Raw genomic sequence first — 144,179 nt, 5'->3', positions numbered from 1 at the left:
ATAGGAGTTTGCCTTACTATAGAAGAGGCAGATAGAAGAGAGGTAAGACAGTGGGTGGAGAAAAATAAGATCATTCTAGACTGAAGGACCATCATCACACAGGCCTGGAGGTGAGAGATCAGGGCACTAAGCTACTACACATGACCAGAGCTTAGTGTGTGAGGTTGGAGAGTCAGATCAGGGCCATGTGGGAAGTGGCAAAGGATTCAGACTTCATTCTGAGGGCAATCACAGAGCCACAGATGGATTTAAATACAATAGTGATCTGAGCAGGGTTGACAGTGTAGGGAATGGGTTGGAAAAGGACAACACTAGCAAGTAAGGACCAAGTAAGAGAGAACTGCTCTCCCTCTAGCAGGTGGCCTGATCCCAGGTGTGGACAAGGGGATGGGGTGGAGAAGAGGGAGGAAATAAGGTGAGTCTTAGGAAGAAACTGTGTCCATTGAGAATGCACCTAAAAAATATCTTTCTTATTATAAATGCGCTCTAGGAAGACCTTAACATGCCATAGATGACCAATAAATGTTAACAAAAATGTAAATGAACATTTGCTCCTTGCAGTGGGCTCAGTTCAGTTCAGTCACCCAGTTGTGTCTGACTCTGTGACCCCATGGACTGCAGCACACCAAGCTCCCAGTCCATCACCAACTCCCGGAGCTTGCTCAAACTCAAGTTCATCGAGTTGCTGATGCCATCCAACCATCTCATCTTCTGTCATTCCCTTCTCCTCCCACTTTCAATCTTTCCCAGCATCAGGGTCTTTTCAAATGAGTCAGTTCTTTGCATCAGGTGGCCAAAGTATTGGAGCTTAAGCTTCAGCATCAGTTTTTCCAATGAATATTCATGACTGATTTCTTTTAGGATTGATTGGTTTGATCTCTTTGCAGTGCAAGGGACCCTCAAGAGTCTTCTCTAACATCACAGTTCAAAAGCATCAATTCTTCAGTGCGCAGCTTTCTTTATAATCCAACTCTCACATCCATACATGACTACTGGAAAAACCATAGCTTTGACTAGATGGACCTTTGTTGGCAAAGTAATGTCTCTGCTTTTTAATATGTTGTCTAGGTTTGTCATAGCTTTTCTTTCAAGGAGAAAGTGTCTTTTGCAGTGGGTTGAGTGGGACCAACTCCAGGAGACAATACACATGTGAGGTTTGTATTCTACTGGTAGAACAGTTCCAGAGTATAAGGGAAATCTATGCAGAATTCAAAGGGAACATGGAGTCACAGGCCACATGTAAAGATCTGGCCATGCCACACTGACTCAAAGTCACTTTGAGCAATTGTGCTGTCTACCACCAGCTGGTGAAGACAAAGTTGCATGTGTTGGAGATGAGCAAACCATTTCCCACAAAATCAGTGTCTCAATATTTTGCTTGGCACCAACATCACACTGGACTAGAGAAGAATATGGTTTGGAAATAGGCTAAGATTTAATAAATGCAACAGTCTGTGAGAAACACCAGTGTTTCCGAATACAAAGCTTAGTCTCTGATAGAAATATTATTTCTTAGTGTCTTTATTAATAAATTGAAAAGAGGGATTCTCTTACTGATGCAAATCACAGATGCTTCTGGATTAGGCAGCTTTGTCAACACCCAGCAGATCACAATGTCCCCAAAGAGGTTAGAAATGAGGGACAGGAAATAATAAAACAAGGTTAAATTTGGCTACATGGAAGCTACATCTGGGGAAAGATAATTCAAAAAGCAGATATTCATTGGGCCAAGGAAATCTGGACCACACTGGTGCCAAAGGAGACCCAGGTGCTATACCGGATGGCAGATGAGGTGGGGGTTTAAAATATGCAATGACAGCCCAAAACCCATTTGGTCCTGGCCTGTCTCATCTGATCAAGAAAACTGATTAAAAAAAAAAAACACAAAAAAACTCCCCTGCCTTAGCCTTCCATGTTTGTAGGCCATTCACAGAGAAAATTCTGTCCATTCACTGCTTTGGTTTTAGTTACTGAGATACAGCAAAAATCATCTACTAGAACTATAAAGCCTCTACCATTATCTCAAGTTCATGGCCAGTGCTTTTCAGTAAAAGACATAAAGCCATGGTAATTTGCATACACTCACTTCATTCATAGTAACTCAAGATCCGTTGCTGGTATTTTCATTATTCTCCATTATTGTCTCTTTGTAACAGGTAAGTGGCTAGTCACTCATATGCTCCATCTCTGCTTTCCATATTCAGTAGCTGAGGCATGGTTGCCACAGGCATTCAAGAATTGGCCTCTCAGTCTGGTGTTTTGTCCATTACAAAGACATTATCTTTCTAAACAATTTAGGGTTTGAGAGTCTTGAAATGGAAAAGGAAAGTTGTCATCAATACCACCACCAACTCAAAGGGGCATTATTGGATGATTCAAGGAGAAAGTAAATTACGTGGCTTAAGGCACTACATTTTTAAAGTTAATTGATGCATAACTTTCAAATCGTCTTCATGCTAAAATTCAGAACTTTGGATACTCCTTAGTTTAAGCTTTATTATTAATCTACTTTGAATTATGAAAAGAAATATAGATAGGGAATTATCATAATAATTTCAGTGCTAAAGATTTCTTAAGGTCAATATCCAGTTTGGCTAGATACCTTGACAGAAAGAAAGGCAGGAAATGAAAGTAAACACTACAATTGCAAAGAAAATTATTTCATTATTTCCTTAATTTAGTTTCATGAGTTATTGATCACACTGAGAGGATGTAAATGTTCCGAGAGCAAAGCATATGATTTCATCCAATTGTCAGGGCTCAAATTTAAACAAACCCATTGGCCATGGACATGTGTGCGCAGAGTCCCATGGCTGTTTCTGATGTGCAGGCTCAAAGGATCCCCCCAGAATTAAAATTGCATTTTGACCTTGACTGGAATCTGGGCACTGTGGTTTTAGAGCTTTGTTTGTAGTCAGATTCATTTCAGTTGTGTTGTCTAAGTGGTGACTCATTATTGCAATTCAAGTAAGGGATCGTTTGTGGCTTGGGTTTTAGTGACAGATAGTAAATTTTATAGCATATATAATTTGGAACACGTCTGTGTTCAGCCCATATGTGGAGATCTGCCCGGGTGCTTATTATTATGCTTATCTGCAAATGACCAGATGGCCTTGGCCAAATGTAGAGAACCATTTAGTGCCATTTTAAACCATTAAGGCTATTAACTCTGACTTGAGATAATCCTTTGCCCAAAGGGAACTAGTTTTGCTGTCCTTCAAAGTCATCAAATGTAATTAAATGCCATATTGAGGCATAGACTTTAATGGATTAAGGAAAAAGCACTGTCGACCAGTCCTAGGTCAACCAAAGCAGAGAGAATGTAGCAATAGATCAAAAAGATGGTGTATTAGGTAGGGTACTAGCTTAGCTGCTGTAACAAAGAATCCGTAAAAATACAATGATTCAAAAAAGATAATCTGTTTATTTTGAAGCAAAAGTTAAAGGAAGGTGGGTGGTCCAAGACATGCAGCTTATCTCTTAAGATCATTGAGAGACCCATATTTCTTCTATCTCATTTTTCTGACATCTATTATGGCATTTTCCTTACCTACATGGTTGAAGCCGTCTCACCAATGTAACTACATTTCAGTGCAGTTATGCGGGGAGAAGAGAAAAAGAGGGAGCAAGCAATTTTGTCTGAAGAAATTAATGGTGAAAATGCATACAATATTTCTGTTTATAATTCCACTGGTATGAAGTTAGTTATTTCATCACCACCCGTTGTAAGGAAGACTGGAAAATGTAGTCTTCAACTGGATGGCCCTGGGTTCTACAAAAACTCAGTGGGGTGGAAAGTTTTACTTCAAAATTGAAAAATAGAAGAATGGATACTGAAGCTGTAGACTCATCTACAGATGGCTTTGTTCTAGAAGATACAAAATCCAGTGATAAGTGTTGGACAACTACCATTATAAGGAGGGAAGAACTATGAGGAAGCCCACAGCAAAAAAAGGGTGGTGTCTGGCCAGTGACTGTGAGGAGGACCAGAGGTTATACTATGTTCTAGCAATTGCAAGTTTCTTTATGTACATCAGATCATTTAAGTGTTACAGCAACTCTAGGAAATAGTGTGTTGGCCTAGAGCCTCTAAGAAGAAGATACCAAGACAGAATTAAACATGGAAGACATTTACTAGGGGAAATGTGCTTGAGAGAAAATGAGAAAAGAGGGGAGGATAAGAGAGCATATCTGCCACTGAGTGAAGGAGAAAAGGAAGCAAAGATGGTTGGGTTGACACCTTTAAACTGTGGTACGGTTGTAAGGAAAGTTTGGAATGTTGGTCGAGTTCTTGCGTCAAATTTGCTTATCAAAGGAGATTCATGTCTTCCATGTCTTGTTTTAGACCTACATCAACCACGTCTTGGGCTTCCCTGATGGCTCAGAGGGTAAAGCATCCATCTTCAGTGCGGAAGACCCTGACTTGATCCCTGGGTCGGGAAGAACCCCTGGAGGAGGGCGTGGCAACCACCTCCAGTATCCTTGCCTGGAGAACCCCACGGACAGGGACGTCTGGCAGGCTACAGTCCGAGGGGTCGCAGAGAGTCGGACAGGCCTGAGCGGCTGAGCACTGCATACAACCGTCCTGCTCTGCTCGGTCACCGGCTGGGACCAGCCCGGGTGGCTTTGACTGAAGGCGGTGACTTCAGAGAGGAGGAGCTGGGGCCATCGGTCAATTTGAGTCCCTGAGATCTGAAAGGCACATTTTTTGTGTCTGCCACGAGACATACTGTTTCTTTCCTCCCCTTGCCCACTCCCATCTCTTTTTTTAAGCACAGCAAGGTTAAGATACACAACCAAATGTGATAGCTGATATGTGGCTTAGATGAAATTGGGTCAGAGCCTGTCTTTAAACTAGTCAATGCACATACTTCTGAGCATGCATATGCTTCTGAGCATATTGGGAAGACATAGTGATTAGTTTGCAGATGTCATATCAAAATGACCACAGGACTCGGGCTGTCTATTGACGGGGAAACCAAGGCCCCTGAAATGGCATGTGTGGGTGGGAACGCTTCACGGAGGAGCTTGTCCTTTACACAACCAGATTTTGGAGACAAACCCATAGTCACAAGGCTAAGCCCTAAGCCTTTGGCTCAATCTCGTGTCCTCTCTAGGCTCCCATTGCACCCTGAATCTTTTCTAAAATGAATTCCTTGGTCTTTAAACACTGGATAGTGAAAAGCTTCAGAAGAAATGTAGATTAGTTCTTTAACTCAAATGAAGCAGGTGGGCATAATCCTGCCTGTGCCATGTGAAGTGGATAAAGGCACCCCCCACCCTGGGGTGGGGGAGGAATGTGCAGATACGGAAGCTGCAAGGTGAATGGCTTGTGTACGCAGAGGGCAGGCTGAGTTTCACCTTCTATGTATCCCCTGCATCAAGATATGCAGGGCATAACTATACATAGTAATCCTGCATAGCACCCGGTGATCTGTCAGGCTTGGAAGAAAATAGAAACCCCCAAACTCTTAACATGGAAATGAATCCTGGGAACTTTCAGGGTCAGAGTTCCCATGGTAAGCTGTTCCATGTGCCTGAGCATCCCACCCTCTGGTTCTCCCAGCAGGTGAAGCCTGTTTCCTTTGTGCTTTGCAGCCATCTGGGCTCGCCTCTCCCAGCTCCCAGCTCTTCAATCCTGTCTCTGCTTCCTGGCTGGCTAATGACTGACCTCTTTTGCTCATCCGTGAGCACATTTGCAATATCTTCATTTAACAGGTTTTAATTGAGCAATAACCAGGTGCTGGAAATATAGAAGTGAAGAAAATTCCGACCTTGCTCTCAAGAGCTCAGTCTAGCGAGAGATCTGCTGTATCAGAGGCCTGCTTGCACAGGTGGTGTAGAGAAGGGATGATGTCATTATGCCCAAGGGAGTCATGGGAGGTCCCAGTGAAAGATGAATATGGAAACCTAGGTGAAGAAATGAGAAAGATCATTCTTGGGAGAATAGCATATGCAAAGGCTCAGAGATACACAAAACTGTGTGGGTAGAAACTCAGGAAGCAAGGGAAATGGAAGATAAAGCTAGAGATGTAGAGAGGAAGGAGCAAGATCCTGAAGGGATTTGATAAGGAATTTGGACCTTATTCTAGGGGTGCTGGGCGGTCACTGAAGGGCTCTAAGAAGGGAAAGAGTATGCCAAAATTGTGCAGGAAAGACAGCTCTGCTTCGTCTTCTTTGGCTGAATCCTTAGCTACTTGGACCATCTGGTCTCCCTAGCACGTCTAGGGAGAAAAGTTTATCAGGCTGGAACAAGGGTAGAAGCCTAACAGTCTCAAACCTGAAGAAAGATTGCCTGTCCCTGAATATCTCAGCTTTTTATAGAGCAGATCTGTAGGTTGTTTATAACCTCAGGTGCAAGTAATGTCGGAGCCATTGCTAAAAGTCACCTTTTACTCTCATTGGCTTTAAATGACTCCCATTGAATCTCTCAGTTTCAAAAAAGCCTTGTCCATCTATATGATGTCAGACCACAATGGCTTTAATTTGCATAGATTTTTATTCTATCTGAGTAGAATATAATCCCTATAATTATACTGTGATCATATTAGCTACTACCGTATTAGTAACTACTATGCCACTGTGCTGCCTCTCTCAGTTCAGCCGCTCAGTCGTGTCCAACTCTCTGGGACGCCATGGACTGCAGCACGCCAGGCTTCCCTGTCCATCACCAGCCCCCAGAGCTTGCTCAAACTCGTGTCCATCGAGTCAGTGATGCCATCCAACCATCTCATCCTCAGTTGTCCCCTTCTCCTCCTGCCTTCAATCTTTCCCAGTATCAGGGTCTTTTCAAATGAGTCAGTTCTTCACATCAGGTGGCCAAAGTATTGGAGTTTCAGCTTCAGCATCAGTCCTTCCAATAAATATTCAGGGTTGATTTCCTTTAGGATGGACTAGTTGGATCTCGTGCAGTCTAAGGGACTCTCAAGAATCTTCTCCAGCACCACAGTTCAAAAGCATCAATTCTTCAGTGTTCAGCTATCTTTATGATCCAACTCTCACATCCATACATGACTACTGGAAAAACCATAGCTTTGACTAGACGGACCTTTGTTGGCAAAGTAATGTCCCAAGGTTAGAAAGTAAAGTCCCAAGGTTAGAAATTAGTAAGAGAACTAGTTTCAAGCAGAAACTTGAAAACAGGTCTTTTAATTCTAAACGTTTTGCCGTATGTGTTAGCCAGGGTTTTTCAGGGAAACAGAAACCATAGGACATATAAAGACATATTTAAGAGGACAGTTATTATAGAAATTGGTTCATATGGTTATGGAAGCCATGATCTGCCATCTGCAAGCTGAAGAACCAGGAAAGCTGGGGATATATTTTAGTCTGAGTGTGAATGCCCCAAAACCAGGAGTTCTGATGTCCAAGGGCAGGAGAAGATGCAGGTGTCAACTCAAGGAGAGAAAATTAGCCCTTCCCTAGCTTATTTGTTCTGTTCTAGTCCTCCAGTCCACAAAATGGCCAAGGCTCACCCTCACTGGTGAGAGCAGATCTTCTTCACTCAGTCTACTAAATCAAATGCTTCTCTCTTTTGGAAACACCCTTGCAGATGCACCCAGAAATAATGTTTAACCAGTTATCTGGGAATCCCATAGACCAGACAAGTTGATGGATTAAATTAACCATCACAACATTAGAGAATGCTGTCTATAAAACTGTTTGTTTATATTCTAATTCATTCTGCTTTAGACTTAAGGCTTTCTTTAAAATTGCTTTCAATAGAACAAAAAAACCACAAAAGACAAGGGAATAAATAGAAAATAGATATCAGAAAAGTTAAAACACTAAATAGCTGTAGATTTCTACATAGTAACTGAAACTAGTCTACAAATTGAGCTCTGAGCTTCCAGGCAACCTAAGCAAAAAGGAAAATAAGATTTATGTTGCCCGTAAGGAAAAGACATACTATATCTTGAAGAAAGAAAAACTTTTTTGGCACTCAGGTATGAGAGAACTTTCTCCTGTAGATCCTTCATGTTGAAGATATTAGTGATATGGTTTATAAATTTCTCAAAAACATTCCCCCAAGAGGGCAGAAATGGGGCTTTATGCTTATTTCTTATAGATGCTGTCAATGACCATGAAAAACAAAAACTAACCCTGTTTTTAATAATCTTGCTCATTTGTGACATTTTTTACAGCAATAGGTGTGCTGATGTTATTTTTCAAAGATGAATATGTAAGAAAATGATCTCATAAGATTGTTTTGGAAAAAGGGAAATTTCTGCCTACTGCAGTAGGTATATAGGAGGTCAGTGAAGTTTCTCCCCTTGGAAAAAATCTGTGGAAGCGTCGCTTCAATCTTTCAAAGCTGGCCTTCACAAACTCCCTCTTGGGGTGTGTATATAAGGCAAAACTCAATACCAAAGAAATCTATGCTCTGCCATTAACCACTTTACCTGGAAAGATGAAGACAAACATTTTATTAAGACAAGTTTCCATTGGAAGTTCTGTCAGAAAGAGTGCAGACAACTTTCCTTCACAAAACTATCTCTTGGCTACAGCTGCAACATTTAACACACCATTTTTTTTATTAAGCTTTATGTGGAATAATTCAGTTTGATGGGTCTTGGTTTGTCTAGAAAGGCAGCCTACACTTGTTCAAAAAGCTACCAGTGAAGGTGACAGGGAAAAGAAGAAGGCCCACCATGTTATTACTATTGCTTTTCCCTCTCAGAACTAAGACCCCTTCTACCAGCTTATTTAACTTATATGCAGAGTACATCTTGTGAAATGCCAGGCTAGATGAGTTATAAGCTGGAATCAAGATTGCTGGGAGAAATATCAACAACCTCAGATATGTAGATGATACCACTCTAATGGCAGAAAGCAAAGAGGAACTAAAGAGCCTCTTGATGAGCGTGAAAGAAGAGGGTGGGGAAAACTGGCTTAAAATTCAATATTTAAAAAACTAGGATCATGGCATCTGGCCCCATCACTTCATAGCAAACAGACAAGGAAAAATTGGAAACAGTGACAGATTTTATTTTCCTGGGCTCCAAAATCACTATGGATTGTGACTGCAGCCATTAAATTAAAAGACGCTTGCTCCTTGGATAAAAAGCTATGACAAACCTAGATAGCATATTAAAAAGCAGAGGCATCACTTTGCTGACAAAGGTCCATATAAACAAAGCTGTGGTTTTTCCAGTAGTCATGTATGGATATGAGAGTTGGGCCATAAAGAAGCTGAGTGCTGAAGAATCGATGCTTTCAAATTGTGGTTGCTCAATTTGTGGTGCCAGAGAAGACTCTTGAGAGTCCCTTGGACATCAAGGAGATCAAACCAGTCAGTTCTGAGGAAATCAACCCTGAATACTCATTGGAAGGACTGATGCTGATGCTGAAGCTCCAATACTTTGGCCACCTGATGCAAAGAGACAACTCATTGGAAAAAACCCTGATGCTGGGAAAGATTGAGGGCAGGAGGAGAAGGGGGTGACAGAGGATGAGATGGTTGGATGGCACCACTGACTTAATGGGCATGAATTTATGGGCAAACTCAGAGAGATAGTGAAGGACAGGGAACACTGGTGGGCTGCAGCTCATGGGTTGCAAAGAGTCAGATATGACTTAGTGACTGAACGACAACAACTTTATTTCCACAAAGCCATAGGCTCAACTCTGCCCTAATTCCGCTTGGTTCAGAAGACTCTGGTCTCCATTCAGACTCCTTTGACTCCCAGCTTCCATCTTTACAGACAATGTCCTCAGTGGGAGCAGAGTCTCCAAGCCCTCCTCCTGGATGGCTATGACAATAGAGCTTGATGATTTAATCATGTGTTTTTCCGGCTGCCTGGGAGACAGCTGGCTAGGGCTAGGATGCAATCTGTGACTATGGAACCAAGCCAAGTAAACCAGGGTTGAAACCATGACCTCGGCCTCCTGGGAATAAACTCTAAATCAATTGTACTAACTGGCCAAAAATATGGCAAGACTGTTAGTAATAATAATAATACTACATACTTGCATCTGTAGAGTACTTACTACATGTAGACTCTTACTAAATGTCTTTACGGGGCTCATCTCCTAGGTGTCTCTCAGTTCCTTATGCAGTAAGGATGCTTGTCATCATTTCCATTTTACTTGTGAGGGGATAGAAGCTTAAAGAGTATGTATAAATTTCCTAAGGGCATAAAGCTGAGAAGGGGCTCATCTCCTAGGTGTCTCTCAGTTCCTTATGCAGTAAGGATGCTTGTCATCATTTCCATTTTACTTGTGAGGGGATAGAAGCTTAAAGAGTATGTATAAATTTCCTAAGGGCATAAAGCTGAAAATAAAAGTCAAGCCCAGGCAATATGATTCTAGAGTTAAAACCATTCCTGTAAGATCCTCCATAATTTGGGCAAGGCAACAGAGACAGAGAAGATGTGCCATAGTAATAAAGCAGCCAGATAGTGGACGCCTCCAGATTTTCAATATAAGACTCTACTCATCCAGCTTAGAATTTTTGAACTTGCAAGTTGTGGTATTGTTTGTGATGTTTCAGAATCCCACCCTCGGTGCTGGTTAACGGCAGGCCCAGGAGGGAAAGGGGGATACCAACCAGGCCCACTCTGACCAATATTCTCAAGAAGTATTTTCTGAAAACCTTGGCTTCCGAAGAGCAGATATTCAATCATCGCTGCATTATGCACACACAGCTAGTAGGATTATAAATTGTCTGGAAGATGGCTTGGTAATAATGTCTCAAAAGTCTTAACAGGGGATACACGCTTGACCCTGGAATTCACTTTGACAAACTTACCCCAAGGAAAAAAGGTTGGGGAAAACACACAATGATGGGATCAGGCAAGAATTTAGTCACACTATTGTGTGTAAAAGTGAAAAGCTGAAAATACCCTAAAGTCTATCAATATGAGATTGATTAAATGTATTTTGCTAAACCCTTACGATAGAATTCTACCTAGCCATTTCAAATAGAGAGGTAGATCTACATTTACGTTTATGATATGCTGGTAAATTAAAGATATTTGTAATTTATTGATAAGTGAAAAAGAGCAATCATCAAATAATCTGCACAGTATGGTGTACTGATTTCTGAGCACTGCTATAATGAAGTACCTCATACTGGGTGGCCTAAAATAACATGATTTTCTCACAGTTTTGGAGGCCAGAAGTATGAAATCAGGGTTGGTTGCTCAGGAGGATCTGTTCCATGCCTGTCTCCTAGCTTCTGGTGGATGCCAGCAATCCTTGGCATTCCTTGGTTTGTAGATGCATCACTCCAATGTCTACTTCCATACTCCCATGGCCTTCCCCCCCCTCCCCCGGTGTCTCTGTGTCTTCTCCCTTTCGTCATTGGGTTTAGGGCCCAGCCTGTTTCTGCATGATCTCACCTTGATACCTTTAATTATACCTCCAAAGATTCTTATTCCGGACAAGGTCATATTCTGAAGTTCCAGGTAGACAGAGCTTGGGAATCACAGTCAAAGACATATATGGCTCTATTTTTGTTTTATTAAAAATATGTATATATATGTGTGTGTGTGTGTGTGTGTGTGTGTGTATGTGTATATATATATGATAGAGCTTCTCTGGCTCAGATGATAAAGAATCTGCTTGCAATGCAGGAGACCTGGGTCTATCCCTGGGTCAGGAAGATCCCCTGGAGAAGGGAATGACTACCCACTCCAGTATTCTTGCCTGGAGAATTCCATGGACAGAGAAGCTTAGCAGGCTACAGCCCATGTGGTCACAAAGAGTTGGACACGACTTAGAGACTAAACAACAATACATAGTGTATAGGGCTTCTCAGGTACGCTAGTGATAAAGAACCTTCCTGCCAATGCAGGAGACATAAAAGCATGCATTCAATCCCTGGGCCAAGAAGATCCCCTGGAGGAGGGCATGGCAACCCACTCCAGTATTCCTGCCTGAAGAATCCCATGGACAGAGGAGCCTGGTGAGCTACAGTCCGTAGGGTCACAAAGAGTTGGATACAACTGAAGCAACTTAGCAGGCATGCACACGTATCAGATTTTGGAGTCAGACAAATGGGCTTTTGATCCTGGTTTCTTCTCTGTCTGTCTATATGGCCACAAGCACATTACTGTAACCCTTGGGGCTTCGGTTTTTATAAGATACAATTCTCACTTATACTGTAGGTGAGTGATAATGCTTCACAGAGTTATTATAAGAAATTTTAAGATAGAGCATACACGAAGCACTTAAGCTGACTCATAGAAAGTTCTTCATAAGCAGTAATTATGATGTAAATAAACAGGAGTTCAGGAAGGATACATCCCAGAATATTACCAGTAGTAATTTCTTATGGGGATCAATTATCAAAGGTAGGTTTTACTTCCTTTTAAATTTATTTGTATATTTTATAAAAATTCTAACCATATATATATTACTTTTAAATCAGGAAAAGAAACAAAGTCATTTCTATTTGGGGAAAGAACAAGGCTTATTAGATTCTGCATCCCCTTGATACTTAAACTCGCATATGAATAAGCCAGACACTATAGATTAAATTATCCACACAACTCATTAAAAAAAAAATTTCTCTCCTAGTGCTCTCCTTCCTCCCTCCACGTTTTTCCATGTGCAGAATTTGTGTTGGCTTCCCTGACATTTTTCAGTGCCAGAGCCACAATATGCTGACAAACACTGAAGAAAAGCAGCATTTCTTAAATGTCCACAGTGCAAAGGGTGATGCATGGCATCCTTCGAAAGATGAGCTGCTTGTGTGCAAAGATTTGCTGTCTCAACACAGTGATGCAGGAGTTCTGTCAGAAGTAGGATTTAGGGGAGGGAGGGAGGCAGCAAAGTCAAAACCCAAAGGTTTGGGTCAGATCTGAAATTTTCTGATGTATGTGTCATATTTGAATGTCCATTTTTAAGGTAGGTGCTCTTTGAGAAAGGAAATGACTTACCAGGAAATATGCATTAAAATTTTCTTTTCATGTTGAAAGCAGTAGATAGCAAATTTTTAAAAATATATAGAACACACACAGACACACAAACATACATACCTACATGTCCCCGTCAGCTTATGTAGTGCTTGTGTGTGAAATAGAAACAGACATTCCTCTTTGGGAATCGAATTTTAACCTGGCCCCAGCTGGGCAGGTGCAGCCCCTTTAGATGCCTCTTTTGGCAAGTAGAGAGTACTCTTACTTGCAAATTAAGTACTAAGTACATCCTAAGTACTCTTAGGATGCAAATTAGAAAAGGACGTCTTTTCTTTTGGCCTAAAACAGTCTCTTACCGGGGTGTACCACCTTATCAGGGGACAACTGGTACACCCCGGTAAGAGACTGTTTTAGGGCAAAAGAAAAGACGTGCATGCAGTGGCTCTGGAAATGAAGGTATGTGGCATATACAGCTTTTAATGTTTTATTATGTGATATTTGATACCTACAAATCAATACATGCATGTTATAAAAATGCAGGTTATAGTAATGCTTGAAAAAATGGACCTATTAACCAACTGAAGAATAGAATCATTAACCAATTCCATCGACTTTTCCACTATGGTCTTCACTTTCTCAATTCTGGCCTTTTTTCCCCCAGAGGAGGAAACTGCTATGTTGAGTTTTGTGTTTATTATTGCCTTGATATAGTATCTCTCTGTCTATCTCCCTATCTACCTATGTCACATCAGGCTGAAAGTAGCCAATCATCGATGTCTTGCTGTTTTAACTCACACTGTTTTTTGTTGTTTTTTTTTTTTTTAACTCACACTGTTTTATTGCCTGGTTTATCACTTAATTTAACAAACAACTTTTAAGCCATAAAATTCTATTCTATACTACTGTGTACACTACAAAGTAGACCATTATATGTTTGGGCCAATATTTGAATAATTGTTACTATGCTAAATTAGTTACATTATGTTAATTTAGCATAATTAGTATTTAACAAAAGGCAGATTTTTATGTTATTTCCAGTGTTGCTATAAAACTCTTTGTGATGGTCTAACTTTCATCTAAAGGAAATCTTGGACAATGTCCTTAATTATTTTCTTACAATAAATCCTTAGACATATAATTGGCATGTCGATAGTATGCTGACTATAAGACTTTTGCTGTATATTAATACTGGTGATACTAAGATGAGGAAGAAGCTGTGTAATGGACAAGTGATACCTAAACCAAGGAAGTTCAGCATAAACAAAAACATGTACATACTTTCCAGACCTACTGACCTCAGAAACTCCAGTGGGCAGCAAACCCCGCAGGCTAAATAATAGTGTCAGTGTTGGGGTGCTCATTTGGGGGCGAGTTCTTCAATAGGAACTGATGAGCATAAAGAATCACAAAACCAATCCAGGGAAACTTCACATTGCATCCAAGTGAACAATAGCAGAAGGTAAAAGCATCACTCCAGGTTGTAGTCAAGATAAAGGCAATCCAGGAAGAGGGATTTGTAGAGAGATTAGAACCTGCATAGAAAACTAGACAGGAGGAGTCTGAATAGCCTGCCATCACCAGTGGTAAAGAACCTGCCTGCCAATGCGATGCATGGGCACTGTAATGGCATCCCACAGAGAGGATTTCCCTCAGCAGAGACTCAAGAAGGGAGGGAGCACCAACTTCTGCTTCAGGCCTAGGAAAGGAAGACAAATTAGTCTTTCCAAGAGCAGAAGAACCTGATTAGAAAGGTTGGTAAGGTACCCAATCCTCAGGAGAAAATGGTTAAATCAGTCATTGGCTACCTTGGCCTTGACAGGTATTTTACAGAGGAAATAGTGTTTAAATATTAAGTATATTTGTTGCTTTGAAAAACAATTTTAAAAACTTTTTTTCCCAGAAAGCATTTCTATTTTTCTAACTGATTAAATTATTCGAATACTATGCCTATAATCTTTACGATGGAAATGAACACGGCTTCCTTTCTTATGTCTGGAGATCAGAAATTAAATTTGTGTGTTAAGTAGATTGTCAATAATGCGTTTCAAAAGGTCATAATGTCTGGACTTAAGCAAAATTGTGTTTTTATATAAGGAAATGTTTTTTGGTCAAAAGACATGCCAGTAGTTTCTTTCTGCTTCAGTCTGAGGCATTAGCTCATTTTGCCGTGTGATGAAATAGTGTTTGCTGTGAACACGCAGACAATAGTAGCCGTTACCACTGTCTAAGCATTTATTATAGCTCAGGCACGAGTTAAAGCCTTTGTATGTATAAAGCAGTTTCATCCTTTCATCAACCCTTCAAGAAAGCTGTTGATGTTTAACCAAGGAGCAAGCTGAGGTTTAGTGAGGTCACCTAATGGGTCTACAGAATCATACTACAGAGGCGGTGCCTCAGCGCCCACACCATCCATCTGTAACCCTCACCCACTGAGGACAGGTCCGGAGAGCGTTAGCTGGATTCAAACGTGGGGTGGGGACAGGAATAAGGAGACGGTGGGGCCTGAATTGTGACTTGAATAGGGAGGAATCATTAAAAAGGTCCTACCCTTGGATTCCTTCTCTATCCATCTGTGGGGGTTGATCCCCACTGTTTTCCCTAAGTTTTTTTTCTTCTTCAGTCATAGCCTTAACATTGTCATGTTGACATACCAGGTTTCCAATTTGTATTTAAAATTAACAATTACCTTTAGAGAACATATGTAAAAGAAATGCTTGCTCCCCTCACCACTGCTTCAGCTTTCAGTTAGAATTATGACCCAGGTTAGAAATAAAATCAAACACTTTCTGAGCTCGAGATTGGAACCTTGAAGAATATGTCTATGAAAAGTTTTTACCTATAGGACTCACTATAAATTGAATTTATGGACTCGCTAAGCTCTGTCAAGGTAGCTCTACCTTCATGAGTATTTCATTTTGAATCTACAAAGAATGCTTGAACATCCACTATATGGCAGGAACTACTGCAGTTTCTGGGAAGACTGGATAAGACAGATAAGGCATTGTCCTTGCCTGTAAGAAGTGAGGAGAAATACAAAGATTATGAGAAAGTAGGGGCTCTGACTGCCTATTAGAATCAAATGGAGAAATTTCTAAAAATACCATGACTAGTTTTTTGATCTTGGGGGGGACCCAGTCATTTTTACAAGCTTTCCAAATGATTCAGGACAGCCAGGATTCACAATCCCTGGAATTGAGGCATGTAAAAGGATGTCCTGGGAAGGTGATCTCGAAGCTTCTCAGGAGTTAACATCCAAGTTAGATTTGGAAGTATGGATGAAAGGCATTCCAGGACAGAGGTGTGGAAGTGTGTGGTGGGAAAATGGAAGAGCACAGATCAGACTTCAACACACAACCGGAAAGGTGACTTGGGGAGTGGCTGGAACACCAAGTGGGTCAGAGCTCTCGGTGAAAGATGAGGTTAAAATGCTGAAGTGGGCAGGTGGAGGGGAGGGTGCAGGGAGGGATCAGGAGAAAAGGATTGCATGCCAAGGTGAGGAGATAAGACTCTACTCTAGAGGTGATAAGTGTCCATCAACAGTTTCACACAAATTCCAGTTGCAGTGTGGGGAGTGTGGGGGTGGGAGGGTTAGCAAAGAACATCCCTGAAGTGAGTGACCCTGGTGATACACACAGAAAGAAACCTGAGAGTAGATTTTTACCATCTTTCTGGTGAGATCTTATATAAGAAGAAGGTTAAAACAAATATTTGAGTTGGCCAAAAAGTTTGGGTTTTTCCATAACGTTCAGAAAAATCCAAACCAACTTTTTGGCCAACCCAATAATACATAATCTTTTGTTTGTTTGTTTCCTTGGGATTACTGGCCAGAAATTGCAATTTATTAAAAATTAGCTTTTTTTTTTTTTTTTTGAGAACATACAGACATTGAGTGAGGCCCTGGAGAAACAGAGGTGAATAAGACATACAGACCCTGCTGTCTTGTTTTTTTCCTGGCTAGAGTTAAGATTATAGGTGGTGGATTTTCTAAAGACATCTTTGAAGGAAAAATTTTAGCAAGTGAAGCAGGTTGAAAATATACACAAACTCAAGAGGATTTGGCTAAGTGTAATGTGAGGCTATTCTCGGGTTTTTAAAGAGAAGTTAGAGACATTTGGTACACTTAAAAACAAACAAAAAATTTTTTTGTAATTGGTATTGTGCAGGTCAACCATGATCTCCCAGAAGACATTGCCTATTGACCATATCAGAGACAGGATTCTTTAAATAGACTGTTAGATACATCCTAGCATGAAATTTTATATGATTCAACCATTTACTTTGATAAATGTGGCATATGCCATATAAGAAACAAGTTAACTGGAATTGTCCCAACTGCCATAATTAGAAGGAATTTGTTAATTTAGCCTAATGACCATTGCGAGTGTGCACATGAAAGCATTTGAATACTGTACACAGCTATTTCCAGCATCCTACAGCCTAACAGAAATATTATCCCTTAAGTGAACTAAAATATGCATGAGACCTCTTACCCTCAAGTATTGTGAAATTGATCTTGAGTAATAAGAATGGGGGTGATAGGTTTATTATGATTTACTAACAAATATAACTTAAAAATCCACTCACAAATATTCATTTCTATGCAAAATTATTGTTCATTATAGTAAATAATTTTTTGACGTTAAATTAAATTAGTAGAAGATTGGGAGGAATATGGATTCAATCAGCAATTCCTTGTCTTTTTTTTTTTTTACACGCAAGCTCTAAAAGTTGATGAGGTGTTTTAATTATTCTGTTTCACATGTGGAAAGAATAAATCTAAAGGAAATAGCTCAGGATTCTTTCCAAGTCTGAATTACAAATTACCCTAGGACCCTGGAGAGAAGCAACAGCAAACAAGATTTTAGGCGGTTCTTTGTGGGGTCAACCTTTCGATCAATACTGAAAGCTATTTGGAGGACCTAATTTTTTCCTTGTGGTGTTTCCCAGAGTTAAGAGAAGTTTAATCTTTCTCCTCATAGGTCTCTGATTTGTGTTGTTATTATGTGGCTGGTGTCCCGGGCCTATATCCTGTGAAATCTGCTTCATTTGGCTGCTTCCACCTCGGCTAAGTCCTATGGAATGAAAGTCCCATTGGCCCTTAAGCTTGAAGCCTGACCTAGAGACAGGTGATGCTGACCATTCTTCTGTCCTGTCCATTGACCACCTGGGTCTCCACCCACAGGAAGGAGTAAGCAGGCTTGTCCGCAATGCTCAGAGCAAAGCTGGCTTACAGGCCACCCATAGTGGGACTCTCATATCAGAGACAAGATTCCCTGATAACCCCTTTTCCCCACATTCCCTCTGGACCAGCTGTGTCTTAAAGAAGAGAAGATGTACGTGATGACAATAGAGCACCTGGAACAGAAGTGCTCTAGGAAAGAGAGTCTCGACCTGATTTTATTTTCCCTCTCTTTAATTCTCTCTCATAAGCACCCACCCCCATCTTACAATGGCTGATTTGACCGTCCTGAGTAATCCTTCTCTTTGATTCATATCCTTAAATGCAGGCTTGAAGGGCAACCTTGACCATTTCACAGGAGTGAAAAATGCGCCACTAGCCATAATTGAAACCTGGTTCTAAAAATCACAGCTTCTATTCTAGATGAGGAAAAAAAAATAGCACAAAAGGTAAAATAGTAGTTAAACATTGTTTAAGTAGCATTTGGCCCCAGTAAAAGACATTGGGAGACACAGAATGATTTCATAGACAGACTTGGTGAACCCTTAGGAATCTTGTGCTTGAGAAAAACAAAAGAAAACTCGACAAGGATTTAGAGTTCGACTGAAGCTTGATCTAATTTCTATCCTCTTCACCAGTCAGCAGGAGAGGTGTGCTTTTTCGGGGCTGGTTTTCTAAAAATCTTTCACTGAGAGGATTTTTTTCTCCCCCATTTGCACTGATTTCTCTTGACTCTAGACTTGCAGCTCGGGACCCGAGCAATCTCCTCAGGCATTTAAACTGCAAAGGGGAAAGTCCCAGGCATCGAGCACGTTGTGTAGTCACCCTGATCTGCCTGGAGCGGCCCTGCCTCCCAGAACACCTGTAAGCTCTTCTCTCTCTCTCTCTGCCTGAGGGACACTTCCCTTTGGCATCAACATAGACAATTTTTTTTTCCTCTGGTGCAATGCAGCTTCCACATGAATTGATGCCGGGAGCATTCTGCTGAGAAACAGGAGTAAGAGGAAAAGCAGCAGCCGAGTGACTGCATCATTTTTTAACACACTAATTGACCTTGTCAGGACAATCACTGCAGAGTGGGAGACACCGATTCTGTGGCAGGTTAGATGGAAAACTTACTGATTCTGGGGAGAATAGACTAATAAAAAAGTTTGCAGCGTTGAACGAGGAGCCTCAGGCTCTTTTAAAGGCAAATACTGCTTATTCAGAGATCACGAAGCTGAGGGACACACAGTTGCTTTAAATGTGGAAGAAAAATTATGCTCGTGAGATTGTGTTTTGTCTCACAACCTCATAGTACTCTATGGCCCTAAATTTCTTCTTGGAAGACAGTAGTTTTATTCTCTACTTATCCCAGCTCAGTGATTCAGTTTAAAGTACTGTATTAGATTCTACATGCAATGCAAAGATGAACTACATACAGTGCCTGCCTTCATGTAGCTTATACCACCATAAGGGAGGTATTATAAATATAATACAAAACAGAAAATTCTATGATGTCCGAAAGTAAATTAAAAATGTTAAGTTAAAATTTGGAAAGGGTCATACCTGAAAATAACTTTGGAATCATTGAACCAACCATTTTATTGGAAATCTTGGATACAATCACCAATATTTTTCAAGGAACAAGGAACTCTAATCTATTTTTTAAAAAAAATCTAATGCAAACTATGATGATTAGGTTAAGGTACAATTGCCCAGAAACTGCATTGTCAAAATAAAATAGTTTCACTGCTCTTAAACTGTCAGATTACTTGGTCATCAAGTCAACACTGATTTATATGCTTAGTGTTCACCCTGGCACTGGTCAAGCTCCAGACTGGAGAGAGGTCATTAGGTTAATTTCATTGATGCTTTGGATTCCTTATAGAAAAACCTCTCTTGAAATCTTTGATTTTTCTTTAACTTTTTACTTTATATCAGAGTATAGCCAATTAACAATGTTGTGATAGTTTCAGGTGGACAACAAATGATTCATCTGTACATATACAAGTATCCATTCTCCCCTAAACTATTCAACAGTTATCATAAATTAGCCAAGGATGTAGGTGACATACTGGTCATGGCAGACCAGCAGATAAATCTAGGAAAGATATTTATTGTGCTCAATGACAGAAAAAAGGCTCCCAAACAAGCTCAACCATCTATAATAATGGGTTTGTTATAAACGAATGAAATGTAATAGCAAAAAGAGCCTATATTTGAGGCCAAAGATTAAGTGAATGTGTACAAATGGCAGAAATGTGGCTGGAAGGACAGCAGGTATGGACATGACCAACTTGGGAACCATCATTTCTTATAAGCTTAGTATAAACCAACCATGTGAGAAGGCAATCCACAAACTCTAGTATACACTTAGTCTGCATTAATAAAGGAGGAATATTTCAACAAAGGGGACTGAGCCTCTGACCAGTCTAGGTTGGTCAGAAATTATACTTGGTATATTTTTTTGCCACATTTTCAGAAGATTGTTGGTAAACTATAGATCACCAAGGTTGGTGAAGGGAGTTGCAAACCGTGATACGCAAGGAATTTGTGAATGGATATGACATGTTTAGTCTAAGAAGAGGGTCAATAGTGGGAAGTATATACATAGCGATTATCTTGCAGTAGAGAAGCAACTGCGAAGTGGGAAAAAACATTCAAGGTAACTCTGGTGGGCAAAATGGGACCAGTGAGGGGAGTCACAGAAAGAGAACTTCTAGCTCAATATAAAAAAGAATTCCATAACAAGCAGAGCCAGAGTAAAGAAGAGTTTGGTGGTCTTCAGACATAGTGGTCTCTTTTCACTGAAAGCATTCACAGAGCATGCTTAATGGGGATGATAAGTATGAGATTGTGTATCAGGAAAATAGGACGATGACTGTTGATATCCTTGATAAATCGGGGATTTTTTGAGTTTACATACATGGGTCTGGAGAATTATCCTCCCTCTGTATTTATCTAAACATCTACTTTCAATCACAGTGTTGCTCTTACCAACAAAATCACTGAATAATAGACTTATTTGTTTGTCAAGAAGTCCAGAATCTAAGACCTACCTTGTCCCCATGACTCGTACATAGATGATCAACTAGTATTTGTTGAATGAATGAACTTAGCTTGTAACACCAAACAGTTGAGAAGGAAACACTGAGTTTCTGAGTAATGCAATGTTGGAGTATATGAATTAGACGCTCCTCGTCACAGTTGGTATGGTCTGCTTCTTAGAAAAGGAGCAAAAATGATAAAAATCTTAGTTTCTTCCATATATCTTCCTTGACCTTTTTTCCCCTCAGTTGACATCATCTCCCATTCCTTTCTCTAGGGATTCTACTCAAAACCCTTATGTTCCAAACAAGCTTCCCCCAACTGAAAAGAATTTTCTCTCCATCACTTAACCTTGCTGACGGAGAGACTAATCAGGGTGAACGACATTCAGTCACTGTGTCACTTAGCCAGGCCTGTCTTCCTCTACAATTGTGGCACAAAACTCCAGAAAGTAAACTCAGATCTCAGCAAGCAGGAGGGGGAGGGAGGCAAAAGCTTAGGGAGTGTGTTGGGGTAAATCAGACCCTCCCCCATGAATTTTCCACTGTGGTAGAAAACGTCTAAACAATGGGATCCATCACTACTGATGTACCACAAAAAGTAAATCAATTCAACTACAGAAATAATAAGCCAAAAGTACAATTGTTTTAGTATAGTCAAAAATATTTCAACATAAAAAATTAAATCACATGTTTCTTTTTTTCAAGATGGAAAAACTTAGACTACCCAGGGGAGCCTCTCTTCTTAACAGAGACCTACTACTATCATACATCCCAGTAAACTATCTTGCCCCTCCCCCAAATTACTTTTTTGAAGGGGGAATTGGGTATTGTCTGTGTGCGTGCGCATGAGTGTCTGTCATTTAAACCTTGGAAAATAGGGATGGGAGCAGCAGAGGAAGAGAGACAGAGAGCCCTTGTCAGTCAGCAAAGCTGACCCTGAGGGTCAAGCTAATTCTGTCCTTTGCACAGAGCTCAGAATGCATTTCACCTGCTCTTCCCGCCTCCCTGGGCAGGATGGGTCAGTGTTTGGGTGAGTCGTAGCTGCTGGAAGCCTCTTTCCAGCTGTCGGGCTTGCACACATGTCTGTTTGATGCCCGCTGGCACAGTCTAGCTCTGGCCTTTCTGCTCTCAAGTGTTTCCTCCCCTTTGGTGAGGTTTCTGCTTTCCAAACCCTCCAGCCATTTCCCCTCTCCTTTTCTTACCACGCTGAGCACTCCCCTCTCCCTGAATCAATCCTCTTCCCGTCCCTACCTGTGACCCAAGAGATTCAGATGTATGTTTTACATTTCCAGCTCATTTGTTGCTAGCTTAGCTAATTTATTGTTAAAGCTCCCTCTTTCTGACATCCTAAATGCCTCCATGTGTCTCTCTGTGACTTTTGCTCACATGGTTTCTGTATCAGAGAGGATATTGTAAGGCATGCTCTGAAATTAATTGAGGTTTCTCTCTATTAATACCAGTCCCATCCTTAGACAGTCCAGAATTTCATAGGTCCAGGAGAGAGAAATAACACCATGGTGCTTTTTACAAACAACATTTTGTAAATTCAAAACATTAACACCAGGGCATATCTGATCTTAGCAATGCCCCCCCGAGCCTTTGCCACTGGGGAACAACTGCTTTAAAGCAGGAGCCATATTTTGCAGGCACATAGAGACCCAGAGGTAGCCAAGTCTGTGCCAGGTCTGGTGAGTGTGAAGATTTAGCCTTTGGTTTCAGGATAAACCCTTCTTCATGTCTAGGGCTGCCTTACTGTAACGATGCTTATTGCACCTGTCATTGGAGGGAGGAAGATGAGTGGAAATGAAAACATCAAGTGTAGAAGAGTGTCCACAACAGCCCTCCCAGCTGTCAGATGGGCGGGCCATATACTCTCTTGACCTGGATACTTAAATCTAGGAACACCGACTGATACCTGGAGCTGGCATCAGGGAAAAGAACAAAAAATCATGTGAAACTCTAGACTAGAAAAACAGAAGGGGGAGGATGCTGACGGAGGAGTCTTCTAGGCAGGTGGTCTCTCCTCTGTGCTATGGGTTCTCTTTGATCACGATATTTTGATGACCGACTTTTAGGAGCCAAGGCCACCTGTGAAGTTGCTGACAGGACAAGTAGCTGAAGAAGCAGAGGGGAAGATTTGTTTCAGTGGAAATGGAGTCATATCCAATAATTCCTTCAGGCTCCACTTTCCCAGGGGCTTGGTTCCTGCCTGGGGTTCCATATGACCTTGGCCGAGGCACCGTTAATCCCACAGCAAAAAGCATGTTTCTACTAAGGGCCGAGATAGCCACCATTTGTGGACTATATTGGGCCTCAGAACTATGCTCTCCAAAGATGGGGTGACTTCCTTAGAGCTTTGAGAACTCCTTTTCATCAACTCAAACCATCAACCTCTTTTGATATCCACCCAGAGTTTTCTCTAAACTTAAACTGCCATGAGGTCTCACGCCATAATATATTTTGAGAAGGCTTTTGGGTTTGAGTCTCTGTCTGAGTCTTTTGTTCTCACATGAAGCCTGCAAAGGAAGCTCTGATTTCAAGTTCTTACCTCAAGGAGACTTGGGAGGCCAGGTAAAGCATTCTAGCTACAGACTCTCTGGGGGAGAAGGAATAGACTGGGCAGGATGGGAGGATGGATGAGCCAGATCCATGATCCGCATTCCTCACTGCTTTCCCAGTTGGTGAGAATCCTCTTTATTTTTGCTGCAGCTGTGGAGAACTGGTCACCAACATTTATTCTCTCAGCCTACTTCCTTTCGTTTTTCCTTCCAGCTAAAATTCCTTCAGAATCATGCCTGAGTTCATGAGCCATTATTATCAAAGATGTCAAGAGAAAAGCTGCCGGGCTTGTGTAGTGTACCTCTAAGGCAGAGTCTAGCATTCGTAAAGACATGGGAAGCCACCCTCTTCTACCTCCAGTTGTGAAGAAATGAGTCTTGTAGTGACTTTCTCCCACATGTTATGCATGTGAAGAAACAGGGGTTCCACATTTGATAGTGAAAGAGTGGTACTCATGAAACAATTGTGTAGTAACAGTTGTGTTTTGAAGCATTGATAATTATAATGCTTTGTGGTATTCTTCTGTGCCTTATTTCTTACAACTCTCCTGTCATTGTTCTGTCAGTCATTCATGTCTGACTCTTTGTGACCCCATGGACTGCAACACACCAGGCTTCCCTGTTCTTCACCATCTCCCGGAGCTTGCTCAAACTCACGTCCATTGAGTCGGTGATGCCTTCCAACCATCTCATCCTCTGTCGCCCCCTTCTCCTGCCCTCAATCTTTCCCAGCTTTAGGGCCTTTTCCAATGAGTTGGCTCTTCGTATCTCCTGCCTCTATATTAAAAAAGCCTCCTTTTTTAAGTGAGGCCTCCTTCCCAGAGAGTTTGGCGGGTTAAATCCCAAACCTGAATCACTCACTGGGATTTTCTGTCCATCCTCCTGGAAACTGGCCAGAGTGCCTCCTTCTAAGGCAAATGCAGGCCCTCTGGAAACGGTCCACAAATGACTGTCACATTAGCTGCACTTTCCCGGTAGCCATAAAGAGGATCAGTGTCCTAGTATCAGAAACAATGGAGTTAGAGCCAAACCATGCATTTTTCTGTTCTTCCCTCCTGGGTACCCTCTCTCCACCTGAGCCTTTGAATTATAAAGCTTGGGATCCATCATCTATAATGAGACTGTTTAGCTATTTGGGAGAAATATGTGTGGCCAATTAACCCGATAATAAGGATACTATTACAAATGATAATAATAATAACAACAACAATGTTAATTGAGCTCTTACTCTGTACCAGGCAGCATTCAAACCACTTCCATGCATTAACTCATGCAATCCTCTTAATGGTTTATAGGTTCAAAGACATCCCTCTCTGGCTGAGATTTTTGGTATGTGCCTTTGTAGGTTTGGGCAGAAATAGTTGGTTACATGGTAACCAATGCTGAATTTTTCTGAGAGGAAGGTTTCTTATGGAACACATTATATTTGATCAACTTTATTTCTCCGTCTTTAAAAAAAAAAAAACTTGAAGAACAACCATATTATGGTGAAAAAAGGGTTGATTACTCAGTCCTTTACTACCTACAGACACAGCACTAAATACTTCCATACACATCTCATTAAATTCTCTCAAAAATTCTACAAAATAGATAGCCTCCCATTCATTTTACAGGTAAGCTAGTGGAGGTTAAGGGAGATTAATTATCTTGGCAAAGATGGCTCAATGGTAAGATCCTGAGTCAGAAGTCAAGTCCAGCTCTGTTTAAATCTAAGCTTCATGCTTTTCTCCATGATACCATTCTTACTTTCTTCTCTTGAGCAGAGCCAAACCCTGCCAGGCCATTTCTCCTTTGCCCTGACATACTTTTCCTCTTTCATCGCCTCTCCTCTTCCTTGGGGCTTCCCTCACAGCTCAGTCAGTGAAGAATCTGCCTGCAATGCAGGACACCTGGCTTCGATTCCTGGGTTGGGAAGATCCCCTGGAGAAGGAAATGGCAATCCACTCCAGTATTCTTGCCTGGAAAATCCCATGGACAGAGGAGCCTGGTGGGCGACAGTCCATGGGGTCACAAGAGTCGGACACAACTTAACAACTAAACCACTAAACCACCATCATCTCTTCCTTGATCCCACACCCAGAGTGATTAACAGAAATGATAATGATAAACAGAGGATTAAGTCAACAGTAACATGCTACAGTCCATGAGGTTGCAAAGAGTTGGACACGACTGGGTGACTGAATAACAACATGATACCATTTCAGTGCCTTTCCATTTCTGGCCCTTTAGAGAGTACGGTGGCCAAGCCATGCTTTCAGCAGGTAATAGAGATACTGGAGGCAAGGACAAGAAACAAAAGCCAAGGGGCTTATGTTTCTGGAAACCAATCACGGTCCAGGATTGTAGCTTAATTTCTGACTTTTGGGATTCATGTATATTCTTTTCACTCCCGATTCTTTTTATTCATCTATCTCTCATGGTAGTTGTTTCTTTCCAGGGTGCGTACTCTGTGAGAGGCTGGGACTAGTACAAAAAGGATGGGAACACAGCACAGGCTCTCAGAGCTTGATACAGTTAGGGAGATGAGATGCACACAAGAACTCTCATGGACCACATACATCTTGAGAACAGGAGCATGCCATCCTCATCTTCACATCCTGTTGGTGATGGACAGGGAGGCCTGGAGTGCTGCAGCTCATGGGGTCGCAAAGAGTCGGACACGACTGAGCAACTGAACTGAACTGATGCTTGGACAGACCATGCATGCCCCCTACCCAAAATTCAGAAAGACTTCTATGTTGACAATTATTCTCCCCTGGGCTCTTTTAACCATTTAGCTCACTTTGATCTCCTTTGGACTCCTTGGTCCACTCTCAGAGTAGTCTAGTTTGGTCTAAGACTCAATCTAATCTGAGAATTATCTGAATCAGCTCTAGCTGGTCCTTTCCCCCACATTTTCCAGTTTTCTTTGGGCGAATGATGACTGAAAGAGAAAGCAGATGTGACTTTGATCAACTTGATTCAAGCACTTACCACTGTGTTTTGCAATTACTGTTTTCACGCCCATCTCTGAGATTTCATGTACACACAGAGGTTATACTCACAGATGGGACTATTCATTCCTGTGAGTAGGGATCTTGACCTTCATGCATGTGTCTTCAGCACCAAGCGCAGTATAAAAACGTATAGATGCTAGACAAAATGCATTTTGATAACTGATGTCTATACTGCAGAATGCTCATTTTTAATCTCTTTTTTCTTCTGTGCTCTGTCTTCTTAATTAAAAGTGCATTCTCTACATGCTTGTTGTTATTGGTCTGGGTTGGGATGTGTATTCTGTTTTAGAAAGGCTGGGATTAAGGCCATTTGGAAAAGTCACAATAAGCATTTGCCTCACTGTGGGGATTCCCCATCTTTTCCAATCACATTTGTACATAGTTGGCCCACCCTTGTGTAGGAAATGCCCATTTGTGTTTTGCACTCCTGTATGTTTACTATATCACCATCAAAATGGCTCCTTTTATTTCCAGCCACTTCCCTTATTTGCCAAGTTGATGTATGAATTTGATCCTCAATATCATCGTTTCTTCTAGTTTGTAAGTCCTTGCAAGTTTATGGAGCATTTATGGAGAGGGTGTGAGCTCTGGCCTGGCCCTTTGTTCGCTGTCCTTCCAGCTTGGTAACATAAGAGGTGGCTGATCACATGTACCCTTCATCTGGTCAATGCTATGTATCAGCAGTGACTGGTACGTTAGACATCTACTTGGCAAATAAGGGAAGTGGCTGGAAATAAAAAGGAACCACTTTGATGGTGATATCATAAACATACAGGAGTACATGGCGATACAGTAAATATCCAGGAGTACACGGTGGGATGCATGAGGTGGGACGACTAGTCGTTACATTACCTGCTGTGGAAATAGAACAGCCAGGCAACATGGCTTATGAAACTATACGAGAACGCCATTCAGGCTCTCCAAGTGATACTGCTTGTAGCAGAAGAGGCTTGGTGAGCCCTCCCTCTGAACTGCTTATGTCCCGACAATTCCTCCTTCTGACCCGGCAGAATTCCCTAACTCCAACACCTCTCCTGTGAGAGACTGAGAAGAATCAAGAAGCTGTGTTCCCTGATCAGATCCTGTCTTAGTATCTTTCAACCTGTATCTGTTTGGCTATTAAATGCATGCTTTGTTAGCTGGAGATGCATCCTTTGAAATTGTGATCAAGAACTGTACTGTTTATGGGAGGAAGTGTGTGCTCAAATGCTTTTTTCCCTCCAAATCTCCAAATCTATCTTTTGTAGACAGTTTCTGACTATGGACCCAGCAAGGCTAATGTAATCATCATTGCCACCCCAACATGTAAATGCTACCTATGATTTTCAGAATAATTCTATGCACTCTGGTAGACTGTTCAAAATTCTTCCTTCCCTTCCATCCAGGCGATGGCTTTTCTATGACCTGAGACTACTTTATTATTCCATCAACACTGGGCCCGACTATGTGACTTGCTTTGATCAGTGGAATGTGAGCTAAAGTGAGTGTCATTGCCAGGTTTAGCTTTAGCAGCCAGAGTTAGGTTCCACTGGCTCTCTTGCATCACAGCCAATGGCCATGAGAAGAGTATAACCTAAACGACTATGACACCGGCGGCCTGGGTCATAGAAAGAAAGGCACCGAAGGAGACTGAAACGAAACCTAGCCAAGATCAGCTGAGCCACAGCTGGTCTAAAAGTCCCTGAGGGAGACATAGTATTGCTATAAACCACTAAAACTGTGGGTTTGTTATGTAGCATTATTATTGCAAAACCTGAACATCCATTTCTATATGTCTGTATTATCTCATTTTTCTCAAACTAGCTCTAAAAGTGAGTAGGAAAGAGATCATTATTCCTACTTTACATAGGATGCAACCGAAGCTTCAAAAGATTTTGAAACTCATCAAATATTATGAAACTAATCATTTTGAGAGGCTATGATTAAACCCAGATGACCTGATGCCACGAGAAGTTTCTTTTTCCATCTCATACGCCGCCTCAATAATGCCCCTCTCTATGGAAAACCTCTAACCCATCAATAATCGTTTTCCCTTTCAGTCTTCCAGCCAACTAAGCACATACCTAATAGCCATTCAGTTATGAGGTAGGAAGATTCTCTGATAGAAAAATGAAATTTCAATTTGGTTAAATTTTATAGGAAACACATTGTAGAAGTGTTATAAATTATTGAATATTTCCCATCTCAATTGATTCTCACAGTGCACTGCATTTTTCTTCATTTTCTTTTGTAGTTGTTGTTAGAAATGGAAGGATTAGCTTTTCAAATGCTGCCTGGGAAACTCTATTCCTAGTCGTTTCCTTCAATCCATTTGCTGGACAATTGCATCTCCCTGCTGGGCGCTGGGCAGCATTACAAGAGCTTCCTGAGCTATAGCAGCTGCAGTCATCTCTTAGCAAAGATCAGACTGGGTACCAACTGGCCTGAGTCCAGATGTCCCACTGACCATGTTAAATAGCTACCTAGGCGGGGAGGGTATAAACACAATGCCGTTTCCTCAAGATGTGTCTCATTATTACAGTTATTGACATGTATTAAGCACTTAGCATGCCCAAGTGCTTAATGCATGTTAATAACAGACTACCCCCCACACATGTGATTCAATTTGGCTTCTACGCCCTTTCTCCTCCTCTGCTGTTTTATCCACATGAGTTCTCTGGGTCTGCTGAACCTGACTTCAGCTTTTATCTGGGAGATGGAGAATGATGACCCAAAGGACTCTACTTTGGAATGGAGCTGAAGGATGAGACACCCAAGTCTTTGCACCTGTCTGTGACAGTGAACTGGAGAAAATGGGGTCACCAGCACTTTGGGAAACTGAAAATCAGAAATCTGAATGAGTTGAAGGCCTTGCAACCAAATGAAATGAAAGACAGGAAGGGCAGTGTCTCAAAATCTGGGCAGCGGGTGAGAAAGGCAGACAAAAGGTATCAATACATGCTGGGCCAACATGGATGAAGAAGGCTCACAGGACTTTGAAGGGAACCAGGCAGTCACACTGACTGCAGAGAAAGGGGAGACTCTGAGATTTCCATTCCCTACTGAGGACATCTGGTCAGTGTACTGTGGCCATGCCAAAAGAATTATTTAAAAATCGCAATTACCTATTGAGTTCTTTGTACTAAGCTCAGTACAGAGCAATATTTGTATAAAATGGTGACCAAACAGCTAAAACATTTGCATATTTGCTTGACTGGATGTTACACTGTGGAAAAGGTTCTCACTAAAGCACTAAAATAACCAACTATTAAATATACCTTTAAAGAAATGTTAACATCAACTATCTGGTCCACCAAGAGACATAAAACCTGAATCTATGAAGTGCTGAGTTCAGAATAAGAAAAAAAAATAAGCAAGAACAGGAGAGATTTAAGTTCTTTATAACTGTGGCTGATTAACATTGGAAAGAGTTGCAGAAGAGAAGTCAGTGTCAATGTTGATTCAGTTTTGAATTCGATAGGCCTGGGGCTGGGCCTGAGAATTCACATTTCTAACAAGTTCCCGGGTGACGCTGATGGACTTGAGGTCACATTTGAAGAGCCACTGGTTTGAATTTGTTTGCTTGATTTCCCTACTGAGGGCTTCCCAAGTGATGCAAGGGTAAAGAATCCACCTGCCAATGCAGGAGGCTCAAGAGACACAGGTTCGATCTCTGGGTCAGAAAGATCCCCTTGGTATAGGAAATGGCAACCGGCTCCAGTATTCTTGCCTATAAAATTCCATGGAAAGAGGAGCCTGGTGGGCTACAATCTATGGGGTTGCAAGGAGTTGGATACAAAAGAATGACTGAGCACACACACAAACGCACACACACCCAAGAATCACTTACAAATGTGGAGCTGGGGCTCTCTTTCTTTATCCCTGTAGGCAAAGTGGAGTCCCTCTTGGATTACAGCTTTCATCTCCTCCTTTGGAGTTGAAGCCAGGTCCAACAGCCCCAGAGAAGCAGTGTGTTTAGAATGACAGAGAGGAAGAAGCTGATTAAACATCCAATTTCCTAGGCCCTTCCTCTGGATATTTGTATAACTAGAGTGGAGTCCAGAAACCAGCATCAGTCTCAAGTACTTCAAGAGATGCTTATGATCAGGTACATCTGAGACACAGTAGTAGATAAACTCTAGTTTCCCTCCCATGCTTTTACGAAGCGTGGCTGCCAGTTACGCAGCATGATGGAGAGAAGTACTGGTTTCCTCATATTTTGCAACTTATGGTAGTAAGAAGATAAATGGGCTTGGAGTCAGAAAACTAGATGATATTTGACATTCTTAGCTCTGTGACTGTGGGCAAATCACTCCAAACATCAGGGATAGCTATTAAACACAGTGCTATCTGTAAAAGAAGGCTAATAATACCCATTTCTAGCTGTAGCTCCTCCCATGGCCAGGCGGTTACCAAAGTGTGCTCAGATGGACATGGTCCCTACCCTCACAGAGCGACAATCTAGGCAAGCGGAATGTGAAAGGAGTGATCTCAGTGCAATGTGGTGAGGTGCCCTGCCCTGTTCATGGGAATCTGTGAGGTTTGAGGAGACAGCAAATGTAAAGCACAGCCAGCAAAGAGGAGTTTACTTGTTCACCGTCATCCTTGTTATTAGCAGGGAAGACAATTCCATTAATGATCAAGGAGGAAAACAAGAAAGAGGGACCAAGAAATGGACAACCTAATTTGAAAGTGTTGACCAAAAAATGAATATATAAGAGGTGAGGAGACAGAGAGTCTAGCATGATAAAAGCTGGGAGAGGAAAGAGTTTCTAAAAATTTCAGGAGAGGTTGGTCGTATGTTCTAGATGCTGCAGAGAGACCAAGGAGAGTGAGGATTGAGACAAGGCATTTAGGAGGCTGAGTTGGGCCATTGGTCTCTTGGCGGCTGCAGGCAGGTGGTAAAACAGATTATTTTCTATCAGTTTTATTGAGCAGGACATTGAGCAATAGAGAGATCCCTCCAGGTAAGTCATTGGCAGAAACGAGATCAAAACACTCCACCTTCCCAAAGGTCAAGTTCTTTCATCATGAATTAGAGCTCCAGTTACTTATCTGCCCTTTCCAAGTACCATTGCCAGCCTGAGCTGTCCTGGGAGACCATGCAAGCAAAACTACTCTTTTTTGGAGGTGGCTTCTTACAGGTTCAGGGGGCTTTGTTGGGTGCAGAGTCCAGGTGGCCTGATTCTTCATTATGCATCTGTAAGGTACTTTGAGGTTTAGGAGGCTGGCACACTATAATTTGTTTTATCGTTAATAACAAACCATGCTCTACAAGAAACCTGTATTGCAGACATGAGAGGTCCAGTGAAAAAGCTATCAACCACAGGGTGAATTTCTTAGAAGGTAGTGAAGAGATGAATTCAGGGAGGCAGTTATCTGAAATTCTATCTCCTATGCTATAGTCCTCGTTTTGTCCCATATAAAACTCATGTTGTGCATTTTATTTTCAAGTCAACAACTTAAATGTCTCTCCCAAAAAAACTCACCTAGCTTCCCATTCCCAAGGACATCCATATTCTTGAGGGTTTTCCTAGGAGGTATGCAGCAGAGAACCTGGGCACGGTAGGCACTCAGGTGTTTGTTGCTGGAGTGCTAATAATAAGACCACAACGCATGTTTTAGTTTGGAGACTGTTTTCCTTAAAAGCACTTGAAAATTTTTTTTTAATATTTAAATTTTTAAAAAATTAGAAATAGTGTTTCAAATGGAGTCCAATGCCTGGAATTTGGCATCTCTGCCCTAATACTGAATTTTCTGGCTTTTCATTATTTCAGAAACAATTTCACAGAAAATTTCAAATGTATTAAAAATAAATAGAATCCAACATTAAACCTCTCTATACCCAATACCCTGCTTAAGCAATCAGCATTCTGCTATTTTTGTACGATCTATGTCTCTACCTACTCCCTATCTCTCACTTGATTATTATTATTGTCATTTTGCTGAAATTTGTGTATGTTGAAATGAACAAATCTTAGCTGTACATTTTTTAGTCACTGGATATATTCATGCATCCCTTACCCCTATTATAAGTCTAATATTTTGATCTCTCCTGGAAGTTCCCTTGAAGATGTCTTAGAAGTGTCACAATGATTTTTCTGTCTTAAAACATCATATAAATGGAATAATACAATATGCATTTTGTGTATTTTTTTCACTTTGCATAATGTTTATGGGATATATCTGTATTCTTGTGTGCATATGTAGTTCACTACTTTTTTCCACTGAGTATTATTTCATTGTATGAATATATCACAGTTGGTTTATCGATTTTTCTCTTGATGGACTCTTGGACTATTTCCAGCTATCAGCTATTGTGGAAAAAAAAGCTGCAATAATCATTCTTATACATGTCTTTGGGGGGACATTTGATTTAATTTTAGTTGTGCAAATAAGGGAGAATGAAATTGGAGAATTAAAAAATAGGTACACATTTAGCTTCATAAAAAACTACCAGACAGTTTTGCAAAGTGGTTATACCATTCTACATTGACACCAGAAGGAGTTAAACATCTAACATGCGTTATTGTTTCAAAAAATACATATATTTAAGGTATGGGAAGGAAAATCTGTCTCTAGGCTAGCTCTTCTAATGCTGCTGGGCTGTTCACAACCTGAGGCATATTTACTGAAAAAGTCTGCCGCCAACAAAATGTAGATGAGCTGCGGGAACAGACATGAGGCCACAGTGGCAGATCAAAGTGAGGCTGGGAGGGAACAGGCTCCACGGAATAAGACTAGGCATTACCATAATGAATTTTGTGAGTAAGCAACTCCCTTTAAAAATCGCTCCTTTTGATCTGTTAAGAAGATGTTTACTGTAATCAGGCAAAGGTTTACTTGGCCAAGTGAAGAACAGAGAAAGGGGAAGCCAGATAGACAGTTTTCGATCTGGTTTTAAAACAATTTTCTTTGCTCTCTGCTGTCTAAACCCTCCTGCCAGATTCTTCCCTCCTGATTCCCTCAACCTTCTTAGGGAAGGTGAGTTAATTTTAACTAAAGTATTTGGGGCTGTCATGGGGAAAGGGGAAGAGCAGAGATAGAAAAAGGACAAAATCAAAGACATCTTACTTTAAAAAGCTAATGATAGTTTCAAAATGAAACTACACAAGACATTATTGCTGATACAACGTGAAAAAGATGAAACATGTTGGTTCAGTTCAGTTCAGTTGCTTGGTCATGTCTGACCCTTTGCGACCCCATGGACTGCAGCCTGTCAGGCTTCCCTGTCCATGACTAGCTCCCGGAGCTTGCTCAAACTCATGTCCATCTAGTCGGTGATGCATGTTAAGAGAAAGGCAAATCTCTGGCCTCGTAACTGATGAGGCTTCCTTGTTCTCTTTCTCTTAGGGGAGGAGGCTGGGATTCCTGGACATTGCTAGGAATGTGTCAGTGGAAGAAATCCTTTTCACCTACCCTCTCCTCCATCTCAGACTGCTCTCACTATATTGTTTCAGGGAGAGGCAGAGGCCCCTGGAAAGCTAATTATTCTTCCTACTGGGGTGGGAGGGCGAGTTTCCCTGCTCTCTCACATCTGAGTGTGTGGACAAGTCCTTTGTACTGTGAAGGAATGTGATTAATGTTCATCTCTCAGACTGCTGGATCAAGTCTCTCAAGAGAGAGAGACCCTCTCTCTCTCCCTCACTATCTCCAGGGACCTTAGAGGAAGGAGCTTTGGCAATAACTGATTAGGTCCTCAAACTATGCATCATAAGATGTGACATTAGTCATCTATGTCCCCTTATCTACTTCCATTCACATGATCACTCTGCACAAAGCTGGAAGGGTGGGTCTTCCAATTGCATCCCATTGCTGGGAGGACCAGGTCTGGAGATGAGAGAGAGGAAAGACCCATGAGCTCAGAATCATCTGCTAACCATACGCTAATGTCCTGTCAACAGAAGAGGCCCCATCCCTTATTTTCCCAGAAAACTCTCTTAGGGAAAGCCCTAAGAATATTAAAAAGTTGCTTTGACAAGACAAAAGTCCTTTTCTAGCCCTACAGGATTTTGGTAAAGAGCACAGGAGTCTGTACGGGTCCAACAAGAAGAAGAATAGCAACAAACAACCAGATAGCCTGCCTAGGTTGTGGTGACAGCCACAGCCCCAAGGAAGGTTGGGACCAGTCGGGTCTTGGGTAACCCCCTATGTGACCTACTCCCAACACTGTGTCAACTACAAATTGGCACTTGCCAACTGCTCCTTGTGACTAGCAGAAACCTTCTGCAAAACCTATGTGTTTGATGGCATCTATTTCCCCTTCACCAAAATCACATATATACTAACCTTCTCCCCACCTCTTTGGAGCAGTTTCTCAGAGCTATCTGAAATGCTATCTCCTATGCTATAGTTTTCATTTTATCTCAAGTAAAACTCTCACACTGTGCATTTTTTTATAAGTCAACAACTTTAATGTCTCTCCAAGAAAACTCACCCAACTCCCCATTCCCAGGTATACCCATATTTTTGAGGGTTTTCCTAAGAGATATGAAGCAGAGAACCTGGGCATGGTAGGCACTCAGATATTTGTTGTCAGAATGCTAACCGTAAAACCACAAAGCAAGTTTCAGCTTGGAGACTCTTTTATTTTTAAAGTACATACAAATTAAAAAAATAAAAATAAAAATTAGAGATAGTGTTTCAAATGGAGTCCAATGCCTGGAGTTTGGTATCTCTGTCCTAATACTGATTTCAGTTCAGTTCAGTTGCTCAGTTGTATCTGACTCTTTGCAACCCTGTGAACCGCAGCTCACCAGGCCTCGCTGTCCATCACAAACTCTGGGAGTTTCCAGCATCAAAACTCCATCACCAGTTCCCAGTGTTTACTCAAACCCATGTCCATTGAGTCAGTGATGCCGTCCATCCATTTCATCCTCTGTCATCCTCTTCTCCTCCCCACTCCAATCTTTCCCAGCATCAGGATCTTTTCAAATGAGTCAGTTCTTCACATCAGGTGGCCAAAGTACTGGAGTTTCAGCTTCAGCATCAGTCCTTCCAGTGAATATTCAGGACTGATTTCCTTTAGGATGGACTGGCTGGATCTCATGCAACCCAAGGGATGCTCAAGAGTCTTCTCCAGCACCACAGTTTAAAAGCATCAATTCTTCAGCGCTCAGCTTTCTTTATAGTCCAACTCTCACATCCATATATGACTACTGGAAAAACCATAGCTTTGACTAGATGGACCTTTGTTGGCAAAGTAATGTCTGTTCTTTTCAATATGCTATCTAGGCTGGTCATGACTTTTCTTCCAAGGAGTAAGCATCTTTTAATTTCATGGCTGCAGTCACCATCTGCAGTGATTTCAGTTCAGTTCAGTTCAGTTCAGTCGCTCAGTCCTGTCCGACTCTTTGCAACCCCATGAATCGCAGCACGCCATGCCTCCCTGTCCATCAAAAACTCCCAGAGTCCACCCAAACCCATGTCCATTGAGTCGATGATGTCATCCAACCATCTCATCCTCTGTCATCCCCTTCTCCATTTGCCCTCAGTCTTTCCCAGCATCAGGGTCTTTTCCAATGAGTCAGTTCTTCACATCAGGTGGCCAAAGTATTGGAGTTTCAGCTTCAACATCAGTCCTACCAATGAACACCCAGGACTGATCTCCTTTAGGATGGACTAGTTGGATCTCCTTGCAGTCCAAGGGACTCTCAAGAGTCTTCTCCACACCACAGTTCAAAAGCATCAATTCTTCAGTGCTCAGCTTTCTTTATAGTCCAACTCTCACATCCATACATGTTAGGTCCATACCATTTCTGTCCTTTATTGTGCCCATCTTTGCATGAAATTTAACTCAGATGACCATTATATCTACTACTATGGTCAAGAATCCCTTAGAAGAAATGGAGTAGCCATCATAGTTAACAAAAGATTCCAAAATGCAGTACTTGGATGCAATCTCAAAAATGACAGAATGATCTCTGTTCGTTTCCAAGGCAAACCATTCAATAACATGGTAATCCAAGTCTATGCCCCCACCAGTATTGCTGAAGAAGCTGAAGTTGAATGGTTCTATGAAGACCTACAAGACCTTTTAGAACTAATACCCCCAAAAGATATCCTTTTCATTATAGGGGATTGGAATGCAAAAGTAGGAAACCAAAAAACACCTGGAGTAACAGGCAAATTTGGCCTTGGAGTACAGAATGAAGCAGGGCAAAGGCTAATAGAGTTTTGCCAAGAGAACACACTGGTCATAGCAAACACCCTCTTCCAACAACACAAGAGAAGACTCTACACATGGACATCACCAGTGGCCAACACCGAAATCAGACTGATTATATTCTTTGCAGCCAAAGATGGAGAAGCTCTATACAGTCAGCAAAAACAAGACTGGGAGCAGACTGGGGCTCAGATCATGAACTCCTTATTGGCAAATTCAGACTTAAATTGAAGAAAGTAGGGAAAACCACTAGACCATTCAGGTATGACCTAAATCAAGTCCCTTATGATTAATCAATGGAAATGAGAAATAGATTTGAGGGATCAGATCTGAAGATAGAGTGCCTGAAGAACTACGGACAGAGATTTGTGACATTGTACAGGAGACAGGGATGGAAACCATCCCCAAGAAAAAGAAACATAAAAAGGCAAAATGGCTATCTGAGAAGGCCTTACAAATAGCTGTGAAATGAAGAGAAACGAAAAGCAAAGGAGAAAAGGAAAGATATTCCCATTTGAATGCAGAGTTTCAAAGAATAGCAAGGAGAGATAAGAAAGCCTTCTTCAGTAATCAGTGCAAAGAAATAGAGGAAAACAATAGAATGGGAAAGACTGGTGACCTCTTCAAGAACATTAGAGATACCAAGGCAACTTTTCATGCAATGATGGGCTCAATAAAGGACAGAAGTGGTATGGACCTAACAGAAGCAGAAGGTATTAAGAAGAGGTGGCAAGAATACATAGAAGAACTATACAAAAAAGATCTTCACCACCCAGATAATCACGATGGTGTGATCACTCACCTAGAGCCAGACATCCTGGTCAAGTGGGTCTTAGGAAGCATCACTACAAACAAAGCTAGTGGAGGTGATGGAATTCCAGTTGAGCTATTTCAAATCCTAAAAGATGATGCTGTGAAAGTGCTGCACTCAATATGCCAGCAAATTGGGAAAACTCAGTGGTGGCCACAGGACTGGAAAAGGAGAGTTTTCATTCCAATCCCAAAGAAAGGCAATGCCAAAGAATGCTCAAACCACCACACCAATTGCACTCATCTCACACGCTAGTAAAGTAATGCTCAAAATTCTCCAAGCCAGGCTTCAGCAATACATGAACCGTGAACTTCCTGATGTTCAAGCTGGATTTAGAAAAGGCAGAGGAACCAGAGATCAAATTGCCAACATCCGTTGGATCATCGAAAAAGCAAGAGAGTTCCAGGAAAACACCTATTTCTGCTTTATTGACTATGCCAAAGCCTTTGACTGTGTGGATCACAACAAACTGTGGAAAATTCTGAAAGAGGTGGGAATACCAGACCACTTGACCTGCCTCTTGAAAGAAACCTGTATGCAGATCAGGAAATAACAGTTAGAACTGGACATGGAACAACAGAATGGTTCCAAATAGGGAAAGGAGTATATCAAGGCTGTATATTGTCACCGTGCTTATTTAACTTATATGCAGAGTACATCATGAGAAATGCTAGGCTGGATGAAGCACAAGCTGTAATGAAGATTGCCAGAAGAAATATCAACAACCTCAGCTATGTAGATGACACCACCCTTATGGCAGAGAACGAAGAGGAACTAAAGAGCCTCTTGATGAAAGTGAAAGAGGAGAGTGAAAAAGTTGGCTTTTAAACCTCAACATTCAAAAAACTAAAAGATTATGGCATCTGGTTCCATCACTTCATGGCAAATAGATGGGGAAACAGTGGAAATAGTGAGAGACTTTATTTTGGGGGTTCCTAAGCCACTGCAGATGGTGATGGCAGCCATGAAATTAAAAGACGCTTACTCCTTGGAAGGAAAGTTATGACCAACCTAGCAGCATATTGAAAAGCGGAGACATTACTTTGTCAACAAAGGTCTGTCTAGTCAAGGCTATGGTTTTTCCCATAGTCATGTATGGATGTGAGAGTTGGACCATAGATGGACAATATAGATGGACTTTATAGATGGACTATAAAGAAAGCTGAGTGCCAAAGAATTAATGCTTTTGAACTGTGATGTTGGAGAAGACTCTTGAGAGTCCCTTGGACTGCAAGGAGATTCAACCAGTCCATCCTAAAGGAGATCAGTCCTGGGTGCTCATCAGAAGGACTGATGTTGAAGCTGGAACTCCAATACTTTGGACATCTGATGTGAAGAGCTGACTCATTTGAAAAGACCCTGATGCTGGGAAAGTTTGAGGGCAGGAGGAGAAGGGGATGACAGAGGATGAGATGGTTGGATGGCATCACTGACTCAATGGACATGAGTTTGGGTAAACTATGGGAGTTTGTGATAGACAGTGAGGCCTGGCGTGCTGCAGTCCATGGGGTAGCAAAGAGTTGGACACAACTGAGCAACTGAACTGAACTGAACTATCTTTTTAATTTTGGCCATTGGGGTAGGCATTTAGAAGTATCTCATTATGACTTTAGTTAACTCTTCTTCTACAACTATGATTAATAATGATGAATACCTTTTCATGAGTTTTTTCATTATTTGCGTATCTTCTTTTGCAAAGTGACTTTCCTTTGCCCATTTTACAAGTTGGATTCTTTATTTTGCATACAAGCCCTTTGTCAGATACATGTTTTGTGAATATTTTCTCCCTAGTCTCTGGATTGTCAATTTTTTGTCTTTAGCAGTATCTTTTCATGAGCAGACCTTAAATTTTGATAATGTATGACTTATCAGTTTTCTTTTTTTGGTTACTGCTTTCTCTAAGAAATATTTACTTATCCCCAGTTATGAAGGTCTGTTTGCTGGTTGTTCCCACCCCCCCCCCCCACACACAAAAGCTATTCTTCTAAAAGCCACAATTTTTCATCCTCAACTTGTTATCATTTAAAATTAACTTTTGATATGGTATTAGGAAAGGATTAATATCCTTTCCCTTTCTGTGTGGATATCCACTTATTCTAGCATCGTTGGTTAAAAAGCACTTTCCATTCCCACACTGAATTGATTTGACATTTTTGTCAAGTATCGATTTACCACATACGTGTGGGTCTATTTCTGGATTCTCCATTCTGACTTATTGATCTATCTGGTTATCTTTATTCCAGTACCTCATTGAATTGATTATTGTAGCTTTGTAGTAACTTTTGAAGGCAATAGTATATGTTAAGTCCTTGAACTTGGTTCTATTTTGCTGTTATTTAGTTACTCTAAGTCAGTTGTATTTACATATAAATTTTGGGATCAGCTTTTCAACTTATATTTTAAGAAATCCTGGTAATATTATGATTTTGGTTGAATTGAATCTGGAGATTAATTTGAGGATAAGCGGTATCAACACTATTGAGTTTTCCAATCTACGAATTGGTATAACTATCCATTTATTTAGGTCATCTTTAATTTGTCTCAGTGATTTAGTGGTTTTCAGTATAGAGATTTTGCTTATCTTATGTTATGTTTATTCCAAAGTATTTTGTGTTTTCTGATGCTATTATAGATGGAATTGATTTTAATTGTCCAGTTTTTTTGTTTCTAGTATACAGAAATATAATTGATCTTAGTATATGGACCTTGTATCTTGAGACCTTACTTATTCCCGACATTTGTTTTGTGTTTTCTTCTTTTTCCCCTTAATCAGTTTTATTATAGGAGTATTGCTTTTATTAACATTTTTAAAGAATTATCTTTAATTTTTAATTCTTCTCTATTTTGCTTCTTTCTATTGTATTGATTTCTGCTCTTTATTATTTTGTTTGTTCTACTACTAAGACTTTGTTCTACCCATCTTTTTCTAGCATCGTAAAGATTATTGTATCTTTCTTCTCTTCTAACATAAACATTTAAAATCATCATATCAGTTAAATCAGTACTTTAGTTACATCATACAACTTTTTGGTGTGTTGAATTTTCATTATCATTCAAATAAGAATTATTTATACTTCTCTTGTGGTTTCTTCTTTGATCCATGGGTTTATAGAAATTTAATGTTTTATTTTTAAATATTTATGACTTTTCTAGATACCTTATTGTTCTTGATTTATTATTTAACTTATTTGTGATCAGAGAACATACTCTATAAGATGTAAATCAATTTGAATTATGCTGAGGCCTTTTATTAGCCCAACCTATGGTCTTTTCTAGTGAATATCTCATGTTTCCTGAGAATGAATGTGCATTCTGCAATAGAAGCAGCATCGTACAAATGTAATGTAGTCAAGATGATTAACAGTGATCCAATTTTTAAAATTCTTACTAATTATTTTGTCCTGTTGTTCTATCAATTACTAAGAAAAGAATGTTATAAATCTCAGCTAGCACTGTGCATTTGTCTATTTCTCTAGTTCTCTAAGTTTTAACTTCATGTATTTTGAGGTAAAATTAAGCCAATACACGTTTTAAATTGTTATGCCTTTCTGACGAATTGAAATGTTATGCTTTATCTCTAGTAAAACTCCATGTCTCAAAGTTTATTTTGTCTGATATTAATATAGGCACTCCGGCTGTCATATGAGTAATATTTGCATGATAAAGCATTTTTCATCATTTTATATGCAACTTATTTGTGTTTTGTATTAAAGTGCATCTTTTATAGCCAGTATAGAGAGGTAAAACTTCCTTTTTGAGAATTTTTAAATTGATCTTATCAATTTATGGTTTTTATTGATGTATGCAGTCTTTTCAGTTTAATGTAATTATTGATATGGTTGGTCTTAAGTCTGCTATTGTGCTGTTTCTTTTGTATTTCATGTATATTTATTACTCATTTCCTGCATTTTTGAGGGAGTAATAGAATATTTTAGCATTCTATTTTGTTTCCTCCAATGATGTTTTAGCAATACTTTACATTTATATAAAATATATAAATTTGGTGGTTAAATTTTGGCATTATATTTTGGTGATTGCTCTAGGGATTACAATATGCGTTGTTAACTTTCATAATCTATGTAGCATTAATAATATATTTCTTAATATAAAGCACAATTATCTTCAATAAGTACAGATTTATCTACCCCCTCATTCTTTAGTATTTTATTTATACTAACTGTACCTGTGTTAAAATATCACATACAGTATTATAATCTTATAAATGGCAAATTATCATGTGTATTTTTAAGAGAAAAGAATATATGTATAGTCCATCTTGAGTTTTCATGGTTTCTGCATTTGCAAATTCACCAACCCACTAAAATGTCTTTGTAACCCCAAATCAGTACTCACGGCTCTTTCAGGGTATTTGCAGACATGAGCACAGAGGTGAGTGATGGGAATCACGTGATACACACGTTCCTATTTGAGCTCAAATGAAGCTGTGCTCTGCTCTATCACTCCAGCTCTCATACTGAACAAGTGTCCTTTCCACAGTCTATTTAGTACAGTATCTATGGCATTTTTGTGCATATTTTGGTGATTTTGCTGTCTAGAATAACCCTCAAGTGTTGGGCTCATGTTCTATTCATTTCTTAAACACAAGAAGGCTGTGGGAAGACATACGTGTGAGATAAGCTTCATTCAGGCATAAGTTATAATTCTGCTGGCTGAGTTCAATGCTAATGAATCAATGATATATATTAAATAACTTGTCTGGAAGCAGAAACATAGATAAAATAAAATTATATATGAATAAAAATGTGATCAGAGGTTCATAGAAACCTAATCTTGTTTTTTCCCCTAGGAACAATGATTCAGTATTTGCTAATTCAGTGTTCTTGACTACGTTATACAACATAATTACAATGAATAATAAGAACCCACTACATAGCACATATATTTTATCTGAAAGTACTATATATGTTGATATAGCTATAGTTCCTTATCTTTCTATCATCTCTCTATATTTTATATATGCCCACATATTTTCTAATTCTAGAAATCTTCATTTTTCATTTAGATTCAGGTGTCATTTCTCTTCAGCCAGAAAAACTTTATTCAACATATCTTGCTGTGCAAGTCTACTGGTAACAAATACCCCTGGTTTTTATTCACCTTAAAATGTCTTATTCTTAGCTTTCAATTTTGAATAGTATTTTCATTGCACATAGAATACTGAGTTAACCAGTTTTGCTTTTCAGCAGTATATAAATGTTATACCATGTCTTCTGGCCTTCGTTGTTTCTTTTGAAGTCAACAATTATTCTTGTCATTATTATGCAACATGCCATTTCTTTTTTCCTACTTTCAAGAATGTGTTACTATCATTGGTTTTCCAGAAGTTCGACTTTTATGTAACTGCATGTAATTTCTTTTGCATTTATCCTTCTAGGGGTTTTGCCGGGGTCCAGCCTCGGCAGGATCCAGAGGGTACCCTCAGGATGAACCGCATTGGCGAGGGAAGACACGTGAGACCAGCCTTGATGGGGCCAAGTCTGCGAGGCAGAGAGACAGAGAGAGACAGAGAGAGAGAGAGACAGAGAGAGAGAGACCAGACGGGGGATGCAGCCGAGTCTGGCAAATCTTTATTTTTTACCGTAGCTTTTATATTCTAAGTTAGTACATTTTTAAGGGGAAGATAGTTTAATATTACATCGGCTTATCCTTCATGAAACCAGGGTGTTTTCTGCAGACTTCTTTGTGAGAGTCTTGTACATTATCTTCTGGCCATGGGGCCTATTGACATTTTATGACCTAGGTGAATGCAAAGCTGTTTTCCGTAATCTATTCTTTAATGAACACAAAGGTCAGTCCTTTTGCAGAAGTTATCAGTTAAATTTATCTAGAATGTTTACCACACAAAGACTCTGCAGCTCCAGTAAGGCTGCCCCTGTTTAGCATTCCTGGTTAAAATTAACAATTCTAAACTCTTATTTTTCTAAATCTTTAACTATAACCACTTTTAGAATAATATTTTTGTGTTCTCTAATAGGGCTTCCTCACCCCTGAAGGGCTCTGTGCCTATCAGGGCCTTTATGTGATCAGGTTCTTTATGCTGTTTATGATTAAGGTGCTGTGAGCAGCCATGTGCATTAGTTCGCATTTGCCAAGCAGGCTAGAATGCCAGCAAAGGGGTCTAAATGGAAACACTCCTTTCATCCTGGATAATCTTACAGGATACCACCGTCCAGCGGACATATAAATTAAAGTTCTAAGTTGATTCTCTTTGGAAAGAGATCGGGGAAGGCCTTCTACCCATGTCACAGAAATTAGGGAGTACTCTAATATAGCAAGCATCAGAAAGACAGAGATCATCTTTAAGGTGAGTGCCGGGGCAGCTTTTCAAAACCCCTGAAGTCCTGATCTGCCTTGCTTGTCAGGTCTTCTCCTCACGACCTTGTCATGGGTGGGATCTCATGTGCTGGCTCCCGGCAGGGTTTGGTGAGATTCTTAGGTCTATGCACTGATCTCTTTCACCAAATTTGGAAATATTTAGGCCATTAATAATTCAAGTACTTCTTCTGTCTCATTCTTTCTTCTCTCTTTTTGGAATTCCATTACATATATGATAAATTGCTTAATGTTGTTCAATAGATCATTAAGATCTGTTTTGATCTTAAGATTGATCTATTTGATCTTATGATCATTTTCCTTCAATCTTACTTTTTCTGTACTCTCTGCATAGTTTTTTGATACACATTCAAGCTTACTACTTTTTTTCTACTATTATCTCCAATCTCATTGGAGAGAGATGGGTCTATCTTCAATTAGACCCATCCCATATTTTAAAATTTTCAGTTATTGTTCTTTCTCACACTGAATTTTCCCTTTGGCTCTTTATAATAGTTTCTACTTCTCTGCTGACACTCCCATTTGCTCATTTAATTTGCGTATATCTCCCTTTAAGTCCTAGAACATATTTATTATGTCTACATTAAGGTTTTATCTGTTTAATTACAAAACTTGCATCATTTTAAGGTTGGTTTCTAATGGTCATTTTTTCCTTGATGTGGATCACTTTTTAAATTTATTTTTTACTGAAGTATAATTGCTTTACAAAGACGTGTTGCTTTCTGCTGTACAATATCGTGAATGAGCTACATGTGTACATGTATCCCCTCCCTCTTAATTATCTCTCCTACCTTCCCCCATTTCATTTCTTTAGGTCATCACAGAGCATTGAGCTGATCTCCCTGTGCTATACAGCGGATTTCCACTAGCTATTTTACATACGGTAGTATATATATGTCAATGCTCCTCTCTCAACTCATCCCACCCTCTCCTCCCCTCACTGTGTCCACAAGTGTGTCTCTTGTGTGTCTGCATCTCTGTTCCTTCTCTGAAAATAGGTTCATCAGTACCATTTTCTAGATTTCAAACATATGTGTTAATATATATTTGTTTTTCTCTTTCTGACTTGCTTTACTCTGTATGACAGACTCTAGATTCATCTACATCACTACAAATGACCCAATTTTGTTCCTTGTTATCACTGAGTAATATTCTGTTGTGTATATGTACCACATCTTCTTTATCCACTCATTTGTCAATGGACATTTAACTTGCTTCCTTGTCTGGTTATTGTAAATAATGCTGCAACGAACACTGCGATGTATGTTAGATCACTGTGACATAATAAAAATATTTGATCTTTGGCTCCAGTTCCTGGCACAGCGCTCCTAAAGCCCTTAAAATCCTCTGAGTAATAAGTGTCTGATATGCTAATGAGATAGAGAAGATAGAAGAAGGCTAAGTGCTGAAGAACTGATGCTTTCGAATTGTGGGGCTGGCAAAGACTCTTGAGAGTCCCTTGGAGTCAATCCTAAAGGAAATCAACTCTGAATATTATTGGAAAGGCTGATGCTGAAGCTCAAGCTCCAACACTTTGGCCACCTGATTCAAAGGACTGACTCATTGGAAAAGACCCTAATGCTGGGGAAGATTGAAGGCAGGAGGAGAAGGGGACGACAAAGGATGAGATGGCTGTATGACATCACTGACTCAAAGGACGTGAGTTTGAGCAAACTCTGGGAGTCGGTGATGGACAGGGAGGCCTGGCGTTCTGCAGTCACAGAGAGTCAGACGTGACTGAGTGACTGAGCTGAACTGGACTTCTAATTATAACTTCATAAAAACTCCTAAACAGCAGGGTTTGGAAAATTCCCAGGTTGGTGAGCCTACAAACTGCTGAGAGGGTGACATACCCAAAGAGACCATGGAATCTCTGTCCCCCACCCAATAACTTGTCCTTTGTATCTTTTCCATTTGGCTGTTACTACATGTGCTCAGACACTCAGTTGTATCCAACTCTTTGCAATCCCATGGACTGTAGTCTGCTAGACTCCCCTGTCCATGGGATTCTCCCAGTCAGAATACTGGAGTGGGGTGCCATTTCCTCCTCTACGGGAACTTTCTGACCCAGGGATCGAACCCTCATCTCTTGTGTCTCCTTCATTGGCAGGCAGATTCTTTACCACTAGTGCCACCTTTGAAGCCCTGATTGCATCCTTTATAATAAACTGGTATTGGTAAGAAAAGCACTTCCCTGAGTTCTGTGAGTCATTCTGGTGAATTATCAAATTCATTTATAGCTGGTCAGTCAGAATTATGAGTGCCCCCTGGGACTTATGACTAGCATCTGAATGTGGGACAGGTTTGAGAAACTAAGCCCTTAACTTATGACATCTCCTCTAATTATGAAGAGTTAGTATCTAAGAATTGGAGAGTTGGGGTTGGAGAAGACACCACATGTATGGTGTTGGGAGGGAAAAAAACCCTCATTCAATTCAGAAGCTGTGTCTGAAAGAACCCAAGACTCACATTTTCCTGTTTCTTCACATGTTTAGTGACACCACACACTATAAGTGGTATGTTTTCAGAGACCCTGACTTCTATTTTGCTCCTCTTAAGGGCAAACTTTGTCCTATAAGGGAGTTATTTTGTCCAGACTCAAACTCCAATTCTATCTTCTCTGTGTAGAATAGCAGCTGAAATCTCTGCTGACTTTCTCATCCTCTAAATGCTGATTGCATTAGCATCTGGACTCCCTGAGGGTTTCTGGTCTCTCTGAGGGTTCCCCTAAAAATAAGAGCTTTGGTCTACAGCCTAGGGGTGGTTTAGATTTTCCATGTAGACTCGAGGTATAAGTCTGTGTATGGCTCCCTCCCTTCCATGACTTCCTCCATTGGTTTATTCTGCTGCCCACAAACCTGTAAGGCTTTGGCTTTCTGCCACTTGACCCTCACTAAACTTCAAATCCTATGCTTCACAGTCAGTCAGTTCAGTCACTCAGTTGTGTCCGACTCTTTGCGACCTCATGGACTGCAGCATGCCAGGCTTCCCTGTCCCTCACCAACCCTCAGAGCTCACTTAAACTCATGTCCATCGAGTTGGTGATGCCATCCAACCATCTCATCCTCTGTCGTCCCCTTCTCCTCCTGCCTTCAACCTTTCCCAGCATCAGGGTCTTTTCCAATTGAGTCAGTTCTTCACGTCAGGTGGCCAAAGTATCGGAGTTTCAGCTTCAGCATCAGTCCTTCCAATGAATATTCAGGGCTAATTTCCTTTAGAAGGAACTAGTTGGGCCTCCTTGCAGTCCAAAGGACACTCAAGAGTCTTCTCCAACACCACAGTTCAAAAGCATCAATCCTCCAGCACTCAGCTTTCTTTATAGTCCAACTCTCACATCCACACGTGACCACTGGAAAAACCATAGCCTTGACTAGACAGACCTTTGTTGGCAAAGTAATGTCTCAGCTTTTTAATATGCTATCTGGGTTGGTCATAACTTTTCTTTCAAGGAGCAAGCATCTTTTAACTTCATGGCTGCAGTCATCATCTGCAGTTGTTTTTGAGCCCCCCAAATTAAGTCTCTCACTGTTTCCATTGTTTCCTTGTCTATTTGCCATGAAGTGATGGGACTAGATGCCATGATCTTAGTTTTCTGAATGCTGAACTTTCAGACAATTTTTTCCCTCTCCTCTTTCACTTTCATCAAGAGGCTCTTTAGTTCTTCTTCACTTTCTGCCATAAGGGTGGTGTCAACTGCATGTCTGAGGTTATTGATATTTCTCCCGGCAATCTTGATTCCAGCAGTGCTGCATCCAGCCTGGCATTTTGCATGATGTACTCTGCATATAAGTTAAATAAGCTGGGTGACAATATACAGCCTTGACATACTCCTTTCCCTATTTGGAACCAGTCTGTTATTTGGAACCAGTCTGTTGTTCCCTGTCCAGTTCTAACTGTTGCTTCACAGTTCCTCTTTTAAGGGAAGACTCCCTCTAGTTTCTGTTTGCTGTTGGCCATTCAGTCTTCTCAACCTTCAAACAGTTGTGAGTGTGTTTGTGTTTATTGTTTCCCAGATTTTAAGACTCTTTCTGTGAGAGAGTTAGTTTGACCAAATAAGTCCACCATCACGCATCACTTGCTTGTAAGTTGAAAATAAAATATATTCTAGAAAGGAAAAAAAAACAGTAACATAAATGAACTATAAATGCTTCGTATGCAGCCTATGGTTTCCATTTAATATCTGGGATTAGCTAGTTTGAATTCTGATCACCTGACCAATCTTGGTTTTAAAACAATTTAAAGAAACTTGCTGCTTATAAGTAGATTATTTTCTTAGCCTCAGATAGAAAGAGGACATAACATTCTCCTCAATTATATAATAGTGAAAGTGAAAGGTGTTCAGTCATGTCCAACTCTTTGTGACCCCACAGACTATACAGTCCATGGAATTCTCTAGGCCCAAATACCGGAGTGGGTAGCCTATCCCCTCTCCAGGGGATCTTCCCTACCCAGGGATCAAACCCAGGTCTCCCACATTGCATGCAGATTCTTTAACTAGGTGAGCCACAAGGAATAAGTGCTTGATATTTTATTATTTAAAAGTAACTTTTCATACCTCATCACACTATTATCAGAAAAGTGAATGCTTGCCCAGTGTTGCACTATTCTTATGTGACATTGCCCATCACACTACTTGGGAGAGCTTCTGACTCCTCATGCTGCTTTTGCTCAAAGCCCTTCAAAGGCTTCAAGCTCTAACCATGACCTACCAGGACCCCACCTGATCTGGCCCCCGGTTTATGTCTCTGACTTCCCTTCCACAATTCTCTCCTTTGGTCACTGTACTCCAGCCATGTTGATCTCCTGACTTTTCTTGAAACACGCCAGGTACAGTCAGATCTCAGCACTTTTCCCTCTGCTTGGAATTCTCCCCAGATAATCTCATCATTAGTTCCTTTTCTTTCCCCCCCAAAGTGACATTCTTAGAGCAGTCTTCCAACTTTACTTCTTTTTACCAAACTCTGGTCCTGCTGCTTGTCACTCAAAGACCAATACTCATGAGAGCAAAAGTTGGTAGACAAGAAAATTGCTTTTAAACAGAATGATGGCAATCTAGGGAGATGGTGACTCAGTGTCCCCCCAAAACCACCCCTGAAGATTTGTCTCAGCCATGAAAGATTTAAAGGGAAAAGGGGGATGTGATCTCAGTTGGTCATTGAGATGGGGGTCAGTGTCATCATTCCCCACTAAGTGCAGGCTTGTTGACTGCGAGATTTTTCTTTTTTTTTAAATGCTATCTTATTCACACAGCTTGTTCATGAGATTACTGAAGGGGAAGCTAGGGAAGAGATCTGGTCATTTGTTAATTACTTATTCTTCATGTCTACTTCTTTAATGTTTGGAAAGAAGCAACAGATTAGGCAAGGTATTATGTGATCAAAAGAGGTGAAGGGCTTCCCTGGTGGTCCAGTGGTTAAGACTATGCAGGGGGTGAGGGTTGGATCCTTAGTCAGGGAGCTAAGATCCCACATGTCATGCAGTGTGCCAAAATTAAAAAAAAATGTAAAAGAAAATAGATTTGTAGGCTAGAGATGAGTAGAGCATGGGGCAGGGGCTGCTTCAGGGATAGTGACAAGACAAAGGGGCGTCCTGTAAAGACTCTTTCCTGCCTTACATTCTTGAAAATTACAACACGCTCCCCCTCTGAGAAAACCCACTTAGTACTATTTCCCTTATTATATGCCTCTCTTTAACATAGAATAACTTTCTCATTTATCTTATTTATTTTCTAGATTTATTTACTAGTTACTAGAATGTTATCTTCATAAAGGCAGAAATTTGTCTGTTTTGTTCATTCTTATGACAACCTAGAATGATAGCCTGCATACATTAAGTGCTAAAAAATGTGTTGAATGAATAAGCATATGAAACTCCCTTGATATTCTCTGGAATCCTGTTAAACATTCACCATCAAGAACTTTCATAGTTGAGTCACATATACACAAGCAGCTTTTAGTATTATAGATGCTTAAGAGGCTCACATTTATATTTTCAATTCAATCCCTTCACTGGGAAATGTTGCTTTTTATTATACTGTAGGGGGTTTATACATTATTATTATAAGACAAATACTATTATTAAGAATAACACTGAAACCCAAAATTTAGTCCAATGAAAATATCTCTATGCTCTGACCAATGGCCCATGGTAATAGTACTTTTTGGTCTTGTTATACTGAAATTCTGTCATATATAGATGTATGTAATAAGTATATGTAATATCAGTACAATCAGTGTTCTTTTACCAGTTTTGTGATAATGAAAATATCTGACACCTGGCTGTGTGACGTAGCATGAACTGGAAAAGAAACATAATACAGGGGTCTAGCTAGTATAGCACAAGTAAGGAGTACACTATGATTCTTCTAAAAAAAATTACAGTGGATTGTAATTGGCCCAATTCTTTGGAGACTAAGAAAAACCAAAAGGGAAATGTCAAAGAAGAAAGAGGACTGGCTTCTGCAAGAGCACATTTCTGCCTAGGTCTGCATGCTTGGGCAACTTTAATGAACCACCTCATCGTTGAGGGAATTTGGCTCCTGCTTTGTTTTATGTCCAGCCCTTGACCTTAGGGGAATGACCTAGAAGTACTGGCAATGAGATTTCAAATGATGTTGATTACAGTACATTCCAGTCCAGTAAAAGATCTCATACTTTCCTTCAAGTTCAACATGATGGGATTTGACCTATAATATTTTTACAGATAGCCATAATTGAGCACCAAGGGGACACGTGACTTGCACAGCAGGACTAGTTTTCTCTGATTATCAGATCTTTGACAGTTGAAATTACTTTCATTTTCTAATACTCAAGTGCCCCCAGGCAAATCAACCTCCCCTCCCACTACCAAACTCCCCCAACCCTCTCAGAAGGTTTCCCTGGGCCCCAAGGCTCCCTGTGCCCTCCATTTGTTTGTCAGCCCCTGAGCTATGAAAAAAACATTTCTAAATGGTGTCTTATCCAGGTCACCTATAAATGTCACTCTATTTTCCATATCTGGGAGCACAAGCATGTAGCAACAATTGTAACAGCTGCGATATTCTTATTGTTTCCTTTGTTACCAATTCACACAGCATTTGTGATTTTATTGAAGGGATTTAGCCAAATCATAAATCCTAAACTAGTCAATAGAAATGGTGACAAGTTAATAAATTGATCACATGGGTTTAAGATCTGTACATGGCTGATTTCAATTTTCACTCTAGATCCTCAACAACCCCAAATTATGTCCTCTGACTAAACCTTCTTGGCCATCATTCAGATTCTACCCCACTCCTCAAAACATAGCTTTTGACTTTCACTCCTTTGCATCTAGAGGGATGAATTTCTTCCACTTCATTCCTCGCCTTACCTTTTTACTTAACTACTTAAATATCCCACTCTAAGCAAATATGTTATAATAAATTTCAAATGAAATGAAGCATAGATTTACTGTGTAAAGTATATAATAGCCAAAAAGGGAAAAAAAAAGAGTTGTTATTTCTATCACTCAGAGATGGCCACAGATAATTTTTGGAAGATATACATATATATGGAACATTAATTACATATATGTACTGATAAAAGTTATACATATCACTGTATATATTGTAACTTTAAAAAGTATCTACTATCATCTTTATATTCAGTTGTGTGTGCTAACTTGCTTCAGTCATGTCTGACTCTTTGCAACCCTATGGACTGTAGCCTGCCAGGCTCTTCTGTCCATGGGATTTCTCCAGGAAAGAACACTGGAGTGGGTTGCCATTCTCTCCTCTAGGGGATCTTCCCAACCAAGCGATCAAACTCTTTGGCAGCTCCTGCATTTCGGGTGAACTCTTTCCTGCTAAACCATTGGGAAGTACCCATTTATACCATAATTTTCAATGTTTTCTTAAAGATATAGCATTTATGGTTTAGAGCATGGCCTCTAGAGCCAGACTGCCTGGGCTCAATTCTCCCTACTAGCTGTATGGCCATGGGTTAATTACATAGCCTCTATGTAAATCAATTTTCTCATTTATAAAACAGAAATAATAAAAGAACCCCCAGATAATCTTCTTGTGTAGATTAAGCCAATTAATATTTGTGTAGAACATAGAACTCTGCCTGATACATAGTAAGTACTATATAAGCATCTATTTGTATCACCATCATCATTACTATTCCCTTTGGGGATGCATTAGGCTGCTAGAATACCACAGACTGAATGGCTTAAACAACAGAATACCACAAACTACATGGTTTAAACAACAGAATTTATTTCCTTGCAGTTCACAGTGCAGACATCCAAGATCAAGGTTGGTTTCTAGTGAGGACTTCCTTCCTGGCTTGCAGACGGCTGCCTTCTTGTTGTGTCTTCACGTGGCCCTTTCTCTGGTGTGTATACTCCTGGTGTTACTACTTCTTAAAATGACATCAGTCCTGTCGCATTAGGGCTCCATTCTTAGGACCTCACTTCACCTTCATTATCTCCTGAAAGGCCCTCTTTCCAAATATAGTCCCATTGAGGGTGAGGGCTTCCACTTATAAGTTTTGAGGGGACACAACGGAGTCTACAGCAGAGATATATGCTAATTTAGTTATTGTTAGACATTTTGACTGATCTTTGGTACTTACCACAAAGATATTCATGCCTCAATGAACACTATCCATTACTATTTCCTCAGTGTAAGTTCATATAAATTGAAATAACAAAGTTTATGTAGAATATTAGGCCTTTTGAGACATATTGCTAAATTGCCCTCCAGAAAGGTTATACCAATTTACATGTCCACTAGCTATATAAGACTTGTTTTATTTTCAATTTGTTGCAAGAAATACAGTCATTTTAGATATTTCTAAAGCCTGGTTACTCTCCAGCATTCCCTGTATATTCACTTCCCTTCCCCCAATATATACAAAAGGGCAAGTTGGGAAAAATATTATTATGTGATACTATTGAAAAGTAATATCACAAGAGGGCAAGTTGGGAAAAACACATGTTGGCCTACCCAACACCAGTGAGAATATTTACTTCAGTCAGCATCCTATTTACTGATGTAGACCTCAGCAACTGAAATGAAAATGCAATCACAGAAGACAGCTGGACCACAGCAGGCCAAAACAGGAGAGGAATTTGAAATTTAGATGGCAAAAATTAAAATAAGCATGTAAACAAAGAGCCAGCCTGATATCCCACACCTGTAGGTGAAAAACTACTAAAGAAAAAAAACCAGGCAAAACAAAATTGAAAGAGAAAATGAAAACTGAAAATTCATACTCCACAAAAGTTGACAAATTTTTTAATGGTAAAGTAACACAATTTAAAATCCTTACTATGAACATACTCAAGCATACAGAGGAGGAGAAAAGTTTCTACAATGAATACTTTTATACACCCACAACATAGATATGTTATTAACATATTTGCTTTAACCATACGCATATAAGTCTTTTTCTCTCAATAATTTGAATGTTTCTTCTTCATTGCTAGAAACTACAGTATGCATCTTCCCAAACAAGGATTCTCTCATAAATACATCACTAAAGCATTATCACACCTTAACAAAATTAGCTGTAGTCCCCTGATATCATATTCAAATTTCTATAATTTTCCCCAAAATACTCTTTATAGTTGTTCTCTTTAAACCTAGATCCAATCAAATACCAGGCTTTGTCTTTGATTGCTGTATTGCTGAGGTCCTTTTACAATTAGGAGGTAATTTGGGACCTGATTCGTTGGTGTCATGTGAATGACTAGTTGCTGAGTGAACTTTTCACCTAATGGACTCAGTTTCCAGTGGTGATTTGATTGAATTAGCCTATTTCATTAGGGGATGAAGAATGCAATTTCTAAAATTTTAAAGTTGATTCTGCATTTATTGGCTCAAAATTCTGTGTATAGAACTTTCTCTCATTAATCCATTATTAAAAACTGCCCAAATGCATGCTCTATTCTCTGTCTTTTGGCAACCACTTTTAAATCAAGAAGTTAATGTAAGTCACTTCCAGTGGTGGTGAATGCCATTATTTTCCTCAGTATTTGGTATCATCATAGACACATACATTTTATTTCAATTTTCTTTCTTTTTTATTCTCGAATTGTCACAGATATGGCCAGTGGGAGCCCTTTCAAGCTCATTATTCTTTTGATATGACCTCATTATTCTTTTCCTGTTTCCTTGTTGCTCCACAATAAGATGTTCCAGCTTCACCCATTTAACATCAGTTTGGTTATTAAATTTTCCTTCAACCCTTTTTCATCTTTATATTATCCAAGAAATGTGAAACAGAGAAGCAAATATGTGACTGTAAGCTGGTGTCTTGACTTTAGCTTGGCATTTTCCAAAAGCAAATCCCAAGTCAATGACTGCAGTATAGGTAAATCATTTAGGAATTGATCCCAAGAAGCCAAAATGAAGGGATTGGGAAACTGAGACCTAAAAGGGAAAAAAGTAAACGGCATGTGTGTTAGTGACCTAGCTAGCACTGTGGGCAGTATCCTCAACCTCACGGGAGCTTGCCTTGTAGAACGGAACATTCATTTCCTCAGAACAGTCCACTGAGGCAAAGGAAGCTGAGTTATCAATTTCATCTTCTCCTTGATTGAGGAGCATTAACTCTCGAGCTGGAGAAAGCCCTGAATGGAGAAGCAGAACTCAGATGTTTCAGGTAGGAAGTTGTCAGTGGGCTAAGGTTACAGATGAGCCAAGGAATGGGGGCAAGGAATTGAGAACATCTCCTATAGTGGGAAAGTCAAGCTGGTGGCTCCTTGACTGTAAACGTTCTGTTCCTTTTCTTGTTTCTTGACCCATGGTCTCTGCACTTTGAATGCCAACTCTATCTGGATCCAGAAGTGTCCAAGTGGGTACTTTCTCTTGCTTCTTCTGCATCCTAAAAGGTGTCCATGTTCTTCTGTACCAAGTGCAAGGCTATACTGAGCTTAGATTGCCCCCTTAGCTTCTCATCCTTGTTTCCAAGTATTCTACTAGATATATCCAGTTGGATGATGCCCTATCGATTCCTCAAATCCATCATGCCCTGAAATAAAGCTACCACCTTCCCCCCAGAACTGCTCTCTCTTCACTGGTATGTGAATGGCACTACTACTTACCTAGCCACCCAAGCCAGAGGCCAGGCATCATCCTCGATGCTTTGATTTCACCAAGACTCATTGTCTTTCTCCTTTCAAATGTTTTTCAGTCAAAGTCCCTTTATCATTACCACCTCTATTCTGTTTCTGGGGGCCACCTTCTCTTACCTTGATGACCATGGCAGTCCTCAAGCTAATTCTCCAGTTTTGTCTGTCCCTAGTCCCTTCTCCACACTGAAGCCAGGAGATCTTTCTAAAATGCAGCAAGAGCAACTGATCTAAACACTGTTTTTCAGAGTCCTTTGTTGATTTCTGTTTGCTTTAAGTGTAAAATTAAGTCTTTAAAGTGGTTGAAATGCTCTTCTTGATTGAACTATTGTATTCACGGCCCTTCTTCATAATCTGTCTCCACCACCCACTCCAAGTCCCACACACCCATGCACAGACCTCAAACACCCTACTCTTGCTGTAGATGTCTCTTGCTTTCACCAAGACTCTTGGGTCCTACAATGCCCCTCTTTCTCTCTGTCCCACCATCACCCCCTCTCCCTCCTCTCAGACTGGAACACTCATCCTGCACTTCTTCACCTGGCTGACTCTTATCCCACCGTCAGGTCTCAGAAGACACACCTTTGAGTCTTCTGCTTCATATTTTCCTAGTACCATATACTTCTTGTAATCACCCTTTGTCTCAGTTTCAACAATTATAAATTGAATATGATAACAATGTCCACCAGCACTTAGTGAGCACACAGTAAATATTAATTTTATATAATTTTGTAATATATATAGTATATATTAGCCCAAATTATAATGGCTTATTTAATTATCTGTCTCCCCATCTGGACAGAAAGTTCAAGGAGGGCAGCCATCTGTCTATCTTATTCACAACCCTATCTCCATCATCGTGTTCATTGTCGCATGGCAGGGACTCAATAAATATTTGCTGTATAGATAAATGGAAGGAACAGGGAGATAGTAGTCTACAATAAGACTTAGACTACCTACTTAGTCGTAGACTTAGACTACCACATCTAAGGTAATTTCCCTAAAGTTTAAAAAGATAGTCGAAAAGTGAATGTAAGTGTAAATGACTCTCATATTGAGAGAGGTGGTTGTTTAGGTGGTGCTGGCTCAGTTTTCCAGGGACAATCTTCAGCAGCAACATCTTAAGAAGGGGAACTTAAATGATCTTAACCCTAATGGCCCTGTGAAGACAATGGCTCTATTGAAGAGGAAGCTGAGTAGCAGAAGGTTTATATGACTGGTCTGGAGTCCAAGTTCAGTTCAGTTCGGTTCAGTCACTCAGTCGTGTCTGACTCTTTGCGACCCCATGAACCGCAGCACCCCAGGCCTCCCTGTCCATCACTAACTCCCGGAGTTTACTCAAACTCATGTCCATCGAGTCGGTGATGCCGTCCAGCCATCTCATCCTCTGTCATCCCCTTCTCCTCCTGCCCCCAATCCCTCCCAATATCAGGATCTTTGCCAATGAGTCAACTCTTCGCATGAGGTGGCCAAAGTATTGGAGTTTCAGCTTCAGCAGTAAGAGGCAAAATGAAGCTGTGCAAACTCTGAGCTTATCTCTCCCTAGCTGTGTTCTCTAAAACTCTGGTGCTGAAGTATGTTAATAAGTGTTAGTGAAAGAATTGGAGGCATAAATAAGTTTGAGGACCACAGGATTAAATAGAAGTGACTGTTGCGGTTATTGCCTTTCTGCTGCAGAGATGCTCAAAGCTTTTAATATGCTAATGGTAATTGGGACTGTCCAAGATGAGAAAGTATGCATGCTTCCCCAGCTCACTTGAGCAAAGAGCCCTATCTTTCCAGAGCTTTCTTGGGAAACAAAGTCACAGCCCTGCTCATCCTTCTACTGAGGTTGCCTACCTCCCTCTACCTTAAAAATGTGATCATTTCTGATCCTTGAAGGTTTAAGGCTAGTAACTAGGTTTCAGTGGTGAAAACATAATACTCATTTGATTCAACGATAATTTGATAAAAATGTAGGATTTGCTTTGCCTTGTGCCAAATACTATGTGATACCGGAAACCATGAAAATGTCCCTGCTCTTATGACAACATCGTAGTGATGAGGAAAGTAACAAAAACAATGACAGGGACTGCATAGCCTTGCTGTATGAAACCTTTTCCCCCCAAAGGGCATTCATAGCTTGTATCTCACTTGCTTCCTGATTGAGTGGAGGCAGCAGGTATCACAAGCAGGTATCTATACAAGATGAAAATGTAAACCTCAGGAGACAAGTGAATTGCTCAGTTACATGGCCAGTCATCCATTTGGAGAATTTATTTTCAGGTTTCCCTCAACTCAGGGTCTGTTCTCCCCAACTAGTATCAGCTATGTGATTCTGTGTAATTCTCAACTTTTCAGCATGGTAGATTTCATTTTTTCACATACACATCTAAAGTGATGGAAAATATATAACAATATCATGTTGAATGTTGGAAATGGAATGGACCTTGGCAATTTTTTAAACCAACCTTGCCATTTCCTGAGTGAATAAACAACTATAAAGAGGTCCAACGATATGCCCAAGGTCCCCAGAGAGCTTACAGTAGTTATAAGAAATAATTTCCACTATCTATTGTCCACCATCCACTCTCCAAATCACCTCCAATATTTAATTTTATCAGTGTTGGGCTTCCCTGGTGGCTCAGTGGTAAAATCTGCCTGCCAGTGCAGGAGATGTGATTTCAATTCCTGGGTCAGGAAGATTCCCTGGAGAAGGAAATGGCAACCCAGTCCAGTATTCTTCTCTGGGAAATCCCATGGACAGAGGAGCCTGGCAAGATACAGTCCATGGTGTCACAAAGAGTTGGACATGATTTAGTGACTAAGCATACACATACATGAAAAGTATATTTGTTTTATTCCTGCCTTAATGTTGGGGCTGAAACCACTCAGCAGGTATGTTTGTTCCCATCACTGTTATCCTGGGTGACTTTTGTTTACTCTGCTATTGTTTGAGGAGCTTTGCGTACAACCAGGAAAACTGTTAAGTCTTCACATTGGCAATGATCTTTAAGACCCATAAAAGATGAATCACCCAGGGAACCTATAACTTTACATGATCAAAGTAAAAATTCTATTTTTATGGCTGTCTGTGTTTTATCATCTATAAATTTTATAATAATGATTAGGTTCAAAGTAGGAACATAATTTACATACATCAAAACTTCTCACAGTGTCCTCACAGCCTCTGAAGCACCTGCAGCAGACAGGAGGAAGCTGAAAGCTTCCAAGCTCTCAGAGGCATTAATCAGTGGAGCCTCTCTAAGGGGGAGAGAGAGCAAGAACATGACAGCGATGGTGGCCTCTTATAACCACACTTGTGTATCCTGCAGTGTTCACACAGGAATAGTGCTTTCTGCATTTGTTAGAAATACACTTACTTCAGCTTTTTCATCCCTTCCCAAGGTAATCAGTCCTATTTCCCAGAAATGCTTTTTCTCTTGCACTGACCAGAAACTCTTTAGAAGTGTCAGCACAGGAGGAACTTTGGAGAGTGTAGCTATTTAACACAACTGATTTCTCCCATCTGTGCCCAGAATATGTTCAAGTCTATAGATAGATGGTGTGTGTGTCCCTTGAGTCTCTGCAGCACCTTCCATCTCCTCCATCCTCCCACTTAGTTCTACCTTGGATTGATTTTGCCTCCTAGCAAAGAGTTAAAGGTGATCACGGAGGGATTTAAGTCCAGGCATGCTGGCAGACGTGCACTGAGGCAACAGCAATGACAAATCACGGATGGTGCAAGCTTGCAGAGTAAACATCAATTTCTCCAATTTGCTATAGCCCGAGAACTTTATAAGCCTAGCGAATGAATTGTGAGTGTGGGTTTTGTGCTGGATGGATTCAGCAGGGGTTGTTTCTATAAAGCTCTGTTAATGTACGCCGAGTCTTCAGTTTAAATATCATGAAGGAGTAAAAAGTCACAGCTGTTTCACCCACTGCCCTCCTTGCATCTGTCAGTTTCAATCTTCTTGGACAAAGGCTGCCTTGCAGTCTTGCACCTGGATTCAGCTTCATACTGATGGGTGTGTTGGCCACAGCTTGTCCCCAAATACCAGGGCAAGGATTTTCCCCTTATCTCTCTGCTTCTTGAAGCCCCATCTCCATCTTCAAATGCACTACCTAGCCTTCAATGCAATATATTTTTGGCTGCACATTTAGCCATGTCTCATGTCCTGTGTTTAGAAATATTTTCTGTTTCTGTGAGATTCTTCATCTACCATTGTAAATACTGAGCTCTTTCACAGGCTAAGCACTGCATTAAATGCTTTACATGACCATCTTGTTTAATATTTATACTTCTATGAAATAGGCACAATTATTATCCCCATTTTATAGAGGAGGAAACTAAAGCTGAAGTGAAATAATTTGTCCAAAGTCTTAGAATTCGTAAGGGCCAGAGCTGAGATCTGATCAGACAGACTAAAGCTGTTCAGAACTTTGATGTCAATATCTTGCTTCTCACATTGGACCAAGCTCTCAAAGAGCGAGGTGTTAGTTGCATGTCTTTGTTTTCCTCCTTGTGCCTAGAACTGTTCATTTCAAAGAGCCTAGGAAAAGCCAGGATAACAACCAGAACCTATAAAGCTAGTAGACCTAGAAATATGATTCCCCCAAAGGAGACCCTGCTTTTATTCCTGATGATGTTAAAAAGCCTAGAATAGGAAAATTCAGTTTAAGGACAACCTTAAATAAAAGTTTCATTAATCCAAATGAGTATTCCTTCAATATTGAGCCCTGGGTTGAATTTTAGAACCCTCTTTGATGCTTTGTTAGTAACAAAGCTGTTATAAAAATAATTTGATAAGACAGTCCATTGCAATGGTGTGACTTCACTGTGCAGAAAGGGTGCCTTAGCCCAGGGTCTGAGCATACCCAACTTATGTAATGCTAACATAATGGATTATGCATATTGTATTGGGTTAAAAAGGAAACCCAGTGAAGTATTACAGCAATTTAAAAGATATATATCGGGGCTTGTTCAGCAGAGATATTTAAAATTTAAACCTGTTTAAATATTCAGCTGAAACTAAAATAAAATTCTGAAAAATGGAATTCAATAGAAAAGCTCCATTAAGAGTAAAAATGCTTCTCCAAACCCATTTGGCTCTAATAGAAACCCATCGAGTGAGGGTTTCATTGTTCAGGCACCAGCCAAGGGAAAAATTATACATACGTTTGGGTAGAAGAATATCAGTGGGTCTTCCTGTGGCATGAGCTTCCCTTAGAAAAGTAAGAGAAAAGAGGGAACTCAGACCAACACTCAAATCAGGACATGACTTGTTTAGAATGGTCTGGGGAGCTTTCTTAAAGAGCATCTTCGTATTTGCTCCTTTGCTTCAGTAAAACCTCATTTCACCTTCCACATCAGATGTGATTCTTAAAAAAAAAAAAAAAAAATTGGCACCTTTGGCTGCAGTATCAGGATACTGACCAATTTGCCTCCCCAGAGCCAAGTTTTATTTCTCTGATAAACATCCTGCAGGATGTTTTTATTCCATTAATTGAAATGGTGGCTTGCACAGAAATGTACCGCTTTATCAAGGTCTGCTTGAATATCAGGCTCAGGCTGAGCCCCAGCATTTTCAGGCTGCCGCTCTCCTGACAGCAAACACACGAGGATTCTGAAACATAATTAAAACAATCAGGAAGAATTAGCTAGCTCGGTGACTGCACTCAAATAGCAAACCCAGAGAAGTAAATGGGGAAACGTATGGGTAAGTGAACAGGAGCTTTCCAGAGATGGAGAGAAGGCAGTTAGGAGACATAAAATGGAGGGTATTATGAGAAGAAATATAGGATAATATAAACAGAGTCTCTAATCCTGAGGACTGTAAATCCCTTTTCCTTAATTGGTTTAGAAACTGTGGTCTGTAATGTGAGACGGAGGGCTCTGGCTGCCTTTCTTCTTTGCTGCCCAGAATCACATTAAGTGGAAAACAATAGCGAGGCTGACAGCTCCCTTTCTGTGGGGCATTTAGAGCTAATCTGCTATTGAGACTAATACAATTACATGGGATTAGAGCACTGCCAATGATACAGAGATTGGGGAATTCTCGGGGGAGGAAAAACCAGGCATTTTCAATGTGGGGTACAGGGTTTAAGAGGGATAGAGGTTCAAGTCTGCAATGCTCCTAATTATTCAAAAATCAGGAGAAACAACCAGGAATTTGTAATTCATTCAGGATCTCGATGATGTATTTTAATCCAAATGCAATTCTAGTTTGTGATTTCTTCACTGGTGCTGTCCACGGCTTCCCAGGTGGCTCAGTGGTAAAGAATCCGCCTGTTAGTGCAGGAGATTCAGGAGACCAGAGTTCAATCCCTGGGTTGGGAAAATCCCCTAGAGGAGGAAATGGCAACACACTCTCATATTCTTGCCTGGAAAATTCCATGGACAAAGAGGCCTGGTGGGCTACAGTCCATGGGGTCACAAAGAGTTGGACATGACTGAGCAGGCACACACGCTGTACACTGGTTTGCTTATTTTTAAAGATTTATAATTAAATTTAGAGATCCCCTAACAGGAGTACACCTTTCCACTGGCTCTCTTGATGTGTGAGCAAAGTAGGTAGGTATTTTTATGCCCACTTTACAGGAAAGAAAACTGGATTTTAGAGAAGGTAAGTAATTTGCCTAGACACGCATACAAAAATGTGAAACCCAGGATTCCAACCCAAGACTTTGTAAGACTGGAGTTTATTCTTTCTATGACCCCAAGGTAACTTTTCAGCTATTGTGTGACTAGTATGGATGTGTGAGGCTGTGTCTCTGGGTTTCCCATACCCAGCATCAATTCCTCTGATTTCTCATTGGGGAACTTTAACACCAAACTAAGGAATGGGCACATGACCAAGTCTTACCCATTCTCAAGTACCAGTTGGGTTGAATTGCCAAGTGCATAGTCTCTGTCTATATAATCTATGTTTATCCATTGTTTATGGAACATTTTGCCATGTCGATTTTGGAAGTGCTTAACTTCAGAGTTTTTCTTTTCTTGGAAACATAAAACCCCTCTTTAAACAATTAAAACTCTATAATTTGCTGAAAATCCCTTATTTGGCTTTCAAAGTTTGAGGAGAGGAAGCGAGAATTAGAAACTCATATAGTCTTGCCAGCTGCAGGACAACTGGAGAGATATTACAATCATGCCTTAATTTGTTTCTTCATGTGTATTCATCATATTTCTTGAGTACTCAACTGTAGTGATGGTATTGAATAAAACACATAAAAAATGGGATCCTTAAAGATGTAACTCATTCAGGAAATGGGGAGTTAGAGTCTCCAGGTCTGGCCTTCTGGTTTCTGCCAGAAACTGTACTCCTGTGGGTTGGAAAGTTCTATCATTTCCAGAAGCTGAAGATCATGGAAAAGATTGCCAGAAAAGAGAGAGAATTTTCAAGATGATGTCTTTTCTTTTCAAGTATGCACTGTGTGTGGGTGCTTATACACCTTTATTTGAGATGATCCCGGCTAGTTTGTGCAAGAACCCTGGTGCAATGACAAGCTTTTGGGAAACTATGGATATGGGAGTGATTTAAGGACCTCTCAAACAGATGTAGTGGTTGGGTGAGCAGAAGGTTAAATTCAGGAACCCTAAGTCTACTTCTTCTAAAATACTGAGAAAGAGATTTGTTTTCTTTCCAGAGCAAATAGGCCGTTAGGGCGCCTCTGTTATGTAGTATCCTCAGCCGTAGAGGATGGAGACCTCGATGGCTCATGTCACTCCATTCTCTGATGTAGCCACCACACCAGGTCACTATTTATTTTCTTAAAGGAACAAAGAAATAGGCTCTCTGCTCCCAGGCAGTGGGGAAAGACATTCCTTTCCTATTTTCATGAAGCTCCAGAGGCCTTTCCCCTCTATAGAGCTATCAAGTCCCAAGTCTGAAGAACCTTCAGGTATGCCATCAGAGGCGGTGTCATGTTTTCTAAGCTACCTCCCGAGGAAGGGCCAGTCTTATTATTCCCATTTGGCACATTTTACACAGTAGATCAATTTCCAATTCCCAACAAGTGAACTTCCCCAAATTTTCTACAATGAAACTTAACTCCGATCATAAGGGCATAAAAATATGCATACCCACCGGAGCATTGTTAAGATTTCAGGAAGAAAATTTTATTTCACCTTAAAATACGATCTATAGGAGCCTAATTGTGAAAAATGCATTGTGTGTGGGCCTCTTTTGAATATTTAGATGTGGAAGAATGTGAGCAGTCGCCAGATAATATAATTTTCACCCAGCCAAATATCGAGCACTGTGAAGAAAATGCAACTTTTGCAGTGTGATTTATATATGCTTATATACCCTTCATTTTGAGTCTATGTGAAATGCAGACATTTATAGTTCTATAACCAGAGGAATAAAATTTGAATGTGTAGTAAAATGAGAAATGTATTTTAAATGGGCTTTCGAAGCAGAACTGGGGAAGTCGTCAGGAGGCCACAGTCACTAATATCATTGGTTATTTCGCTAGATGGCCGCTCGATGGAGGCCTGGCAAGCACAGGGTTGAATTCAGGCTGATGGGCATGGGAGATGGAGTGACGGCTTCCCAGAAAAGATTGAGATACAGAAACATTGTAATCCAGGCTGACCAGAATGCATGCCACAAAACCACTGTGAGAAATCCTTCATTCCCTTGTGATGCATCCTTATTTTTATTTTTTTACTTTTAAAAGAAGAATGGAAAAAAAAAAAGATTTTATGATTTGGCACAGATCATTGATCATAGTTTTGTATTTCAAATATCTCCCAGCTGTGTTCTTGTGTCAAATTTACAAAAGATATAACCATTGTTTCCACAAAATATTGGAATATTGAGTGGTTATTTGCCCATGGGCACCTATGTGCCCAACATGTGAGCACCTATGTGCTCCTAGCATGATAGAAGCCACTCATGGGCCCCAAGCAATATGTGGTAAACAGGGAGCTTTAAAGAGTGTTTCTTGCTGCAATGGGCAGCTGGCGTTGTTGGTTGTCCTCCCCTTCAGAGGGGCCCTAACAGAACTCAATATTCCAGTTGGAAATTTGTGTCATGTGGTTTGAATGGAGATTAATCTGTTTTCCCTCCAGTCTCTATCACAGAGATGTCATGAACCAAAGCTGGGCCAATCAGAGTCCTCAGAATTTTTCCTGCACTTTAAGGGATGCCTGGTTTATTCCAATAGTCTTACTAAGCTGAGGGGATATGGGCTGGGGGTCGCTGGCAGCCATTTTTATTAAGTACCACACAGAGAAAAACATCCTAAAGACTGAGCCAAGCCAAGCTGAGTTCAGAGATGGAGAGAAACCAAAACTCGTTACCTAATTTGAGTCTCTGGATCCAGCCAGGCTAGATTCCAGTAACAACCCCCTTTTCCAGTTTTGTGAGCTAATAAACTTCCTCTTTTGCTTACTGGAGTTTTAGTTGGGTCTCTTCTATTATTTACCAATCCCCAAAAGCCCTAATAAACTTAAAGTTTACAAGAAGACAATGTATTTCATTTATATTTGCCAGCCTTCTCTGTAGCCTAGGTTGGGACCACGTGACTAGTTCCTGCCAAAAGACTGTGAGTGGATGTGATCAAAAGCAGAAGCATTCAAGAAATAGTACACCTTGTCCAGCTCTCTTTTTCATTTCTGCAGAGACTTAGAGGCCATGTCTATAAGATCACGTGGCTAGAAGATAACAGAGCCCATGTCTGCATGGGTCACTTACACCGTGCAGAACAGAGCCCCCTACCAACCTTTGCTGTGTTACATCACCAAAATTTAAGGAATTTTTAAAAAATAGGCACATAGGGGCTTGTGATAGAAATTAGACTTTGTTATGGAAAAATTAAGCACTTTATTTTTTTCTTTGTTTTGCTGAATTTGTGGCTAAGATCCATGTTCATTGATTAGCTTTATGTAAGGCTTCTTCATAACATAAGAAGTGCAGGTAGGAGATGTCTAAGAAAACACAAAAGAACCAAGAATAGGGAGATCATGAGCATAGGAGCCGTCCTTGGTGTTGTGCCCAGAGAGTCATAGAGAGCATGGCCTCAAAGGAAACCAGCGTTCACCAAGTCCAGCTATGGGATCGAGCACTTTACCTATGCTATTTCACTCTATTGTCACCAACAAACCAGGAGATGGTATAAATGCCACTGTATTGACAATGAAACTGAATTCCAGAGAGATTAAGTAGAGCCACAGATTACTGGCTAGAAAAGCTTTGAACTCTATCTGTCCAACTGCACAATCTAGCCTAAATTAGTCTGTTATTATTGCTAAATGTAATATAAATGTTACTTAGAGATAATCCTTTCCAGATGCACTCAAAATACCAGTCTCCCTGATCCATCTTTCAACACAGAGAAAGCAAGATTCTGTCACGTCTGGTTTGGGTTCTTGGGTTCAACCATGTTAGGGTTGCAAAACTCATGCCTCCCAGTCCCCTGACAACTTAATTTCCCTGTCCCTGGATTCTTATATTCCTTGTCTGTCCACCGTTGAATATGACAGTCTTTTTCTTCAACACCCCGTCTGGGATATTGCCCTTCTTACCTTCATCAGTTTTGCTATTGGGTTCACAGTCAACTGAGGTCCCTCATTCCCAGCTCTTCATCTTCTCTAACCAATTTCTCTTTGCCCTGACAAACCTCCTAACTGTTTGTACCCATTTCTAACTAATTTGTCGGCCAAGGTGCTTCTTTCAGGCTAATGTACAGGTTTCCCAATCCAGATCTAATCATTTTCTGCACTTATCAAAGGCTGCCCCATCATTTCTATATCTTTGCAGTGTTAGCATTCTCAAAAAATATTGGTGACCATCTTCTGGGTCTCTGGTCAAATAGGACTTAAATTTCATTTAATGGTATTTGGTGAAGAAGAATATTTCTTCTTAAAGGAATTTCTTCTAACTTATCTTTGACTTCATAGGGATCAGTTCAGTTCAGTTCAGTCGCTCAGTCGTGTCCGACTCTTTGTGACCTCATGAACCGCAGCACGCCAGGCCTCCCTGTCCGTCACCAACTCCCAGAGATTACTCAAACTCATGTCCATCGAGTCGGTGATGCCGTCCAGCCATCTCATCCTCTGTCATCCCCTTCTCCTCCTGCCCCCAATCCCTCCCAGCATCAGGGTCTTTTCCAATGAGTCAACTCTTCGCATGAGGTGGCCAAAGTATTGGAGTTTCAGCTTCAGCATCCATAGGGATATCTTACTCTAAGTCCTCATGTATTTTGTGCCAAATAGACATTGCTATCCAAAGTGGAAACTATGAAATTAAAGAGAAATTCATCGTTGTGGGGTCCCCCAAACTAAACACCAAATACAGGAGTATACCCAGCAGTTTGAAGGGGAGTATTGGGCCTTCAATAATACAGAATCAGGCAAAACTATCTATTGCTTCCTTTCCATAAGTTAAAACCCAAACAAAGATGTAGATGAATATATAACTTTCCCAAAGGTACATCTGGAAACGAGACCAGGATTAATTCTCTGAACTCCCATGAAAGGGGTTTATGATGTGTGATTATGATGTGTGCACAAGGCGTCCACGCAGTCATACTTAAGGGCTGTCACTGTGCTAGGACGCAGTTACTGTTCCACTGCTCAGTAGGCCCTCTGCGACCCCATGAACTGTAACTTGCCAGGCTTCCCTATCCTTCACTATCTCCTGGACTTGGCTCAAGCTCATGTCCCATTAAGTCAATGATGCCATCCAACTATCTCATCCTCTGTCACATAGTTCTCCTTTTGTCTTCTGTCTTTCCCAGCACCAGGGTCTTTTCCAATGAGTTGGCTCTTTGCATCAGGCAGCCAGAGTATTGGAGCTTTAGCTTCAGCATCAGTCCTTCCAATGAAGGGTTGATTCAGGGTTGATTTCCTTTAGGATGGACTGGTTTGGCCTCCATGCTGTCCAAGGGCCTCTCAGGCGTCTTCTCCAGCACCCCCATTCGGGCTCCTTGTGGCCCATCATTGAAGCCAGTATTTATGAAAGCTCAGACGGCAGCGCTTGTGCCTGAGCACAGTCACTCGGTCGTGTCTGACTCTCTGGGACCGCATGGACTGTAGCCTGCCAGGCTCCTCTGTCCGTAGGATTTTCCAGGCAAGAATACTGGACTGTGTTGCTATTTCCTCCTCCATGGGATCTTCCTGACTCAGCGATCGAACCCGGATCTCCTGGGTCTCCTGCATTGGCAAGTGGATTCTTCACCACTGAGCCACATGGGAAGCCCCTCAGGCTGCACCAGCCAATTCTGGCCTTTGTCCCACCGCAGACTAAAATAATGCACCAAAGTGCATATAGTACGTCTCTGTGAACATTGCATTGTCATGAACTCATCTCTGAGACAGTGAATTCTATAAGCATTCATAGGTTTTACTCAACAAACATCTATTTTGTAGTCAGACGGTTTTTGCCTGTGACATCTGCCAATTCATTGTCTAAGAAGAAATTACTGAACTTATAGAGTTGTCATTTAAAAAATGAATATGGTTTATTATCTTTATTTATATCTTTCAGATGGCTCTAAACTATCAATCCAGAAGACCTCTGAAGCTTTTTTGGGGAAAAAAATGTTTCTCAGTCAAAATAAAACACTACATTTTGCCCATTAACAATGTGTTGATTTTTGCAATAAGTTCTCATTAATTTTATTGAAATTTGAGAGTAGGCAGTGGTCCCTGCCATCTGGACCTAAGTATATAGCTTAACATTGGGGCTTCATAAGAAACTGGGTGGGAGAAAGGGAACCAGGGGTCTAGTTTCTTCGTGGCCTGTCCCTTTCTAGCTGGTCAAGGCATCACACCTTTTCAGCCTTCTGCTTTCTTCCATTGTTAAACATGGTGGTTGGAGCCAGAGTTTCTCTAAGGTACTCTCCTATTTTTGGACATTCTCTTCCTCTACAATAATTCCCTTTCTTCAAACAGCGTATCATTGTTCTCACTGCACAGCTTTCTTCCCACATCTCTTTCAGGCAAACTCTTATTCAGCCTTCAGATCCCAGCTCAAACATTGCCCTTTCTTTGGTTCTCATTTGACTTAAGATGCCTTCTCTTAAGCTTACATTTTACATTATAAAGAGGTCACCCTTTGTACTCGTGAACTATACATACAATGGGAGACAGAATAACATCTTTCCAAAAACATCGATGCTCTAATCTTAGAACCTGTGAATATGTTATTTTCCATGGCAAAAGGGACTTTGTAGACATGATTAAGATAAGGATCTTGAGATAAGAATATGTATTATCCTGAATGATTTAGGTGATGGTGGTAGAGCCTATGTAATCACAAAGGTTTTATAAAAGGGAGGCAAGAGGATCAAAGTTAAGAAAAGGAGATATAACACTGTGTATGGGCTAAGTTGCTTCAGCCATGTCTGACTCTTTGGGAGCCTGTAGACTATAGCCCACCAGGCTTTTCTGTCCATGGGATTTTCCAGGCAAGAATACTGGAGTGGGTTGCCATTTCCTTCTCCAGGGGATCTTCCTGACCCAGATATCAAACCCACATCTCTTATGTCTCCTGCATTGACAGGCAGATTCTTTACCACTGAGCCACCTGGGAAACCTGATGTAATATTGGAATGATGCAATCTGAAGGTGTAGAAGGAGCCATAAGCCAAAGACTGTAGGCTTCTAGAATAGGTGGGAAAGGTAAAAACAAAAATGGCAGAAAGTGAAAAAGGAAAACAGATTCTTTTTTGTTACCCCAAGAAAGAATATAACTGCTCAGTTGTTAACACTTAGCTTTAGACTTCTGCGGTTCAGAAATGTAGGAGAATCAGTTCAGTTCAGTTCAGTCACTCAATTGTGTCCGACTCTTTGCGACCCCATGAATTGCAGCACGTCAGGCCTCCCTGTCCATCACCAACTCCCGGAGTTTACTCAAACTCATGTCCATTGAGTCGGTGATGCCATCCAGCTATCTCATCCTCTGTTGTCCTCTTCCCCTGCCCCCAATCCCTCCCAGCATCAGGGTCTTTTCCAATGAGTCAACTCTTCGCATGAGGTGGCCAAAGTATTGGAGTTTCAGCTTCAATATCAGTCCTTCCAATGAATACCTAGGGCTGATCTCCTTTAGGATGGACTGATTGGATCTCCTTGCAGTCCAAGCGACTCTCAAGAGTCTTCTCCAACACCACAGTTCAAAAGCATCAATTCTTCAGTGCTCAGCTTTCTTCACAGTCCAGCTCTCACATCCATACATGACCACTGGAAAAACCACAGCCTTGACTAGATGGACCTTTGTTAGCAAAGTAATGTCTCTGCTTTCTAATATGCTATCTAGGTTGGTCATAACTTTCCTTCCAAGGAATAAGCGTATTTTAATTTCATGGCTGCAATCACCATCTGCAGTGATTTTTGAGCCCCCCAAAATAAAGTCTGACACTGTTTCCACTATTTCCCCATCTATTTCCCATGAAGTGATGGGACCAGATGCCATAATCTTAGTTTTCTGGATGTTGAGCTTTAAGCCCACTTTTTCACTCTCATCTTTCACTTTCATTAAGAGGCTTTTTAGTTACTCTTCACTTTCTGCCATAAGGGTGGTGTCATCTGCATATCTGAGGTTATTGATATTTCTCCCGGCAATCTTGATTCCAGCTTGTGCTTCTTCCAGCCCAGCGTTTCTCATGATGTACTCATGATGTAGGAGAATAAATACATGTTATTTTAAGCCATTAAGTTTGTGGTAATTTGTTATAGCAGCAATTGAAAACTAGCACAAAGGCTATGATATAGCATACCATATTATAACTATTTATGTGACTGCTTTTCTTCTTGCTGGTCAATGAACCTCTTGAGGGCAAGTACCAATTTTATTTTGATCTTTATATTCTTAGTTCTTAGACTAGTCCTTTGCATATAGTTGATACTCAAAAGATATTTGTAAAATGAATGAATAGATGAATAAATTTTGTTTTACAAAATAGTGTCAAAATTTAAAGGATAAGTGACTTGCTCACGGCTTCACAGTAATGCTGCCCAAATGCTATGCTTACTCTGGGATGTGGTGTTTTTGTGACTAATGTTTTCACTGAGAGTACACTACCAGAAAGGTTTAAGTATTGTCGCTTTATATGAAACCACGTTACACAAATCTAGATTTCTGGGTAGCGACTGGCTTTTATTTATTTATTTCAGGAGTAATTCTTGTGATTCTATAGGAAAAATAAAAAAGATTCAAGCATTGGCAGAGTGTATTGTAGTATACAGTTTTCCTTGGAGCTCTTTCAATGATTCGATCTAATGCTAAGTAGTCCAGATTTTGAGTAGCAAAAATATTATGTGCACTTCATCTGTTTGTTTAAAATGGGCTTTCTAAACAAAACCTACACTTAGCTGAAAGTTACCAATGTCAGTGGATGTGAAATGTGTGTATTTACACATCACAGAATGGAAAAGGGATTGCATAGGGGAAGGGGAGGCAGGAAAGACCACCCCCATCACTTACTGAGTAAAAGTACAGCTGAATTCCCCCCTGGCTTCGCATTATGGCTCCATCCAGGCCATGAAGGAACATTTTCGAGCAGGAGTCCTTGGAAGAAAGAGCAAATGTGACTGCCATTTAAACTGCAGATGGTCAGTGTTGTCACAATCTTTGTGTGAACAGCTGCTTGTTGTCCCCTCGCTCTTCAAGGAGAGTTTGTTCTGTTGTTTGGCAAGTTTCTTTGCCCAGAAGTTATTCCTATTTGATGAGGAGAGGAGTTGGCCTAACGACATTTTGTAAGAAGAGTTTAGCTATTTTCAAGCAGATCTCCCTGGGAAGAAAAGTCTACAAATGTTCATGCTAGCGATGTACTTTCATTCAAATGGTTCAAACCTGCCATGAAGAACTTACTATTTTATTTTATTGTAGAAGTTCAAATTCTGCTTTTCATCAGAAAATCCATATTTAAATTTTCATTTATATTTGCAACTAGAGAATTTAGGAACCATCAATCCACAAGTACTTTTTGAATGTCTAGTCCTCAAAGGTGAGACAAAAGAAGAATAAAATACAGTGTGTTCCCATGATTGAACTTTCAGTGTTGCTGAGGAGATAGGAAATTGCCCACAGTAGTGAAAAATTAGTGTCCAAGGCACATGTACTATGTATTTTTTTGTAGATTTTTTTTATGTGGACCATTTTAAAGCCTTTATTGAATTTGTTACAATATTGTTTCTATTTTATGTTTTGGTTTATTGGCCAAAAGACAAGTGGGATCTTAGCTTTCTGACCAGGCATTGAACCCACACCCCATGCATTGGAAGCCGAAGTCTTAGCTACTAGACTGCCAGGGAAGTCCTTATATATTTTTATTGAAAAGATACACCAAAACAAATAACCTGGGGAACAAAAATACACTTATTCTCCTACCGCTCTGGCCCAACCGTTTTCATTTGCATATTTCTTCCTTGCCATATGTGGCCATAAGCACAAAAGCAATATGCAGTAACAATATGTTTCAGCTTCACCATTATCACCCCGCAGTTTGTTTTTTCTTCCTCATGTGGTATGGGAAAGTGGTACACAATATGTCGGCAAGTTTTAAGAATACATATTTAGAATTTTCACAGTATAGCAGTTAAGAAACTCATTTTCCTATCTTTCCATGGTTGTCACTTTGTCACTCAGGTCTCAGCTCAAATGTTGCCTCTTCAGAAAGACCTTTGTTGACAGCCCAGTCTAATGTAGGGCTCTAACCTGTCACGGTCACATCATACTATTTAACTTTCTTCACAGCCCTTTTTTCAATATAAAATCCTTTTTTCCCATTTATGTGTTTGCTTGTGTGTTCTCTTCCAGCCCATATTAGAAAGAAAGATATGTTCTCGCCGTCACAGCTGCATTTCAAGGACCTAGACTAGCACCCATGGTACTGTGGGACGCCCCGCCACACTTGGGACTGAATTAATGAAATACAAACTGTCAGTCTTTTGTCTAATTCATAATTAATACTACTCATAGAAGAAAACACAAACCAAAATTGACTATGACTAAAACTTGCACACAGAAAAACTTACTATACATGAAAAATTGACTGAAAGAATCAATCTTATTGGTGGCATTGAAAATTCAAAAATTGATCTCAGAGAAAATATACTTTCTTGAAATAATTGATACAAATAAAACAGACAATAGCTAAAACTGCATTTATGAAATTTCGCCATTGACTAAAAAGAAGCAGGAGAAACAAATCTTCTAAACAAAATTTATATCTACAAAATCTGACCCCAGACAATTATGCTTGTGGAAGTAAGGGTCTTAAAATAAAACTTGTAATAGTAGACGATATAATAGGTAACATTTTATATGTTTGGGGAAAAAACCTGATGGATAAATCAAATTCTCATCATAAAATTCATGAGAAGGAATTGATTTTGAGAAAAATAATTTCAGTTAAATGAAAATAGAAAAAATGGAAACTGTTTAAATGGTTTATATAGAAGAATTGACCAAATAATGAAATTGCCTTAATGTAGTTTGATTCAAAAAAGTCTTTCTTGGCAATGGTGATATAATTCTGAATAAAATGATTGTGTTCATAAATATGGAATGAATATATTCTTATGGTTGAAATGGTGAGATAACATCTCCCTACAATCTGGCCATTTACACAGCTTTAGACCAATGTAATAATACACCACTAAATTGTGAATCTCAATTCACAGTGTGCAATATGCTAAGAATAAAACAATATCATCATAAATCATCAGGGGAGTCTCAGAAAATAGGGCAGCCAATAATAACCAGCTGACCAGACTTGGAAAAGTCACTCAGTCCCTCTGGGTCTTAGACATATTCAATAAGAATCTGAGTGACAAACTTAGACTAAAGTCAACTCCAGAGTGCAGACAAAGAGAACATGTGTATGACTGAGAATGGAACAGAAATAGTGGGTAACAGGAGATCACGGGCTAACCTTTAGTGACTACCAGTGTTTGGGTGTGGAAAGATGATGAAGCACTGGCAAAGAAGCAGACAGGAACAGACAGAGACAAGGCTGCTATAATGTGAGGGGTGAAGAGCTGAGTATCTTCGAAAGCAGACAATCTGATGCTGTTGGGAGAAAATGTCAAAAACAAAAGGAAGGTTCTAGAATATGCCTAGATGACCAACTTTAAAATGGAAGCAATAGTCTTGGGACACCATAAGAGGAGGTGATCTTTGGGGACACAAGAATACTAGGAGCTTGAAGGAGAGACCTCTTGGTCAGAGCTTGTGGGTTTCTTGGTGACAGTACCTGAACTTGAGAAAACACAGGCAATGGGGTGAATTTACCACCTCACCTGTTCAAACCCCAGATGGGGCCTGGGTGTAGTAGCTTCAGGAATGGATGTAACCAGGGACTGAAAGGCCTGGGACTGCCAGGACTTTCCTTACTCCATCTCCGCTCCTCTTTGAGCTTTGGCTTCATTTTCTCTCACTGTAGACTAACTTTCTCTACTTGGCCCAGAGAATTGTGGCCGGTAGCTCTTATACCCCTAGCTTTGCCTTATATCCAAAGAAATTTCCTTATATCCAATGGGGCAATCACTATTGCCAGTGGGATAGACCATATGAGAAGGTACAAGAAAGCAAGGCAGTCTCCGAAAGAAAGGAGATTACTGGCTCCCAGAACACAGAAGACCATGGGACAAACACAGGCAATGGGGTGAACTTACCCCATTATGTCCCCGGCAAGCAGTTAGGAAACGTATATGCCTTTTAAACTAAACAAAAGAAGAACATGTCTAACGGCATAAGGAAAGATCAAGTTGAGAAGGAGAAAAGATAAAAATGAAGAAGAAGGAGATGGAGGAAGGTGAGAATACCAAGCCAATGCCCACTAGATGAGAAATCAACCAGAATGGGGGTCTACATGCAGAGGGGTTGGAGGAGTCCTCTTTTCTACTTAGTCTCAGTCCTTTCTTGATTTCTCCATCTCTTACTCCTCTAGTTGGATGATCCCATTGGCTAGTCCCCCTGGTCCACTCTTTAGTTCAGAGTATATCTTCCTCCCTTCTGATCCAGCCCTTGATTCAGACTTCTCCTTCCACGACGGATCTGTGCACACGCACCTTGGATGTGTTGTCCTTCCCAGCTGGGCACTAAGAAGGCTGGGCGGGAGAAAACTGGGTCTCTCAGGTCCTGGGGAGGGACAGAATCAGGAGCACAGGTGGAGAATTCAGCATTTGCAAAGAAGGCAGAGTGGGAATCTTTCTCATAGACAAACTAAAAGGAAAAAACAGTGGATATACTTCTACAGAGACATATTTGGGGAGATAAAGAAACAGGTTAGAGTAAAAGAAAGGGTTAATGAGAGATTTGGGAAGATGATTTCAATCTCTTCAGAAAAGCAGACGTCTGAACCATCAACTGCTAAGAAGGATGGAAGGAATAGAGGCGTTATAAGTGTGTTAGTTCCCTGTGTGTGTGTATATTTAGTTGCTCAGTTGTGTTTGACTCTTTGTGACCCGAAGGACTATAGCCTGCCAGGCTCCTCTATCCATGGGATTTTCCAGGCAAGAATACGAGTGGAGGGAGTAGCCATTTGTTTCTCCAGGAGATCTTCCTGACACAGGGATCGAACCCAGGTATCCTGCCCTGCAAGTAGATTCCTTACTATCTGAGCTACCAGGGAAGCCTGTATTAGTTCCCTAGGCCTGTGCTAATGAGTACAAGCTAGGTAGCTCAAAACAACATAAATTTATTCTCTCATGTTTCTAGAGGCTGGAAGTCCAAAATCAAAATGTTGTCAGGACCGCATTCCCTCTGAAGCCTCCAGGGCAGAATTTATCCTCATCTCTTTTAGCTGATGGTATTGCTAGCATTCCTTGCTTGTGACTGTATTCATCTAAGTTCTGGTCCTGTTCACAAGGCCTTCTGCTGTGTGTGTGTGATCTGCCTCTGTCATTGGATTTAGGGCCCACCAGATACACCAGGATGACCTCATCTCGGGGTCCTAAATTAACCACCTTTCTCCAAGCAAGGTAACAATCACAGACCAGGGCTGAGATGTACATATTTTTTTGAGGATCACTATTCCTATAGTCATATATAGATGTGAGAGTTGGACCATAAAGAAGGCTGAGTGCCCAAAAATTGATGCTTTCGAACCATGGTATTGGAGAAGACTCTTGAGAGTCCCTTGGACTGCAAGATCAAACCAGTCAATTCTAAAGGAAATCAGTCCTGAATATTCATTGGAAGGACTGACGTTGAAGCTGAAGCTCCAACACTTTGGCCATCTGAAGCGAAGAAATGATTCATTGGAAAAGACCCTGATGCTGGGAAAGACTGAGGGCAAGTGGTGAAGGGGATGACAGAGGATAAGATGGTTGGGTGGCATCACTGACTCAGTGGACATGAGTTTGAGCAAACTCAGGAAGGTACTGAAGAACAGGGAGGCCTGATGTGTTGGAGTCCGTGGGGTTGCAAAGAGTTGAGCATGACTTTGTGACTGAGCAATAACAACCATTCAACCCATTATATGAGGAGTGAAAAAGGTCTGGATTAACTGATACAGAAAGGCAGCCTTGGGGCATGGAAGAGAAGAACAAATATGAGTGTGGAAGTGGCCAAGTTGGATTTGGACACGTGAATTATCATTCAAGACTGCAAGACTGCATAATTCTCCAGCAGTTTTTGACAACCGGGAAGCAGGAGCGGAGCAAGCAGACAGAGAGGTAACTTGGAATATGGGGTTTATAGGTGAGATTAACAGAGGGTTAAGGAAATGAAAGATCTTCCCTTTTTTCCTTCCAACTGCAGAATATGCGATGTCTGTTTATTGGAGTGAAATAGTATATGTTAGGAGGAGGGCATGGCAACCCACTCCAGTATTCTTGCCTGGGAAATCCCATGAACAGAAGAGCCTGGCAGGCTACAGTCCATGTGGTCACAAAGAGTCGGACATGACTGAAGTGACTTGGCAAGCAAGCAAGTGTATATTTTATCATGTAAACTGGAAAGCATTTAATAAAATAAGGAGGTATGATTTTTATTTGTACTCATCACTCCTCCCTATACCTTATTCTTATCTCCCAGACATATTCTTTTGTTTTTATTTTAAGTATAGGTGATTTACAATGGTTTGTTGCTTTCTACTATATAGCAAAATGATTTGGTTATACACATACATGCATTCCTTTTCACTTTTTTTTTTTCCATTATGGTTTATCACAGGGTTTTGAATATCATTCCCTGTGCTATACAGTAGGATCTTTTTATCCATTCTCTATATATTAGTTTGCATCTAATGCTAACCCCAAACTTCTAATCCACCTCTTCCCCTCCCTTGGCAACCACAGATTTGTTCTCCATGTCTGAATCTGTTTCTATTTTGTAGATAATTTCATTTGTGTCATGTTTTAGACTCCATATGTAAGTGGCATTATATGGTCCTTGTCTTTATCTTTCTGACTTCACTTAGTTTGATAATCTCTAGGTCCATCCATCGGAGAAGGCAATGGCACCCCACTCCAGTACTCTTGCCTGGAAAATCCCATGGATGGAGGAGCCTGGTGGGCTGCAGTCCATGGGGTCACTAAGAGTTGGACACAACTGAGTGACTTCACTTTCGCTTTTCCCTTTCGTACATTGGAAAAGGAAATGGCAACCCACTCCAGTGTTCTTGCCTGGAGAATCCCAGGGACAGGGGAGCTTGGTGGGCTGCCGTCTGTGGGGTCACACAGAGTCGGACACAACTGAAGCGACTTAGCAGCAGCAGCAACAGGCCCGTCCATGTTGCTGCTTGTGGCATTATTTCATGTTTTATGGTTGAGTAATATTCCATGGTATGTATGTATCACATCTTTACCCATTTTTCTGTTGATGGGCATTTAGGTGCTTTCATGTCTTGACTATTCAAATAGTGCTGCTTTGAACTTGTATCTTTTTGTGGTGCATGTATCTTTTTTAATTAGAGTTTTCACTAGACATACGCACAAGAGTGGGATTGCTGGATCATTTGACAACTCTTAGTTTTTTTTAGGGATTTCCATACTGTGGCTTCACATTCCCACCATCTGTGTAAGAAGTTTCCCTTTTCTCCACACCCTCTCCAGCATTTATTATTTGTAGACATTTTCATGATGCCATACTGACTGGAGTGAGGTGGTACCTTGCTGTAGTTTTTATTTGCATTTCTCTAGTAATTAGTTGTTGAACATCTAGATATATTCTTATGATCCAACTCTACATTCCTTCCTATTTTCTCTCCAATCCCCCATAAATAAAACTTTAAGCAAAACCTCAATTCCTGTAAACCCAAACTTTTTTTTTTTTTTCCATGAATGATGCCTGAAATGGCCACAGGACTGAATACAATAGTCAATGAGAAATACGCCGAGCCTCTCCAGGCTCTTCAATACCTTGGTGGCAGAGTGTTTGTCTGTATCACAAGGTTCTAAAAAACATGTTAGAAAATTTTCATTTATTGGTGGGACCAGAGATTGCTCAGAAGTCAAGCCTCTAGTTCATATTTCCAGGGCAACGCTCAACAGTTCCACCCCATCCCGGAAGGCTGGCTGGGGGAGTGAAAAAGCACAGGTTACTTCACAAGCTGCTAGAGCTGTGATTTTTCTAAAGTTCATTTTTCCCCTTTATCTTTGTCTTTCTTTTTTAAAAAGCAGCAGAGCTCTCTCCTCAAACAAAAATTTATATCAAACAGATACAAGTGGAGCTGCCAGAGTTGAGGTGGGGGATGGGGACAAAACAATGCACCCCTCCTCCCAGCCTGCTTCCCCAACCCCTGCGGTCTCTCCCCAGCAGCCCCCTTCTCTAGTAGCTCCTGAGAACTTCTAAGCAACAATTTAGGAGCAGCTGCATGAGCAGTTGTGACCAAGGAGACACGGGTTCGAGTCCTGGGTCAGGAAGATACCCTGGAGGAAGAAATGGCAACATGCTCTGATATTCGGCTACAGTCCATGAGGTCACAAGAGTTGGACCCGACTTAGCGACTGAACAACAACAAAGTTGAAGGTACAGAAGCAGCCTTCTGGTCCAGAGAAGTTCAAGATCTTGTCCAAGGAGAGTCTGACTCAGATTGGGATTCCATCAATTAACTTTACTACTTAAATACTGGAATTGCCAAATATTAATAGTTACATTGTGAGAGACTTCAGATAACCTCCAGTCCAATTGTCTTTTTTTTTTTTTCCAGTTCTGGGAATATTCAGTGATAACTTAACTCAAGTTCAACTGTTCCTTTCAACAGGAACATGTAACTTCTTTTGTCACTCTGTGAACCTTGGCAAGAACACCATTTAAAAATATCTAGTATAGACGTTTTCAGGATAAATGGTTCTATTTTCATGAATACTGACATCTTACCATTTTTGAGAATGCTTACAGCCCAATTAAGGTCTGTGAAGCAAGGGTAAATGTCAGGTCAGGCTCCACTTTATACTAATAACCTCATCTCATCAAGCTACTTCCTGAAGAATACCCTTGTCTCCTTCCCTCCATCCCTCTTCAAGAGTTTTCTTTTTTGTTTTGTTTTGTTTACCAAATGTCTTTCTTCTAATCTGAGGGTAAGTCTTTTTCTCCCCTTAAACCTATTTATTTCTTAGCCATCTGACATGCCCAAGATAGCAAAACTCTCACAAGATCTGTTTTTACTGCACTGCATTTGGCGATTCTCCCTGCTTGAATAAACTTGCACACATTAAAGTTTTACTAGAGGAGTGAGGATTGCAAATAGGTGTTAATAGGGCAGGCCTCCAAAATGAGCCAAGTACAAAGGTATTTGGCAGAGGAATAAGAGTTCACTAACTCAAAACTAACAATGGAGTTAGATTCAGATGCCATTATTTTAGAAAGGCATTCAATAAAGTTCCTTAAGACAAATCAACTAATACTTATCCACAACCTCCTATGTGAAAGAAAATTATGTTGAGCTCAGTTATGGGGGAAGGTGGGGATGGGCATACAAAGATAAATAAGACAATTTCCTTTTCCAAGAAAATGATCATGTCACCAGAAGGATTAGTCAATAAACTATAACGCAATACAAAGTTATTTAAGATAGAGGTTCTTTTCACAGTATTGATTCTTCCAATCCAAGAACATGGTATATTTCTCCATCCGTTTGTGTCTCACTTCATTATATAGCAGAAACGAATAAAACATTGTAGAACAGTTACACTTCAATTAAAAAAGTATGAAAAATTAAAAGCAAAACACAACGTCATGGAAATTTTACAAGTAAAATATACTGAAAGTAAAATGTATAAAAATGAAAACATAACTTAAAAATAAAGAATTCAGATAAATAAAAACAGTTCTTTGAGATAGCTATTCAAGTTATTTAAATGAGAAGTGGGTCATCTGGATGTGTAGAATGCTGGCCATCAGTTAGAATGGAAAGAGGAGAAGACATTCAGGAGAAGAGGCAAAAGACTTATATTAAGATATCCACAGAGAATGGGGGAGAAAGATAAATCACAGGTAATGTCATGGTTTAAAGTCTGTATTTGTGAGAAAATGGAATGCCACCAGGAAAGTGAGTCAAAGATAGCTGTAAAATAGTAAGTTTTGCTTTGGAAGGGAAAAGTTTGAGGTGTTAGGAAATCACTTCAGGTACAGATACTGATACTCATGAAAATGGAAGAATGGTGTCTTGAGCTCACCCTCAGAGGGAATGTAGCTCAGATCATCTCCATACGACGACTTATAAGATAGTAGATGAGATCCTGCTGCTGCTGCTGCTACTAAGTCACTTCAGTCATGTCCGACTCTGCGCGACCCCATAGACGGCAGCCCACCAGGCTCCCCCGTCTCTGGGATTCTCCAGGCAAGAACACTGGAGTGGGTTGCCATTTCCTTCTCCAATGCACAAAAGTGAAAACTGAAAGTGAAGTCGCTCAGTCGTGTCTGACTCTTAGTGACCCCATGGACTGCAGCCCACCAGGCTCCTCCGTCCATGGGATTTTCCAGGCAAGAGTACTGGAGTAGGGTGCCATTGCTTTCTCCGGGATGAGATCCTAAAAAAAAAAAAAGGATAGAAGCAGAAAGGAGGAAGGATTAAAGCAGTAGAGGAGGAGAGTTTCCAAAGGAAACAAACATGTGCAAAGCTCAATGGAAAACGAAGAGGATGAGGACTGAGATGTTATTGGAATTGGTGGTTAGTAGCCACAGGGGGCTTTTATGAGAGCTGCAAGAGGATGGGGTGTTTTCCTTACCTCACTGTCCATGTTTATTCATTATCTCTGATATGTCAAAACTGGAGTTTGTAATGGCTTTGATTCGATCTCCTGGTTTCTCTCTATGCAATTTTTCAGCTCTGTCAGTTAACTGCTTCCTTATTTCCTCAGAATTTGGCCACAAGTTGCTGGCCAAACCATAGATGAGTACCCCTGAGTCAGTCGCCTCTTCTAATCCAACTGTCTTTAATAGCTGGCACTGGTGCCCATCATTAATGTATGGCTGTCCTTTCAGCAGGAACTGGCGTGAGGTCAGCACCAAAAGTGCCATGTCTAGGGGACTATGTCCACAGTAAAATGCTCTGTGTCAAAATGTAAGGATTCACAAAACCTCAACGAGGTACCATTACACGCCAGTCAGGATGGCTGCTATCCAAAAGTCTACAAGCAATAAGTGCTGGAGAGGGTGTGGAGAAAAGGGAACCCTCTTACACTGTTGGTGGGAATGCAAACTAGTACAGCCACTATGGAGAACAGTGTGGAGATTCCTTAAAAAAATGGAAATAGAACTGCCATATGACCCAGCAATCCCACTCCTGGGCATACACACCAAGGAAACCAGATCTGAAAGAGACACGTGCACCCCAATGTTCATCACAGCACTGTTTATAATAGCCGGGACATGGAAGCAACCCAGATGCCCATCAGCAGACGAATGGATAAGGAAGCTGTGGTACATATACACCATGGAATATTACTCTGTCATTAAAAAGAATTCATTTGAATCAGTTCTAATGAGATGGATGAAACTGGAGCCCATTATACAGAGTGAAGTAAGCCAGAAAGATAAAGACCAATACAGTATACTAAAGCATATAGATGGAATTTTAAAAGATGGTAACGATAACCCTATATGCAAAACAGAAAAAGAGACACAGATGTACAGAACAGACTTTTAGACTCTGTGGGAGAAGGCGAGGGTGGGATGTTCAGAGAGAACAGAATTGAAACAAGTATACTATCAAGGGTGAAACAGATCACCAGCCCAGGTTGGATGCATGAGATGGGTGCTCAGGGCTGGTGCACTGGGAAGACCCAGAGGGATGGGATGGAGAGGGAGGTGGGAGGGGGGATAGGGATGGGGAACACATGTAAATCTATGGCTGATTCATGTCAAGGTATGGCAAAAACCACTACAATATTGTAAAGCAATTAGCCTCCAACTAATAAAAATAAATGGAAAAATAAATAAATAAAATATTAAAAAAACAAAATGTAAGGATTCAAACTCTAGCTGACTCCTGGAATTTTAAATAGTACCTACAAAGGAAGATAAGTTCTCTTTACGCCAATATCTAGTTAGTACATAGGTCAATATTAATAACACCTTGTATTTGCATAGCACTTTAAACTTTTCAAATGCTTCTGTAAAATATTATTCTAAAGGAGTTCCAGAGACAGAAGGGCATGTATAAACATATTCTACAAATGCAGATACTTTATAGCCTTATTTCATGCAAATGAATTAATAAAAAATTATGTGATGACAATGTCTAAATGCCCTATAACACACTGTCTGTTGTGGTACTTAAAATGATAAAATCTGTCAACCTCCTTAGTTCTGTACTGCTAATGACTCTTCTGCAGGTGAGCAATAGCTATCATTAATTTGGAGGCCAAGGATTTGCCCCTCCAAGAGCCATTGTTACTACAGAAATTGATATTAGGCTGTAAAGACCCATGTCCCTTCCTCTGAATGTGGTACCCTAGAGGTGGTGTTGGAAGTGGGAAGAAATCTCAGGTCCCTGTAGAACGAATCAATGCAATTCAAAGCATAGTGGGTCTTCTGAAGTCTGAAGTAGCCATGAGAAAAACCGAGGCATTATGAGTTAGTTGAATGACTTGAAGTCATTCCACTGCTTATGCACATCCGCTGGACAAAAATCTATATCTCCTAACTCTCAGCAGAGTAAGTACTCTTCCCAGTATTTCACTATTGAATAAGTAATGTGGCATCAGAAGATGGAACAAGAAGAGTGGAAGGAAAGAAATATTTTAATTTCTGATCCACTACAGTCTTTGTTCTATTAAATGGACCACTCTCCACTCAATTATTTAAGCCAGAAGCATTTCCCTTTGCTTCAATCTGCCCAGTAACAATATCCAATAAATCACTAAGTCCTGTCACTATGTCCAAAATACACCTTGAATACATTCTTTCTTCCCTGTATTCCTTTGAACTGCAAGGAGATCAAACCAGTCAGTCCTATAGGAAATTAATCCTGAATATTCATTGGAGGGACTGATACTGAGACTGAAGCTCCAATACTTTGGCCACCTGATGTGAAGAGTCAACTCATTGGAAAAGACCCTGATGCTGGGAAAGAGTGAAGGCAGGAGGAGAAGGGGATGACAGAGGATGAGATGGTTGGATTGCATCACCAACTCAATGGACATGGGTTTGAGCTAGCTCTGGGAGACTGTGAAGGACAGGGAGGCCTGGTGTGCTGCCGTATGGGGTCACAAAGAGTTGGACATGACTGAGCAACTGAATAACAACAAGACTATTGCAAAAGCTTTAAAATTGGTGCCCTTGCTTCAACGCTAGCCCACCTAAAGTCCATACTTCACAGACTGACCAGAGTAATCTTTTTATGCAAAAATTATATCTTGTTCCCCCTACCACCACCTTTTCTTCACTGGATTTCTAGTTTCATTCAGAGTAAAATTGAAACTTTGAGCTCAGGCTCTGCATGATCTTGGCAGGTCTACCAAGATCATTCTCTCTCCCCATCATTGACAACCCAGGCACATCAGTCTTCTGACAATTACTAGTATGTGCCAAGCTTCTCCTACCTCGAGAACAGCACACAGCCTTCCATATGCCTGGATTATGCATCCCCAGCTCCTTGCCTGTCTGACTCCTTGTTTCATCCTCATGGGAAGCTGCTCCATGACAACCCAATTTAAAGTAGCCACCTACATCCCCCTGATTATTCTCTGCTACATCACTGTATATTTCTTCCCTAGAGATTATCACAATCTCTATGCATATCTTAAATGTATATAGCTATTTACTGTCTTTAGTCCGTATTGCAGTATAACCTCTATGAGCTAGGTAATCTCATTTGTTTCATTCACCACTGTAGCCTCAGGGCAAAGCCCAGTGCCTAGCATGCAGCTTTAGCTGACAATTCTACCTCCAAAATATATCTTAAATCTCTTCCTTGCTTCCACTGTTACCATCCTAGTCCAAGTCACCATTATCTTTCCTTGGAGGGAGAACTAATGCAATAACCTCCCAGATGGTCTTCCTGCCTCAACTCTAGCCCAGAATGCAATAAATATTTGTTATAAAATAAATAAGCATATCATTGTGGGAATAATACTAATATCTAAAAGAGATGGAAATCCAGACCCTGCAGGAGGATTACTTTGCTTTTTTCCAAACCATGAAAGAACACCCAACAATGTCACTAGCTTTTGCTGCTTGAGTGATAGAAAATGACACATTTTATTCAAGCCCAGGCACAGCACAGCACAGGAACTAGAAAGTATTTCATTTGTCTACCTACTCTAGTCAAGTACATGGAGCTTCTAGGCTCCAAAGGAAGTGTAAGAAAACAACCCAAATGCCTAGGATTTCAACCATAAACACTCACAAAAGTAATAACTTAAGAAGTCCTCCAAAACCCAACCCTGACCCTGAGCACATCAGAGAAAAATGAATCTGGAGACTTTTCTCTAATGTCTGTACCTATAGGTTGGGGGTGTTATAGATCCCAGACAGAAAAATAGGAGCACTGTCAACTAAAAAGACAGTTCAAAAGCCTCTGCTGCCCTCTTTGAACTAGTGGCAAGTGGATTGTAGGACTTCTCTAACTGTCCAGCGGTTAGGACTCTCCACTTCCACCGTAGGCAGACATGGGTTGAATCCTTGGTCGGAGAGCTAGTATTCCACATACTGTGCAGCATGGCCAAAAAAATAAATTTTAAAATCATGTATGTGTGAGAGCATGTTCAGTTGCTCATTCATGTCTGACTCTTTGCTACCCCATGGACTGTAGACCACCAGGCTCCTCTGTCCATGGGATTCTCCAGGCAATAATACTGGAGTGGGTAGCCTTTCCCTTCTCCAGGGGATCTTCCTGACCCAGGGATCAAAACTGAGTCTCCTGCATTGCAGGCGGATTCTTTACCACTGAGCCACCGAGGAAGGCTGTATGTGTGGGTGTGTGTGTGTGAGTGTGTGTGTGTATTCTTGATAACATCTCCCCATTGTCAGACCCAGAAACATCTTAGCTAAGAGGTGAGGGGACTGGGGAAGAGAAGTGTGTGAGGTTGCTTCCATCACATCAGGCATATTGTACAGATTTAACTTGAATCTTACCAATTTCAAGAACCCCCAGGCACTATCTTTAATGTACTCTCACAGAGAAAGTGCAAATACATGTACATCTGGACCGTGGCAGCTGGTTGTGTAGAAGGCTTTGGGTGCTTGAAGCTGGTGCGGCTAGGGTAAGAAGCACCTGCTTCTTGCCTCATCTGAAGGGACTTGGAGGGAAAAATCATCCTGAGGTGACAGAAATAATTATGTCAGTTTGTCTAAAACTGACAAAAAATGCACTTGATGGCACAAAGCAATTAAGACTGCCCTCATCCGAGCTGGCACAGGGCAATGGCCCCAGGTGAAAAATTCCACAGCTATGGCAGTGAACATTAGCATCATCTCCACAGCACCTCCCCTTCACTGTTCCTCCCCAGTTCATTCCCCAGGGCTCTGCGACACAGCTGCTGGACGTCCGAGGTAGTGTCTTCTGGATACCACCAGTTAGTCTCATTTGAGGTCTCTCCCCATCCCCCATGTAGATTTGTAGGCTGGCCTTGACCTGAAATCCATCCCTGGAGTGAAACCTCAGAGCTTAATCCACTAAGTCAGTCTGGCTTTGAGCCCCAGAGAAAATGGGATTTCTATAAAAAGTTCACTTTAAAGAGAGATTTGCTCCCTTCACAGCTCCTTTTCTGCGTCACACACCATTAACTCACAAAATGCTGGCTATCGTCTGCTGCAGAGACTCGAGCCAATTCTGCATAAAGGGGAAAATGCCTGCATTCGCTCCCTGTGTCTCTTCACGAGGCTCCTTCTGACTCATGCACACTGGGGTTCTGGGCCTCAGACACCAAATCACAAAACATGCTTAACTGGCTGGCTTTCTTGTCTCCCCGGAGTACTGTAATTTGACACAGTGACAGAAATGGCATCTCCACTGTGATTTTGGCTCTGCACCATGTCTCCATGTTACAGAAGCTTCAGGAAAGCTCTGCTTAAAAGACCAGCATAAGTGCCCATGCTCAACCAGGAGCCAGTGCTGTCTTCTTTCGGAGTCTATCATGTGCCTCTGCCCCCAAAATGCATTTCAGAATCACCATTGATGAGACATGATTGGATCCTCTTCTAGCTACTTGGGGAGTCTGGTGGCTATTGTGTGTTAATTACCTCCCTCTAGTCATCCTCCACTGTTGCCTGTCCGCCCTTGGGGACTGTATCAGCTAGGCTCCTCACCCACTGGCTTCTGCTTTAGGGAAACCCTGGTAGGAGGTCAGAGGCTGGAAGAGAGTGAGATCAGGGTAGTTCTTTCTTTGCTCCCTCTCGGCTTCAGTGTTCAGTCTCTTGGAGTATCTGTGATCTCCAGGATTGAAAATACACACCAAGATGTGGAGAAAAGAGAACTCTCCTACATGGAGGTGTTGGGGGAGCGTGTAATTTCCTCAGTTCTGTCTTGCCGCAGTAGAGATTTGAAATGGTGGACCAGTGTTACAGCTCAATTACAGCTCAGAGTTTTATTCAGCAAGCAAAGGAAAGTACACCCTCGAGGCGTGAGGGCAGGCTGATCTCAAAGGCGAGGCCTCAGTCCGGCTTGGCTTCCTCCTTTTATATGTTTGTCTCCTACCCTACCTTGAGCCTGCCCTATGCAAATTGGGTTAGCCAAGAAGGGGGCGTGTTTGTTTCACCTTGACTTCTCACTCTGGTTCATGGATTTTCTTTTGTTCCATTTTCGCGGGCTTTTCTCTTTCTTTGTCTTTTAGCCACTGCCATTTTGGACATTTTTTTTCTATTCTAACTACCTAACAGAGGGTTGTAAAGCTTGTCAGCGGGAATGCAAGTGAGTGCAACCACTATGGAAAACAGTATGGAAGTCCCACAAAACTAAAAAAAAAGTAGTGTTCTGATAGGATCCAGCAATTCCACTCCTGGACATATATACAGACAAAACTGTCACTCGGAAAGATATATAGACCCCAATATTCATTGCAGCATTATTTATAATAGCCAATAATTGGAAACAAACTAAACGCCCAGTGAGAGATGAATGGATAAAGAAGATATGGTGTATATATACACAATGGAATATTACTTAGCCATAAGAAAGAATGCTATCTGCTGCAGCACAGATGGATTTAGAGATCATCAGACTAAGTGAGGTAAGTTGGGAAGAGAAAGACAAATACCATATGATACCACTTATATGTGGAATCTAAAATATGACCCAAATGAACCTATCTACAAACAAAAGCAGACTAACAGACTTAGAGAACATGTTTCTGGTTGCCAAGGGAAGGGGAAGGCTGGACTAAGAGTTTGGGGTTGGCAGATGCAAACTATTGTATAGAGGATGGATCAACAACAAGGTCCTACTGTATAGCACAGGGAACCGTATTCAATACCCTATGATAAACCATAATGGAAAAGGATATGAAAAAGAAGTGTATATATATGTATAGCTGAGTCCCTTTACTGAATAGTAAAACCTAACACATCGTAAATCAACTATACTTCAACAACAACAACAAAAATACACACTAGGAAATTCCCTCCTCCTAGGCTCTAATCTTTGCCCCTTCAGTCCTGGGTGTGCCTCTTCTCTAGCCTGTGGCTGCCTCATTATCCTTTCATTGTCCCTTAATTCTGCCCACATCTATGCAAACAGTCCCTCCATGAATTGCTTCCCCCAGGTGCAGGAAGAACCACCTGTCTGGGTTGAAAGGTCTGTTCCTATTCAGAACTCTGGCTTCAGTACTCAGAACTCTGTATCAAGACAGTCTTGGTATGGGTCTGGTCTGTCCTTGGATTTTTGCCCTAATAAAGCCTTTCCGCATTCCTCTGACCATGCTGTGGCCTCATTCCACTAACTAGACGTATGTCTTTTGGTCTTTATCTTGGTTCCTGGCCTGGACACCCTGTCTGTCACCCCAGAATTTCTAGATCTCGAGCTGTACTTTCATCTTGATAACTCTGCCACCCCAAATTTTGGCACCTGAATTCCTACTAAAAATCTTTTCTTTTCAGTATGCTTCCCTTCTCAGTATTTAGATATCTAAATAGTACCTGCTTTTTGTTTCCTTGCTGCTGTGTTTTGTGACTAGGGATTGTATATCTGTAAAGACAATGGCTTGCCAGTTCAACCAGGACAACCACCTGTTTTTTGGTTTTTTTTTTTTTTTGCTTGCAAGATCTTTATTTCCTAGCTATAAAATTATTTATGTAATAAGAAATTATGTGTTACTTTCCCACAATTATCAACTTTCTCTAAGAAGTATTATAGTAGATGTCTATGTTCTTAAAAATATACAAAGTTATAGAATAATCATGGAATAAATTTCTGGAGAGCTTATTTTACTCTATAGCAAGCAATTCAAAGAATTTTATATTACGTGTCAATGTATGGCAAAACCCACTGAAAAAAAATAAATAAATAAATTTAAAAAAAATAAATTAATTTAAAAAAATAATAATAAAATAAAATAAAAAGCCAAACTATAATACCTGCACCACCTGTTGGTTTATTACGCTCTCCAGGTGGCATGTTCTGTCTGCTTCCCTGGACTTCCAACCTTAGATCTACTTCCTAAGACCAGGAATCTCCCCACATGTGCCATTTGGCTCACATTCCTCTGTACACCTCTAAAGACAGCTGCTTGCCAGGAAAACCACCCCGGGTACCTTATTATGGGACTTCCCAGGTGGTGCTAGTATCTTGCCAATGCAAGATATGTAAGAGACATGGGTTCGAGCCCTGGGTCAGGAAGATCCCCTGGAGGAGGAAATGGCAGCCTACTCCAGTATTCTTGCCTGAAGAATCCCATGGACAGAGGAAACTGGCAGGTCACAGTCCATAGGGTTGCACAGAGTCAGACACAACTGAAGTGAATTCACACACACACTCTATTTAGAGAAGATATATATCTTAAAGGAATCAAATGGTGAATCCTTAGAACGCACAACACTGTCACATTTTGGGACTCATATGTAGCCATCTTTGGGACCCCATGGTCCACTGGGTCCCGAAGAGTCAGACACAACTGAAGCAATTTGGCACTCACACACCATATTATACCTGATGCTTGATCGATCAGTGACAACTCACCATGATCTAAATGATCAATGGCCACCCGGTTCACTGAACCCACATCTGAGTGCCAAGTGAGTGACCCTCTCACACTTTTGAGGGTCAATAAATTAGTAGAGGAGTCATTCCAATGACAGTTCTGAAACCAAACCAACTAACAAGCTTTTCTTTCCCAAAACACACTTTCAAATTTGATGTCAACTAACTACTGCTATGTTTTTCCAGTAGTCACGTATGGATGTGGGAGTTGGACTATAAAGAAAGCTGAGCACTGAAGAATTGATGCTTTTGAACTGTGGTGTTGGAGACTCTTGAGAGTCCCTTGGACTGCAAGGAGATCCAACCAGTCCATCCTAAAGGAGATCAGTCCTGGACATTCATTGGAAGGACTGATGCTGAAGCTGAAACTCCAATACTTTGGCCACCTGATGCAAAGAACTGACTCATTTGAAAAGACCCTGATGCTAAGAAAGATTGAAGGCAGGAGGAGAAGGGGAGGACAGAGGATGAGATGGTTGGATGGTGTCACCAACTCAATGGGCATGAGTCTGAGTAAACTCTGGGAGTTGGTGATGGACAGGGAGGCTTGGCGTGCTGCAGTCCATGAGGTCGCAAAGAGTCAGACATGACTGAGCGACTGAACTGAATGACGACCTCCTCCAAGAGGTCTTATGCCACATGCTGTACCTCCCAGGTCTGTTGCAGCCAGAGTCCCTGTTCCTGCGGCAGATCACTGTTGCCCGAGCCTCCACGGGAGACCCTCGAACACGCAAAGGCAGGACCGGTTCAGTCTGTTGTGGTCACTGCTCCTTCCCTTCAGTCCTGGTGTGCACAGGTTTGGTTTTTCAACCTCTGAGCATCTCTGGCAGGTCTGAGGTTTGATTTTAAATGTAGTTGCTCCCTTCCCACTGTGTTGTTGGGGCTTTTCCTTTGCCCCTGGACACGGGGAATCTTTTTTTGGTGAGATCCAACATTCTTCTGTCAATGGCTGTTAAGCAGGTAGTTGCAATTTTGGAGTTCTTGAAGGGGAAGTTGAGCGCATCTTTCTAGGCTGCTATTTTGGAAGAATATCATTTCATGGCAAATAGATGGGTAAACAGTGGAAACAGTGGCTGACTTTTTCTGGGCTCCAAAATCACTGCAGATGGTGACTGCAGCCATGAAATTAAAAGACACTTACTCCTTGGAAGGAAAGTTATGACCAACCTAGACAGCTTATTAAAAAGCAGAGACATTACTTTACTGACAAAGGTCCATCTAGTCAAAGCTATGGTTTTTCCAGTAGTCATGTATGGATGTGAGAGTTGGACCATAAAGAAGGCTGAGTGCCGAAGAATTGATGCTTTTGAACTGTGGTGCTGGTGAAGACTCTTGAGAGTCTCTTGGACTACAAGGAGATCCAACCAGTCAATACTAAAGGAAATCAATTCTGAATATTCATTGGAGGGACTGATGCTGAAGCTGAAGCTCTAATATTTCGGCGACCTGATGCGAAGAGCCAACTCATTGGAAAAGACTCTGATGCTGGGAAAGATTGAAGGCAGAAGAAGGGGATGACAGAGGATAAGCTGGTTGGATGGCATCACTGACTCAATGGACATGAGTTTGAGCAAGCTCTAGGAGATTGTGAAGGACAGAGAAGTCTGTCCATGGGATTGCAAAGAATCAGATACCACTGAGTGACTGAATAATAACAACTACTGCATCAAAACAAGCCTTGACTCCAAACCCCATCTAAGATCAAAATAATCCTTGACCCCAAACTCCAAGATCAGCAGACTTCCCTGCAAAGAGAGATTATATCTAACCAAAGATCAGCAGACTTCTCTGCAAAGAGAGATTATATCTAACCAGTTAACTCTTTCTTACTTAAGTAATGAATTCAGCTTTTCATTTCAGTTATTGAATACTGATACCTTCATCCACAATACAAAATAACAGCTTTTAGTAACCTAAGATCAAAAGTAATCTTTCTTAGCTTGATGAAAGAAATGTGCTAGATCTTTAGCAAATATCATACTTAGTGGTGATACAGTGGTGCCATCTCTTTTAAAGACAGAAATAAAATCACCTGCCCTCACTGCTACTATTTCAGTGTGAAAGCAGGGCAGTATGATGAGACAAAAAATAAGAAATTCATATTGGAATTGTCATGTTTGACAGGAAATGACTGTTGATTGAGAAAATCCAAAAGAATTCATTTATAGGCTGTTATAACCAAAAAGAAAGTTCAGTAAGGTTATTGAATGCAAGCTCAACACAGTACTAACAACATTAAGAGTAATTGTTAACCTTTATTGAGGGTTTGCAATGTGCTGAGCACCATTCTGAGTGCTTTGCAGGTTTTATTTAATCCAATACTCACAATAACCCTTTGGAGAAAGTATTGTTATCCTCCCTAATTAAGAGGTGAGATACTGCAAGACTGAGTACATTTCCAAGAGCATCTGGCTTGTATACGATGAGTTTGAGATTTGAACTCAAGGAAATCAATATATAATATAATATTAAAACATCAACATGTAATATAATATATTATGCTCTTAACTACTGTGATGGTGGTCTCCAAGCTTTATATTCATAGATTCCATGAGTGAAAAAGTTTGAGCAATCATCCTATATATATGTATGGAAACATCCTATATATAATGTGCATATAATTTTTAAATTATAAAAGACAGAAATGTTTAAAGGAAAATATAAACAATATTTTAAAATAAATTCTATTTGAAAATATCATTTTATTTTTCTAGTGGCCAAAATATTTCTTTAGCACTCCCAGAACTAGTACTGAATATACGTAAGCAATGTAACTGAATATACGTCTTCTGATTTTTTTTAATGTGTAGATTTGGCAGTATCAGACCATCCATTTGCTCTACCACCAAATTCAGTTTCTTTTGACACAGGGGTAGTGTCTGTGAAAATAACTGGACTGGGGAAGCTGATACAGGCAAACTGTTGAATTACATATATTATTTAGATCTTTTAAAAATAAGGGTATATTCATTACTACTCATAGAATTAAAAAAAAAAAAAAAAAGCCCAACCTTCAGTTGATTCCTGTTGCTCTTAGGATAAAGACAAACATTCTTGATCTGGCCCTTGATTGCCTTTCTAGTCTCCCTAAAACCTCCAAGTTTTCTTACTCTGCTTTTCACCCACACTGGTTTCCTGTTCCTTCAACAGGTGATTTCCCCACCCGCTGCCTGATTAGGATTTTCACTTGCTCTCTTCCTTCTGGGTATTTTTCTCCCCATATCCACACTTAACCCCAACTCTTCTTTGTCCCACAGACACCACTCTTCCAGGAAAGCCTTCCTAGTCGCAGCAGCAGAGATCCAATCTCTGTGATGGCTCCTTTCACTTAGCAGAGATTATAATGATACTTTGATGTGGACATGGGTCATTATTTGATGAATATATTACTTATCAGACACTACATTCCACCAGGCAAGAGCCCTCTGTTTACCACTGTGGCTTCAGACACTAGCGCAATGCTGGAACATTTGGTAGAGTTTCAGTAAATACTTAATGAATTCAGGGTTGAATGAATTCATTCCCTTCTTGTGATGCCAGCCTGGCTGTAGGAGGGTTAACCACACATTTCTTTTGTGTGTGCGCCAATAACACATTATTTGGAAAACAAAATAATGGGCCAGATTTGTAGTTTAATAATCTCTAATACTGGAGTAGGAAATGGCAACCCACTCCAGTAGTCCTGCCTGGAAAATTCCATGGACAGAGGAGCCTGGAGGGCTACAGTCCATGGGGTCACACAGAGCTAGACATGACTGGGCATGAGCGTGCACACACACACACATGCACACACACATCTGTGATACAGAGACTTCTAGAAGAGAAGGAAGGGTGGAGAAAACGTTGGAACCTCAGTAGCAGAAACAGTCTGATCAAGGTATCACAGCCACAGCCAGAGACTACCACCGTGGTAGAATTCTGACTCATCATCTTAACAACGCATTTCTAAACTCACTCCCCTCCCTTGACAACTGGAGGAGGCATCTGTAGATGCTCGCACACCCCTGGATGCTGGCTGGCGACTGTACCACCTCTCCTGCCGGCTTCCTCTCCCTCCCCAGGCCATGGTGGAGGTGACCAGACCATGACCAGCTTTGGCAGCTTGGGTCTTAGATTTGAGAAAGAGGGCATTGGAAAAGGATTCATTAATGTCTGAGCACTTGGGAAAAACCAGACTTCTCAGTTGGTGCTGTCTGCATTTGTTTTGCCCAGCAAGCAGAGTCCAAGATAAGGACTGAAGGTGAAGGTAGTTTATCTGAGAAATAAACACAGAAGGAGGAACAAGGGGGCAGAGAAAGTGGATGGAAAGGAAGGAAAAGCCTATATAAAGATGCGTTATCAAGGTTGCTGCTGTTGGCAACGGGACTCCAATTGGCTGGGATTTCTGAGAAGTATAAAGAATGCATTCTACAAATATCTACCAAAGGATGGAGATTAGGGAATTCATTTGTAGGCTCCCATCCTCCCTTGATTAAGAGCAATCCCATGGGCATTAGCTCCCTTGCAATTCCATTCTGCTCAGCTTGTGAGATGGCAACCAGGGTGCTGCCCATAGGCATTCCATGATGGTTCTGGGAGCAGCAGGGAACAAGTGGTTCTGATTTGTAATTGCAACCCAGCCACCAGGAAGAAACCTTCCAGAGCAGCACACTTCACACAATAGACATGCAGACTAGGAAATGAAGATCCTAGATGAAGACACTCTCCCTGTGATGATGATTGCGGCTGTGCTCAAATCGACAATTTAAGTTGGCAATACTGATGGCTACAGAGCAGGCTGCCCGGCGTGTCTTGCCACCATGCATTGATTTTAGTTCTCCCACGAGCCTCTTGACTTCTTTCTCCTCCTGTATCCAGGGGAGTGACAAGTCACAAGCGTCCCAGTGAATAAGGTCAAGAGGAATAAAGAGAGGCTGTTTCCTGCCCAAACTTCATATCCTTCATGTGCCATCACACGCTGCTGGCTGACAGCTACTGCCAAGCTGGGGGCGAGCGGGGGCTGAGCTCTCAGACGGACTCCACCTGTAACGTGGCCGAGCATCCTCTCACTCACATCTGTAGCTTTGTTCCTTCCTGTCTCCTGTAACCTCCCTGCCCTCCCCTGCCCCCATAGCTATCTGATCGCAGAGACAGCAGAACCGTCACATTTCCGGATTTAAAGATCACGCAATGACACTCCCAGGCTCTGGCCACTGTCGGTCAGCTCACTCACTGCCCATCTCACGGCCCCACCTCCCCCCAAATCTCTTTAGCCCCCGTGGGACCAGGAATCCTTCAAAAAGCAGGTTTGCAACCTGTTAATATTTGCAAACACTTATGGGGATCTCCCTCCCACTCTCTCCTCTGCTTCTCATTTGATGAGTATTAAAAATCACAAACCCACCCCTTGCCCTCAGGTGATGAATGTACTTGAATCTTTCTGTAAGCAGGAAGTCCTCTTCCTTCAGGCCACAACATTTGATAAAGAAATGAATCCTTGATGTTATTAATTCCCTCGGCTAAGATTTTGTTTAATAACTGTATTGTCAGTGATAGATCTGAAGAGGTAGGGTGTGAGTGTGCATGTGTGTGTGTGTGAGAGAGAGAGAGATGGGGGTGAGGGAGGGATGGGGAAGAAGAGTTGGGGGGAGGGGAGAGTAATTTGATTGTGGCCCAGAGATCAGGCAGGCTGGCATTACAAAGCACCTCTTTATCCTGGGCTGGAGCTCCAGCGCGACAAATGACTGCCTCTCCCCCTGCCCCGCTCACCATCTGATTAGGCCCAAGCCAGCCAATCACAGCAGATGATTTGGAAAATATTTCCTCCTTGACATTCCGAAGAACAATCCCTTGCTGAGGAAAAAAATACATTATAAAATAAATGGAAAAGCATCCATCAGCTGGGAAAATGTATTCTACTGGTTGGAGGCAAGCGATGTTTTTATTTAAATGGGACCAAAGACAGGGAGGTTTGATTTTGCACGAAGATACCAAAGCAGAGCAGAGAAGTATTTGCATCGAGGTTGTCCCCCTAACCTCGCCCAGATGGTAGTTTCATACAGCAAGGCGGGCCAGGGGATAGTTATCAGTAAGGCAGGCATTGCAAGGTGGCCCATAAATTACCTGTCCAATTTGGTGTGATTTGGATAAAAATACAAAAGTAATTTCATGGCCAGCAGATGGTCTCTTCCTCTCTTCCTCTTTCTCTCTTTCACACACACACACACACACAGACACACACACACCCTCCTCAGTTGAAAAACTGGTCAAACTGCAGTAGAGGGAATCCTTTCCCTTTTGAAATGCATCTCAGCCAGGGTTGTAGGGATTGGCTTGCAAGCTTTCATACCAGAGAGGAAGCAGGTGTGGCTTCTAAACCCTCACAGGGCCTAGAATCTACCAAGACAGAATAGGTTCTGCCATGACCCAGACCTGCTCGATGAGGTCTTAAAACATTTATCAGCCCATCCTTCCCCTTCCCCCCAGCTTCCACAGCATAACCTTCTCCCCTCTTCCTGTCCCCCAAGATAAAGCAATAGATGTGTTTATATGACTCATAGGTCCATGAACTCAATCCAGAGGGTAAATAACTCACTGAATGAACGAGATATGTCATTTCCAGGCCATAAAAATAATTCACTGCCTCACCTTTTCCTAATGGGGCTTCGTGGCCTGGCGCTTTCATGTCTGCCCACTGCAGCTGCTGCCTCTGCAGAGTCCCTTCAGGTCTGCTGGTGCCTGTGGTGAAGGATGAAGGGCTTAAACTGCTCTGAACAGCGCTTGCCTCCTCCTGGGTATTGAAAAAATAAATATATATTTCTTTCTATAGGGACTTTTTTTTTAAACTCATGAATTAATAACAAAATGCAAATATGCTATAGTTTTTTTTTTTCCTTTCTAAGTTAAAGGACAGAAACTTCCATGACTGAATGTGTATTAGCACATTATACATATATACATTAGCAATATGCTAACCTGAACTGGTTCTCGGCAAAATTCTGAGAAAAGCTAAATTGATTGCTCGGTCACTTTAGTTGTGTCCAACTCTTTGAGACCCCATAGACTGTAGCCTGCCAGGCTCCTCTGTCCACGGAATTATTCTCCAGACAAGAATACCGGAGCTGCCATTTCCTGCTCCCGGGGATCTTCCTAATGCAGGGATTGAACCTGCATCTCTTGAGTCTCCTGCATTGGCAGGCAGATTCTTTACCACTGTACCACGTTGATTATCAGTTGCTTTTCCCTCTGTCTTTTTCACCTTCCATTTGGCCACCTCCTTGCCACCTATCTCAGACTCAGCATTGAGCACATACACAGACCCACACACTCACATGGCCAAAACCTCAGTTCACACACTCCCCCACACCCCAATCAAATCACCCACTGCCCTTTCATAAGGGTAAAGAATTCGCCTGCCAGTACAGGAGACACAGGAGACGAGGGTTTGATCCCTGGGTCAGGAAGATCCCCTGGAGGAGGAAACGGCAACCCACTCCAGTATTCTTCCCTGGGAAATCCCATGGACAGAGGAACCTGGCGGGCTATAGTCCAGGGGGTCGCAAGAGGCAAACACGACTGAGTGAGTGACTGAGCATACAGGTACCCTTTCATAAAATGGTCCATTTTATCACCTCACTTGAGGTCTGCCCACTCTCCTAGGACATCTCAGAAAGTCAGACCACTCAAAATTCCTTCTACCCACCCAGAGTCAGCTCAGTCATCAGTCTGGTTGTATCTGTCTTCTAACTCCAGATCAGGAAAGATGCTCTCTACAACTCCCTGAAATGCATCCAGCATCGACCTCCAGTGTTCTAGTTTGGGTAAGTTGCTCCTTAGCACCTACCCGCAACATTTCTTCACTCTTTAATTTTTCAGACATAGAAGTGTTTTACTATTTCCTCATCAGCTTAGTTTTTACAGGTTTCTGAGCTCCACTGAAGGCAAGACCCATGTCTGCAATTATACTGAACACACACTCTCATCCAAAAATGTGTCATTGCACAGAGTTGCTGTTTTGTAAATTTTTGCTAATACATCTTAGCAATTTCAAGTCCTCTGAGAGGCCCTGGAAGAAGCTATTTAGAGGCAGACATGAGTTTGAAATCAGACCAAAAAAAAAAAAAAACAAAACCCAAAACAAGGGCATTAGCATTTGGCAAGTTCTGTAACCACTCTGATGCTTGGTATTCTTATGTTAAACAGTGATAATAAGGCCTTGTGTTGGGTGAGTGTAAGCATGAATAGGATGGGGTGTGTAAGAAGCAGGCAGGGTGGCTGGCACATGGTCAGCCGTTAATAAAATATGGTTAGTAGAAGTCACATTGCCTTGGTTCTTTGGTCCTCATGGGTCAGACTCACCACTGACTCAGGACTTTGTTCAAGTATTACTAGATGGGGTGTTGTCTCTGGCTTTATTTCATTGCCCAAGCCTCCCCCAAGCTGCCCCTCCTCAGCATGGCTATCTGCCCATGTTCTCCCATGTGTCCACTCTTCCTTTCCTCTCTTCCTAATTTTGCCTTTGAAAATCAGTCACATGAGCACTGTCCCTTCTTTCGAGGACACACAGGAAAAATTAAATATTTGAAAACCTTTCATTCATGACATCAGTTCAAAGGGTATCAAACAAGCGAAGGGGTGGGGTAGGGGCAGGCACTATAGCACCTGTGCCTGGTAACCATCTCCCTAGCAACAGAGGTCCCGGTGGCCAGTGGACGTTCTTTAGAAGCAGTAACAGAGTTTCTGTTTCCAAAGCATGTCTGCTTCTCCCACTTCTGATTAATCAACATCAGCTCTTTTAGTGTGTGTTTAAGTGAAATAATAGATCACTGCTCAACCACAGTTGAATGGCAGAGGTTTTGATGACTCTCGTGAAGAAAAGGCAATACAAAATAGTCTACAATGGATTTTTTTGAAAGGGAAAAATCTTAAAAACCTCTTTCTCCTGCTGCCTGGATTCTTGTAAACAATTATGTTTAGAACAATGATCTTTTGAATCATGAACCATTCCCCCTACCTCACCAAGGCTTTGGGAACGGTTGACTCTTTTCAGCTTTTTCTTCTGCTTCAAACACTTAAGGCCCTGCAAATAACAATCCATGCTTGGCTCACAAGAGCAGCCCAGTGTCCAAAGTCATCTCCCAGTGATCCTTCCAATTCTTTTTGAGATTCTGACAAATACTTTGGACTGTGCTTTCTGTTTTCTGGCAGGAAAGGTTAAAATGTGTTTTCAAAGATACATTTTTCAGGTAAAGATCTTTTTCACTCTCCTCCTTTGGACTCCTTTCCTCAGCCTCTGAAAATTTCTAGAATTCTGTGACACCAGGATTTGTCACTTCCTCCTCTTATCCGTTTTGTGTTGGGCCTAGAATTCTTAACCTGTTCTAATATATACCTAAGGTCCTCACCTACATTTGACTAAGGTGTTTAAAAGACAGGGACTCCATTAAAATGTGTCATCTCTTAGTTTCTGACTTTTTCTTCTAAATCCCGAAAAATTTGAAAATGTTAAAATAAGAAAGTGGAATCAGTTCTGCTGTGCATTCATTTCTAAATACTTACAGGATAATTCTTGACTTTTAAGTCAAAAGGGTCATTCATTTTGCCTGGTCATTCCCTGCCTGGCAAGGAAGAACACGAAAGAAGTCACGTGCTTGATTTCATATTGCTCACATGTGCTGAAAATACATTTGCTTTTGTCTTGCACACACACTCATTCTAAAGATGATTCACAGAACAGATTGACAACGAATTTCTTTCTAGGGTTTAGAAAGGATACTAAAATTAGGGGCAGCTCTGTGAACAAGCGCAGGTCTTCCATGGAGTTCTAAAAGTCGCCACAAGGTGGCACACCAACACAATACAAAGAAAGGAATTAGTCCCGGGGGGCCCACTCCTAGTCTCCCTTAATGGCTTGATTTTCCACTTACAAGCAAGAAAATGCCATGGAAACTTTTGTTTTCCTCTTCAAGCGAAGGAGGAGAGAGAGGGGTGGGGGAGGCGCCAAACCCCTTCCACTGTGTGCAGTGCGTTGCCCCTGAGCTACATCTGGACATTATAAGTCACCCATTGTGGAAGCCTAGCATTTTCTGATTTTAGCAACAGCACCATTCTGAGCTGAAAACAACCAGTGTGTTCTGTTCAGCTTAAAACCGACTAAAATCACAAGTAAAGAGAAGAAAGAAAGTCATTTTCACAGAGGGGGAATCATCAGTGGAGTTGACTTAGACAGCAGTCCTGGGCAAGTAACTTGAGACCCTAACAGGTTGCTAGTTCCAGATGCCAATGAAGCCTCACCTGTAACTGTTCTGCTTCTGAGACGTAAAACCACATCAGACTGTTTTACCTTCAAACCTCATCTCTGCTCACAGCCCCTCCCACTGACACCCGGCCCCTAAAGTAATCACCTTTTATTACTCTTGCTTTTCAATCTAGGCAATTGGTTGACATTCTACAGAACTTGCTTAGGAAAGGTGCACCCCGGCCTATCTGAATGAGATCACTTCTGGGCATTCAAGCGGCTGTGTTCTAGCTCAGCTGAGCTGATGCCTCAATCTGCCACCTCCTGCATTCCCTAGCTCGTGGGTCTCCATACAAAGTGCCTTCAGACCATGTGCACCAGGATCTGTCTAAGCTCATTAGATTTCTCATTTTCAGCATAATGCTGTCATGGCGCTGTGCTCCAGTGCCCCAGATTAGTGGCTTGTCAGAACTGGTGCCCCACTAATGAGCTAATCCAAATAATACTCAAATCCCAAATCAGATTTAAGACGATCCAGTCTGGGTAGAATGAGGGAGTGAGCAATGGCTGAAAGAACAAGCTTTCCTTTTCTTTGTTTTGCCTTAAAACTGTGCTGTCAAACTCTAGAGTTTTTTTTTTTCTTCTTTGCACGACATTTACTGCCATTACACAGTTGGGAATAATAAACAGAAAGGACCACATCTGTATGGATTGGTATAAATTTACCTTAGAGGATTAGAAAACACACATCCACACACATAGCCGAGGTTAATATATTCAGCAGATCCGTGTCCTTCACAGCTTCTAGTTTTCCTGACTTTCCTGTGAGTTTGGCCTGAAGAGCTTGCAGATTTTAAATCTGATGTATTTCAACGGCGACCTTAGGGTGCAGGGTTAGGTCAAAAAAGAAATTTTTTTAAGCTTATTTGTTTCCTTATTTTCCCTCAGGGTAAAGCTGGGCTCCAGAAATTCCAAAATGCGTAAGAGCAAAGTTAAGGTCAGACCCTGAACAAAGGAACTAGGCAAACAGAATGCAATGAGAATCATTGTGGCTTCAGGTGTTCTTGAAAAATGAAGCCTTGGCTTAAAAATGGATGCTTAAATGGTTTCGTATTTCTGTACTTGTGCAACCTTTCTGAGAATGAAAGAAATTATTTTCTGTTGGTCACAGGACAGTTATTATGATGGCCAAGCAGTGGGCCAGCTCAGAGCAGGAGGAGGGTGAGCTGTCCTGCCCTCTCCTCCAAAGCACAGCAACCCATGAGGCATCGCTGCCATGGAGTCTCCCATCTTGCTGCTGGATGAAGCCCAAAGAGTGCAGTTGAACTTTCTGAGTCAAGTCCAACAAAGCATGGCTGTTTGCTGTCGCGTTTTGATTCATAAACCCAATGGATCTGATATGGGAATGGAACCTTCAGAGTCCAAACATGGGCCATTCCATACTTTGATATTAGCCCTCAGCTCAGTGCTTTGTCATCAGAGTATAGAAGCCCAGTTCTCAGAGTCTTCTTCTGTTTCTTATTTTTTAGAAATAAGAAAATGTTTCTTATTTTTTTGGTGAAGCACAAAGTACTCCAGATTTCATCATTTTTCATATATTTGTCATTTCCATCAAACATTGTGTGTTCATTTCTATAATTGCTAGCCTTTTTAGGTGATAAGCTACCAAAACGAGGTCTGGTTTTAGAGTTTTGTGCTTAATAGAGTCATCATATTCCCAGGTGGTGCGAGTGGTAAAGAACCTGCCTGCCAATGCAGGAGACATAAGAGACATGGGTTTGATTCCCGAGTTGGGAAGATCCCCTGGAGGAGGAAATGGCAACCCACTCAAGTATTCTTGCCTGGAGAATCCCATGGATAGAGGCCCCTGGAGGGCTATAGTCCTTAGGGTCGCACAGAGTCAGACACGACTGAAGTGACTTAGCGTGCATATTTTGTAACTGATGTGAGCTTGCTTTCACTGACCTCAAACGTGACCACGTCACACAGTCACACAAATACTGAACCTGGGGCTCAGGGCGCCTGCCGAGTGCCTGTGCAAGAGACAGCACCTGTGTGGTTGCCTGCTCTTTCCTCTACTGTCACATGTTGAAATATATAGAATTACGCTTGTTCCTGCATCTTAGTTAGGCCAAGAGCCACCCCCCTCCGTCTTTGACTGGATGATCAGTCAAATGGATCTGATTTTATTTATTTCCCTATTTGACAACAGAGGGGAAGACCACCAAAAGAAATGAAAACATGTCTCCACAAACGCTTGTACTTGAATGTTCAGAGCGGCCTTATTCATCACAACCCTGAATAAGAAGTAGCCCAAATATCCATCAACCTGCAAACGGGTAAATAGACTGCGATGCCATTCCTACAAGAAGATACTACCCAACAATTCGAAGGAACAGACTGCTGAAAGATGCAACAGTGTAGAAGAACTGAAAGAGGCCAGACTCAAAAGGCTGCACTCCACGGTTCCACTCATAGAAAATACTAGAAACTAGAAACTGGCAAAGTCCTAATAACTGAAATCAGGTCATTGGTTGTCTGGAGGTGGGGATGAGAGGTCAGGAAGGAGACTGACTCCCAAGGGGCAAGGGGAAACTTCTGGGTAGATTGAAGCATTCTGAACATTATTGTAGCGATAATTATACAAAGGTCTACACTTGTCAAAGCTCGCCAAACAGTATACTTAGGTGAATTTTATCGTGTATAGATTACATTTCAATCACAACACAGTTTTTAAAATCCATTTTGGATGGATACATTTTCATAATTTATTAAACTGTCATAAAAGGCAAACACAATAGCCAGAGTGAGTCATCTTATAGGCTTTGCCTCCAGCACATGAGCGTTCACGTTGCACCTGGAGTTGAAGAAAATCAGAATGACATACTGTAATGAGAAAGCAAATTGGGATCCCTAATAATGCCACCGGATTTTGTCATGGCTCCACAGCCTCCGTAGGTTTCCTTACCCGATGCATAAAGAAAGTGAATCTATTCAAATTAACTTAGTAGAAGTCGATTAGGCAACAATGTAAGTTTGTTCCATTAACTACACCCAAGGCAACGGGCCTCCTACCATCCTCCTCTCTCTGCTCTACCTGTACCCTGACGACTCTAGTAACCTCGGTCCACCTCCCCAGTTTATCCCGGGAGCAGGGCGCAAATTGATGATCATTTTCTTTTTTGAGTTATGACCCAGGCACATGCCTCGCCCCTGGAAGGAAACGGCCCTGCCAATCGTCCACAACAACCAGGAGAGCAATGAGAGGCCCGCTAGGGCCCGGCTGCTTCCCCGCTGACTCTAATTACCCAGCCGGGAATTTTACAATCCCTCCTTCCCGCCCGCCCCCGCGTTGTAACCACGACCCTGCCGCTCTGCAGACTTTGGCTGGGTCTTTCTTTTGTGTGCCCACTGCTGCCGAGTGGATGGGGCTCCTAATGAGCTCTGACACTAATGGAGCCGTGAGACAGTGTGATTATGGATCCTTCCCCCACGCAGCACAGACCTGGCAGGAAATGACCCGAGACTCCGCACCCTTCCACCCCCCAGTGAATTCTGTTGAAACCATCTTCAGCCGCCAGCTGGAGCGCTACCCACCCCACCCCCGCCCTTCCCCCCGTCTAGTTTCCTCTTCTCTCCATCATCCCGCAGGTGGCTGAAAATAAGATTTTATGGCCTGACGCCTGGTGCGTTGGTTGACAGCCCTGGAGAACTTCTCTCCTTCGGGGGGCTGGGGGGACGGGCGCGCGGAGCACCAAGGTGAGGTGGGAAATGGAAACTGGAGCCCATAAAAACAAAGACTTTCCCCCGCTGGCCTTTTACAAAGCCTTCTGAGGAGGAAGGGAGCGGGAAGGTGCGGTTGTTTTCTATTAGATGCTTAACAACGTGTGTAAGTGGAGGTAATTTAAGAAAAAAACAACATGTGCTTCTGTAATTTCCATGTTGCGTGTGGTACAGGTGTAAGGGACCGGGGGCTAACTATCGAGCTGTGAGCTAATTATAGGCAGAAACAGCTGTTGTCCTCTAATGAGGAGACAGAGCCTGGGAGTCTGCTGGGGAGGGAGCCCGAGGAAGCCTGTTGCAGGGCGCTGTGCGGAGATGGCCTCCTCCTCACAGGATACTCCCTGCCACACACTTGTCACCGGCCGCTTCTCACATCCACTCCAGTAGGTGATAAGTAATTTTCGCCCGACTGTGTCTGGAGAGAGGACTATGTCCCCATTTTATTAACCTCTGCGCTCCTTTTATTTTGGTTCCCCACCAGGGTACCGCTCCTGACCCCAGCTGTGTGTTACCTGGGTCCCTTTTCTCCCCTCTTGAGTTCTCTCTGTTCATTCCCATTTTTCTGTGTTTCCAGGACAATCAGATATTCCCAAAGCTGTCAGCTGTTTATCGTGTAATGTAAAGGCTCAGCTAGACCACACTTGCTGTTTCTTGGCGGCTGCGGTTTTCTCCCCAAGGTCCCATAAATGTGACCAAACATCTCTTCAAGGACCCGGCAGGTAGAGTTTAGAGGGTCTGCCGGGGAGTAGCTATGCGACTTCCCACTTAGATTTCATCCCAAACAAATAGGGGAAGTGTTTCTTTAAACTTTTTTTAAAATTAAATTTATTTTTCTTTTCTGTTGAAGTCCAGTCGGTTTACAGTGTTGTGTCCGTTTCAGGCGTGCAGCAAAGTGATTCAGTTATATATACATGTGTGAGGAATAAAAGAACACATTTATTCTTTTTCAGATGCTTTTCCCTTATAGATTATTATAAGATATTGAGTATAATTCCCTGTGCTATACAGTAGGTCCCTGCTTATTTTGTATATAGAAGTGGGTACATGTTAACCCCAGGCTTCCCTGGCGGCACAGATGGTAAAGAATCTGCCTGAAATGCAGGAGACCTGGGTTTGATTCCCCTCGAAGAAGAGAAGGGCAACCCACTTCAGTATCCTTGCCTAGAGAATTCCTAGGAGGAGGAGCCTGGTGGGCTACAGTCCATGGAGTCGCAAAGAGTTGGACAGGACTGAGCAACCAAGGCACACACATCTATTAATCCCAAACTCCTAATTTGTCCCTCCCCTCCCCTCCCCCTTTGGGAACCAAAGGTTATTTCTATGTTTGTGAGTCTGTTTCTGTTTTGTAAGTCAGTTCTTTTATATAGTATTTTTAGATTTGGGGAAAAAAACAGTGGAAAAAGTAATATAAATTACCACGAATATACATGAAAAAGAAGCTAACACTACAGATTGATAGACATTAGAATACTATTAAGATAATATGAACCACTTTATGCCAATAAACCCAACCAGAAAAAAAGTTATTCTTGTTAAATGCTAATACAGTCTTGATGTTCATGTTGATATTGGTGTTACAAACCCCCACACCACTGCGAGGAAGGAAAGCATCAAAGTCCAAGGAAGCTGGAGAAGCAGGTGCTCTGCTCTGCTCCTCAATGCCTCACATGCTCCTTTATGATGGATGAAGAGGAGGCAATCTGAAGGGACCATCCACCGCCCCCCACTGTGGATAAAGTATTATTTACTGTGCAATTGAATTAAAAACAAGGACTCGCTATAGCAACCGCTCTAACAAGGGGCACCATTCACAGGCTGCCTTGCTGCCTGGGGTCCGGCGCCCATGAAACACCTTTTTGAAAGCACTTGTGGGCAAACCAGCGGCATATGGGGCTTCTACAGCATGTACGAGGCGGGGCTTCTGCCATAAAAGGTTTCTCTGCAGACTGTATTGCTTTGGGAAGGGAAATGGGAGCGCCAGCAGCTATGTTTTCCTGCAGTTTAGGATTAAGGGAAATTTAATTGAAAATAAAACACAGAGGCACTGTGCTGGCCACCGAGGAAAAACAAAGAGCTCTTCATGGAGCCAGGCCACCACGTGGCCACAAGGCGCACACTGCCAGCTTCATCTGCTGGCGTCCACGGGACGTCCGGGGGCTGGGAACAAGCCACTTTGTGATCGCCCATCCTGTGGCAACAGTTTTGGGGACCTGAGCATTCCTGAAAGAACTAGGGAGGATTCCGCAACATCACAGAGAAGGGTGTGTCTACTTAAGGTCTCTGTCGTTTCTTCTCACCCCAGCAATCTTTTCTTACATCTTCCCCCCTGTGCCTTCTAGAGCCTTCTTTGTTTCACATAATATCTCTGGAAATCTTTGTTTCATTGTCTTTTTTTAACCTCAGGGAAAAGAATCATACAATCTCTTTCTCCCTCTCAATGAATTTTTAAGAAGACAGAGATATTCATTATAACATACTGTAGGCAAAATTAGATAAGAATAAAGGGCTGAGAGGATTTTATCTTCTCAAAGACAGTGACCCGAGGTCTCTGGCTAATCTGAGTGACTCTCTTAAAGCTTACCAGGTATTAGAGATGAGCGATTTTTTTCCCCCGCTGTCTGTGTGTGTGTGTGTATTTATCCCTTTCTATCCCCAAATAACAGCTTCTGGTGTATTCTGGCATGAACTCTTCCAGCGCCACGTCTCCATGTCAAGGTGACATCTGTTTTAAGTGTCTGTTTCCCTTCTGCTTTCTTCTTTAGAACAGCAAAGTTTACTGCTAAGTATTACCACTGCCTCCTGACAAAGTCTAGAACAAAAAGCACCCTCTAGCTTAAGATGGCCAAAGAACTCCAGGGGTCAGACCCCTGGTTCTTGTGTCAATTACATTAGCTGCCTTGGTTGAAAATGACTATCTTATAAGTATTGTTTTTTCGTATCAGTCTTGATAATTTAAATTCATGCATTTTGCTGTTTTTACTCACTACCACTTCCTCACCACTCAGAGACTGTCAGAGCCTAGTATGGTGTTTTGCACCTATCAAACCTTAAGTGCTTTGCTGTGAATGAATGGTTGGGTAGATAGAGGAATCAAAAGGTTGTTCTGCATTGGAAGACAGCAGTTTGTTTTAAGCTAACTGCAGATGGAAGAAAGCAGCCTAAAACATAACTTCCTAAAGTGCCAGCTAACTTTTTTGAGGAGCTAATACATAAAGGATACTTTGATTTAACTCATATTTTGAGATGGAGGAAATAAGCAAAAATAGTACAGCGAAGCATTCCTAATTTTGATAATCTTGCTTTTGGAGGAGAAGGCAGATTCCCATACAGAATACAGGCCCCAATTCCTTATCCATAATGCCAGAATCCAAAGAGCTTTAATAAATAAAAGCTTTTCATAAGATGTCTAGAAGGAAACCTGGCTTGAACTGATCCAAAGCTATTTGGAGCTTTTGTTTGTATTTATCCTACCAAGAGGGGCTGTTCACACACTTCCGCAGAAATGTTAATGTTTGATTATAGGGAGTTCCCGATGTCCCTGGAGTGTAAGGTAATAGGTGGCATGCTCACCGTGTTTATGCCCTTTCTAAAATCTAAAAATCTTGAATATCAACACATATGCCCTCAAGGGTTTCAGAAAAGGAATCAGATCTATATTAGCAAGATGTTGCTTTACTATGTTGAGGTTTATTCAGTAACTTGAACAGATTGCCAGCAAGACCTCCAGATGTCTTAAATATTGTATACAAAAGATCCCAGGGCTTAGAACTTTACAGCCTTGTATTTTTGTGGAATTTGCTCAGCGTTCAAATGATCTTTCGATGAATGTGTAGGGGAGAAAGTGGTCTCCTGTCCTATTCCTCTGCCATCTTAGGACCACCCCCCAGCATTGTATTTTTAAAGCACAAATTCTTCATCCAGCAGATAGATCATGGGCACTGATCAGGTATCTGCATGATCATGTGGTAAAGGAAGTTGCCACCTCTCCTTTTCTCAAGGAGATGAGTCTCCTGAATAATTTTATAAGAAGTGACACAAAAATTACTTACCAGAGGCTTTAAAACATGCTTTCATTGTGGATCCATTTGAAGCTTTGCTGCTTTTAATTTTTCACCATTAAGACTTGAAAAAACCATCATGCAGTTCCTTAATTGCAACCACATTAACTGAGGCAGACTTTTAAAACCTGGGATATTTTCTATCACAATGGGGACTGTCTGGGTGCTTCCCTCACACCATGTCCTCTGTGGACAAACAGCACCACTGATCACTCAGCACACCAATCGGGGACGGCAGATGCTGGTGAGGGCTTGGATCAAAGAAACTTTGAAGTTACAGCTCAAGCCCAAATACCAGCTCTGGCAGGATGCATTTCTGTTTCTAAAAAGTCACAGTTACTCCTGAAAGCTAAATGGGTTTGAAAAATTCAACCAGCAGCACCAAATCCCAAGTCACTCTTTCCAAAGTGGGTGGGAAAACAAATGGGGAGTTCCTGCAGTGGGGAGGAGGGGTTGAAGGAGGGGGAAGCAAGGGGAGCCCAGCTCACTCAGCATGGATCAGACAGAAGCCTTCGCATCAGGTGTTCAGGCCTTCAAAGCCCAACTTATAACTAGTTTGATGAATGTAAAAGCTACAGATTTCACTGTATCGAGAAAAACTGATGTTAAGCAAATTCTGTGTCTGGCAGTTGAACGCCATATACTGCAGTCTGGGCCATATACACTGGGAAGCTTTGTGGTGTCCTGGCACTTAGACAAAGGGGACGTCTGTGTCTGTGTTTCTAAAGCACAGAAGAGTGTTGGCATGTACTTAAAGATTTGGGTGCACTGTGATCTGGTGATCCTTTAAGGAAGCGCTTTGGCTGGTGTTCTACTGTTTCCCAGAGCAGTGATAAGAGGTCCACAGAACTTGATAAGCAGGGCGAGAAGAACCAAGGGCTCATCTAAACCTTGACTTAAGGGATACATTTGGTTCTCCCCACTATGTCCCATGGCATCTTTGTGAATGGAAATTTTGTTCCACTCGTGGGACCCTTGCAGGCTACTGGCACTCATATCTCCAGGGGGACAAATTCTCTTTCAAGGTAAATAGCTCCTCTTCTCTTGCAACAACAGACCTGTCACTACTGCAGAGTCTGGAAGATGCTGAGTCCACCCTTCAGAGTGTGAACAGTGCACGGTCATTAGGGTGATGACTTCCGTGGGAAATGACCTGAAGAATTCCAGTAATGAAATTCCAGGCAGGAGTCTTGAAAGGCCTGTGAGTACCAATCCATCCTGGAGTCTGGGTTCAGAACGGACTTCGTCAGGCGTGAAGTTGGGCACTTTCAAGGCCTGCTTTGACATGGCTTTAAACAAAGGAGAGCAAGTCTCTACCTCTGTCTTTTATTCATTCACAGCATATCTCAGGAAAGGGGACAGACTCATCTCCTTTGTCAGAGCTGTCGCAGTATTGAATTTCTGACCAGCCAGAGGTCACTGGGGTGATTTTGCAGATGGTAGTCAGGGAAGATTTCTAATCGTGATGCTTTGGAGGAGACGAGGGGGTTTTTGTATGGAGGTGGGTTTTGGTTTTGGTCTGGTTTTCAATTTTCCAGGAAGGTGCCAATCCGGAATTCTGCTCAGGGACAACTTTGTGACCCAAACCAACCACAATTCAGTAACAATTCCTCCTCTGGTTTCTGTATCCTATTTTCTTAATTGGGTGGGCGGGAGAGCACAGTTTCACATGGAGCGAGTAGGTGGCGCAGGCTGTAGAAACCCATGCTTGCAATCCTTGGCAGAGATACGTGCTGCCATTATGCCTTCTAAATGTCAGCTGAGGTAGGAACCGGCTCCAGATCTGAGAGGCGCCAGACACCTGCTCCCTCGGCTCCAACACAAGCTTCTGCTGGTATGATCGGTAAGCTCGTACACAACCGTTTCTCAACACTCTCTGAGCCTCTGACTCCAGCAGTAATTCAGAGTTCTGGGTATGTTCAGATTCTCCTCTCGGTTCTTAACTCCCGTCCTCCTTGCCAGTGCTGTGAGCTCGCCCAGAGGAGGAATGGGCCACCTGGGCTTTCATTAGGTACTGAAGTCCTCAAAACCCTTGAGATGCTCCTTGCGCTGCCCTGCCCCTCTGCAGAGGCTGTGACCTTGCAAAGAGCCAAATGCCTCCACCAGGAAGCAGTGGCTTTCAGGACCACCTTCCTTATGAGGAAAAGCTTTTTAACTTAGAAGATAAACTAGGCTGGCTGAGTTGCCCATGGAAAAGAATGGTGGGACTGACTTAATTGACAGTGATCATATTCTGGGTTATTTTCACTTCTTTTCATTCACAAGTCATTTTTATAAATGATTTTGTTCACTTTTTCTAAAGCTGTGAATGTGTGTGCTGGGTGTGTGTGTATGTGCACTCAGTTGTGTATGTCCAGCTCTGCGGCCTCATGGACCGTAGCCCCCCAGGCTCCTCTGTCGATGGAATTTTTCAGGCAAGAATACTGGAGTGGGCTGCCATTTCCTACTCAAATTGCTCTTCCCACATCTCAAGTGGGTCAAACCTACATCTCTGTGTCTCCCGCACGGGCGGGTGGACTCTTTACCACCACACTCCCTGGGAAGCCCTAAAATCGAGTATGGGTGCAACCATATCTAAAATTAGATCGACCCAGCAATTTAAATATAGTTACCAGCCCCCAGATCCATCAAGTTATGATCTAAGACAATGATAATTAACCTCATTTGAGCATTTACAACACGCCAGATACCAAGAACTTACAACTATCTCCGCCATACTCATAACAACATTAGGCAGACAAAGTTGTTATCCCCATTTTACAAATGAAAAACACAAGAAATAAGGGCACAGAGAGATTAACTAGGTTACTAGTTAGTTACATAGCTGTATAATAATCATAGCAATATTCGTAGAGAATTTACTTTGGGCTGAGCACTGTCCCAAGTGCTACAAAGCAATTACCATGTACAAATTATTGACTCATTCATTCTCAGAACAATCCTGGAAGTATCTTCTCTTCTTATCACACTTTATATATCTGAAAATCGAGGCACAGAGAAGTTGTCACATGCCCATGCCAGCACAGCTAGTGTGAGGACAGGGATTTGAACCTAGACTGCCTGGTTCCAAATTCTATACTCTTAATCAGTATAAGAAAGCTGAGTGCTGAAGACTGATACTTTCAAGTTGTGGTGCTGGAGAAGACTCTTGAGAGTTCTTTGGACAAGGAGATCAAACCAGTCAATCCTAAAGGAAATCAACCCTGAATATTCATTGGAAGGACTTGATGCTAAAGCTGAAGCTCCAACACTTTGGCCACCTGACTCGAAGAGCCGACTCTTAGAAAAGACCCTGATGCTGGGAAAGGTTGAAAGCAGGAGGATGTGGGGTCAACAGAGGATGAGATGGTTGGATGGCATCACTGACTCAATGGACATGAATTTGAGCAAACTCTGGGAGATAGTGAAGGACAGCAAAGCCTGGCATGCTGCAGTCCATGGGATCACAAAGAGCTGGATATGACTTAGTGACTGAACAACAATTAGGATGCTATATTGCCTACTATATAGTCTTTATATATTGTTATTTTAGTAATTATTTTTAAAATAAATGCTTCGTATTATTAGGATTACATAGTATACTCTATGTGAATATAGCATAGTACCTGACACCCAGGAAAACACCACCATGAATTTAAGTTACTATTATTATTAGCTGTAATAATATTCAGGCTGTAGAAATTTTTCCCAGTGGGAAACAGAAAGAGAAGAATACATTTTTATCTTCCTTAACACAGTTGTAAAAGAGTGCCCAGCTAAAGCTAATAAATAAAACATATTTTTGATAAGTAGAAATATTGATAAACTGTATTATTTGCTGCTCTTCCTATGACTGGGAACCATTGCAACCATCTCCGATACCCTTTAGAATGTTCATTACTGACAAGCCTCAAAGCCAAAAAGTCAAGTGAAAAGAAATGATGTCCTATTAGATTTTAAGTAGGAAAAAATGTAATAGCCTCTCCATCTCCAAAATACAGATGATAAGGCTACCTTATCTAGTTCTCAGAGAGGGTATGAAGCTCAAATGAGATAGCAAATATGAAAAACCTTTGAAAAGTGTGCCCCCTGACCACAGTGATATCATTTATGTGAGATGATGGCCTGGAGAAATCCCAGATTTATACAAGTCACAGATGCTGCTGGGCATAAGGGCCATGCTGGGAAGCTCAGACACAAAATGAGAGGCTGCTGAGAAAAGGGAGCCAGTTTGGGCAAGGAAAGAAGGGAAGGTTTGCTTTTGGGGAGGCCAGAAGGGAAAATCCACGGGGTAACAATAGCAGGAAGAGAGGTTTCTGTGTAGGGAGCAGGTACCAGAACATCCAGGGAGCTGATGTCAGACACTTCCTCCCGCGCAGCTGCAGACAACTCAGCCCTTAGTGAGCGGCCGGCCCTGGAGCTCTACCTTCCCCCTCGAAGGAAGAGACCAAGACAGAAGCAGTTGCTATAGCAAATGAGGGACAAGCCTTGGTGGGCGTGGGGGGTGGGCAGGGCAAAAAGTCAGCAGGCAGCACATTCCCATGGACCTTATCCAGCCTCTGGAGCCACCTCTAAGCAAACTGTGGAATGTGTGTCTTCAAGGAAAGGATTCGTGTGTTTAAATGCTATGTTAAATTGCTTCAGTTGTGTCTGACTCTTTGCAAGGCTATGGACTGTAGCCCAGCAGACTCCTCTGTACATGGGATTCTCCAGGCAAGAATACTGGAGTGGGTTGCCATGCCCTCCTCCAGGGGATCCTCCCAACCCAGGGACAGAACCTGCGTCTCTCACATGTCCAGTGTTGGCAAGCAGGTCTTTACCACTAGCACCACCTGGGAAGCAAAAAGAGCCTAGAAAATACAGACAAATGGCTGAGAAAGAAGCCACCATGCTAGCCTCAAGAGACATAGTCAAGGAGACACATTTGGTGCTTAGTGGAGCTGCCAAAAGTGAGAGATATAAATAGTTATGTGACTCCATGCTGGCCAGTCAATTAAAAAGGATAAAGGATCTGCAGAATGGGATAATTCAAAATCTCTTCAACAACATCACCAACTCAGATCTCATCCCAGGGCAAATTCCCTCCAGTCTATTTCAAGCCAATTCTGGTAGAGGCGTTTGATCAGCCAAACTGGGTGTCAGAGGACTTGCAAATAGGCTTATTTGTTAAAATGGAAAATTGTGATTTACTATCCCTGGAACTAGCCAGATTAACAAATGAGAATGCTTTCTAATGATAAATTGTGCTAATTTGGGTTTCACTGGTCAAGTGAGATGTTACTCTGTATTTCACAACCAAGTCTGACGACAGGAATCACTGAAGATGTTCCAATCATATCTGGGGGAGTTTTTCTGCCAAGACTCCAAACAGTTGAGCAATAACAGTTGTCTCAAATTTCCTCTTAATAAGCAAAGTTATTTGGGTGTGTTTATGTGTTCCTTGTGGATTTTTGGAAATCATTTCTAGCTTATTTGGATAAACTGCTTCGTAAGGATTAAAATATCAACACAAGCAAGAAAAACAGAATAGAATATCGTCTATCATACTTTTCAAAAGTCTTTTTTCCTCCACTTTTAAGAGAAATATATACACATTTTAGAAGTGATAAAAATTCATAAAAGCTCAAAATTAGTCATTGTTTGTTTGGTAGTAACAAAAACCCAGCTCAAATCAGCTGGACTGGCTCAGTTGGAGGAAATTAAACTGGAGTGGATAGCTTCAGGCATGGTTGGTTCCAGGAACTCTCCCTATGTCATACGCTGTGGGAGGGGCAGATTTAAAATAAAAAACTAAACAAAACAAAACCTCTAGCTTCACAGTTCACTACAGATAGCCACAAACAAAATAATAGCCCATATTCCAACCCCTCAAAACAATCATGCTTGATATTTTGACATATTTTCTTCCTCTCTCTCTCACTCTCTTTTTTTTTTTTTTTTTGCACTTTTTACATTGTTTACATGTAAATTTTAAACCAAGCCAGCCATTGCACAGTGGAAAATGCAATGAGGACATGAGTGCATTTGCATCAGCTTCATCAAGATAGGTCCTTGGACAATACTTGCTCTATGGCTATCATTCTTCAGGGACAGTACCATCCAAGAAGATTGTTGGCAGTGATAGAAATGTTCTGTGTCTGCAGTGTCCAACATGCTAGCCCCCCTCACCACATGTGGCTGATGAACATTTGAGTGTCACTGAGGAAATGAAATTTTCATTTCAATTAATTATGACGGATTTAAATCTAAATAACCCACAGGTGGCTAGTAGTCACTGTATTGGACCACACAAGGTAGACATGACAAATCACTCAAGTGGAAGCCACAGCTTAGAGTTGAGTACACACCAACCATCGCCCTCTCGGGGTGACAGAAGCAGCACTGAAGGCTTGGGTCAGAAAAGTCTAATTAAAAGACACTTAATGAGCTTCAGGCTCCTTTTGTTCTTGAGTGAAGCCCTTCCGTCTGGTGCAGCCTGGAGCATGGGTCTCCCTGCTCACCTAGGGTCAGTCTTAAGTGCTAGCCTTTCCCTCATGCAGAGCAGAGCTCCCAGGAAAATTAGCAGGCTTTCTGGTACTGTCTTCATTTGCAAGTGACGTCCTGTTTTGTCCCGAAGAGGAAAATATAAGAAGGTAAGAAGCAGCCTGTCTGGATCTCAGACCTTGGCTGTGAATTCCCACAGCTTTAAAAAAATTGCTAAAGAGGGTGACATCTTTGTGATTTTAGGGTTTCCACTGAAACAGAAATGTTTGTCACGTCATGACTCTGCTTTCTTTCACGTCTTCTTTTTCTGTTAGTGAAGTTTTCCAGTCCTTTGGCAATTAAAATACAGACCCCCATTACTGTCACAGTGGTATTTATTTTTATCAGCATCAGTGTTGTAAATACCCTAAGTGATGCAGCAGAAAATCCTAACCTTCGGGGAGTGCCAAACACGAGACTTCAATGGCAAACATATACTCCAATATGTTAGTCTTAAAGATACAATAGCGAAACCACTTCAGGAAGAGCCGTGATAATGCGAAATCTGTTACATACCTTCTGTTCTAGATTTCAAGCTCTTAAAAGGCAGGGGCCCATCTGTCCACTGCCCAAGATGGTACACCCACTGGTAGGAGAGCAGGAGCCTGAAGACAGGGCTGTCTGGCTCTGAAGACATCACGCTTTCCCAACACCAGCCAGTCACATCTCCCCTGGGTGATTCTGTATCAGCAGCACTAGGAGGGGCAAAGAATTGAGAGGCTGTGGGCTTTCCAGATGGCGCTGAGGGTAAAGAACCTGCCTGCCAATGCAGGAGACATCAGAGACTTGGGTTCGATCCCAGGCTTGGGAAGATCCATTGGAGGAGGAAATGGCAACCCACTCCAGTATCTTTGCCTGAAGAATCCCATGGGCAGAGGAGCCTCGTGGGCTACAGTCCATGGGGTCACAAACAGTCGGACATGACTGAAGTGACTAAGCACGCACACACGCCCCCAAAGAATGCAACCAAGGATTACGCAGGCTTTGTTCCTTTATATCCCATATCTTCCTCCCCAACATGCCTTTGAATCATCACATTTGTGGTGACTGTTGAATGGTACAGTTTGGGTTTGCGGTTGGGTTTTTTTCAGTCCTAATGTGAGGACTACCTGAAGAATGCCAGGTTCTTGCCAGGCACCTAAGCCCAGCGCCATGGTGCCTAGCGTACCTGGCATTCCACACGTCACTTCCAGGTGAACTCAAGCTCCATGGTTGTTCCAGCCAAGGGAGAACCAGACCACTCACTCTCCTTTAATCCTTCTGAGCCTCAGTCTTCATGTCTACAATGGGGATAATCGTACCACCATCTCTCTGCATCAGGTAAAGAACTAAGGCCCGAGGAGCAAATACGGCTCTGCCAATTCCTTTATCTATTGTCTATGGCTGCTTTCTTGGGCAGAGCTGAGTAGCTGTGATGGAGACCATATGGGCCATAAGACTACCTCGTTCTTTCCAGGAAAAGTTTGCTAATCCTGTTTGTGAGACCTGAATGCACAGTGAATACTACATATGAGCAGCTAGTATTATCATTGTCAGGCTTCTCTTCCATCTTGAACCTTTGTCCTTTCTTGTTTGATTCCCTAATTTCATCTCTTGCCCCAAGTTGACATGTGTGTGTGTGTGTTTTCTCTTCTTCTCCCACCTCACTCCTGTAAGAATGTGTTGAACATTCTTCTTGTAATAAGTTTGAGTGCTGTCCTTTCTCTCTAGATCAGAACTATTCTCTCAACTTGAATTCTCTGGCTTTGATGGAGTGTGCTCACCATGATCAAGTCAGGCTTTCAGCCTCCTCACCTCTGTTGAAGTCATGTCCCTATTCCATTACCCACAGCTTGGGCATATGCTTCTTGAGGACATGAGCAGGGAGCTCATCGTGTGTGTTGTATGGATTGACCGTGGCTCAGCCATATTTAGGGACTCTAGGGCATATGAACACCAGCCTTGGGCTCCTTGTTGGTTCTGCGTTGACTTCTGACTTCCTGTCTGCTTTCCTGCTTGGAGACAAAACCCCCTGGCCTTTGTCATCTTTCTCTCTTAAGTTTGCATCCCCACTGAGCAACCAACAGATGTTTTCTTTCCCTGTGGCCTCTCTGATCTGCTTTGCTCTCCTAACCTGAGAGCCTTCCTAGAAGAAAGCACACCCAGCCTAAGTTATTATTATTTTTTCTTTCTCTTATATCTTTTTAAAAAATTCAGGTGTAGTTCCTCTATAGTATTATATTAGTTTCTGCTGTACAACAAAATGAACCAGCTGTGTATACATATATGCCCTCTCTCTTGGATCTCCCTCCCACCCCCCCATCCCACCCATCTAGGTCCACACGGAGCGCTGAGCTGAGGTCCCTCTGCTATAAGCGGCTTCCCACTCGTATCTGTTTTACACGTGGTACTGTATATATGTCAATGCTACTCTCTTAACTCGTCCCACCCTCTCCTTCCCCTGCTGTGTCTGTTCTTGTTCTTAGAGAACAAGTCTGGTCTCTAAGATGTGGTATGTATACACAATGGAATATTACACAGTCATCAAAAGGAATGAAATTGGGTCATTTGTAGAGACATGGATGGACCTAAGGACTATCATACAGAGCGAAGTAAGTCAGAAAGAGAAAAACAAATGTGTATTAATGCCTATCTGTGGAATCTAGAAAAGTGATACAGATGAACCTGTTTGCAGGGCAGGAATAGAGATGCAGATATAGAGAACAGCCTAAGTTTTCACTATGTCAGATTAGTCATGGAGGTGAACACTCTGCCAGAGGAGGAGGGAAGGTGGTTCGTCAAGAGCTGCTTTCCCCAGGACACTGCCCCAGTAGGCATTTCTGGGATTCAACGACAGTCCTGGTGAAAGGGAGACTGTGATTTAATGATGAGGGAAGGAAATGGGTAGCCAAGAGCACTCTCTGGATCATACTTTTAAAATCCAACTCTTGGCTTTCCCTATGTTCTACACCAGGCACATTTCTCCATCCTATTGTCTCAAACATTCCTGAAATATGTCTCAGTTTAACAGACAAAGCAATATAAATTCTAGTCTGTAACATCATGTATTACATCCTCCATTGGACTGTCTTTCATCCCATCCTCAGAAGTGTTTTTTATACCAAGTGTTTTAGGCACAGTAAGGACTTTGGATAGGCTTCCCTTTGGCTCAATGGTAAAGAACCCACTTGCCAATGGAGGAGATGTGGGTTTGATCCTTGAATCAGGAAGATTCCCCTGGAGGAGGAAATGGCAACCCATTCCAGTATTCTTGCCCAAGAAATCCCATGGACAAAGGAGCTTGGTAGGCTACAGTCCATGAGGTTGCAAAAGAATCAGACATGGCTTAGCTACTAAACAACCGCAAGAACTTTGGATAGTGATGTTTCCTCAATAAAAGTAAAGATGATCTCACTGTTCCCAGTCACATAGTGGCAAGGGTTTTGAGAAAGAAGTCAACTTTCAGACTTAAAATAAGGATGTTATTTTGGGGCAGTTGTTTCCAACTGGTCTGTGTTTCAGGGGTTGTCGGTGGAAGAGATAGTGGGGAATCACCTGAGGGGCTTTTACAACTCTCTATAGCTACCAAAGGCTCTGATGCACCTCAATTCAGATACATTCCTCTCTAAATTAAAAGCCCTTTATAGATGAATAAGGGCTTCCCAGGTGGCACTAGTGGTAAAGAACCCATCTGCCAATGCAGGAGAAAAAAGAGACATGGGTTGGATCTCTGGCTTGGGAAAATCCCCTGGGAAAGAGCATGGCAACCCACTCCAGTATTCTTGTCTGGAGAATCCTATGGACAGAGGAGCCTCATAGGCAACAGTCTATAGGGTCGCACAGAGTCGGCACAACTAAAGCAACTTAGCTCGCATGCATGCATAGATGAATAAAATGCAAAGACTGTGAATTAAGTCTGTGGGAAGCTAAGCTTAGGCAGCTCTGGGTTATCAGAGGGAGTTTTAAAGTCTAATCAGTTGTTTTCTTTGCTCAAGAGACTATATCCCCAGGATGAAGGTGATAAGGAAAGACAGAAGGGCTCAGAGCCAGCATGCAAGCCTAGTTTGCCTTTATCAAGGCTATCTCAAAACAGTAGCAACAAGAACCAAATTCTTCAATTATGTAATCCGGTTTGATTCAATTGCATTAAAATACGTTGAATTCCAACTCAAACTGTCCTAGGTATAATTAGACATAAAGAGAAATTTAGAAGTGGCTTGGTCCTCAGGGAGTTTGCAAGTAGATTGAAAGCCATTTCCAGTGGGAGATTTTCCTCTCATCTTCTAGAAGACATAATCTTAATTGTAGACAAAAAAGTTTTTAAGAGTCTAACACAGTATACATGAAAGATAGTTTGTCCGTGGAAAGCACACAAATTGATACAGTCTTAAATAAATTTCCCCTAAAGGGACTCTCCCCTTTCATGAATTTCTAAAACCTGACCCCACACAATAATAAATTTGACCCACCCTACCATTAGTCTTGGCTAATCCAAATCCAATTTAGTTCTATCCATGATGTGGCCAATGTTCTCATCCTCTTAAATCCCTGAATAAGACAATTCCAGAAGTTTAATCAAGAGCAGAAAACTGCTTTTCTGCCCTCACCAGTCTTATAGGGATTTCTGTATATTGGATATATGTGCCTTTTCTCTAATCAGATTGCAGGTCCCTGAGGTGGGGATGTGTATCTTTTTATCCCTTTGGATGATCTCTTCTTTCTAAATACCCCCTAAATCTTAGCATATATTTCTTAGTAATAATATTACAAATAAATATTTACTCTTTACCAGGCACAGTGCTGGGTGGTTTACAATCATTACTGCTTTTGTTCCTTATAATTACTCTTGGAGATTTTCCATATCCTTGGAAAGGTTAAATTAATTGACAGGTACACACTGCTATATTTAAAATAGATAACCAACTGTATAGCACAGGGAACTCTGCTTAATATTCTGTAATAACCTACATGGGAAGAGAATTTGAAAAAGAATAGATACATGTCTGTCACTTTGCTATACACCTGAAACTCACACAACATTGTAATCAACTGTGCGTACTTAGTCACTCAGTCATGTCCAACTCTGCGACTCTTTGGGCTGTAGACTGCCAGGCCCCTCTGTCCATGGGATTTTCCAGGCATGAAAACTGGAGTGGGTTGCCATTTCCTCCTCCAGGGGGTCTTCTAACCCAGGGATCAAACCTGCATCTCCTGTGTCTCCTGCATCGGTAGGCGGATTCTTTACTCACTGAGCCATCAGGAATCAACTGTACTCCAATTTAAAATAAAAATTAAAACAAATATTTTCCTAGGGCCAAAGCAAAAAGCAGAGTATCTAGGATTTGAACCCATGCAGTCAGACCCAGAACCCACATGTTGGCACATACGCAGCAGCGTCCTGCACTGCTCTCCGGCGAGGCTGACCAAAATGCCACAGGCACACGGCATCTGCTTGCATGAGGAGAACACTTCTATGTGGATGAGAGGCATCCACAATGAGATTCCACGATGAGATAATGAACATCTGCAGCCTCCCTGCGCTGAACGTCTGGCTGTATCAGCTTCACTTATTCTACTGGAGATGCACTTGATGCTGTTTCTATGAGAGATGCTTTTTTCGTTCACAATCATCCAAGGAGGCAACTCACTTAAAATCTTCCTTTTATTGATAAATAAAGGCAGAGAAAGAAGAGTGAATCACCTGAGATTAGGAAGAAAGTCAAGGAAAGCCAAGGTTTGGCTCTGCAGCCCTCGAATTCTCGCCAACTCTTAATCCAAGTTTCGTTTTTCCCTCAAAAAGCCCCACAGACCTGGAATGGTGAAAACACAGGGTTAGGAGACTCCAAAAAAGAAACAAGATAAAACCATGAGGGAAAGAAAGGAACAAGATAAAACTATGCTGGAGAAGAAATTACAAGTCATTCACTAGTATACTGGTAAAAATATTTTAATGTATTTGTCTATGTATAGCAACCATGTTTAATATTCTTGGAATTCTGACTCCATATCAGCTCTGTGTGCTAAAACAGTTTCTAAATTATAATTTAAGATAGAGTTGTAAAAATCACTCTGCGTAATTTGTTTTCCAGTCTCTTCTTGGAAATATCGAGAGAGTCTTGAAAGATGTCCATTACACCCGATTAAGCAGTACTTGTATTTGTACCATGTTCTATGCGACATGTCTTTTGCATCTCATTTAGAGTTATTACTCATATGGCCCAACTAGTGCTTGATTTAGAAGGTCTGCGTGCAAATGTAGAATATGGAAATGGCCCTAGAATAGGAGTAATATATTTAGGATACTTTAAACAGTGTTAGGTATATTTAGTACATCCACTTAATTCCGTTTTGGATGATTTATAGCCTGGGCTATGCTATGCTTCTTAGAAGTTATTCTGGTTATATTTCAAATTTTAATTTGAAAAATGTTTTAGGGAGTATAAAGCAAACAGAGGTGGGTCCAAGTTTTCTGGGATTGCTGGAGCAGCAGTGAGAAAATCTGTTACAAATTCTGGGCACAAAGTGGGCTCTCGCGCCATCTCTACCTCTTCATAATTTTTTACTATCTCTGGCAGTAAGAGTAAGGAGACGACTTGCTGAATTTCAAATGTCCTTCAGTAACTGGAACATTGCATTCTAATGCATTTTGATGAGTCAGATTAGTTATTTGTCCCATATGTTGGTAATGCAAGGAAATGTATTCAGTCCAGAAAATTAATCCAGGCAGCCAGCCATGAGCAGATGAATGAAACTGACCAGAAGCACAGTGGAAGAGAAAGCCAAGGAAAGTATTTTTAAGAAGGTTATTCAGTAGCCAAATCCTTTTAATGTTGAGTCATAGGTTTAAGAGGTTGAAATCTCTACCTTTTTGTGAAGAAGGCAGAAATCTTTTCCTGGTTTGGGTGCTGGGGAGGAATCGAAGATTTGGAATGAGAAGACTAGATAATTTTCTCTTCCCTGAATGTATATATCTCACTTCTAGGACATATGTGGGTTCCACTCACCTGTGGAAAGAAGGCGAATGGGGACGGCTCCCTGGCCAGCAAGCTGTTTATTAGAGGTTAGGAAAGAGTTTGGACTCCCTGACACAGCTGGCTGGAGACCCCTTGCCTTGGAGAGCAACAGGAAAGTGAAAAGTCTGGGCTAGATTTTGCTCTGTCACTGGTCAAATTTCTCCCAGAGCTGAAAATGACATCGCTCTTCCCAGGCTGTTGAAATGAGATAGTGTCACATCCCGAATGAGATCACCAGGTCATAATCTCATCCTCAATGTGATTTTCTTGGCATGTGTGAGCATCACTGGGAGAAGGGGGAAAGGATGAGAATGGATGGAACAAAACTGTTCCTTTAATTAAGCTCCCAGCCATCTCACCTTCTGCTCTGATCCCATCAGATCTCAGCAGTTAAACAGGGTTGGGCTGGGGGTCAGCAATTACTTTGTCTCTATGGCATGTACTATTGTAAGGTGTAAGCTGAAGCCTTCTGCTCCTGGCCAGATGTGTGCTGCTTTGTGGGCTTCGCAGAAAAGAATATTAATAAGGTAACATCCAAAATTTTGGCATGGCATAAATGCAGGTGATGTGTTTTGCTGTCAATATACTGATACCTCAATCTAGAGATTCCTGAAAGCAAAGCTTCTTTCATAAGTCAGAGAGGACCTGCAGTCAACTGAGAGAAATTCCAGCCTCCTTGGACATTAGGAGAGTGGAAACAACCATCAGGATTCAGTATTTGGATGAGGGAGGGATGGATTGGGAGTTTAGGATTAGCAGATGCAGACTAATACATATAGAATGGATAAACAACAAGGTCTTACTGCAGAACACAGGGAATTATACTCAATTTCCTGTGATAAGCCATAATGGAAAAGAATATGAAAAAGAATATATACTTTGGCTACCAGATGCAAAGAGCCGACTCATTAGAAAAGACCCTGATGCTGGGCAAGATTGAAGGCAAGAGGAGAAGGGGATGATAGAGGATGAGATGGTTGGATGACATCACTGACTCAGTGACATGAGTTTGAGCAAACTCTGGGGGTGAAGGACAGGGGAGCCTGGCATGCTGCAGTCCATGGAGTCACAAAGAGTCAGACACAACTTAGTGACTGAACGACAAATACATATATATATATATATGTAGCTTAGCTGGCAAAGAATCTGCCTGCCATGTGGGAGACCTGGGTTTAATCCTTGGATTGGGAAGATCCCCTGGAGAAGGGAATGGCTACCCACTCCAGTATTCTGGCCTGGAGAATTCCATGGACAGAGGAGCCTGCCAGGAACCTGGCCTGCAATCCATGGGATTGCAAAGAGCTGTATACAACTAAGCGACTTTCACTCTCACTTTCATATATATCTGAATCACTTCACTGTACAGCAGAAATTAACACAACATTGTAAATCAACTGTTCTTCAATAAAATAAAGTTTTAAAAAGATTCAGCATTTAGAGGATTGTCTCTGGCAAACACATCTTTCAATCCTGGCTTAGGAAACGATTGAAACCCAGGACTTCTAGGTGTGTTTTAGTCACTTAAATGTGACAGAAACTTGCTGAGACTGACTGTGGATATTGCAAATCCCATTAAATGGTTAGGTATCTACAATGATATTTTGCTGTGTCTGCCTGCAAGAGCCATCTTCTCTTGATAGACAAGGAGCTCTCTAGCACAGAGAGCTGTGGTTTGGCCCTTAAACTCAGCGAGAACCTCAAGAAATGGAGGACCCATTCTGCTTGGCTAGAGAAGATCTAGAAGCAGACCACACCTGCGTCTTTGCCCCCAAGCCTTCACACTGGAATGGTAGCATGAAAGCAAGCAGAAAAATCAAGGCCATCTTTGAGAAGAAAAACGAGTAAGGGAGCATCCATTAACCGCTGCTCCGTTTAATGAATGCATGTGATATGTCTGGCTTCATCATCTCCTTTAATCCTGTACCTCTGCAAGTAAATTTCTGCAAGTAAATTCCAGATAAGAGTCCATCCTCATGGACTGACTTTTAATCCCTTTTTTCCTTTCAAAGAAAACAGCAACCATTGGCATTTTTGGTTCAATAAATATCCTTGCCCTTGACTGTCACTCAGTTTTCAGAGAGGAGTGAGGAGGAAGGAGAGGCCTGGTGGAAGGGGAAGAAACAGTGGGTGGTAGCTCCAAGATGTCACATCCCCCACTTCTGTCCACAGTATCCCAGCTGGGTGCCATGCACAGACCAACAATAAAGAAAGTGGGAGACACTTGCCACTTTACTTTTTCACTTCATTGCTTCTGAACCATTTTGATTCTTCAGCCTTCAGCTTGCTTCCTGCTTTAGTTCTGGCCCTTTAGGGGCAGTTACTAGAACCAGAAGAGACTATATTTAGAGAAAGAGCTGCCTGAAAGAAGCCAGGACTTTATATAGGAATGCAGCTATCCCCAAACTGACCCTACCAGGAGGACAGACTCTTATTCTGGGATTTAATCCCAGAAATCTAGAGAGGTAAAAGATGAAAGGAGGTGTTAGCAATGATGAAACCAGACATATAGGATAAATACCTGGCCTCCCAGTCTTCTTACCCTCTGACCTCCCACCAGTGCCTTCCACTAGCCAAAGTCTACCAGTAACCAAAGGGCGAGGCAGCCCACAAATGCAGCCCCCATGGGCCAGCCCCTTGGGGCATGCAGCTGGGCAGGGACAGGACCAGAGGAGCAGATAGAGAATATCAGTAGACACCACACACTCTGCTGGCTATTTTGTTTGTTTGATCTGGGGCTCTGATCCAAGATCCAGAGGGCTACCTTAAAAGCAAAAACAATCCAGAACAGAAGGACAATGTTTATTACTCCAGATAAGTATACAGGTTTAACACACGCTCAACCCAAAGCCCAGTGGAATTGAGGCAAGGAGAGGGGGAGGGGTGTACTCTATAAAGTTAGCCTTTATTCTTCAGATGTATTTCTTTCTAACACAAGTTTGCCTACAAAGCTACTTTTACATTCTAAAAAGTCCCAAATGTATGACCACTCGCTCCAGATGTGTTAATAGTGTGAAAGCAACTCACTACAGGCTACTTGAGTTATTGAATAAAAGAACTCAACAGGCAGTTAAGTCTTCCAAACCACACTCTCTGACCTTAACACACTTGGTGTCAGCTTTCAATAGGCATTAAATTCTCCCCTTGTTTTTATTCTTTGCTACAGTAGCATTAGTGGGGAGACCTGAATAACTGGGCTACAGCTAAGTATCCTTAAATACAGGTATTTGAGAAATCTCTGTATGTATGTGAGTTCCAGACATAAGTAATGTCCAAGGGGGAGACTTAAACACTGAAATATTAAAAGAAAAGGTAGGAAGCTTGAGTCCTATCTCTGGTTTATTATTCCTAACTAGTCCCACAGGGTCACCTTGAACAAATATCTTTACCTTTGTAGGACTCACATCTTGCTACTCCAAAGCAGAAAACTGTTCTATTATCCGGGAGGAGATGTGAACTAGAACAGGTCCACATCTACCATCCTGGGCTTTGCTGAAAGTGGACAATTCTTAGGTGGCAGGGAAAGATGAATTTTGTTGTGCCATTTGCTTCTAGTCAGTTGCTTCCAGGGGATTCATGGGTTCACAGTTTAAGAGACAACTAAGCATGAAGATAAACTTTGCATTCAATGGCACCTGTATTTCTGGTACTAAGACAACCTATGAAGCTGTGTTCCATGGCTTGGTTTATTCATTTTCACATCTGAAAATTTTTCCATTGCTCCATTTCCTACTGCAGTTTAGAGTCTTCCCCTGAAAGTATTTCATGGTGAGTTATTTATTTAGTGTGACAGGAAAGGGATTAAAAATATGAAAATCATATCCTCATCTTCTGCCTGTCCGTGTAATGCACCAGAAGCAGCAATAAGGTGATAGCTCTGGGAAGGTAGCCAAAAACAGGTGGAATCGAACCCTCCTTTACCTTTCATCAAGGCTTCAGGCTGCTGAAACCCATTTTCTGTCCTTCTCAATATGTGTCTGGCTGGTGCCTCCCGGGGCACGTTTTTCACAATATGTTCACATCACCAGAAGCATTCAGGGACTTGCTAGATCATTTTAAAATGTTTTCTAATTCAACATCTTCGGTATGGAAAACTCAAAAGCATCCACACATCTTTTAGAACCATTCTTATGATTTATTTCACGTTTGTAGTTTTTATTTTAACTGGGATTAAAGGATATAATGACAGGTCTGGGATGTCACTTCAGCAACTACAAAAGGAGAGAGAGATTGGGTAAAATGGATTTATCCACTGTTAAATGAATATCAACATACCTGCTTCAAAGGAGAAATAATTAACTAAATAGGTATTCATTAAACCTGTTATTACTACCCCCATAGTCAAAATAGTCTTCAGAACACTTATCTCTTGGAGGAAGCTCTTATTATTCAGATAACAGCATTTTTTTTTTTTTTCTTTGTCCATGCTTACATCAAGAGAGCTCCTCTGCTGACTGGGAAAGAGCAAATTAGAAAGCCAAAGAGCAGAGACACATATGAACTTGAGTGGGGAAGGTGAGAAAGGAAACAACGCAAAACAAGGCAAGTCAGTCAGTCAGTTCAGTCACTCAGTTGTGTCCGACTCTTTGTGACCCCATGGACTGCAGCACGCCAGGCCTCCCTGTCCGTCACCAACTCTCAGAGCTTGCTCAAACTCATGTCCATTGAGTTGGTGATGCCACCTAACCATCTCATCCTCTGTCATTCCCTTCTCCTCCTGCCTTCAATCTTTCCCAGCATTTTCCTGGTCTTTTCAAATGAGTCAGTTTTTTGCAGCAGGTGGCCAAAGTATTGGAGTTTCAGCTTTAGCATCAGTCCTTCCAATGAACCTTCAGGACTGATTTCCTTTAGAATGGACTGGTTGGATCTCCTTGCAGTCCAAGGGACTCTCAAGAGTCTTCTCCAACACCACAGTTCAAAAGAATCAATTCTTCGGTGCTCAGCTTTCTTTATAGTCCAACTCTCACATCCATACATGACTACTGGAAAAGCCATAGCTTTGACTAAACAGACCTTTGTTGGTAAAGTAATGTCTCTGTTTTTTAATATGCTGTCTAGGTTGGTCATAACTTTCCTTCCAAGGAGCAAGTGTCTTTTAATTTCATGGCTGCAGCCACCATCTGCAGTGATTTTGGAGCCCCCCAAAATAAAGTCTGCCACTGTTTCCACTGTTTCCCCATCTATTTGCCATGAAGTGATGGGACCAGAGCCATGATCTTAGTTTTCTGAATGTTGAGTTTTAAGCCAGCTTTTTCACTCTCCTCTTTCACTTTCAAGGAAAAGAAATATCCATTCACTAAGTCTGGAGCAGCTTTGTAAAGAAACCAGCTCAAAACCCATTTGTTCCTTCGTCTGCAGAGCCAAAAGGGTCATCCTTGTTTGGAGGTTGAATTTTAAGGACTAACATCTTGGAACAATGTCCACGCACAATATGTTTCTTGGCAATTGTGACAGGGCTGGATTTCCGAAACTTCAGCCATGTGTTTATTGCCTTCATCATTTTATTGTATGTGTACAGCGGTGGCCATGAGAACAGACTGCTCAACCCTCTAATTTTAGGGAGGAGGATTCCAGCTGCTGCCTCTGAAACCTGTAGCCACATTTGCCATGAGCTGGGCTTCCCATGGCTCCTTCCTGCCAGTGGCTGAGCGCGCCAGGGATATTAAGGCAGGTCTACTCCTGGGAGATGTTGTTAAAGTGAGAACACATGAGACAAAGGCTTGGTTGGGAGTTCACTCGGAAAAGTATCCTAGGAAGCAGAAGTGGGTCTGAGAATTTGGAACACAAAAGAAGGGACACCAATACAAAGATGTGTGATGGAGGCCTCCAAAGATAGTCTCGCCAAACTCTCCCTAGAACTGCTCCGTGGTCCGAGACTTGGCTACCTGATTGTCTTTCCGTCCTTCTCTCTCTCCTTCACTCAGGGTCAGCCCGGATGTCACCCTGATGGTGTTCAGGCTTTTCTGGCTCCCTCTCCACTTGCTCTTATAAGTATTTCTGCTATCAAGTTTCTTGTATAATCAGCGTCATTTTGTGCCTGCATCTCAGAAGGACAAGATTAACACATGGAGGTAAAACCACCCGCATTTTGTACGTGATTATACACAATTATGTACAATTATATTTTTATGTATAATTACATACCATTATGTATATATCATGTACGTATTTATCATAAACTTTCCATGTCATGGGGACACCTCCAGATCGTGATTCAGTTCCTCTTGGTCCCACTTCTTACTCCAGCCATACTGCTGAAGCAATCAGGTTCTGGTAGGTTTTAACCATCCTTGCACAGTTACAGCTTGTTTAGTGCACTAGAATACCTGGCAGAACTGCTGGCCACTCACACTCACACAACCTGGAAGTGTGGGGTGTTAATGCTCATGGGGCCATCTTTGATCCATGGATGATAGATACCAACAGGTAGATATTTTCTCTTTTCATCCCCTGAGATTCATGCCGTGGGTGCCTCAGAAGGTCCTGGGGATCAAGTGCTCATAAAGCACAGCAGTGGTCAAATCAATCATGCATGCATCTCTTGGGTTTCCTCCATCACTGTTTTCTCCCCCAGACTCACATCTGCTTCCGAGATGGTATACCTGTCCAAGTGAACACGGTTTGCTGTAACTTTCAGGGAAAATCCATACTTAGGATTTTCCTCAACCATATCATGTGTGAAATTACATATAAAAATAAATGCCTAAGTGTCAAAACTAAAAATAATTAGTATAGTACCTAAAATTCACTCACACACCTCCTGGCGCCCCATAGTTTAGGAACACTGTAATAAAAGATATTGAGGTATTTATGTTCGGACACTACTCTCTCTTCTTACGGCTATAGTTAAAATCTGTGTTTTACCACTGAGTAAAACGGTCCAGTGACACTGAAAAAAACTAATGGAACCTGGGATTCCCTGGTATATTCTGCTTTTGTGTGCTTTAGACATACTCACTGACAATGGACTTCATAAGCATCTTGTTCTGTTTGGCTTTGTATAATCTGAGTACATGGTGATTTACTAGTTTATAGTCATTTGGTTACAGCTTTGTTTCTTGGAAAGGATTTTTCCAGGTAGCTGAAATTATGGACTGTAGGCTTCTTGATGTGGTAGACAGCATTCTGAATACATCTCCTAAATCCTATCCCTTGGTTAGTCAGTCAAATACTAAATTATAAACTGTCAGGGGACTTTGCAGATAAAATTAAGGTTATTTTTGTGTGTGAGAGTTAAGTTTTATTTGGGGCAAAACAATGACTGCAGCCCAGGAGACAACACCTCAGATAGTCCTGAGAAACTGCTCCAAAGAGGCAAGGCGGGGAAATGTCAGTATACATGTGATTTTCGTGAAGGGGGAATGCATGCAGTCAAGCACATGTTTTTCTAGACACTTTCTACTAGTCTTATGAAGCTTTTGCTAGTCACCAGGAACAGTAAACACCATGAAGGACTTTAATGCTTTTCTAGATATGGGGAGATATAAGAATTGGGCTCATAAAATCGGCTCCTGAAAATATCTAGCTATCTGAAGACCTGTCCTGCTAGTTTTTCCTCAAGTAAAGAGTGCCTCATTTGCAGATAGAATTAAGGTTATTAATCAGCTGACCTTAAGAGAGACAACTCTCCTGGAATTATTGGGGTGGAGGTAGGCAACCTCATCATGGGAGTCCTTAAAGGAGAAGAGGAAGTCAGAGAAGTGGCAGGAAGGGAGCATGGAGGAGAGATGAGGTAGAAGGGGAGGCTGAAGATAAGCAGCTCTTCCACATCACCAAGTAGTGAAAGAAGGACAGGACTCAATATGCTCGAGAGGAGGGGAGGCAGCAGGGTCTGCTGCAGTGACGTCCAGGAGTCCCTGACCCAATCCTCTGCCACCAACACACCTCTCCTTATACAAGGGGATCAAAACCCTGTTTGGTGAAACCACTCTTGATTAGGTTTTCTATTATTTGTACCAAATACACTTTTCAGTAACACAGGTCCCTTCCCAAAAGGGCTCACTAATGTTCAACGAGAGTCTCTAGTACTCTTATCAGTAAGAGGCTTTAAAGTTTGCTTTATTGTATAAATAGATATTACCGGGGGCTGGCTGGGTCAGTTTCCTTGGGTCTGCCATGTCCAGAGACAAATGCTTGATGATTCCCCCCACCCCACCAAGGTATCACATGCCCGTGCAAATGGCTTTTTTCTCCCACAGTTACATGTATTTAGAAATATATTGAGTTCATTTACAAAGGCGGACAATGTCTACCTCAAAGTAGCAAAGAATAACCTGAGATCATTGATTTATCTATATTGAGATTATTTCTCTTTTCAGCCTAAAACTTCTAATTGTTGATTGTAGGTTTTTCCTCTAGCCCTAGTGGTATGGCATCATCAGGATTTTGCCCATGTGGCGGTTACCTCCTGGGTAAAGTATGCACAGTTGGCAGAGAGTTAAATCACTGCTGCCTCACTGCCCCTCTCAGAACAAAAGTACTTCCTGTTTGCGGTCGAAATCACCCCATGTGGTTATTTGTCAGCTAGCTGCAATACAGCTGACAAATCCCGAAATCCTGTTGTGAAAGACAACCCTCTCCTGACTCGTCCAGCACATCCACTTTGCGGCCAAACCATAAATGCCATCCCAAAGGTATTAGGTGGCTCTTTTTCTATGTTCATGACAAGAAACAAGAAAATGAAAAGTTGCACGAAGCTGGGAAAATTGCAGAAACCTGGCAGGGGATGACTTTCACCTGAGCAATTTGTCAGTTCCAAAGGGACATCTGAAGCAAGTTTTAAGAATAAGAAGTATCCGGTTCTCATTCCAACCTGTTTGCCTGGCCATAATTATTGCAATATGGACTAAGATCCCCAGCCCTGCAGTGCACCTGGGCAGGCTCAATAAATACAACCAACCTGCAGTATTAATTAACGTCGATGACAAAAGTCAGAGAGGTCTTTATTTATTGCAATATGTTCTCTTTTTAACAGGGGACATATTTTGTTTTCCTCGCTCCAGTCTGTCAAATTATCCTCAAATATATACACCTTTCACCCTGAGTGCCGCACCCCGCCCCTGTTCCCAGGCTTTCCATCCCCTGGGCCAAGAGCGGACTAATCCAACAATGGTGCAAAGTGGTACAAGCCCCTCCAACGGATATGAATCTTCTGGAACTCAAGTCACTTGGTGAACACATGCCCAGAGCTTGAGAAATCTAATTTTAGTTCCCTCCTGCCCAGACCCCCAATCCTACTGGATTTGTCAGGACCTAATGGATTAAGATAATACCCAAAGTGAAAGGTCAATTTTTTTTAAAAAAGGTAGTGGATTTGAAAAGAATTCAGGGTCAAGGACTGTAAATTCTAATCCTTACTCAGTCAATAGTTTACAGACTTCTCCAAGCCTCTTAATTGCTGTGCCTTTGTGTGAAAGAACTAAAACTGCCCTTTCTTACACTAATGTTCTGAGGATCCATAAGTGCCGGGAATCCCTCTGCAAATATGAAGTGAAATGTAAATAGTAGCAAGGTGCTTGAGGAGATATTACTGAAGAGATCTTGAGCCAACTGGCCCTTCCTGACTTTGCTCAGCACTTGAAACAGTCACACACACACACACACACACACACACACTCATACTCACACTCACAATGGGTACTATAGGATTTATCAATGACGATTCACATGACAATGGATAACTCGAGTGGAAGCTTATTTGATGGTTGCAGCAAAAACCAATTGACCTCTTGAAGCCTGTAATTTCATGTTGATGATGCTAACTTTAATGAATACAGAGTGAAGACCATATCCAAAAGCACCCGTCACAGTAATGACAATGCTTATCAGAATTACTAAATTTTGGTCTTCATTTATAAAGTGTACTAGCAACAACCATTTTACAAATATATGTTTCCCAGAACTGCTGTACTATGCAAAACAAACAAAAGAACTGTGCAAGAATCAGTGCATATTATAATATATGGCACAATGCCGAGGGTAACAAAACAGTGGTATAATTATTCCCAGCATGACATCATGATACACAAAAACTTTCCCTTTAAACAATGTCTGTCAATTTACCTACATCAGCGAGGGAATCCCTGACATGCATCATTTTATCCATCAGTATGATGCCCGATTATTTGAAAAGGGTGAAAACTTTATGCCACTTTCCAATACGACGGCCATAACCTTTAAATACTAGCAATAGCCCAGATGTTTCAAGTTGCAGATTTTCTGAACATATTTGTGGATTTTCTCTCACCATCAGCTTCACTCTTTCTTCAAATTATAAGGTATTAACAAAGTTTTGCTTGTCTCTCTTAAGATTCACATTTGTAGTCACAAAGGATACTTAATTCTACTAAAATGGTTATCTGATTATGAAGAGAGATTGTGGCATGTGCATTGAAGGATGTTTTAAAACAAGAGTTTCTTATAGAATAGATAAACAGAAAGGCCCTATTGTATAACACAAGGAACTATATTCTGGAAATGAATATATATATATACACACACACACATGTATAACTGAATCACTTTGTTGTACACCAGAAGCTAACACAACATTGTAAATCAACTACAATTACAAAAAAAACTTTCCTTCCTAGGTGCTTCATGTGTCACATAGCATGAAGACAGAACAGGGTGTCACATATACTCTTCCAGTCCTATTTGGATGTCTTATTCAACTTATTATTCTCATTCAAAATTCAGACCTAGCCACACAAAAAAGTAGTGAATGTTTGGCTCTATGTTGCCTTGAAAGAGTTAATAGTCTTTTCCAAGTGATATACTGAATTCTCAAAATGTAAATTTGCATAGAAAATAATTAAAGCTGCATATTTGCATATGTCACATAATTCAAATGTGCATTTATATGCTTGGAGTGTATATGCAAATGAAATTCATTTCAAATTTTCAGGGCATGGATGACCTCCCAACTGTAATGCCCAATGACTTTTTCCCCCACTTCCTTTATGTCACAGCAACATTTGATGGCCTTCTCTTAGAAATTCTGTCCACCTTTAGTGACCTTGCATAAACATGGCTTCATCTAGGATTCTATGATGGGCGTTTGTTGGACTTTCTGACCACCTAACACCTGAATTCTCTTTCTTGTTTGGAGACACTCACTGCAGACATGGAGAGGACCACACAACTCTTCTTTGGGAAACTTAGCTGGTGAGGGCACGTGACCTAAGCTTAGTCAATCAGATGATCCATCTAAAACTGAGCCTGGATGAAAGGATGCATCCACTGTGATGGCAGCAGTGGTCTACAGCGTGTGTCCTGAACAATGGTAGCATGGAGTCAGGAGTCCAAGAGTGCCCACCAGCAATATTGTAAGTGGGCGTAGGGGGTTCTAACCCCGAGTTCTGCAGCACAGTCAGCCATGTCTCGGCATCATCCATTGCCCATATCCCAAGTCTCCTTCTCAGCCTTCTTGTTGATTCCTTGAGCTACCAAGTATACTTCTAGCTAAGCTCCTTCAAGCTTAAGCTGAACAATTTCTTTGCTTATTTGCAAACAATAAGTTGCAGTGCTGATTATTTGATGCAATCTCCTTCACAAAGAAATGGCTGGATGGCATCACCGATGCAGTGGACATGAACTTGGGGAAACTTCAGGAGACGGTGAGGGACAGAGAGGCCTGGCATGCTGCAGTCCTTGGGGTCGCAAAGAGTCGAACATGAACAACAACTTTCACAAAGTCATGCCTTGGATCATGTAATAAAATAAAACCCTCTTTATCCTAGTGATTTAGGAGGCTTGGACATCTTTCTCAATTTAACTTCCATCTCCATTCTTCACATTTTCTACTCTCCAGTCAACACTCTCTGACCACACTTTGTTCAATCAGGTGCCTCCTCACTTTCTGCCATAAGGGTGGTGTCATCTGCATATCTGAGGATATTGATATTTCTCCCAGCAATCTTGATTCCAGCTTGTGCTTCATCCAGCCCAGAGTTTCTCATGATGTACTCTGCATATACATTAAATAAGCAGGTGACAATATACACCCTTGATGTACTCCTTTCCCAATTTGGAACCAGTCTGTAGTTCCATGTCCAGTTCTAACTGTTGCTTCCTGACCTGCATACAGATTTCTCAAGAGGCAGGTCAGGTGGTCTGGTATTCCTATCTCTTGAAGAACTTTCCACAGTCTGTTGTGATCTACACAGTCAAAGGCTTTGGCATAGTCAATAAAGCAGAAGTAGGGCCACCACCCATTGGCTAACTTGAAAGACAGCTAAAACATTGTATTTAAAAGTATATTCTATGATTTCCACCTAAACATGGAAATAATATTTTAAAAAGTAAAAAGTTTAACCAGTAGGCATTTAGGAGGTGAATGAGTAACTTAACTATATTTATTTTGACTTACTTAACTGGATTTTTAGATATTTCCAGCATTTAGGTATGTATAGTCAGTGACTACAGGTGGGGTTTTCAGGCAGACACTGTACATCAATGAACAAGTATTGTTCTCATGGCAAACATTTGCCATTATAAACTTGTTCCCAGCCAGTATTATTTATGTATTCTTTGTTGTACAGAGTTTCAGAGATAGGAATAAAGGAACTTAAGACAAATTTAGGGGAGAGAGTCAATTAACTATGTTTGTATATTTTATTTCTCAGAGGAAAGATGTTTGAAAAAAGCATAGTCGTATGCCATTAATAATTAATATGGATGAAATAGAGTCAGTCAGTAGCAAAGAGGAGATAGAAAAAGAACCAGGAGTCTAGAAAGGGCTTCAATAAGATGGATACATAAGCCCTATGTGGAAAAAATTACCATGCATATAATACATTTCTAGAAGGTTTGGTGAAAAACTTACTTCTTGTGGGGATTTTGTTTTCTTTGAAAAAAGAAAGGTGTTTTTCTCCTAGCTATTTCCCTACATGAATGCATTTAGAAAATGTTTAAAGGATAAGTGTATTGGGGCACTCCAGACAGAAAGGGTTCTAGAGAGTTTCTTCCATTAATATTATTTCATCACAATGCATCAATGACAGTTCAGGATTAGACAGTCTGATCACAGTTGGGGAAGATTTCTATATAGTGAGACCAGTTCCTACAATTCTCTCTCATTCCCCCCTTTCCCACCCCCTGCCCCCAGCCCTCTTAACTATAAGCGTCTGTCTTTGCTCTTTGCTTTCAGTATGGCTTCCATCCAGAGCCAATTACGGAAAACAACAGCTCCCTAGCACTACTGCCGACAATAATCTCAAAGAAAGAATTGCACCTACTCAAGCCTGAGAACATAGTCAAGAAGTTAATTATTTTCCTCGCGTGGTCCTTGGAGCAGCCTTTTTTTTTTTTTACCTTGTTTCACTATAAAGTGCCATAGGGTATTATTCCGGTGGAACATATGGGGTACTATATAAAACCAAGTTGTTGCTGATTTTACTTAAAAATCAGTTTTTATTTCCCACTTTATGTCTGCTTACTTACAGCACCTTGCACCGTCTCCCGCTTGTCTGCCCAGTTCTGCGGTCCTTCCACTTAGAGCGACTGCTCCTGGTTCCGAGCCCTCTCACTTCAGGGTGCTACGTGACCCCGCATGCTGAGAGAAGAAAAGAGGAAGTGCCAGAAACTCATTTTCCAATAAAATGGCAACATGATTGAAATGCATTTCTCTAAATTCAGTATCAATTAAGTTTAATGGTCACAAGTCTTTCATCGATTTATAGAGCTGTGTATATCATGATTTTTAGAGAGAACATTACTCCCGAGACAGCTCTCTAATTGAGAGGAGGATTCTACAGCACAGAGACCTTCGATGAATGTTCTGTAGAGATAATTTGTAGCTTTTTGTGCGGGTGGTCACTGGGCCAGCCACACACACACACTTCAGTTAGCAGGTTTACGAAATGTGTCTGGAATCACAGCAAACAGGAACTGATGACTGTGTCCTCCATGACAGCAGAAACCTGGGGAAAGCGGTCGTAACTGACAGGGCTTTTGTTCAGGCTCATTTTCCATTATGGGCAAATCCTCATGGTAGTATGGAAATCGAGAATAGGAGACACGGAGGCCTGCCCCCAAGAGACACAGTGGAAAAGGAAAAGAAGGGATGTGACATTCGCTTGGTCAGCAGCATGCTAACCAAACAGGTGAGGACTTGGGACTGGGTTCTAATGCTAGCCGATGATGCTCTCAATGTGGACAGGGTGACCTGCCATTAACTATTCATTCTTGGCTTGGGGCAAGTTACTTAATTTCCCAGATGCTCAGTCTTCTCACCTGTAAAATGAAGTCATAATAATGAACATAGGTAAAGCTGAGCATATGTGTCCTCACAAGGTAAACCATCTGAGAGTCAGTTTACTACACTCGTGGGTGTGGTGACTTTGCTGTCCCAGGGTAACCAGTTAGAGATCTTAAGAGCGGGAGAGGGTGTGCCCCTTTACCACTTGCAGACAGTTACACTCTAGTTGCCTCTTGGCTTTTCTGTTTTTATTGATGGTCACTAGTGTGCTAGTGGGACTTCCTTGGTGGCTCAGACAGTAAAGAATCTGCCTCTAACACAGGCGACCCAAGTTTGACCCTCGGGTTGGGAAGATCCCCTGAAGAAGGGAATGGCTACCCACTCCAGTAGTCTTGCCTGGAGAAGCCCGTGGATAGAGGAGTCTGGCAGGCTGCAGTCCGTTGGGTCAAAGAGTTGGACATGACTGAGGAGTAAGCATGAGCATGAGTGTGCTAGTGCCGGACTCAGTGGTTGCCTACAAACTCAGCTTCCCTAAGAACTATCCAGCTAATTTGAGCCTCCCAAGAATGCAGGGTAGATATTAAAATGCCATAGGTATGAGCCAGTCAAGATCTAAAGGAGTCCAAAGACAGAAAAGTAAGAAACTGGGAAAGATGGAAAGTCTAGGAACACCTTGAAAGTGAAAGTTGCTCAGTTGTGTCTGACTCTTTGTGACCCCGTGGACCATAGTTCGCCAGCCTCCTCTGTCCATGGAACTCTCAAGGCAAGAATACTGGAGTGGGTAACCATGCCCTCCTCCAGGGGATCTTCCCAACCCTGGGAGTGAACCCAGGTCTCCCACATTGCAGGCAGCTTCTTCACCATCTGAGCCACCAGGACACCTTAGGATTTGACATATTTCCTTGGGTAAGTCACTCTCCCCCCACCACCCCGCTATGTCCCCAAGCCTCTAAGGCCTCAGCATGCCCTGCCATCCTGCAACATAAGCAGTAAATGGCTGTCTGCTGGGGAAAGTCAGGACAGTGGCCACCACTGAGCACCCTGGGACACTGGTGCTGACAAAGCCTGTTGGGTGTGTCAGCTGCAACTGGGTTTGGACCATATCTCTGCCACTGGCCGACGGTGAACTTGAGGAAGCTCTTGAGCTCTCTGGGGCTTGGTTTCCATCAGTATAAGGGGGAGTTCATGGATTGTTGTGGGGATTAGGTGAGCAAATGTATTTAAAACGAAGGGCCTGATGATATGAAAAATGTTATAATTAAGGTCATCGATTTACAGAAGTTCAGAAAATCTCTCCAAGGTTCCATCTCCCCCCCTCTGTAAAGTGATTTTGTAATAGCTGCTACTTTTTAAGGCTGTGGGGAGGATTAAATGAACTAGTCAATAAATGGCACCTGCAAATAGCCTCCGGCACATATTATGCTCTATGAAATAGAGCAGATTAGATTTGATGTTTATATCCTCCTTATTGGGCCTCCTGGTGGCTCAGCAGTAAAGAATCCACCTGCAATGCAGGAGACACAGGTTCAATCCCTGAGTTGGGAAGATCCCCTAGAGGAGGGCATTGCAACCTTCTCCAATATTCTTGCCTGGAGAATCTCATGGACAGAAGACCTGGTGGGCAACCACAGGGTCACAAAGAGTCAGACACAATTGGAGCAACTTAGCACACATGCATCTTCATTATTCATTCCCTGGACTGTTAGTCTTCCTCTCTTTACCCATCCCTCAGCATCATGTTTGGCCTCCTACAGATATCTCTCTTTTAATATTCAGATAGGATTTCCCAAAGAGCCTTAGCAACCCTCCAGTGAACATCATGACTCCCTAGTGGGGTAAGTTGGCTTTCTCTGTTCCGATAGTCACGATGAGCTACTTTGAAGTTAACTTCTGCCTTTCCTGAGAGCAATGGCCATTAGCCAAATAAGTAGGACATCTCAACCTTTTTGCAAAAGTGAGGAGCATGCTAAAAACATTACTGATCATTTCACAGTTAATTGGCTTCTCCTTGAAGAGATGATGTGTCTCTGTCCTTGTGGGGAGTCTCGTGTTCACTTCTTGTCATGTTGTTTTGAGGGAAGGGGCACAGAGATTGAAAAATGCTGGCGAAGGGCCTGACCTCATTTAGAGGTTGAGGAAGACTGATGGACTATGAGAGGCAGCAAAGAATAGAATTAGGTAAAGATAAGGATAAATTTGATAGCTGGACTCAGCATGGTGAGATTTTAATAAAAACTCTGTGGTTCCTCTTTGTCAACATAAAGCAAAATGTAAAAGCAAGTGACTGCTCCACAATCAAAGGGCAGCTAGTGAGAATCCATTCTAGGAAACACTTATTTCCATCCAATGTTTACTTGTAGAAATCTCTATTGTCAAAGACATCTCTGTAACCAGAATTCTGTCCCCATATTTTAAAAGACCGAACAGTTTCATGCAGTAAAAATATGTGATTATGCAAGTATGTCCAATATGGGTAATTAAATTTCATGCTTCAGGAGACAAATTAGTTGTTGAGGGATCTGTGGAAAACAATTCTTCTGCAAGTGTTTCATTTCACAACCAGCCAGCCTTCCCGATGGGGCTGTGCCTTCCTGCTGAGAAAAGAATAGGGGGTCTGTCTCGAGGAGCATTTAATATGGCAAATTCTTTTATTTTTTAATTTTTTATTCTTAACCTCTCTCACCCTCAATTTGAGTGTCTTTTACCCCTTGGAGTCTGAGTCTCTTCTAGGTGGATCCCAAACTAAGGGAGTTTGAAGAGACCAGGTCAATCAGTATATTTAGTTTTCTAGTGTTGCCTGGAAGATCGATCTAGAGGTCCTGAACTAAAATCCTAAGGTGACCCCAGGAAAATCCCATTTCCCAAGTCCTTTGGGCCTGAATATGTCAGGCAGGGCTATCACTGGGGAGCTCTGGTTTGCAGGAAAGGAGGTCTGGGAAAAGAGCTGGTGATACCTGGATTGTGGACCTTCTGAAGCTCTAGCTAATTATAGCAGTGAAAATGCACATTTTCATTTAGTTATCCTTTGCTGGAAAAAATATAATTCTTCATTAAAACTGAAGAGTGAATTGGGAAGGAATTGGCAATAAGATTTTATTTCCCATGAAAGAAGACTGTATCTTTTGAGGAAGAAGAATATTTTGAGAGTCTCTAAAACAAGGCTCTTTGTAGGGGAGATATAAGCAGAGCCAAATCAGATGGTGTTTGGTTCAATAGATGGTATGTTTATACTAATTTATACAGATCAAATAGAAATATCAAAAAGTCATAAAACATTTGAGATGATAACTTTATTTGGATAAACTGCTTCTTTCCTGATGTCTACATTTTCATATTATTTTCCAGGGTTATAAAGGACAGAGCCACTGTCAGTTTTGAACTCACTTTTGTACTGAAGCTGAGTACTAAACTACACTTAGCTTTCAGTTACTTCACTGACTTCTGTGAAAAGATCTGTAGATCTAAGGAGTACTGGACCCTATCTGGTCATGATCAGATTTGAGTTCTTGACCCACTCAAGTCAGCTGTTATGGTCTGTCTGTCCTGAAGCCCAGGGACCCATGGTGGCTATAACCCCACGGCCATCAATGGCTCAAGGAAACTCTTGGGGGCACGTCAGGGATGGTAAGAAATAATACTGCACTCTGTTGGGTTAGAATCCTCACCAAAACCATTTAGTTTTCACAACTGCCTGCCATAATGTGTATTTATATTTTGTGGATAAAAGTTAAAGCTCAGAGAGACTGAAAAGCTTGGCTAGGAGTACATAGCCAGCCAATGGGAGAGAGGATTTTAATTCTCATCTGAATGGCCCATGCTCTCATCACACTCAGATCAGAGCAGAAAGAGAAAGTGACTATGGCAGACTGTAGTTTCCCGAAATGGCCACAGTAATGTTTCCAATCCCATGTGCTCTTGTATAAACTTGCCCGTGTCAACAGAGGGCAGAGTCTACATCCCCTTCCCTTGGACGTGTGTGGGACTCTGCAGTTGTCTTGATGAACAGCTGTAACAGAAGGGACACCATGAGGTTTTCAAAGTCAAAAATGGCACCCTGCATTCTTTTGTCTCCCTCTGAGTGAACCTTCAGATGATTCAGCTTGCAGCCTTTGAGCTGACCCAGCTTACACCACCTGGAGCAAAGATGAGTTAAACCTCACAGGCCTAAATTACAGATTGGTGGACAAAATCAGTGTCACCATTGTTTTAAGCCACTGCTATGTGTTCCGGTTGGGTCTTCCCTGGGGGCTCAGAGGTTAAAGCATCTGCCTGCAATGCCGGAGACCCGAGTTCAATCCCTGGGTCAAGAAGATCCTGAGAAGGAAATGGCAACCCACTCCAGTATTCTTGCCTGGAGAATCCCATGGACAGTGTTTCAGTGGTGCTAGGGGTAAAGAACGCACCTGCCAATGCAGGTAGACATAAGAGATGCAGGTTCGATCCCTGGGTCAGGAAGATCCTCTGGAGGAGGACATGGCAACCCACTTTAGTATTCTTTCCTGGAGAATCCCATGGACAGAGGAGCCTGGCAGGCTACAGTCCAAAGGGTCACAGAGTTGGACATCACTGGAGCAACTTAGCATGTGTGCATGTTTTGAAGTAATTTGTTACACTCAGAATAATAGTGACAATCACAGGAAACAGATCAACTCAATACTTAGAATCATGATTTTAGCATAAAGGACAAGTTCATGCCTCTCTCTTTCTCTCTAAGCACATGCCTGTGTTTGTATGGGTGCATAAATACATGTATACATGAAGGCTTTGAACTGGGCACTGGTCAAATTCATGACAAGGATGCACAAACCTACGCCTCCTGTGCCTTCTCTGCCCCTTGCTCATCTTAGAAATAGTTCCAGACAGTTGAAGAGTAAACACTCTCTTGCATGTGCATGTGATAGTCTAGAGCCCTTTTTTTTGTTACAGTGGATAATGGCTGCAAGGGCTTCTACCTGCTCTGCATTTTTGTTTCAGGTCCCTTCTTGTTCCCCTGGAGAACTCCTTTTGTGTTCCACGTGTCCTCGGGAGGTATCAGTTATGATGCCTCATCATTGTCCTAACATTAACACCACCTCTGTAGGATGCACAGGATCACAGGATCGCTCAGACTGACCCAAAGTTCACCATTTCCATTCCAGAAATTGGCTTAGGGATACCCACGCTCTTCAAACAGGGCCCAGTTGTGGGTACCCTGGGATGAAAAACTAAACCCTGGAAAAGAGAGATCACCTGTGGTCATCTGAATTTATTACTCCTAATTCTTCACCTCTCTTCACACTCACCTTCTTTGCTGTGTACCTTTGCAGTTCCTCCAATTAAAATGCAGAATGCATTTCCTTGCCCCTCCCTTTTGGACTCGATCATATGGCTTTTTGGTCAATGGAATATTAGTGAACTCACCCACTGCCATCTCTGTTTTTGTCTCGAGAAGAACTTCCTTGGGGTAGCTTCTGCCTCTTCATCCTTGGCCAGAGAACAAGCGCACATGGGACAGTATTCCTCTGGCTCCTCAGTGAAGCAAAGTCTCCGCACGGTCAGACGGCAAACTGATAAGAAATACATGCTTCTTAGTGTGTGTTATTAAGATCTGTGGATCTTATGCAGCATTTTTGGAAAACAAATAGCTAACTGATATACCTTCTTTCCATGGAGTGGCTAAACCAGGAAAACATAAATTCAGATTGCTTACGGTTGTCTTGCGGAGACAGCTCAGCTGAGAATGAGGCCAGGCAGGGGCCAGAGAAGCCGAGATGGGAGAGCAAAACAAATCCATTTGAGCCCATGGATCCAGCTGCTGCCTAAAGCATTTGGATCTACCTTTGACGTTTCCAGTGACAAGGAAACAGATTCCTTCTTTTGCTTAAGAGAGTTTGAATACAGTTTCTGTCACTGGAAACAAGAATAGCGCAGGCCAGTACATGTGTCACATATAAACCACGTCTGATGTGTTCCCTGCCTGTCAAGTTCACTACTTCCTCCTGACCACACTCTTTCAAGCACCTGAAAAACCTGCTTTTATACAGATACTGTTCCAGAAGATATAAAAGATTTTACAGTTGAAGTTTTCTCACAAAAGTAAATTGTCACATCTCTCCTCCCCTCCTCCTGTATAAAAAGTAACAGAGCCTGACCTGCAGAGGACATGGCTTGGTGTGCGCCCGCTGTGGCAGGGTTGGGGTTGTCATTTGGGAAGACTAACTGGATCCTGACTCTCCCGGGGTCTTTGCAGGACATAAAGTTGTAGCCAAATACAGGAGACTTCAGCTTTCTCCTTCTTCCTGGGGGCAGGCAGCAGCCTACCAAATTTAGTAAACAGAACTGGCAACTTCATGCTTGATTTACAGGTTCTAACCCTACAAAGTTTATTTATGTCCCAGTGGAGTACAATTCATGCTCTACCATGAATTTCTAAATGAAGAGACCCCTAAAACTGTATACATGTCTATTTCTCCCAGTTCCCTGAGTACTTTAGAAATGTAGACTATGAAAGTGAAAGTGTTAGTTGTTTAGTCATGTCTGACTCTCAGGGACCCCGTGGACTGTAGCCCACCAGGCTCCTCTGTCCGTGGAATTTCCCATGGCAAGAATACTGGAGTGGGTTGCCATTTCCTTCTCCAGGGGATCTTCCTGACCCAGAGATCGAACCCAGCTCTCCTGCATTGCACGCAGATCCTTTACAGTCTAAGCCACTAGGGAAGCCCTGCAGACTGTAAGGTACACCATCAGTTCATCCCTGAGTGAATAGCATGGACATGTTTGAAGGACTGCATTTTCACCAGTATCCAGGCCCCTAGTTTAGTCTCAGGTTATTCATTTCTCACAAGTCTCTTTCATCTCCCCGTCATCCCGCCCAGCTCAAGGGCTATCTATCCTACACCTTCCCGGCAAGGGCACACACCCAGCTTCCCATGCACATATATCTGCTCAGATGCGAAACGGGAGGAGGGGGCATGGACAGGCCGAGCCGAGGTCCCGGGCCCCTGCCAGCACCTGAGCCGCGTGCCGTTCCCTTGGTGGCGGCCACACCGCCTGCTAATGAGCGGTCCAGCGGGCTTGCGTTCTTTCAACTTTAATCATGAAGCAGGAGTGTAATGAGGCTGCATGGCAGAGAACCGCTGTGGAGCTTGACAAGGCATTTTATCAACATGTCATTACATTCAGACATCGGTGAGGCCGGAGGATGCTGCGGGGCACCAGCACCCGCGGGGGCCTTGGCAGACCAACTCCTCCTGCGCTCCTGGGAGCGCTGTCGGGGAGAGAGGCTGACTACCCGGAGCAGGAGACTCCCTGAGTGTCGCGGTGGGGCCGGGGGCGCTGATGGCAGCACGGATCCCTGCGGAACCCCTCAGGGCGTGCTGAGCCTCCTCCTGAATGCACGCTCCCACGTCTGCAAGACGGATGAGGCCCCATCCCAGTCACGTTGTGAAGGGCCCTTAGGTGGCTGGGCTTCTACACAAACGTCTCTGGTAATCTTCACAAAGTGCTGTGAAGGAGATGGATGTGCACCTTGCCATGGCCTCTTGCATCCATCCTCCCCTGTTTTCTACCCGAAATAAGAGCAGTTTGCTGACAACCTGCCAAGGAAGCCAGCTTGAACCGCAAGCTTCCTTGCAGCTGCGGGAGACCACATCACATAACCCTGACCGGTGAACAGTAAATGTAAGTCTACCCAGGAGGGCTCTCAGGGGAGTTATTGTTGTCCTGACCAGAAAAAATAAAAATAAAAAGACACATTCAGCTGGCATATGCTTCTAGCCTATTACCTACCCTTGCTCCTTCTCAGCATGGAAGCAGATCAAGATACCTGGAGAAGCAGTGGCTGTCTCGCAACCAACCAAGAGAGGACGGCAGGGCAGGAAGTGAGAAGGACCTCAGAACCCCGACGAATGCAGTAGTATGGTCATCGTCTCCACTTTGTTGTTGGTTAATCGCTAAGTGGTGTCCAACACTTGGTGACCCCATGCACTATAGCCTGCCAGACTCCTCTGTCCCTGGGATTGCCCAGGCAAGAATACTGGACTGGGTTGCCATTTCCTTTTCCAGGGGATCTTCCCGACCCAGGGATCGAACCTGTGCCTCCTACATTGGTGGTTAGGTTCTTTACCACTGTGCCACCAGGGAAGCCCAATTCCTAGAATAGGGAAGCTAATTAGCAAGCATGAAGGAAAGGACATTAAGCGTGGCGGGCTCAGAAAATGCTGTCACAATAAGACTGGAAATTCCTGGCAATGCAATGAGGTTAAATAAAAGCTACCATAAAGACAGAATGAGGGGTGTCACTCAGTAGAAGTTATATGTAAATCTAAAGGAAGCAAGTGAACTCCTAATAGTGTTTTAGGAATAACAGAGAAGATTTTCCATTTCTTCTCTACCTCTTTCTTCACCCCATTAAAATGAATTTCAGAAGCACTATTAAACCAGAGAGGGAAAAAAAAAAAGTTTGTGTTGAAGATACTGGCTTTAAAATTTTTATTCTATTTAAAAGGTTTAACCTTCTGTGCCCTTTCTGCCCAAGTAGGAGTGAAGTTATCTTGAAACATCACATTCTTATTACCTTGAAAATCGGATCTGTAAAAAAGGTGGTGGGAGGGGATCTTGTGAGGGACTTCTTTTCCTTTAATGAGCTGTGGTTTCCTGATGTAGTCTGGATCTGCTTTAAAAGTGTCTTCATTCACATGCAGTTTCACTCAAGGAGAATTAAGCAGGTCAAACCCAAACAAGTTTTTCATTTATACCGAGAATAAATGATTTTCCCCTGGAAGCGCCTAGAGAAGAAAATTCTAAGGAGAGATTTGATCCTAAACTCTAGCACCCCAGGAGCCCTGAATCCAGGGATATTGTTCCTGCTTTGATCACAGGTATATGAAGGAAAAGAAGAAATAAAGACCCAATATGTTCTTAGCTATGCCTTGTCTTTAGATGAGAAAGACCATATTGAGTTTCTCCCAAGAGGTAAGAAAGACAAGCATCATTTAAAAGTAATATCTGAAGGGATATATGGCTTAATACCAACTTTCCTCCAATTCATTAACTTAGTGCCATCCTTTCTCAATCATCAAAGCTGTCTACCAGCAGTTTGGGACTATCCATGAGGTGAAAAGTGAAAGAGAAAGTAAACGTTGCTCAGTTGTGTCCAACTCTTTGGGACCCCATAGACTATATGGTCCATGGAATTCTCCAGGCCAGAATACTGGAGTGGGTAGACTATCCCTTCTCCAGGGGATCTTCCCAACCTAGGGATCGAACCCAGATCCCCTGCATTGTAGGCAGATTCTTTACCGGCTGAGCCACAAGGGAAGCCCAAGAATACTGGAGTGGGGTAGCCTATCCCTTCTCCAGCAGATCTTCCCAGCCCAGGAATCGAAGTGGGGTCTCCTGCATTGTGGGCGGATTCATTACCAACTGAGCTATCAGGGAAGCCCATCCATGAGGTATATTTATCTAAATACCACAGTGCAATTGGAATAAACTCAGAGCTATAGGAAATGACAAATATCTAAAGGGATGGTTCCATATGTCAGGATTTCAAAGCCAGTCTGACCACCAGCATCATGACAAAGTTGCATGAGGTCTACAGCAGGTCATTCCACATGCCCCTTCTCCTTCCTGTAACATTTTTATTTGGGAAAATTCAGATAAAAGCCAAATACAGCCTTAAATAATAGAATTTTGAGCAAGGGCTGTAAGAAGAAGTGGCTCAGGGGCCCTGAAGCCATTTGAGGTAAGGACAGCACCCTCAAACAAAGAACAACTTGAGAACACAGAAGCTGTTGATACACAGAAGCTGTTGATACACAGAGGATGTCACCCGCATCCATACTGCAGAAGACAGTATGAGAGGCCTCAGAGGGATGAAGGCATGGCCTGGACTGATACATC

Source organism: Cervus canadensis, chromosome 24, assembly GCF_019320065.1.
Source record: "Cervus canadensis isolate Bull #8, Minnesota chromosome 24, ASM1932006v1, whole genome shotgun sequence".
Taxonomy (NCBI): Eukaryota; Metazoa; Chordata; class Mammalia; order Artiodactyla; family Cervidae; genus Cervus; species Cervus canadensis.
The sequence above is the reverse complement of the archived record's forward strand: the minus strand, read 5'-3'. Positions refer to the sequence as shown.